The sequence below is a fragment of the Myotis daubentonii genome, chromosome 7, assembly GCF_963259705.1.
Source record: "Myotis daubentonii chromosome 7, mMyoDau2.1, whole genome shotgun sequence".
NCBI classification, from domain to species: Eukaryota; Metazoa; Chordata; class Mammalia; order Chiroptera; family Vespertilionidae; genus Myotis; species Myotis daubentonii.
This window is the reverse complement of record NC_081846.1, coordinates 10,317,795-10,461,973: the sequence shown is the minus strand read 5'-3', so window position 1 is coordinate 10,461,973 and position 144,179 is coordinate 10,317,795. Positions and strand designations below refer to the sequence as shown.

The 144,179-nt window shown below is 44.7% G+C and overlaps 2 protein-coding genes and 1 non-coding gene across 3 annotated transcripts; 1 reads left to right on the top strand and 2 right to left on the bottom strand.

Moving 5' to 3' along the window:
* Window positions 1–10,879: 10,879 nt before the first annotated feature.
* Window positions 10,880–39,237, top strand: SUMO1 (small ubiquitin like modifier 1). Its single transcript, XM_059702815.1, has 5 exons — window positions 10,880–11,038; window positions 27,259–27,333; window positions 30,388–30,465; window positions 35,400–35,471; window positions 38,397–39,237. Exons 1-5 carry the CDS (start codon window positions 11,027–11,029, stop codon window positions 38,463–38,465), a joined length of 306 nt encoding a protein of 101 aa, XP_059558798.1. The 5' UTR covers window positions 10,880–11,026; the 3' UTR covers window positions 38,466–39,237.
* A 2,539-nt stretch (window positions 39,238–41,776) lies between these two features.
* KIAA2012 (KIAA2012 ortholog) lies at window positions 41,777–134,394 on the bottom strand. The gene is given in 20 exon segments (XM_059704849.1): window positions 41,777–42,515; window positions 44,199–44,415; window positions 45,237–45,412; window positions 46,004–46,206; window positions 48,091–48,431; window positions 50,607–50,724; window positions 52,345–52,510; window positions 54,880–54,970; window positions 65,446–65,518; window positions 72,727–72,864; window positions 88,236–88,312; window positions 106,096–106,160; window positions 106,162–106,207; window positions 108,767–108,937; window positions 111,376–111,522; window positions 112,561–112,756; window positions 115,414–115,556; window positions 116,535–116,718; window positions 132,041–132,325; window positions 133,983–134,394. Coding segments are annotated over 20 exon segments (3,060 nt in total). The 5' UTR covers window positions 134,067–134,394; the 3' UTR covers window positions 41,777–42,376.
* On the bottom strand, window positions 49,081–49,187 carry LOC132238908 (U6 spliceosomal RNA). Its single transcript, XR_009453884.1, has one exon. It is a non-coding gene; the product is annotated as a U6 spliceosomal RNA (small nuclear RNA).
* Window positions 134,395–144,179: the final 9,785 nt, after the last annotated feature.

Sequence of the window (144,179 nt, the reverse complement as noted above, 5' to 3'; positions counted from 1 at the left end):
ACACTAGGGAACTTGATTTTCACAAGCAGCTCTGCAACCAGGCCTCAAGAGAAAAATTCTTAACTAAGTAACAGAAAAAGATGAAAGTGGGGGGAAATCAAGGGGTAGGGGAATCTATGGTACAGACGAGAGCATGATTGATTATACCATAGGATCCAGTGTCATCAGGGAAACAGAAGCCAAAATGGCTGGATGGGGGGGGGGGGGAGGAGATGAATTGGAAACACTGCATCTCTTTATATTGTTATATAACTTTATACTTTTTGGGGTCTAGTTTCCTTAATGGCAGTGCATCTGGTAGAGAATGGAATCTGTATCTTTCACTTACTTGGATCCTTATAAGGAATAATGTGCTAGTCGTGAAGTCAGATCTCATTAAGTGATCTGTAAACATTTAATGAGTGAATATCTGCAAGAAGTAAAGTTCTTTTCCTTGTGTCTAGAAGAGCTTGAACCCTTTACACAAAGAGAAGTGAAAATATTCAATGAGAAACTTCTTTCCTGTGGCATTTCCTAGGAGTTTTATTTGCATAGTGCCCATTAATTAAATTAAACAATAACTCAAATAGACAAGAGGAGGTGACATCAAGAAGGAAACTAAAGGCTGGAGGTCACAGTTTGATTCCGGTCAGGGCACATGCCAGGCTTGTGGGCTCTATTCCCAAGTGTAGGGTGTGCAGGAGGCAGCCAATAAATGATTCTCTCTCATCATTGATGTTTCTACCTCTTTTCCCCTCTCTTTTCCTCTCTGAAATCAATAAAAATATTTTTTAAAAAAATAGGATAAAAAATAAACACTGCCTGCTTCCACTAAGGGTAAACATGCATATCACACCCTACAGAAAGGGAACACACAAACCACCATGTGCCCTAAGAAACAAAAACAAGGCACAGCACAACTAGGGTCTAGTTCTACATCCCAAATTAAATGAAACCTTGAGCCTTTCTGTAAATTATTTACTCCCAAAGAAAACAACTCTTCCGCTGACTTTTGCAGTGCTGATATCTGAAGATCAGCTTTGCAGATAAGATAATCATCTGAGTCCTGGCTGGGTAGCTCAGTTGGTTGGAGTGTCGTCCTGGGCAGCAAAAGTTGTGGGTTCAATCCCCGTTCTGGCTGCATATGGTGCGTATGGGGAGCAACCGATTGATGTTTCTGTGTTGCAATGGTGTTTCTCTCTCTCTCTCTCTCAAGTCAATTAAAAAATCCTCAGGTGAGAATTAAAAAATATATATAATTATGTGAGAAAAATGCAATTTTTTAAAAACTAATTGTTAACTTGGTAACGTTTTTTTTTTTTTTAATGAATGTTTTGTTTATTCTGTTTTGTTATGAGCAAGCCTTTGAAAACTGGCCTCCTTAATAACTTTCTTTGCAAGTAAATTTTCTTTCCCAGTGATTTACCTGTTGACACTGAGTAGACTGTGGTGCCAGAGGAGTACTCTTTTCACTTAGACATAATCTTTCTGGCTCTTGCATTGCCTCTCATGTGGCAATAGAGTTTTACTGACTAACTGTCTTTCTCTATTTCTGTTTCTGTTTCTGGTTAATGGCCAAGTGTGGATGTTGTTCTGGTTTTGACTTGTACAACTGCTGCTGGCAATAACATGAAATCTGGCATATTTGTTTGTTTGTTTATGAGATGACTATTTGGTGTATGCTAGATGGCAGTCAGATAGGCACAGGGAATCTTGTCCCGGTTGGCTAGCAGAAGGCAGAGTATGTGACTTCCTTTGTTTGTTTTTTGATTATTTGTTCATTTGTCTGTCTGTTTGTCCTGCCACTCTTTGTTACTTGTCTTGTCAGTGGGGCATTATGAGTTACATAACTAAAACTGTTTTATTTGTCTGTGAACAGAAACTAGCTCTTTGAGATCTGGAACCACTGTAACCAACTGGTGAGTTCTGTGCTCTGTTTCCTTTCAACCCTTGACTGAAGTTGGAAAGCTATGGCTACTGGTTTTCTGTTTGTGTATATGAAAAAAACTTTTTTCCTCCCTGCAAATGAAAGGTAGCTAGCTTTTATAATGGTTCGATTTCTGTATCTGTAGCCACATACGCCCTCTCTGAAAACTATTGACGATTAATTGTCATAAAAATCTGTCATTTGTGCCCTAGACAGTTTGGCTCAGTGGATAGAGTGTCAGCCTGACTGAAGGGTCCCAGGTTCGATTCTGGTCAAGGGCACATGCCCGGGTTGTGGGCTTGATCCCCAGTAAGGGGTGTGCAGGAGGCAGCCGATCAATGATTCTCTCTCATCATTGACGTTTCTATCTCTCTCCCTCTCCCTTCCAATCTAAAATCAATAAAAAAATATTTAAAAATAAATCTGTCATTTGTATGTAATCAGAAAAGGGGAGAAAATATATACAATGAGGGTGGAAAATGATTTGAAAAAATAAATTGAAGTTCTTGTTAATTACGGAAAACTAGAGGCCTGGTGCATGAATTTGTGCACGGGTGGGGTCTGGCTGTCGACCCTGATGGGTGCCAATCAGGGGCGGGTCCAGCCAGGGGCGGGGGCTGCAGATGGACAATTTGCATATTAGCCTTTTACTATATAGGATAATTTGCCCTTGCCCAAGTCTGGCCTTTGCCCTTGGCTTCTGGGAGGTAATCTACATCATATTTGATAGGAGTGTCTTTGTTTAGGGTGGGGATTGCTCATTCAGGAAAGACCAACCATGTGATCAACCAGGCCATAAGTTCAACCATATGGGCAATCAATCAATCAATCAATCAATCGGTATGCCTAGATTATTAAGCCCCAATAAAAATCTCTGAAACTGCCCCCTTGCTGGTTTGGCTCAATGGATACAGCGTCAGCCTCTGCGGACTGAGGGGTCCCAGGTTTGATTCTAGTTAGGGGCACATGCCTGGGTTATGGGCTCAATCCCCAGTGGGGGCAGCCGATCTGTGATTCTCTCTCATCATTGGTGTTTCTATGTTCCTCTTCTCCCTTCCGCTTTCTGAAATCAATAAAAATATTTTTTAAAAATCTCTGAACCTAGTTGGCAATAATCAATGAATATTGTCATACTTCAGGGCTGGGACGGTAACGACATCCTCACTGATGGGAGAGGACAATGGAAGTTTTGTGTTTGGAACTCTGCCAGGTTTTGCCCTGTATATTTCTTCCATTACTGATTTCAATCTGTATCCTTTCCCTGTATAAAATTATGGCCCTTCCAGCTTGGCTCAGTGGTTGAGTGTCAAACTATGAATGAGGAAGTTGTGGTTCGATTCCAAGTCAGGGCACATGCCTGGGTTGTGGGCTCGATCCCCACTGGGGGGCCGTACAGAAGGCAGCTGATGATTCTCTCTCATTATTGATGTTTCTGTCTCTCTCTCCCTCTCCCTTACTCATGAAATCAATAAGAAAAAACATATTTTAAAAAAACCCTTTTTTTGCCCTGGCTGGTTTGGCTCAGTGGATAGAGCATTGGCCTGCGGACTGAAGGGTCCCAGGTTCGGTTCCGGTCAAGGGCATGTACCTTGGTTGTGGGCACATCCCCAGTGGGGGGTGTGCAGGAGGCAGCTGATCGATGTTTCTAACTCTCTAATCCTCTCCCTTCCTCTCTGTAAAAAATCAATAAAACATGTTTAAAAAAACAAAAACAAAAAAAACTCTTTTTAAAAAAATTATTTAGCTTTCTTTTTTTAATTAAAATTATTATTTAAAGTATTACACCTGTCTCCTTTTTCCTCCATTTATCTCTCCCTGGCTGTTCCCACTCCCAGCAAAAATTTTTTCTTTATAACAGTCATTTCATGTCTTTTATTTATTTATTTATTTTTATTTTTTAAAATTGTTTTATTGCTTACAGTATTACAAAGAGTATTAATATGTCTCCTTTTTTTTCCTGCCCTTGACAATCCCCTGGCCTCCCCTACCCCCCAGTGTCTTATGTCCATTGGTTATGCTTATATGCATGCATACAAATCTTTCGGTTGATCTCCATTTTCATGTCTTATCATACCTCATGAAAATAAATTCTTGTGGGCTTCCTTTGGAGCACGCCCAGAGATTTCTTCCCCCTTTCTCAAGCATGTACCTATGTTCTCTTTCTCCTAAACTCAAAGAGTCTCAGCAAGACTTGCAACCAGGGGAGCAGCAGGCAGTGGCATTTCGTCCCAGGTAACCCCCTGAACCTGTCTCCAAGGCCCCCTTTTCTCTGACTTTGCAGTGAGCTAATAGCAGCCTGCCTTGGCTCACTCCTGTCACTGTGACCTTAATTTCTCAGTCAGTCCATTCTGGCCTATGTGACTCACTTTCTCCCCATAACAATTCTGGAGGGCCAAAGCAGAGCATGCCTAGGCTCTCTCCTGTGGCTTCTTCTATACCTAAGCCCTTCCTTTGTTCCGCTATCCCCAACTTTCATAAATGTAACCTCAAAATAAAAGGAAAAAACCCCAAGGAATCCTGAGTTCATTTTCAAACAAGCATGTTTTTTGTTTTTGATCTGTGGTGGGCAAGCTCAACCAAGGGTTCGGTGAGCCTGAGGGTGGGGGGGGGGGCAGCGAAGGATGTAGAAAAGACAAAGAGAATAAGCTGGGGTGTATCTTCCTGTGCCTGGCTGAGGCCACAGAAAGAGATCCAGACAGCCAGCTGAGCCTTTATTTTATAGCCAGAGGTAAACAAGGTAGTGGTCACCATAGTTACAGTGTTCTTGTGAATTTCACTTGTTTTGGCAGCATTTGCTGCACCTCCTGCAGCCCATTAGCTACCCAGATAAAATCTAGGGAGCATCATAAGGTCAAGCCTAATTATGCTAACAGGGCTGTGCCCTCTAAGCTGGGGCTTGTTTGTGGCTTTGCCAACAGGTCAGTCTGAGGCTTAACCCTATAGCCGCTCCCTACATTAATCCTCACCTGAGGATATTTTCCCATTGATTTTTAGGGAAGTGGAAGGGAGGAGGAAAGACAGAGAAACATCAGTGTAAGAGAAACACATCCATTGGTTGCCTCCCCTGGAGCTACAATCGGGAGGAGCCTGCAAACAAGGTACATGCCCTTGACTGGAATTGAACCCGGGATTCTTCAGTCTGCAGGTCAACGCTCTTTCCACTAAGCCAAACCGGCTAGGGCAAGCATTATAAAAAAAATATTTTATATATATATATATATATAATATTTTTTTTCCAGAGAAGAAGGGAGAGGGAGAGAGATAGAAACATCAATGATGAGAGAAAATGATTGATTGGCTGCCTCCTTCACACCGCCTACTGGGGATCGAGCCCCCAATCCAAGTATGTGCCCTTGATCGGAATCGAACCTGGGACCCTTCAGTCTGAAAGCTGATGCTCTAGCCACTGAGTCAAACCAGCTAGGGCAGCATGTTTTCAAAGAAAAGGGATGAAGAATTAGAAGAAACCTATAGAATGTAAGCTCAATGAGAGTAGAGGCTTTATTTGTTTTGTTCATTGCTCAGAGTGGAACACTACTGTAAAAACAAACCTATGTGACATTTACATACAGGTGGGTGGTGGGCAGAATAAACCTAATATCAATGGCCAAAAAGATGGTAAGCCATGAGATGCAGTGGCAAAACATTTTGCAAAACTGTTGCCTGAGATTATTTGAGCAGCAGACCACATGTCTACTGAGCCCTGGGGGAAGGGAGTAGAAAATAGAAACTTAATAGAGGTTATTTTTAGAAGAGAGTGGCAAGATATTATAAGAAAGAGATGAGATCAGGAAAGAAATCCCTTAAGGGTTTGTAAGAAGCAACAGAAAGGAAGAGAGTATAAAATTTGGGGCCTTACAGCCCCAGCCGGTTTTGCTCAATGGATAGAGCATCAGCCCTCAGACTAAGTGTCCGGGTTGGAGTCCTGTCAAGGGCTCTGGTTGGGGCCCGTGCAAGAGGCAACCAGTCGATGTGTTTCTCTCACATTGTTGTTTCTCTCTCTCTGTTTCTCCCCTGCCCTTCCTCTCTCTCTCAAATCAAGAAAAACATATTTTAAAAAAAGAAACTACCACTTGTCCAGTTGGGGTGTACTATCAAAGAAAAAATCACAATGATCTGAAAAAGCTATTAAAATAGTCCTTCCTCCCTCCTCCAATTATATACCTGCATGAGGTTGTATGTTTTCTACATAAACAAATTATAACAAATACAGCAACAATTGAATGAAGTAGATACAACTACTGGGTGTCTTCTATCAAGCCAGGCATTTAAAAAATTCAAGACATTTGCAAAGACAGAAAACACTGTCATTCTTCTCATTAGGTTGTCTATTTTTTGAATTTAGAAAATGTAGTCTTTTTTTATACAAATATGTTATTTATGTATTTCAAGGGCTTATTATTTTTTAACAAATACATATTTAATATTTTTTTCAGTTTTAATTTCTAACATGTTAAATATTGATAGCAATAACACGTAAAAAAAAGCTCTTTGGAATCTTCAGCAATTTTTAAAGGTATAAAGGAGTTCTGGGACCAAAACGTTTAAGAATTGCTGCTGTAGCTGATTCCTACTTACCCTTTGGATTTCAATTTAGATTTTTTTTTTTGGAAGCTTTTCATGGACATCTGGTTGAATGTAAGTGTCCTATGTACTCCATTAATAATACCTTACTTATTATTAGCAGCTCCTCCCAGCTCTATTATATATATATATACTAGAGGCCCGATGCATGAAATTTGTGCAAGAGCAGGCCTTCCTTCCCCTGGCTGCTGGCACTAGCTTCTCTCTGGCACCCAGGACCCTGGCTTCCCTTCCAGAGGGAGGCCCTGCCCATGCGCCATAGCCCACCAGTTGGTGGCCTGGGCCTCCCTCTTTGGGGTGATGATAGAGCCCCCTGATTGATCGCCCGGCTGGCTGGTGGCCTTGGTCTCCCTCTGCAGGGCGATCATGGGACGATGGCCGGGCCCCCGACCAATCGCATAGCACCCACCTTGGCTGGTCTGGCGCCAGTGAGTGTCATAGCATGGTCCCAGAAGGTCGTCTGGACAGTCATTGCGTGGTTCCGCCGTCCTGTCTAATTAGCATATTATGCTTTTATTATTATAGACTAGAGGCCCGGTGCACAAAAATTTGTGCACTCGGGGGGGGGAGGGGGAGGTCCCTCAGCCCGGCCTGTGCCCTCTCGCAGCCTGGGACCCCTTGGGAGATAACGACCTGCTGGCTTAGGCCTGCTCCTGGGTGGCAGAGGGCAGGCCCAATCCCTAGGTGCAGCCCCTGGTTGGGCTCAGAGCAGGGCCGATTGGGGAGTTGGGGCGCCACCCTCTGTCATGCACAGAGCAGGGCGGATCGGGAGGTTGTGATGCCACCCTCAGTCATGCTCAGGGTAGGGCCGATTGGGGGGTTGGGGCACTGCCCCCTGTCACACTCAAGGCAAGGTCGATGAGGAGGTTGTGGCGCCACCCCCTGTCACACACAGAGCAGGGCCAATCAGGGGGTTGGGGAGCTCCCCCCTGTCACACACAGAGCAGGGCGGATCAGGGGGTTGGGACACCGCCTTCTATCACCCACAGAGCAGGGCCGATCAGGGGGTTGGGGCGCCTTCACCTGTCACAAACAGAGCAGGGCCGATAGGGAATTTGTGGCCCCGCACCCTGTCACACACAGAGCTGCAGGGCGATCAGGGGGTTTGGGCGCTGCCCCCTGTCATGCTGATCCCGTTGCCGGTAGACCTTGCGGCTCCGCTGATCCCGGTGCTGGGAGGCATATTACCCTTTTACTATATAGAATAGAGGCCTGGTGCACGGGTGGGCGCTGGCTGGTTTGCCCTGAAGGATGTCCTGGATCAGGGTGGGGGTCCCCACTGGGGTGCCTGGCCAGTCTGGGTGAGGAGCTGAGGGCTGTTTTCAGGCTGGGACTGAAGCTCCCAACTGCTCCTTTTTTTCTTTTCTTTTTTTTTTTATTCTGGGCCAGCTTTAGCTCTGAGGCTCCAGCTCTTAGCAGGTATCTGGTTTGTTTTGGTTCTCGAAACTCTGTATCAACTCCAGCTCTGAGATCCCAGCCAGCTGAAAGCTGGTTTCTGGGGTTTTGTTTAGCGTCTATATTTGTTACAATGTTTGAAACTGCAGGCTCAGGCGGGGAACATTGGAGTCCTCCATCACTGAAGCAAGCAAGCCTCATGTTAGTTTCAAGCTGCCTGGCTGCCGGCCACCATCTTGGCTGACAGTTAATTTGCATATTGCCCTGATTAGCCAATGGGAAGGGTAGCGGTAGTATGCCAATTACCATGTTTCTCTTTTATTAGTGTAGATATATATATATATTTAAATATTTTATTGATTTTTTACAGAGAGAAAGGGAGAGAGATAGAGAGTTAGAAACATCGATGAGAGAGAAACATCTATCAGCTGCCTCCCGAACACCTCCTACTAGGGATGTGCCTGCAACCAAGGTACATGCCCTTGACTGGAATTGAACCTGGGACCTTTCAATCTACAGGCTGACGCTTTATCCACTGAGCCAAACCGGTTAGGGATAGATATATTTTTTAACAAATATTTTTTACTGATTTTAGATAGGAAGGGGGAGGGAGAGATAAAAACATCAATAATGAGAGAGAATCAATGATTGGCTGCCTCCTGCACACCCCCCACTGGGGATTGAGCCCGCAACCTGGGTATGTGCCCTTGACTGGAATCAAACCTGGGAACTTCAGTCCACAGACCAACGCTCTTCTAGCCACTGAGCCAAACCAGCTAAGGCTCCATTATATTTTATATGTAACAGTTTTATTGAGGTATAATTAACATTTCATACAGTTCACCTATTTAAAATGTGTAATTTCTAGTTTTTTAGTATATTCACTGCGTTGTGCAACCATCATCACAATCGATTTTAGAGTATTTTCATCACCTCCAAAAGAAAACCTGTGCCTCTTAGTAGTCACTCTCTATTTCCTCCCTCATCCCCCTGCCCTAGTAGAAGGCTGGAGCAGTAATTTACTAATTTATTTTCTGTCTCTGTAGAGTTTCCTATTCTGGACATGTCATATGAATGGAATGATACTCTATGACTGGCTCCTTTCACTTAGCATGTTCTCTAGTTTTATCAACATTGCTTGAGTACTTCATTCTTTTTATGGCCTAATGATGTTCCATTGTATGGATATACAACTTTCATTTTTCCATTAGTCAGTTGATGGATGTTTGGGCTGTTTCCACTTTTTTGCTATTATGAATAATGTTGCTGTGAATATTTGCATACATGTTTTTGTGTGGACATATGTCATCAGTTCTCTTGGGTATATATCTAGGAGTAGAATTGCTGGATCACACTAACTTTGTGCTTAACAGTTGGAGGAACTGCCAGAATGTTTTCCAAAGCATTTTATATTCCTCCTAAATAGTATACGATGATTTTAATTTCTCCATATGCTTTTCAACACTTCTAAATATCATTTTCTTTTTAATTACAGATATCCTAGTGGTGTGAAGTGGTATCTCATTGTAGTTTTTTTAAAAAATATATTTTATTGATTTTTTACAGAGAGGAAGGGAGAGGGATAGAGAGCTAGTTAACATCGATGAGAGAGAAACATGGATCAGGCACACTCCCCACTGGGGATGTAACGACAACCAAAGTACATGCCCTTGACTGGAATCAAACCGGGGACCCTTCAGTCCGCAGGCCAATGCTCTATCCACTGAGCCAAACCCGGCAGGGCTCATTGTAGTTTTAAGTTGCATTTCCCTGATTGCTAATGATGTAGAGCATACAAATGTCATTTGAATAAATACTATTCAGATTATTTTAGTCAATTTTAATATTGGCTTGTCTTTTTATAATTGAATTGTAATGGTTGTTTATGTGTTCTGAATATTATATATATATATATATATATATATATATATATATATATATATATATAACTTGCAAATGTTTTCTTCCTTTCTTTAGGTTGTCTATTCAATACCAAAGGCAAAAGTTTTTAATTTTGATGAAATTCAGTTTATTTTCACAAATTGAAATAAATTGTGTCACATCTAAAAGCCATCCCTAATCCAACAGTAAAATTGATGCCTTTGTTTTCTCCTAAGAGTTTTATAGTTTCGGCTCTTACATTTAGGCCTTCATTTTTAAGTTAAATTTTCATAAATTCCGAGGTAGTGATCCAAGCTCATTATTTTGCATGCGGATACCCAGTTGTCCAGCAACATATGTTGAAAGATTTCTTTCACCATTGAATTGTCTTGGCATTCTTGTTGAAAATTAACTGATGTGAGTGCTTCTTGATTTATTTCCAAATCTCTATTCTATTTCACTTGTCTATCTCTTTATCCTCTATGCTTATGCCAGGAGGGCCATTGTAATTTATTATGTATTTACTTATTTTTTTTTTTTGGAGGGCCATTGTCTCTTAAAGATCGTATAAGGATCATTCTTTAACTCAAAGCAACCAGTTCAAGGGTCGGACTTAGCTCCTCCTCCCCACCAGTTTAGAACTTCTCAGCAGCATCTTTTTCATCAGTAACCACCCCATGTCCCTCCCCTGAGATCCTTGTTTTGTTTTGCCTCCCCCTCCCCCCGCCCCCCCGCCCCGCGCATCAAGGTCACGTGTTTGCAGGGTGGGGGTGGGGGCTGGTTAAGCAAAAATCTTATAGAGTCTAGTAGGGCCAGGAGCGCCTGTTTCCAATGCGATTGGAGGTTGACCGGCCAGGAGACAATGGGAGTGTGTGGGCTCAGCGTTCGGAACCGGGCTCGGTGCGGAGAGGGGGGGGGCTGTCAGCAAAGGCCCAGCGCGGGGCGGGGACGGGCCCGTTTCCCCTGGGGGTGGGCCCGGCCTCCCGCGGAGCCGACGAGACGGTAGCTCCTTCACTCGCTCGCCTGCCGCCCGCAGCCCGAGCCCGCCCGCCGCGGCGCCCCCCGCCCCGTCCGCGCTCCGCCTCGGCTCCGTCCCCGGCCCCGCTCCCCGCGGAGCGGAAGTGACGCGCGCCTCAGCGGAAGTCCCTCCGGCCGCGGTGTTGTGCTGTGGGGAAGAGGGACGGAATTGTAAACCCGGAGCGAGGTCCTGCCTGCCCGAGGCCGCTGCGCTGCGGAGACCCCGGGTGAAGCGCCGTCACCATGTCTGACCAGGTACCGGGCGGGGAGCCGTGTGATGGCGGCGGCCGCGGCCTCGCTCGGCAGGTCCGCTCGCCGCCGGGCTGGGGCTGGGGCTGGGGGCTGGCAGCGCGGGGGAGGGGAGCGCCGCCGGGGGGAGGGGGGCGGCCGGTGGGGACTCGGCGGGCCGGGGAGGGGCGTGCACTGGGGCCGCGGCGGCGGGGCCTCCGGGAGCCGTCCTGCCCGCTCCGCGCTCGCTCCTCAGCCTGGGTCCCGGCGCCTGTGGCCGCGGCCTCCTCGAGTCGCCCCCCTTGCAGAGCCCCGCTCCCAGCTCCCTGGGAGGGGGAGTCCTTGGGGAGCCCGTCTGCCTCCTTCGCGGGAGGACTGATGGCTGGAGCCGGGCCCCGGGCCCCGGTTATGTAACGGGAGCGAATCTGCCCCGGCGGCTCGGTGGCCCTGGAAAGCGGGCGGGCTCCACTTTCTGGTCCTGGAGCTGTGGATGGTCCCGGAGTGGGGCCGGGGGGCGGGGGGGGCGACGCTGTCGGTGTCGCTGGGGACCTGGGCAGCTGCTTTCCGTTCGGGTCGTCGCGGGGGACGGGCCGCTGCTGCTCTCTCGGAGCCTTTCTCCAGGTCGGGGTGCAGAGCTGTCGCCCCTTTCCTTGTGCCTTTCCGCGTCTCACTCGGGATTGGCTCCGCAGCTCTCCAGTTGCGAGCGAGCCCTCGGGATGACCGAGAAACAAAGTAGAACGGCGCTGCTCGGGCCGCGGAAAGCGTTCCCTCTGGGCATTCGCCGAGGAAGACGAGGCCTTTGAGGGAAGATCGGAAAGCTTCGTGTGTTCAGAGCCGTCGCGGAACGTGTGCAGAAAGCTGCCTGTTAGGGCCAAGCGCTCCGTTTCGATGTTCGTGTCAAGAATTTTCTGGGAATGTGCACTCCCATCAGGGGAGTCCGGTCGTCTGTGCTAAGCCTTTTCTTAATCCTTTTCTAGTTAACCACGCTTACGGCTAGGTTTGTTTTTTGTTGTTGTTGTTTTTTTTTTTTTTTTTTTTTAAGCAGTAAGGTGTTTTTGTCTGGCCTTTTGTTAGCCAAGGCGACGTTGACTTTTTAAAGTAATTTTGGGCCTTTCACTTGTTTAGTAATTATCTAGAAAACTGTTTTTCATTCAACTCCATAATGCACTTGAACTTTTAAAACTTGAGCACACTTACTCCCTTAAGCTTTTAACTCAGTTCAGTTTTGTGCGTCTTGGGCATACCAAGGGAGGCTTTGGTGGGTTTGTACTGTTGTGGGAAACGTACGTTTACATTTTTAAAGCTTAACTATAATCTAGATTAGTTTTGGCTGGGTCTTATTACTAACAGTCTAGATTAATTCCCAAGTTGGTATGGGGATGGCATTATAAGTATCTCCCTAGATAGTTGTTTACTTGGTTGCCAGGGAGGAGAGAACAGGTGTCAATGTTTAGTTTCATCAGCCTTTTATTTTGATGCTCAGAAATGGCTAAGAAACATGTTGAGATTTACTAGTCGGGCGAAAGAACGATGTACAGGAAGAACTATAAAGTAAGTTGTAGAATGTATTGCTCCAGTTTTAATTCTGCTCACTTAAGAAAGACTTGAAGGAGGAAGTAAAGGACTTGGGACATTAACAGCTGGCTTTAGCCCAGAGGGTCTTTAGATTCTTTTCCAGGGTTCCTCAAGGCCAGAGCTTTTCTTTCTTTTTTTAAAAAATATATTTCATTGATTTTTTACAGAGAGGAAGGGAGAGAGATAGAGTTAGAAACATCGATCAGCTGCCTCCTGCACATCTCCTACTGGGGATATGCCCGCAACCCAGGTACATGCCCTTGGCCAGAATCGAACCTGGGACCTTTCAGTCCGCAGGCCTACGCTCTATCCACTGAGCCAAACCGGTTTTGGCAAGGCCAGAGCTTTTCATGGTAATACTAGGACGTTATTTGTCCTTTTCACTCTGATTCTTCCATGAGTGTTGAGTGGAGTTTTCTAAAGACTGACATGACTGATACCACGACAGGTTAAAATGTGGAAGCAGATGTGAAAATCCAGCTCCTTTCTATTAAGCCAGACATTAAAGAGATTTGAAACATGTTGAACAGTGCCACTCTTCTCACTAGTTTCGTTTTGAAAACTATTTTTTAAAATTGATTTGAGAGAGAGAAGAGAAAGGGGAGAGGGGAGAGGGGAGAGGGGAGAGGGGAGAGAGAGAGAGAGAGAGAGAGAGAGAGAGAGAGAGAGAGAGAGAGAGAGAGAAGCATTGATTTGTTGTTCCACTTAAGCATTTATTGGTTGCTTCTTGTATGTGCCCTGACCAGGCATGGAACCCAAAACCTTGGTGTATTGGGACGATGCTCTAACCAACAGCTATGTGGCCAGGGCCTTGAAAACTGTTTTACTAAAAAGTTTTGCTAATATATGATGGGCTTATTGTTATTTTAAAATGAATTAATATTTAAAGCATTTGTTAGTTTCAATGCCTAGTACTGTAAACCGTAATAGGTGTAATTAACCTGACAAAAGTTTTATGGGGTTCTAAATAATTTTTAAGAGCATAAAAATCCTGAGACCAAAAAGTTTGAGAACGTTTTTCTAGTCTGATAGACCAGTATCATTGTTAATAATTGGGACCCAGTACAGTTTCATGTTGGGTGATGTACAGTTTCATGTTTAGAGAGGATGCTAAGGATTTAGGGTGGTAGGAAGCTGAACTGTATCCTTAAGAGGCTTATAAGAGGGAGTAAGAATCCCGTTACTACTGGGCAATATCAGTAGCATGAGACTGAACCATAGTCTCCAAAAGACAATCTTTCTTTAAAGGAAGTTTTATTAGAACGATGTATTTTTTTAGGCACCTCTCAGGAGGTTATTGTCTGGGGCTAAGATACTGAAATTGAGTAATAATTTCAGGTCAAATTAGGTAGACATTAAATTCACACAGGACTCAAATTTCTGGGTTCTCCATTATTTAATGAAATATGAATATTTTTGGAATTGGAGTGAAACACTTGATTATAATTTTTAACAATTCCAGCATTATCCAGTGGATTTTTAAAAAATATATATCCACTGAGCCAAACCGGTTTCGGCTCAGCATGTGTTCTTTAAAAGAAAAAATAATACTGATTTTTACAGAGAGGCAGGGAGAGGGATAGAGAGTTAGAAACATCATGAGTGAGAAACATCGATCAGCTGCCTCCTGCATGCCCCCTATTGGGGATCAAGCCCGCAACCAAGATATATGCCTTTGACCAGAATCAAAGCCGGAACCCTTCTTCAGTCCGCTGGCCAACACTCTGTCCACTCAGCCAAACTGGTTACGGCTCAGCATGTGTTCTTTTCAGCATGGAGACCACGGGATATTCAGACTTACACCATCTCAGGGCCCATAGAGAGAGTGAGTATTCCCAGAGAACCCTGGATGGACACCTCAGGCCTCCTAGGACCTATCCTTTGAAGTCATTTCTGCCTTCTGTTGGTCAGGCAAATCACTAAGGCCAAATTCAAGGGAAAGACATTTATATATTTATTTACTTACGGAATTATTTTTAATTGGGATGTAATTCACATATTAGTTTCAGTTGCACAATATAACGATTCAATAAGTGTATATTGCGAAGTGATCACAATAGTTTAGTTAGCATCCATCACCACACAGTTACAAATTTTTTTGTGTGATAACTTTTAAGATCTGCTTTCTTAGCAACTTTTAAATATATATACAATTTAGTATTATTAATTGTAGTCACCAAGGGAAAGACAGGTTCTGTTTCTCAATGGGAAGAATAACTAAAGAATTTGCAGTCATCTGTAATCCACCACATTAATTGTATTTTTTTAAAAAAATATATTTTATTGATTTTTTACAGAGAGGAAGGGAGAGAGATAGAGAGTTAGAAACATCGATGAGAGAGAAACATCGATCAGCTGCCTCCTGCACATCTCCCACTGGGGATATACCCGCAACCCAGGTACATGCCCTTGACCGGAATCGAACCTGGGACCTTTCAGTCCGCAGGCCGACGCTCTATCCACTGAGCCAAACCGGTTTCGGCTAATTGTATTTTTTAAAAAATATATTATTTATTTCAGAGAGGAAGGGAGAGGGGGAGAGAGATAGAAACACCAATGATGGGAGAGAACCATTGATTGCTGCCTGCAACCCAGACATGTGCTCCAACCAGGAATTGAACTGTGATCTCCTGGTTCATAGGTTGACGGTCGATCTATGAACCACACTGTCCAGGCCCCTGCAGTGTTCTTTATATTTCTCTGTTGATGTTTATTGATTTTATTGTTGGTTTGAGATAGCAGGCAATATGATGAACTGGGTAGGTATTAGAATTCATAATTATGTATAGTATTTTATTTTATTTTTTTAATATATTTTATTGATCTTTTACAGAGAGGAAGGGAGAGAGATAGAGAGTTAGAAACATCAATGAGAGAGAAACATCAATCAGCTGCCTCCTGCACATCTCCTACTGGGGATGTGCCCACAACCCAGGCACATGCCCTTGACCGGAATCGAACCTGGGACTGACCCTTCAGTCCGCAGGCCAACGCTCTATCCACTGAGCCAAACCGGTTTTGGCTATGTATACTATTATGAAATAGAATCAGTATGCTGAACTGTAGCTGTGACTTGAGAGAAATGGTAGTCTGACAGATACATGAAGTGTTGCTAGTGGATATTGCAAGTATATAGGTTATAACAATATTACAAAGAAAATCTGACCTAAAAAAATATTTCATTGTATTTTGAAAGCAAATGATTGTTATGGGTAGAGTACTCATAAAGGTACATTGAATAGTTCCAATTTCAAAGCTATAAAGCAGTCATAAACTTCCCATAGCAGTTAGCTTTTATATAAAGTGTTAACAATTGTTTACTTAAGTACCTTTCTCCATTAGACTGTTCACTTTTGAAGGTCAGGAATTAGCCTTTATTCATCCTTTATTTCTGAAATGTCCAGTACAGTGACTGCATACTTAGTAAAAGTTCTTGAAGTGGTCAGATTCATTCATTTAACAAGTTTATATTGAATGCCAATATGTTCAAGGCACCATTCTAGACCCTAGAATTGGAAGGTTGCCTCAAAAACATGAAGCAGCAGGTATGTTCCTCCTCCACTTTCAATTCCCAGGGTGTTTTGTTATTAAGGGTTGGTTCTCATGGAGTGGTTTTTATTTTCTGACTAGAGGCCTGGTGCACAAAAATTTGTGCACTCGGGGTGGTGGGGGTGTCCCTCAGCCTGGCCTTTGCCCTCTCACAGTCTGGGACCCCTCGGGGGATGACCACTTGCTGGCTTAGGCCTGCTCCCCGGGGGATTGGGCCTAAGATGGCAATCAGACATCCCTCTGGCAGCCCTGCAGCCCTCAGGGGATGTCCACTTGCCAGCGGGGAGCAGGCCTAAACTGCAGTAGGACATCCTTAGCATTGCTGAGGAGGCAGGAGAGGCTCTCACCACCACCGCTGTACTGGCAGCCATCAGCCTAGCTTGTGGCTGAGCAGAGCTCCCCATGTGAGAGCGCCCTGACCACCAGAGGGTAGCTCCTGCATTGAGTGTCTGCCCCCTGGTGGTCAGTGTGTGTCATAGTGACCAGTCTTTCCTAGTCCTTCTGCTGTTAGGGTCAGTTTGCATATTACCGTTTTACTATATAGGATAGAGGCCTGGTGCACGGGTGGGGGCCGGCTGGTGTGCCCTGAAGGGTGTCCAGGATCAGGGTGAGGGGCCCCACTGGAGTGCCTGGCCAGCCTGGATGAGGGGCTGATGGCTGTTTGCAGCTGGTCGCACCTCCTTCAGGGTGGGGGTCCCCACTGGGGTGCCTGGCCAGTCTGGGTGAGGGGCTGAGGGCCATTTTCAGGCTGGCAGGCGACTGAAGCTCCCAACCTCTCCTTTTTTTCTTTCTTTTTTTATTCTGGGATTTATTTACCTTCTTACAGCTGTCACTGGAGCTGAGAGCTGGCTCCAGCTTTGAGGCCTCGGCTGCTGAAAGCAGGTATCTGGGGTTTGTTTAGCTTCTATAATTGCAACATTGTTTCTTAGAGTGCAGCTCAGAGCCCAGCAGCGGCAGGCGGGGAACCTTGGCTTCCTCCATCACTGGAGCAAGCAAGCCTCCTGTTCGCTTCAGCTGCCTGGCTGCCGGCCGCCATCTTGGTTGGCAGTTAATTTGCATATTGCCCTGATTAGCCAAATGGGTAGCGTGTCGGAGGTACTGTTAATTACCCTATTTGTCTATTATTAGATAGGATGTTTTTGCTTCATGATCTTTAATTCTGTTAACAGTAGTTATCTGGTAACTTTATCTCCAAGATCAAATCATTTGCTTTTTCCAGAACATTGGGCTTATTATGGATAATTTTCTCTAAGACTGGTATAGTATCTCATTTTGGAATTTACAGAAATTGTGATTTTTTTTCGGGGGTGTAGATAATTCTCTAATATTCTACTTCTTTAAAAAAGTCATGTGGGCCCTGGTGGGATAGCTCAATTGGTTGGCACGTCATCCCCATATACCACGGTTGTGGGTTTGATCCCTGGTTAGGGCACATACAAGTATCAACCATTGAAAGCATAAATAAGTGGAACATAAATTGATGTTTCTCTCCCTCCCTCCCTCCCTTTCTTCCCTCTCTTTATTAAAACACACACACACACACACACACACACACACACACACACACACACACAAAAAAAACCCAACAAAAAACCAGTGTCCTAACTACATACTGGTACACAGATTAGTCTTGACTGTTTTAATAAATTATAACATTACTAGAGGGCCAATGCATGAAGATTCATTCAAGAATGGGCATTCCTTCCCCTGGCTGCCAGCACGGCCTTTGCTTGCCCGGAGCCGCCTTTCCGCCTTCCCGCCTTCCCATGCTGCCCAGAGGCTCAGAGTGGCTGGGGCGGTGCGGAGCGCCTGCGTCGTTGCCATGGTGACAACCCAAGTGTCCCACTCCACTCCCTCTGCTCAGTGCCTGTGTATGCAAATTAACCCACCATCTTTGTTGGGTTAATTTGCGTACTCCTGATTGGCTACTCAGTGGGTGTTGTGAAGGTACAGCCAATTTGCATCTTTCTCTTTTATTAGTGTAGATGTAAGTGGAATCATACAGTATGCACTTCTGTGTCTGGTTTCTTTTGCTCAGGATTGTTTGGAGATTTGTATGTTGTTAAACTCACTATTACATTGCATTCTATTGTGACTGTACCATGATTTACTTAACATTCTAATTTTGATGCACATTTGAGGTAGTTTTCTAGGACCTGTATATATTTTTTAAAGGTTTTCTTAATCCTCACGGGAGCACATTTTTATTGATTTTCTTGTTGTTGTTGTTAGAGAAAGGGGAAGGGGCAGAGAGAGAGAGAGAGGGAGAGAGAAACATGGATGTGAGAAAAATATCAATCTCTTGCCTCACACCCACACCCCCATTGGGGCCAGGGATCGAACCTGGTACCTAGGTATGTGCCTTGACTGGGAATTGAACCTTTCCATGTACAAGACTACGCTCCTACCAACTGGGCCACTCCGGCCAGGGCTTTAGGACCTATTTTTAACATAAGCCAAATGGTATTTATTTACAGCACCTTCTCTGTCAGTTCAAAAGCAGTTTGAATAACAGAAAGTCTGATGTATTAGGTTAAACAAATATGCAGCTTATTTTCCTCATGGAAAATAAAGTCTAGACTTAAGTAGTTCAGGACTGGTAAGGCAGTTCCACAATACCTTCATACTCCTTTCTTCTTTATCCTTAACAGATGTTCACTCTCATGTTTATCTCCTTGCAGTAGCAAAAAAAGTTATTTTGTATCTTTGTTCCAGGCAAGAGAAAGGGATGGATGGAGAAAGGGAAGGAGTAAAAGGAAAAAATATGTCATCTTATATCTCATTGGCCAGCACTGCATCAGAGAAGCTGAGAAATATGTTTGTTTTGTTTTTTTGTTAATCTTCACCCAGAGATATTTTTCCATAGATTTTTTAGAAAGAGTGGAAGGGAGGGAGGGGGAGAGAGACAGAGAGAGAAACATCGATCTGAGAGCGGCACATCGATCTGAGAGCGGCACATCGATTGGTTGCTTCTCAAAGGCGACCTGACCAGGGCCAGGGATCGAGCCTGCAACTGAGGTAAGTGCTCTTGACCGGAATCAAATCTGCCACCCTTCAGTTCGACTTTGTCCACTGAACCAAACTGGCTAGGGTGAGAAGTATGTTTTTTAGCTGGCCAGATTTAGGCTTCCCTTTGTAAGAAAGAAGGAGAAATGGATATCAGATAGGTGATTAGCAAAGTCTGCCACACCTCTAAATCTGTTTGCTAGTACTTTTGGATACACTGAAACAAACTTGTTCCAGGTTTTGCATAGATCCATAGTCTAGGCTCCAAGAGGTTGTTTTACAAAACCAGTTCAGCGATAATTTTTAGTTCCTGAGAAGTTGGCTGTGCATATCTAGCATTTAACCACAGTTCTAGGATTGCATGTAAATTTCCAGAAGATCCAGTATCTTGACAACTTTACTAAACATTGAGGCTATGGAGCTAAATCTGGTCAGTTTCATTGTAAATCTCTAGTAGTGTCTCATCAAGTGTGAAAATATGGAGCATAAAAATGAAAGTATATATGTATTTTTGTGTTTTTAGAATTGTGATATATCCACTGAAGTATGAGATAAATGACTTTTTCTTTTAACATAACCAGGATACTATTGTCACACCTTGAGAAATGAACAGATCTGTCCTGGCTGGTGTGGCTCAGTTGGTTGAGTGTCATCCCATGCAATAAAAGGTCGCTAGTTCGATTCCTGGTCAGGGCACATACCCAGGTTGTGGGTTAGATCCTAGGTTGTGTGTGTACTGGAGGCAACTGATTGGTTTCTCTCTCTCTCTCTCTCTCTCTCTCTCTCTCTCTCTCTCTCTTCCCTTTCTCTAGATTCAATGAAAACATATTTTTACAAAGGACTTAAAAAAACAAACATATGTTAATGCCATCAAATAAGAGTAAATGTATTCTAGGTTTTTGGGTTTTCCCCCAAACCACCCCTGTTTCAGAAGAATGAACAATCCTTGTACAATTGGAAGGGTCAGTGACAGATTGGGGGTAGTTAAATTTGATGCTCTCTCTCTCCAGTTGATTGAATTGTCAACATTCTAATTGCCAGAATGCTTTTAAGCAGAGTTCTTGTTCTTTTGACTTTGAAATTGCACAATAAAATCCTTCTCATGAATTTTGAACATTTGTAAGTGAAGATTGCTGTGTCTTCCATCCTCTCCAGTCTAGTTTTCTTTTCAGATCCTTAGATGTCTTCTATTTCCAAGCTGTTCCATCTATGTATTTTTTAAAATTAAATATTTTTTTATTGATTTTAGAGAGGAAGGGAGAGAGATAGAAATAGAAACATTAATGATGAGCGAGAATCAATAATTGGCTGCCTTCTGCACCACCCATACTGGGGATTGAGCCCGCAAGCCAGGTACATTCCTGGACTGGGAATCGAACCATGACCTCCTGATTCATAGGTTGATGCTCAACCACTGAGCCACGCCAGTCAGGCTCCATCTATGTCTTGGAAAGAAGAGTTGATAGTGGGTAGTGTCTGATAAATTCCTTCATCATTCCAGTTACCATGATTCATTCTGTGGATGGCACATATCTGAAAATGTGGAGGTTTCCAGTTCTTCTCTTTGATCTTGCATATACATTTATTTACTTTTCCTTCCATTACCAGTTTCTTCTGCTCTGGGGCTGTGTATTTTTTACAGCCAAACCGACCAGAGCTCTCCGGGATTCTCTTTTCTCTGATGACCTAGTGCCCCAGACCCAGTGCTGAATGCTTTCACTGTTTTGTAACTAGTGTGCCATACCATTCTGCACTGGCTGCTTTCTTACAGGGGGGAGAGGGAAAGGCATCATACAAAAGACACTGAGATTACTGGAGACAGACTTGGTGTTTTTGTCCAAGATCGCCTCATTTTCCAGACTAGTCCATCAAAGGAAAAAAAGCACATGAGAAGTTGGAATACAGCATTAGGCAAGCATGGGGCTATTAAGCAAGGGGCACGGGCACATTGTTACAGTGCTTCAGAGTTGGGAAGAGATCACCAAAGTGGAGTGACTGGGGAAATTGGCAGCACACTTTTGGAAATTTCAAATCATAGCATTTACATATTCTTACGAAATTGAAGTGAATTTTCTCTTACCCAATGGTGAATATAAAAAACTGAAAGAATTTTTGTTTGGACTGACTAGTGTGTACAGTAGAAGTATGAAGCATTAGTAAGATTGGTACAGAAAATAGTAATCAGCTTAATTCAACAACATTAAAGAATTGCCTAGCGTTTGCCTGACACTATCCTATATAATAAAAGCCTAATATGCAAATCGACTTAACGGCTGAACAACTGGTTGCTGTGATGTGCACTGACCACCAGGGGGCAGACACTCAATGCAGGAGCTGCCCCCAGCCTGCAAACCCCAGGCCAGTCAAGGCGGGTGCCAGTGGGGGCCCCCCCGATTGCCCAGCCAGTTGCCCCACAGATTGGCCCTGATTGCCAGCCAGGCCTAGGGACCCTACCCATGCAGGAATTTTGTGCACCAGGCCTCTAGTAGAGATTATAAAGATGAAAAAACTTGGATTCTCTCCTTGTAGACTTGTAAGGAAGATAGGACATTCAAAATGGTCACAGAAAACATTAATTTATTTAACAAAACACATTGAATACCTTCAAAGTTCTAGGCACTGTATTTGACTAGAAATATCAAGAAGAGTAAGGCATACCAATAGAATCTGCTGGGAGATACAGACATTTAAATATGTGGTTATAAAGGATAAAAGTAAGTAGTGTGAGAACATTTAGGCAAGTGAGCAGGGGCATAATTTTGAAGAAGTGATGCCTGAGTGGTCTTTAAAGGGGAATAGCATAGGAAAGAGCATTCCAAGCAGAGGGAATTAGTATGTACAGAGATAGTAGAGATAAGGTAGAGTGTGCCATGTTCAAGAAATTGTAGATAGTTCAGTATGGCTAGAGCAAAGGATAGTATTAGCCAGAGAGAGAGGAGAATAAGGCTGTATTGCTAGACAGACCATCACTGGAGGGACCAACGTGTGTCAGCTAAGGAGTTTGAATTTAACCCTGAGATTTCTGGGCAGATTGGATTACATTTTAGAGTGATGGCTTTGGTGGTAGTTTGGAGAATTCATTGGAGGGAGCAAGACCGTATGCCTGTTGCAGTAATGTTAATGGGCAACAATGAGTGCCTGAAGTAAGGCAATGGCTTGGAGAGAATGGGATAGACTTGAGAGCCAGTAAGAATTGTCAGAATGATGAATAAGTGTGAGATTTAAGAGAGAACCTCCAAGTTTCTGTTGTGTGCAATTGAATGTATGGTGGTAATTTATTGCAATTGTGAATCCAGAGGGAGTTGTAGAATTTTCCTTTGATTTTGGTTTTCAGGAGCTGGAGTTAAAAGTAACAGCAGTGATGTAACCATGGGACATCCAAAGTGGAGCTAGTCAAGCACTTTTATAAATGAGTGAAACTCAGAAAATTGTCAGGTTGGAGAGAATGATAACAGTTATTAGTACAGGCACATGTTAGAGATATTGCCAGTTTTGTCCCACACAACTGAAGTAAAATAACTTGTAATCTTTTTGCTGGTGGAAGGTTTTACCTTCATTTTATAAAAAAGAACATCTAGAAAGTGCCATAGGACGAGGTATGCCTGTGTCTTAGAGGTAGTTGGAATCGTGGGCCATCCAGGGAGACCAAAAAAAGCATGGAATTGAAGACATGGAATCCGGAGGAGCGCCAGCATTTGAGGAAATGGCCAAGAGGAGGAGAAAATGGAGTCTTGGAGGCCAAAGGTGGAGAATTCTCAGGAAGGAAGTCATCAAGGAAGACATGTTTGTTATGTTAGGGAGTTAAAGATGCGATTTGAAATTATCCATTGTATTTAGCAATAAGGAGTTGAACTAGTAATGTTGGTGAGAGCAATGTCAAGTGGAATGGTGAGGGATAAGCCAGATTACAGTGGGTTGAGAAAGAAAGTAGAGAAAGCAAGTACTGAATACTCTATTTTTTTAACATTTTTCTTTACTGTTGAAAATGTTACAGATGTCCCTCCTTTACCCCCATTGAGCCCCTCCATCCAGCTCCCATATCCTCTCCAGGCCTTCCCCATATGTCTGTCCATGAGCTCTACATATATGTATATAGGGTCATTGGTTAATCTCTTCCCCCAGCCCCCAATGGATCTTCATTGTCTCTGGATCTTTTTTGTTCATCAGTTTATTTTACTCATTAGATTCTACATATAAGTGAGATAATGTGATACTTGTCTTTCTCTGACTGACTTATTTCACTTAGCACAATACGCTTCAGCCCCTTCATGCTGTCTCAGAAGGTAAGAGAACCTTCTTTTTTTTTTTTTTTTTTTTTTTTACAGAGAGGAAGGGAGAGGGATAGAGAGTTAGAAACATCGATGAGAGAGAAACATTGATCAGCTGCCTCCTGCATATCTCCCACTGGGGATATGCCCACAACCCAGGTACATGCCCTTGACCGGAATCGAACCTGGGACCTTTCAGTCCGCAGGCTGACGCTCTATCCACTGAGACAAACCAGTTTCGGCCAGAGTGTTTTTTAAATACTGGACTTCAGGTGATGAGGGGTGCATTTCCCTGAGATGATTTCAAGAGAGGCTGAGGGAAGATATATATATTCCTGGTAAAGGAAACAGAAACCTCAAAGGGTGGAAGGTGGAGAAATGCTGAGGGGCGTTTTTGGGGAACAGTAAATAAAGAGTCTAATGTAACCGACTCCTTGGGTTTGTAAAGAAAGTGGTAAGAGAAAAAAGTGAGAGTTGAGCTTGGCAGTGGAGGAACTCAATGCGGGGCTGTGGGGTTTAATTCTATACCTTAAAGTACTGGAAGCTACTAATACTTTTTGATCGGGGTAGTTACACAATAAGAGCAGCTGTGCTGTAGAAAGAGTTCTGAAGCCTGTGGACGATGGCGGGGAAAGAACTCTTGTCCTGAGCAGCCTCTGTAGCTACCCTATCTAGGAAATACTGGAGCAAAATGCTCCCTATTGTGCTGACTGACTTCTGCTGGGGCTGGGGCTGGGGCTGGATTCTTCTTTGTGCTCACTTACACAAAGCTTCTTTACTAACACTCCTCCCAGTAGTAAAAGAGAACTTGGGGCTTTGTTGCTCTTCACTGCATGGAATAATCTGTCCTTGCCCTCTGTAGATACTTAAAGGAAAAAGCAGCTGTTTTCTAGTAATACAGATTCATAGAAATGTGGTAGTGAGACTATATTTAAGACAGTCTTCTAGTTTTCAGGTGAAATACTGTCTCACTAAACAAGGTTAATTTTGCCTGCTGCTGTAATATGCAGTAGTCAGCAAATGTTGAAAGTTCTGCAGAATGCAAAGAGGCAAGGAAGGATTCACACTAATGAAGTCAATTCTGTTATCTAAGCATTTCCCTAGACACTAACCTGTATGTTCATGTTAAAAGCTACTTCTAGTTTAATAAGTTCAGTTAAATTTTGAATGTTAAAGAAAATTTACGGAGAAACCAAGATGGCGGCATAGGTAAACACTGGAGATTGCTGCCTCGCACAACCACTTCAAAAATACAACTAAAAGACGGAACGAACATCATCCAGAACCACAGGAAGGCTGGCTGAGTGGAAATTCTATAACTAGAAGGAAAGAGAAAAGCATACTGAGACTCAGAGGATGGTGCAGTGCAGAAGTAAAATACAAAGGTGCGGAGGTGCATGCGGAGAGGGCTGGCAGCTGAGGACATGATTGTCTTTTTCAATCGGGAGGGAGTCTCAGGCTCTTAGCTCCAGTTCCGGGCGAGTCTCTGGGGACCCAGACTCATACGGGAGAAACGGGACTGTCTGGCATTGGTTGGAACTTGAGGGCAGCTTTCTCTCGGAGGCACTTGCAGCGATTGCCAGGACCTCTGAAGGCAGAACTGAGAGCAGCCATACTGCTCGCTCCACCCGCCCTGTTGATCCCCTGGGACCCCACCCCGCCCAGGCTGGGCACAGAGGCTTTTGCATATGAAAGGCCCGGCCCTTTGTAATCTGAAAATTACTTAACAAACTGCAGCTGCCCCAAGGCCCCAAGGCAACATGCATTGTTTTACAGCTGGCTTCTGCTGGGTAGCCTCAGGCAGAGGCTAGATTAGCACCTCCTTAGATCCAAGAGCCAGTGTACCCAGTGGTCAGAGTGGGACCATCCAATTACAACTCCTCAGATCCATAAGGGACACACTCAGGGGGCAGACTCAGTGAGCACCAAAGCCCCACTGAAGCAAGTCTTGCCCCAGAAGGGTGTCTTCAGCACAGAAGTTCTCCCACTGTAGACACAGCTGATTCTCACAGCCAATTGGCCTGGAGGTCAAATCCTCCCAGTGTTACCTACAACAATCAAGGCTTAACTACAAGAAGACTGTGCACAAAGCCCACAGGGGGTGCACCAAGAGTGTCTACCTCAGGTAATTGGGGAGGCTGGGCCACTGGGCCCCATAGGACACTTAGCACAGAGCCACTCTATCGACACAGCGAAGCATAAAAAATGCGGAGACAAAGAAACAGGACACAAATGACAGAAATGGAGGAAAGCAAACTACTGGATATAGAGTTCAAAACCACACTTTTAAGGTTTTTCAAGAATTTTCTAGAAACCGCCGATAAACTTAATGAGACCCTCAAGAAATCTAGTGAGACCCTCGATGTTGTGATAAAGGACCAACTAGAAATTAAGCATACACTGACTGAAATAAAGAATATTATACAGACTCCTAACAGCAGACCAGAGGATCGCAAGAATCAAGTCAAAGATTTGAAATACGAAGAAGCAAAAAACACCCAACCGGAAAAGCAAAATGAAAAGGAATCCAAAAATATGAAGATAGTGTAAGGAGCCTCAGGGACAGCATCAAGTGCACCAACATCTGAGTTATAGGGGTGCCAGAAGAAGAGAGAGAGCAAGATATTAAAAACCTCTTTGAAGAAATAATGACAGAAAACTTCCCCTACCTGGTGAAAGAAATAGACTTACAAGTCCAGGAAGTTCAGAGAACCCCAAACAAAAGGAATCCAAAGAGGACCACACCAAGACACATCATAATTAAAATGCCAAGAGCAAAAGACAAAGAGAGAATCCTAAAAGCAGCAAGAGAAAGAGGGTCAGTTACCTACAAGGGAGTACCCATATGACTGTCAGCTGATTTCTCAACAGAAATTTTGCAAGCCAGAAGGGAGTGGCAAGAAATATTCAAAGTGATGAATAGCAAGAACCTACAACCAAGATTACTTTATCCAGCAAAGCTATCATTCAGAATTGAAGGTCAGATAAAGAGCTTCACAGATAAGAAAAAGCTAAAGGAGTTCATCACCACCAAACCAGTATTATATGAAATGCTGAAAGGTATCCTTTAAGAAGTGGAAGAAGAAGAAAAAGGTAAAGATACAAATTATGAACACCAAATACACATCTTATCAACAAGTGAATCTAAAATCAAGTGAATAAATAATCTGATGAACAGAATGAACTGGTGATTATAATAGAATCAGGGACATAGAAAGGGAATGGACTGACTATTCTTGCGGGGGGTAGGGGGGGAAACGGGTGTGGGGGGTGTGGGAAGAGATTGGATAATAATCGTGCACCTATGGATGAGGACAGTGGGTGGGGAGTGAGGGCGGAGGAGGGTGGGGTAGGAACTGAGTGGAGGGGAGTTATGGGGGGGAAAAAGCGGAACCAGTGTAATAAACTGAACAATAAAGATTTAATTAAAAAAAAGAAAAGAAAACTTACTAGTTTTAAGTTATTACTAGCCTGAGATACAAAGGTGATGGCCTTGTGATTTTACTTGTAAAATACAGTATCATTGGTTATATTCTTATCAAGTGTGGATTAGCAGTTTGAAATTGTTACGAATAATGGAGTATATATTTAAATAAGTGGATAATTTGGTGGCCAAGTGAAAATTTCCAAGCTACTGCAGGATATGATAACAGACCTCTTTCTTGATTTCTAGTAAACTTGTGTTTGGGCCTTAGGATATTTTTGCTTAATTGACTAGCCAAGAAAATACATGTTGTTTGTATTCTCAAGTGCTTATTTTGTACCCTGAGCTAAAGTAATGGGTACTCATAAGTAAGTAATGAAAGTAGCATGTAGGAACTTTTATCTTTAAAAGTACTTTTCTTTCAGGAGGCAAAACCTTCAACTGAGGACTTGGGGGATAAGAAGGAAGGAGAATACATTAAACTCAAAGTCATTGGACAGGTGAGTTTCGTTATTTTTCTTTATTGACTCTCCTTGAATATGTGAATAATTTCTGACACAGGAAAAATTCTGACTTGGAAGACCTTGGTTCTTGTCGTCTTCTTTTTTAAAAACTTTTATATTGATTTCAGAGAGGAAAGGGGGCGGGGGGGGGGAGAGAGGGATCAATGATGAGAGAATCATTGGTCAGCTGCCTCTTGCACGCTCTCCCTCCTGGTGATCGAGCCTGCAACCTGGGCTTATGCCCTGATTAGAATCGAGCCATGACCTTCTGGTTCATAGGTTGACTCTGAACCACTGGGACATGTGGGCCAGGCTTTTTTTTTTTTTTTTTTTATTGCTTAAAGTATTACAAAGGGTATTACATATGTGTCCTTTTAACCCCCCCGGCCTTGACAGTCCCCTAGCCTCCCCTATCCCCCAGTGTCTTATGTCCATTGGTTATGCTTATATGCATGCATACAAGTCCTTTGGTTGATCTCTTACCCCCCTCCTTCCTGCCCCCCAACCCTCCCCGGCCTTCCCGCTGCAGTTTGACAATCTGTTTGAGGCAGCTCTGCCTCTGTATCTATTATTATTTATTTATTTATTTATTTATTTTGGTATCTATTATTTTTTTTTTTTCAGTTTAGTAAGATTTATTTATTTATTTATTTATTTTTATTTTTTTTATTTATTTATTTTTTTATTGCTTAAAGTATTACAAAGGGTATTACATATGTATCCATTTTATCCCCCCGCCCTAGACAGTCCCCTAGCCTCCCCTATCACCCAGTGTCTTATGTCCATTGGTTATGCTTATATGCATGCATACAAGTCCTTTAGTTGATCTCTTACCCCCCTACCTCCTGCCCCCCAACCCTCCCCGGCCTTCCCGCTGCAGCTCGACAATCTGTTTGAGGCAGCTCTGCCTCTGTATCTATTATTGTTCAAAAGTTTATAATGGTCTCTATTGTCCACGAATGAGTGAGATCATGTGGTATTTTTCCTTCATTGACTGGCTTATTTCACTTAGCATAATGCTCTCCAGCTCCATCCATGCTGTTGCAAATGGTAAGAGTTCCTTCCTTTTTACAGCAGCATAGTATTCCATCGTGTAGATGTACCACAGTTTTCTAATCCATTCATCTACTGATGGGCACTTAGGCTGTTTCCAGATCTTAGCTATGGTGAATTGTGCTGCTATGAACATAGGGGTGCATATATCCTTTCTGATTGGTGTTTCTGGTTTCTTGAGATATATTCCTAGAAGTGGGACCACAGGGTCAAATGGGAGTTCCATTTTCAGTTTTTTAAGGAAACTCCATACTGTCTTCCATAGTGGCTGCACCAGTCTGCATTCCCACCAGCAGTGCACGAGTGTTCCTTTTTCTCCACATCCTCTCCAGCACTTGTCGTTTGTTGATTTGTTGATGATAGCCAGTCTGACAGGTGTGAGATGGTACCTCATTGTTGTTTTGATTTGCATCTCTCGGATGATTAGTGACTTTGAGCATGTTTTCATATGTCTCTTGGCTTTCTGAATGTCCTCTTTTGAAAGGTGTCTATTTAGGTCCTTTGCCCATTTTTTGATTGGATTGTTTATCTTCCTTTTGTTAAGTTGTATGAGTTCCCTATAAATTTTGGAGATTAGGCCCTTATCAGATATGACATTGGCAAATATGTTTTCCCACACAGTGGGTTTTCTCGTTTTGTTGATGGTTTCTTTTGCTGTGCAGAAGCTTTTTATTTTGATGTAGTCCCATTTGTTCATTTTCTCTTTAGTTTCAAGTGCCCTAGGAGCTGTATCAGTGAAGAAATTGCTTCGGCATATGTCTGAGATTTTGTTGCCTTTGGATTCTTCTAGAATTTTTATGGTTTCCTGTCGTACATTTAAGTCCTTTATCCATTTTGAGTTTATTTTTGTGTATGGTGTAAGTTGGTGGTCTAGTTTCATTTTCTTGCATATATCTGTCCAATTTTCCCAACACCATTTATTGAAGAGACTATCTTGGCTCCATTGTATGTTCTTGCCTCCTTTGTCAAATATTAATTGAGCATATTGGTTCGGGCCGATTTCTGGGCTCTCTATTCTATTCCATTGATCTATATGCCTGTTCTTGTGCCAGGCTTCTTTTTTTTAAAAAAAAAAAATATATATATATTTTTATTGATTTCAGAGAGGAAGGAAGAAGGAACTGTGACCTCCTGGTTCGTAGATAAACATTCAACCACTGAGCCACATGGGCCAGGTGGTAAAGATGTTTTGTTTATTTTACATTTCTCTGATTATCAGTGAGCTGTAATTTTTGGTCTGTTTATATTCTATTGATTACATGTTCATATTCTCTTTTACTGTGATTTCTTATTCTGAAAAATTTTAAAGATATAATTCACGTACCATAAAATCCATTTTAGAGTGTATAGTTCAGTGACTTCAGTTGTCGGGGGAGGTACTTTTTGTTTTGAGTTGCTTTGAGGAGGGGTTTGTAATAATTCAGCTTTTATTTTACATATATAGGATGGACATGCAATTATGAAGGAATGTATTCTTTGATATACATGCTTTTACTTACACTGCTAACTTAAAAACTCAAGACAGATTGTCTTTATGTTTGTTATATTAAGTTTATTTGGAAATGGGTATAGAGTAATGATTAGTGTTTTATTTATTTATTTATTTATTTATTTATTTATTTATTAAATATATTTTATTGATTTTTTACAGAGAGGAAGGGAGAGAGAGAGTTAGAAACATCGATGAGAGAAAAACATCAATTAGCCGCCTCCTGCACATCTCCTACTGGGGATGTGCCCACAACCCAGGTACATGCCCCTGACCGGAATCGAACCCGGGACCCTTCAGTCCGCAGGCCGACGCTCTATCCACTGAGCCAAACCGGTTTCGGCATGATTAGAGTGTTTTAATAACACCTGTTATGAATAATAAAAAATACTTTGGTGGGAAAATACAGGTGACAAGGTTTGCTTCTATTTGTGTAATTAAATTATTTGTTTCAAGTAAAGCTAATAATTTACACAAAGAAGGGTAATTTTTTTCTTGTATCTCCTTAGGATAGCAGTGAGATTCACTTCAAAGTGAAAATGACAACACATCTCAAGAAACTCAAAGAATCATACTGTCAAAGACAGGTTTGTATGTTATTGTAGTAAATACAATGCTTTATATGTCATTCATTTATCTTTATGGCTTACCAGTGTATGTAATAAAGGCAAGTGCATTTTGGTGATCACTATGAAATTTCCTTGTTTGTAACCATGAATGTTTAGCCATATGTTAAATTTACTATTAATTATCTTTTTGTTTTGTTTTGTTTTTGTTATCCTCACCTGAGGATATATATATATTTTTTAAAAGTAGCAGTTATTCTTCCTTTGTGAGTTTTGTTTTTTAATATATTTTTATTGATTTCAGAGAGGAAGTGACCGGCTGCCTCCTGCAGACCCCCCACTGGGGAATCAAGCCTGCAACCCGAGCATGTGCCCTTGACTGAAATTGAACCCGGGGCCTTCCAGTCTGCAGTCCAATGCTCTATCCACTGAGCCAAACCAGCTAGGGCTTGAGGATATTTTTTCCATTGATTTTTAGAGAGAGTGGGAGGGAGGGAGAGGGACAGAGAGAGAAACATCTATGTGAGAGAGACACATCTATCAGTTGCCTCCCGCACACACCCTGGCTGGGGCTGGGGATTGAGTCTGCAGCTGAAGTATATGCCCTTGACCTAAGACCCTTCCATCCTTGGTCTGCTCTAACCACTGAACACCCGGCTAGGGCAATACTTTATTTTAAGTATTAATTTATACATAGTACTACCAATAACTGCTAATTGCATTCTAAGCTTTCAGTATTAAGGGATTTTCTCTTTTAAATAATCATATAGAAGTCTGTTTAATTTAGGAATACCAGATTCTCACAGATTCTGGCCTTTGTGAGTTAGATCAATAACAAATTCCTTTAACCTTTCTAGATTCAAATTCGTGCTCCATCACTGTTTGACTATGGGACCGAGAACAAGTTATGTGCCTTGTTTTCCCCTTAGAAAAATTGGACTATTACAGTGCCTACCCCATGAAGATGAAATAAGATGACCTACATAAAGCGCTTAACATGATGCCTAAAAATGTTCAGTAAATGTTACCCATTATCATTATTAACAAAATTCATTTAAAAAAATAAGTGTACTTGGAATTAATATATAGATGCTCTTTAAAATGGAGTTGTGTCCCAATAAACTCATCATTTGTTGAAAATATTGTAAGTCAAAAATGCATTTAATACACCTAATCTATTGAAAGTCATAGCTTATTATAGCCTATCTTAAACGTGGCAACACGGTACACTTAACCCTCATGTTCGCCTTGCTGACTGGGAGCTACAGCTTGTTGCTGCTGCCCAGCATCGTGAGAGTATTGGACTGCATATCACTAGCTTGGGAAAAGATCAAAATTCAAATTTTGAAGTACAGTTGACCCTTGAACAACACAGGGATTATTTTGTATGTTATCTGTATTATATACTGTATTCTTTTTTAAAAAAATATTTACGTAATCACCTTTATTTATTTATTTTGTGTGTGTTTGTTTTTGTTAATCCTCACCCGAGGATATTTTCCACTGATTTTTAGAGAGAATGGAAGAGAGAGAGAAAGACAGAGAGAAACATTGATGTGAGAGAAACACATTGATTGGTTGCTTCCTGCAGGAGCCCTGACCAGGGCCCAGGCTGGGGAGGAGCCTGCAACCAAGGTACATGCCCTGAACCTGGGACTCCTCGGTCCGCAGGCTGACGCTCTATCCACTGAGCCAAACTGGCCAGGGTTATACTGTATTCTTTTTTTTTTTTTTTTTTTAATATATTTTTATTGATTTTTTACAGAGAGGAAGGGAGAGAGACAGAGAGTTAGAAACATCGATGAGAGAGAAACATCGATCAGCTGCCTTCTGCACATCCCCCACTGGGGATGTGCCCGCAACCCAGGTACATGCCCTTGACCGGAATCGAACCCGGGACCCCTCAGTCCGCAGGCTGACGCTCTATCCACTGAGCCAAACCGGTTTCGGCTATACTGTATTCTTATAATAAAAGCAAGCTAGAGAAAAAAATCATGAAGAAAATCATGAGGAAATATATTTATAATACTGTACACATTTATTGAAAAAGATTCGTGTGTAATTGGACTCGAGAAGCTCAAACCCATTTGTTTAAGGTTGAACTGTACAGCTTCTACTGCACCCATATCATCACTGTTGGACCATCATAAAGTCAAAAAATCGTAAGTTGGGGACCATCTGTATAGAGGAGACACCAAGATATGTTTTAATAATTGAATTGTGTTACATGATATTATTAGCTCAGGTATTGTAGGTTTTCTGGAGGGTTTCTTTTTACAGTTTAAATCAGTAACTTAAGTAAAAATCACTTTTGCTAGAAGAAAAAGAGATCAATTAGGTGTTAGGATAAGTAAAACAGTTAACATTTCTCTCCTGTTTTTGATGTTAATTGTTAAACCCATTAAAATCTTATTAATTGGGGCTGAACTGGTTCACATTTGTAAAAATGGTGATGAAAGCTAAAATTGAGTGTTCACCAGGGAAAAGGAACTTGCATTAACTGTGCTGTGCTAGGTACTCAGAAATAAGAAACATTGTACTTAATTCTCACAGCAATTCTGAAGAAAATTATATAGTCTTTTTACCCCATCTATAGACCAGGGTGTTGATTATTGAGGAAAAACAGTACAAAGTAAAGAAGTAATTTACAAAGCTCAAGTTTATGGAAGGTGCTAGGTTTGGGGAGATAATTAAAATATAACAACAACTTAGAATCATTTTCAGCGTTTTTTTTTTTAATGCTTTTTTATTGATTTCAGAGAGGAAGAGAGAAAGGAAAGAGAGAGAAACATCAATGATGAAAGAGAATCATTGATTGTCTGCCTCCTGCATGCCTCACATTGGGGATCGAGCCCATAACCTGGGCATGTGCCCTGACCAGTAATCAAACTGTGACCTCCTGATATATAGGTTGATGCTCAACCACTGAGCCATGCTGGCCTAGTTAGCTCCATTTCGCATTTATTGATTGGTTTGTGTATAAACTTTAAAAAAAATTTTTTTTTATTGATTTCAGAGAGGAAGGAAGAGAGAGAGAGAGAGAGAAGAAACATCAATGATGAGAGAGAATCATTGATCAGCTGCCTCCTTCAGGCCCCCTACTGGGGACCGAGCCCGCAACCCAGGCATATGCCCTTGACCAGAATCGAACCCGGGACCCTTCAATCCACAGGCCAACACTCTGTCGACTGAGCCAAACTGACTAGGGCATATAGGAACTTTTTTGACCCCAGCACAATATAATGCTTCTTTTTCAAAAAGATCCTATAATTAAATTAAAATCAAAGCATATTCCGCCTTTGCCAGTTAAACTTATTTATTTAAAATATATTTTATTGGTTTTTTACAGAGAGGAAGGGAGAGGGATAGAGAGTTAGAAACATTGATGAGAGAGAGACATCGATCAGCCGCCTCCTGCACACCCCCACTGGGGATGTGCTCGCAACCCAGGCACATGCCCCTGACAGGAATTGAACCTGGGACCCTTCGGTCCGCAGGCCGACACTCTATCCACTGAGCCAAACCAGTCAGGACTAAACTTATTTTAAAAAATATATCCCTGGAAAGAATTTAAAATGAAATGAAGGGTAAGTGTGTGTGGTCTTATATACTTATGGTATAGTACATATTGAAAGATAGTTTTAATTTTTTGATGTTTTTGGGATGGTGTTTAAGCAGTCAACGAAAATCTTAATATATTAGGTATTGAGCAAGACTTTCATAATACTTGTGGACTAAATAATTCTTGATTTGTATTTAATAGTTATTTCTCTTTAAATTAGCATTTCTCTCCTTACAGCTATTTTGTTGAACAAATCATTAGAAAAATATATTTTAATATTTTTTGTGATATTTACAGTGCTCTGTATGCCATCACAGGTTTATTGTAGCTTATCTGGATAGCTACTGTGCTTTACCAAATTTCTATGATTTAATCTTTTAAAACCAGTTTTGCTTGTGGGCTGGAAGATAGTAAGGGTGCGCATCCAATTTTTGATTTTATCTTTCACTAGGGGCCTGGTGCACGAAATTCGTGCACGGTGTGTGTGTGTGTGTGTGTGTGTGTGTGTGTGTGTGTGTGTGTGTGTCCCCCTCCCCCTCAGCTCAGCCTGCGTCCTCTCGCAATCTGGAACCCCTTGGGTAGGGTCCCTAGGACTGGTCGGTGATCAGGGCCTCTTGGGGCTTTCCTTTCCCCGGAAGCCAGTAGCTGGCCCCGCCCCCGCCACTGCCACTGATTGCCATCTGTGTGGTGTTGCCCCCCCCCCCCCCCCACACACACATACACCAGTCACCTCCCTCTGCAGGCAACAGGTGTGGGGTGTGATCGCTTGGCTGGCCTGGGCCTCCTCCTGCGTGGCAATCGATTGCTGAGCCCCCCTATCAATCGCCCTGCAGAGGGTGGCCTGGGCCTCCCTCTGCGGGGCGATCATGGGGCGATGGCGGGGCCCCCCGACCAATCGCATTGCACCCGCCCTGGCTGGCCTGCCTGGTGCCAGTGCATGTCATAGCATAGCCGTTCTGAAGGTCTGGATGGTTGTTCTGCTCTTCGGTTGTTTGGTCAATTTGCATATACACTTTTATTATAGATACAGATAGATGTTAGCTTGCATATTTCAGAGGAAACTATAAAATAGTTGTCAAGAGCAGAGGCTTAGAATAGATTTAGCCTTAAATTTTGGGTAGCTATTGTACCCTGTCTATACCTTTGATTCCCTAGCTGTATAATGAAGATAAGGTGACAGACATTTATGATTATGTAGGTCAAATACTTGGAACAGGGAGGACCTAGCAAATAGCACTCAATAAATTGTGATTATGATAGGATTAGCTGTCTAGTTTTATGTTCTGTGTGTTCTGTTAAAGTTTTTATGTTTGCTTTTTGTGCATCAAAGTTCTTATTTCCTCTAAGATTTGTATGTATACATATTTATATATAAATATTTTTGCCTTTTTAGGGAGTTCCAATGAATTCACTCAGGTTTCTCTTTGAAGGTCAGAGAATTGCTGATAATCACACTCCAAAAGAAGTGAGTAAAATGTCTTCTTTGAGTTAAGAAAAATTTTAAATTCTGCATTGAATGATTTGGTTCACTGGTATTAAACTGCCCACTTCTTTTTTGTTGTTGTTATTAAACTGCCCACTTCTTGAATATTCTCTGATTTAAGTGGTGTATCATTTGTCAGAGAGAAAAAGAATCTTTTGAATTGAACTTCCCATACGTTGCCTTCCAAAGTGCCAATAAAAAGAAAGGTTGGACGTAAAATGAGGCTGTCAGAAGACACACACTGTCTTTTTGAAGATGGACAGATGGTCCTCAGATTTGGCAGATTTCTGATACACTTTCATGGTGATGGGGACCTTTATGGTTTGATTTTGACTTTTTTAAAAAAAGTTTTTTTTTATTACTGAATTTTAGAGGCAAAGCGGGAGAGGGAGAGAGAGAAACATCAGTGTGAGAGGGAAGCATCGATTGGCTGCCTCTTGCAACCCCCTACCGGGGATCCAGTCTGCATCCAGGCATGTACCCTGACTGGGAATGGAACTGGCAACCATTTGGTGCACTTGCCTGGCCAGGGCTCGATTGTGACTATTGACCCATTTCGAGAACTTGATACAGAAACAGTATATATTAATATATTTGGCTATGTCACCTCGATTTATGTTTTTAAGTGCTTCTGTGTCTTTGTTTTATCATATAACCTGGTTTGTTTTGTTTATATATTCCTTCAGTTTGGATTTGTCTGACATTTCCTCATTATTAGATTCAGTTTTGTATTTTTGGTATGCGTGGCACAGAGTGAAGCTGTGTACTGGAGAGTACATCACACCAGGACCATCACACCATGGTGACCATTGTCTTGTTGGGGGTAATACTAACTTTGGTAACTTAAGGTGGTAACTGCTAGATTTATTCATTGTAAAGTTACCATTTTTTCTTTTTAATTAGCAATTTGTGGGGAAATACTTTAAAACTGAAGATTCTTCTTGGGTTATTGGCCAGCGAGGGTCCCTTCCGGTTGGTGTCTGTGTTCTTTTTAACATGTCTCCATCTTTTTTAAAGTTTTTTTTTTTTTTAAACATATTTTTATTGAATTCAGAGAGGAAGGGAAAGGGAGAGAGAGAAATATCAATGATGAGAGAAAATCATTGATCGGCTGCCTCCTGCACACCTCCTACAGGGGATTGAGTCCGCAACACAGGTATGTGCCCTTGACCGGAATTGAACCCAGGACCTTTCAGTCCACAGGCCGACGCTCTATCTACTGAGCCACACCAGCTAGGGCTTTTTAAAAGTTTTTATTTTGAAATAATTTTCAACTTACAGAAAAGTTGCAAGAGTAGTACAAAAAATTTTTACATTCTTCCGCCTAGATTCACCTGTTTTAATAGCGTTCCACCTTTGCTTATTAATTCTTCCCTCTCCTCCCCTCCCTCCCATGTATAAGTATATATATATATCCCTTGAACCACTTGGGAGTAGGTTGCATGTGCCATGGCCATTTACTACTTAATATTTTATTTATTTATTTGTTTATATTTTACTCCTTAATATTTTAGTGTGTATTTCTTAAGAACAAGTATATTTTATGTAACCACAGTACTGTTAATCGAATTCAGGACACTAATACTATTAGAATACTTTAAGCTACAAACTAATTTTGTCATTTGTCCCAATTATGTCTTTTATAATAAGTTTTCTCCTGTCCAGTTCCATGTCAACATATTTTACTCAAGTGCCTTTTTAGTCATCTTTAATTTAGAACATTTCCTCAGCTATTCTTTGTCTTCCATTACATTTATAATTTTAAGGAATACAAATCAGTTGTTTTCCAGAAAGTCCTGGATTCGGTCTATGCATTTTTGAATATATTTTATTGATTTTTTACAGAGAGGAAGAGAGAGGGAGAGAGAATTAGAAACATCAATGAGAGAGAAACATCGATCAGCTGCCTCCTGCACACGCCCCACCAGGGTTGTTTCCGCAACCAAGGTACATGCCCTTGACCGGAATCGAACCTGGGATTCTTGAGTTCGTAGGCTGATGCTCTATCCACTGAGCCAAACCGGTTAGGGCGGGTTATGCATTTTTGGATGCAATACTACATAATTGATGATGTGTCTTTCCCAGGGTGTAGTATCTGGAGCACATGAAGCCCTTTATGGGTGGTGTTAATTTTGTAAAAAAAAAAAAAAAGTTTTTATTGATTTTAGAGAGAGAGGAAAGGAGAGTGATAGATAGAAACATTGATGAGAGAGAAACTTCAATTGGCTGCTTCCTGCACACCCCCTACTGGGGGTTGAGCTGCAACCTGGGCATGTGCCCTGACTGGGAATTGAACCGTGACCTCCTGGTTCATAGGTCAATACTCAACTACTGAGCCACACTGGCCCAGCAAACTATTATTATTTTTTAATCCTCACCAGAGGAGATGTTTAGAGAGAGAAAGGGAAAGAGAGAGAGAGAGAGAGAGAGAGAGAGAGAGAGAGAACATCAGTGTGAGAGAGAAACATCAATCGATTGCCTTTTGTACATGCCCTGACCTGGGATTGAACTTGCAGTCCTGGTATGTGTCCTGACCGGAAATAGAACCAGCAATTTTTTGGTGTATAGGATGATGCTCAACCAACTGAGCCTCTCTGGCAGGCTTATTTAAACTATTAAATACATGTTCCATTAGATTTTAAACTCCTTTAAGGTCCTGTTCAATAAACACTTAAGTTTTATATGGTGAATAAGCTGGGAAATGAAATTGATTAAGCAAAATAATAAATGACTTTATTGACACATCTCTGTGTCCTTAGATTAAAGGAACCAGGACTCTTAGTCTTAGAACAGTGTAACTTGGATCACCTCTGTATCCTTTTTTCTTTAAAACTGTGGCCACATAATTGCAGCCAATTAAAAAAACAGTGCTTTTATATTCTAAAATATTTTTCTTTTCTCTTACAGCTGGGAATGGAGGAAGAAGATGTGATTGAAGTTTATCAGGAACAAACAGGGGGTCATTCAACGGTTTAGATACTCTTTTTATTTTCTTTTCTTTTCCCTCAATCCTTTTTTATTTTTAAAAATAGTTCTTTTGTAATGTGGTGTTAAAATGGAATTGAAAACTGATGCCCCCATCTCTTTAAAACATCTGGTAATTTGAATTCTAGTGCCCATTATTCATTATTGTTTGTTTTCATTGTGCTGATTTTTGGTGATCAACGTCAGCCTCCTCATAGTGCCCTCTCCCTTTGAAATATGACGTGTGTGCACAGGGAGGCCACCTTTTTCAGGACTGTGCATTTTCAGGCTTGTGATAAATAAGGTCGACCAATGCAAGTGTTCATAATGACTTCTAATTGGCCCTGAAGTTCTAGCGTGTGATTGCTTCACTCCTGGACTATGACTTTCAGTGGGAGGTGGAAGTTTTTCAGAGAACTGAACTGTGGAAAAATGACCTTTTCTCAGCTTGAAGCTACTTTTAAAATCTGAAGGTCTGGACCAAAAGAAAGAGGAATATCATGTTGGAGTCAAGATGACAGATGAGGTGAGAGTAAAGACTAACTCCAAAGATGGCTTCACTGAAGAGAAAGCATTTTAAGAGTAAAGGAAAATCTTGTCAGAAGATCCCAGAAAAGTTTTAATTTTCATTAGCAGTTAATAAAGTTATTCATGCAGAAGTGTGTGCAACAGAACACTGCTCTTTTTGATTTTATTTGTACTTTTTGGCCTGGGATTTGGGTTTTAAATGGACATTGTCTGTACCAGCTTCATTAAAATAAACAAAATGTTTGTAAAAATCTTATTAATGTTCCATTTTATTTTTATTGTATAGAAAGAAAAAAAATGGCCGAAAGAAGATTTTCTTGCATAATACTGGAAATTATTGTTTGTATATGGAACAAATAAATTTTTCTTCAGTACTGCACAGTGATGATTGTGACTTTGAAGCACTGAAAGTTACTGAAGTGCCTTCTGAATTAGGGATTTAATTAAGGCCACAATACCTTCTTAAATGCTCAGTGTTCTGTGTGTGTTTTTAAAACTTGATATTTCTGTATGGTGCATATATATGAATGAGACTTACCCAGTCATGTTGAATAAATGGGCACGTCAAAAATTCTTAATTGATTTATATCGATAATTTCAGTTTTTCCTCTAACCAAATGTTCTCTGCTTAAGGTTTGGTATATTTTGTTTATTTTCCTTTCATTTCTTTATATCTTATATATTTAAACTTAAAATACCAAATTAGTTTCTATTAGAGGGCTTAACCTTTTAGGTTTTATTTATTTTTATTGATTTTTTTAGAGAGAGGGGAGACATCGATTTGCTGCCTCCTGCACGCCCCTTACTGGGGATCAGTCCTGTGCCCTGACCAGGAATTGAGCCATGACCTCTTAGTTCCTGGGTCAATGCTCAACCACTGAGCACACCAGCTGGCTAACCTCCTAACTGTTTAATAAATCACAGAATTTAGTATATCTGTGCAAACACGTAATCCAGTTTCATGTTATCCCAAATAGAATGCCATCTGAACATTTGAGAAGAGCAAATAAAACCTATCTCTAATGCATTTTATAAATTGTTATAAATTCCCTAACCAGGTCACCTGTTGAAAAATAATTGGCTTGCCTTATAAACCTGTATTTAGCCCTACCTGAAAAATGATTTGTATTATACATGTATAGTCTAGGTAAATTAGAGCTTTTAGACCGTCACCTGGCATTTATTACATTACTGTATATTCAACAGTGATTAGAAATTAGACCCATTTGTAGAAAATATTCACTGAGTTGCATATTTGTATCAGGCTCGAGTAACAAAACCTGATAGGCTATTTGAGCTATCCAGAATACATGAATATGTAGTTTGGTATCTTATTTTTGTTTGCATCTGTGAAGGATCTCAGCACTTAGGTAGTAGAGCTTAGCTACTGGGAAATAACTATTTTGATTGCAGTTAATTGGATTCTTCTAAATGCAATGCATTCTGCTCTGGTTAAAATGTGCTTATCTGGTGTAGTAGTGTTGATAAAATAGGCCTTTCACAGCAATAATTTAATAGCATGTCAGATTTGGACGGGAGCTTGAAGAACATTTAGGGTAGCCGCTTTACACAGTGCTTGACTGCAACATCCTAAATTTGTAAAAGAAGGAAGAAAATAAAGTCAGTAATGGTAATTTCCATGACAGGGATGTTTTCCTTGAGTGTTCTTCTGTTCTTGGTTAAATTACTTGAGATACTCCTTTTTCATCTGATAAAGTATTAATGAATGAACGGATGAATGAATGAGTAAATGTGTAAGTAGGGTCAACAAAGTTGAGAAGAAGTGCATGACATTTAAATTCGCTATGACTAATAGCCAATGTTTGGGTCATTTTATTGCTATTTTACATAAAACATAGTTAAAAATAAGTATCAAGTCTAATAAGTTCAACAACACAGCAATACAGAATCAAAATTATGTTTGACTTCTGGATTGTAGAAGTGCAGTTCCTGTAGAAAGCAAGTACCTTACAGGCGTTAGTGGGAAATTCGAGGGAGTCCCCTGCAAATACTAAGTTTTTCAGCTGTGGACATGAAGTATAGCATAGGGCAAAGGGAATTTGTGGGAAAGTTCAGGTTCAGATAATGCTTGCTTTGGTATCCTTTTGTAGATCTTTGCTGAGGCTCTTTCATCCTCTTTAATAATCATTCCATGATCAATCCTAGATAGTGATAATGTGATTTTTAAAAAATGGGACAATTACAATTGTCTGTGGTTTATTCTTCAAATCACAGGTGGGAGCAAACCTTAAAATTTGTTAATTTTCAGGGTTGTGAAACAGTGCTGTCCAATAGAATTTTCTGTGATGATGAAAATGTTCTATATTTGTGCTGTTCAGTATGGTAGCCAGTAAGCCACATGTGGTTTTTGAGCACTTGAGTTGTGGCTAGTGTGACTGGAGAATTGAGTGTTTTAACTTACATTTAAATGGGGGGGGGAAATGGACACATATGTAATACCCTTTGTAATACTTTAAGCAATAAAAAAAAAAAAAATTGCCCTGACCAGTTTGGCTCAGTGGAGGGAGCGTCAGCCTGCGGACTCAAGGGTCCCGGGTTCGATACCGGTGAAGGGCATGTGCCTTGGTTGCAGGTACATCCCCAGTGGGGAGTGTGCAGGAGGCAGCTGATCGGTGTTTCTCTCTCATCGATGTTTCTAGCTCTCTATCCTTCTCCCTTCCTCTCTGTAAAAAAATCAATAAAATATATTTAAAAAAAAATAAAAACTATTTTCAAAAAACAAAAACACAAACAAAGCAAAACAAAAATAAATAGCGACATGGTTTATTGGACAGTGCAGTTCTAGGATCTATACTTCGAGGGTGTGAGATTACTCTCACAAAGCAGCTCATATTGCTTAAATGAACATTTATCAATTGATTACCTTGTTTTAAATAGACATTAGATTTTTAGGATGAAGTGGATGTGGTTTTGCTTTATAAAGACAATATAATAAAATTCTTAATATATGAATGAGCTGCTTTTAGCTAAATCAGAATCTGCATTACAGAATTTCCATTTACTTGCAACTTTTTCACACATTAATGAAAATGAAGTATTTGGACTAGCCCAAGATTATGTTAGTGCCTTACTGAAATTTCCTGAAATGCAAACAAATTATAAAATTTTGGGTCAATTTTAGGCACCAAAGCTTCTGAATTGAATTCATGTGATGCTAGAGAGGGTAAAGGATTTAGATGAGTGAAGAGTTTAACTGGATTGAGTAAACTATTTGTGGCAGGGAGGGTTGTTGGGAATGGGATGAAGTTAGGTGTGGGTTGAGGTGAACAAGACGAGATGGAACTAACTGGGTTCAATATGGAACATCATTACAGAAGAAAGTTTTTCTTTTTCTTTTACCACCTCCCAACTTACTTTTTAGTTTTCTTCTAGCCTTAAGGTCTGGGTATTTGTAGGAACTGGAAGTAAGAGTAGACCCATGGTCTGGAAATTCTGTGTGCCCACTGCAGGCCATTGGCTTCCTTGTGGAGTTCTTGATAGAAATGAAGATGTTTCCTCAAAGCAGACTTTTGCCTAAGGAGACAACCCCACCCAAAATCCCAATACTGATTAAACATCCTGGAAATGGTTCTTAGAAGCTAGTAGAAGAACTTTGGATTTTAGTGATCAATTAGACTTGGGACTACTCATCTTACATTTTAGTGTGCATCTTGCATCATACTCTGTTCATTTAGATACATATGAGGTTTTTAGTATCAGGAGCTTCCTACTGGGAAAGTAAAAGGAAAGGCGTAATTTTCAGTTCTTAAACTTGTATTGCTGGAAGGGACTCCCTTATTTTAGAGGGAAAAACAGGCCAGAGAAATTAAAGTACCTGAGCCAGTATCACAGTGAAGAGGAAATATAGGCAATTGGCATTAAATTCTAACCCTGGAGTGAAGCTCTACTCACACATCCCTTTACTGCTTGGTTTTCTGTTTTCAGCTGTTTGCATGAAGCCTTACAAAACTGCTCAACTGCCCCTCAGGTGACCTGTCAGTTTTCTTTTTGTGAAAAATTGGAACTCCAATAGCTTGCTTTGGTCTCAATACTTACAAATCCAGCCCTACTGCTATGACATGTGGAATATGTAATTTTGAAATTGAATCAAGATTTCACCAAAGATCCATTTTGTACTTCACACAACAGATGAGGCAAGTCCAAGAGAGGAACAACTCAAGGTTAGGTGGGAAACCTTGAAATAGAATACTGGCTGCCTTCTCTCTCTGGTCCCCTAAAGAGCATTAGGTTAGATGCAGCTTAGAGAGTTGATTAAAACCGTATTACCCAAGAGATCCTATTATCAGAAAGACGCACTGAGCATTACTATTGTATGAGAGTAAAGGGGGCAATGCCACTGGCCCCTGATGACTGGTTCTGTGCCTTTTCTCCTGACGAGGCCCTTGTGAGATCTGGTTTGGGTCTCTCGCCAGCCTCCTCTGGAGGTATTCTTTGTGCCTTGTTCACTTCCTTCCAGCCACGCCGACTTTCTTTGATGCTTCTAACATGCCAGTCTCATTCCTTTCTTTGGCTCTTTGCACTTCTGGTTTACCTGCTGAAATATTTTTCTCCTAGATGATTATGTGGCTAAGTCCCTGTCATTCAGATTTCACCTGATAAATCTGAGAGGTCTTGCCCTGGCCAACCAATCTAAACTAAGGCTCCTGCAATCCTATCAGAGGTTTAAATTTTTTTCTGTGTAGCATTTATTGCCAGCTAAATTATAAATAGATTTGCTTAGGGTATGTTGCCAACCCGCCGCCCCCTCCCCTAGCAGGTAAACGGCATGGTAGAAGAGACAGCTCTTCCTAACTCCTGAATTCGCAGTATCCAAAGCAGTGTCTCTGTTCCCAATAAATACTTCTTGAGAAAGGCAGGTGATTCAGACTCGGGGGAGGGGGGAGTGTTTTCGATCTGGTCCTGGCACTGCCCCTAACACCCTCTGGCCCTGATCAAGATCCTTCCTGCGTTTGGGCCTTGTTTTTCTCATCTGTAAACCAGAGGCTGGGATCATCTCTGAACTCCCAGCTTCAATACAAGTTCTGTAAGCCCTGAAGAAATTCTGACATGGTAGCGAAAGACTCTGTCTTCTAGTTCTTTCAAACTGCTCAGGAGGGTGGGAAAACTTCACTTGCCCGAGGGCGGTGCCAGCACCAGCACCCGGCAGCGAAGCCCGTGAACAGCCCCGGACGTAACTGCTGCCCACGCACCCAGTACCTGGCTCGTTCGTGGGTTTGTTTCGTGGCTTTCTCCAGAGCCAGCCTTGCTGCTTCCTCTTCCTGTTGCCTCCTCTCGTCTGCCGCCAGCCGAGCCTTCTCCTCTGCCTCCTGCTGCCGCCGTTGGTACTCTAGCCGCTCTTCAGCCATTTCCACCAGGCGCCTGTGTTCCTCGGCCAGCTTCATTTCCAGTTCCTGCTGCCTTTGCTGCTCTGCCTCTGCCGAATAGAAAAGGGCTGGTCTCAGCAGGGGTCTCCCTTGGGGAACACACTTCTCGGACCCACCTCCAGCCTGTGGTTCCCCGGGATTCCCCAGGAGAAGTGCGGCAGCTTACCCTCCAGCAGCCTGCCAGGTCCTCTGGGGCTTCCCTGAGGGCGAACTGACTGAGAGCACACAATCAAGCACCTACTATGTGCAGTACACTGTGCAAGGAACACAAAGCCTTGGGGGAGAATTTTCCAGAGCCTAGTGGTCTCCTGAGGTGGTATGCAGATGGGTTGAGGAGTGGGGATCGGGTCAGGGTCTGGAGAAACTTGGTGCTTACTCAGCTGGACTGTCCAGTCCAAAAAGTGCCAGATGCAGAAGTTTCTTTCCCTTCTCAAAAGTGAGGCTGTCGAGATTGCCCACATCAGCACCCGAAAGGCTGCCCTGAAGCTATCCAGAGGTTTGAGTGTTTCCATCTGCTGGGGAAGGAAGCTGGGAGCAGGGCTCTCTCTAATTCAGGCAGCCCCCGAGCAGCATGCAAAGGGCAATGGGAAGGGCCGGATCTCTGTTCAGGGGACTCCTGAGTTCAGAGCAGGAGCCAAGAGTCATTTCCACAAATGAGGTTTTTTGTTTTTTTAAAAAATCTATCTCAACTCACTATAGTCACACATTTATTTCAGTTATCTTGGAAAGAAAATAGCTCATACATTTACAGTGCTTCACACACTCAGCCAGGATAGGCGCAGCTCCTGGGAGGTGCAATGAACGCCCGAAGTGGGAGAAAGATGTTTCTGCCCAGAGGGACAGGGGGGCAGAGCGCTCCAGAACCCCTCACCAGCTCGCGCGGCTTCCTCCTGCTGCTGCTTCTCCCTCTGCAGCGCTTGCAGCCCCCTCTGGAACTCCACCTGCTGCCGCCGGGCCCTCTCCTGGGCCGCCTGCAGCTGGAACCGCTGCTCTCTCTCCTCCTCCTCCTGCCGCTGCCGCGCCTCCTCCTGTTTCTGGGTCCTCAAGCTGAGAAAACACAAGATGATCAGGGAAATGGCAGGAAGAACGGGCATCCTCGTAGGCGCTGCAGGCCACGCGGAACATGCCCCTCAGACTGGAGACTCGGTTCTCCCCAGGGGAAGCGAAGGCCAGAACACCTGGAGCGGGCCTGGAACGAGAAGCCCGGCTGTTTCAGCACAGCTCTGTGCTCTGGGGTGAGGGCCTTAAGTTCCCAGAACTTCCTTTCCCACTTTCATAACACGGATTTTAAAACGCCCATCTCACAGGGTTGCTATGAAGATTGAACGGAGTGAGTCAAGGCCCATGAACAGGTCTAGTGAAAAGCAGACCATGTGGGCAGAGCTCAACAAATGTTTTCTTGCCTGAATCGCAGAGCCCTGCCTGGAAGGCCCCGTGGACCTGCCGTAACCCCTAACGACCAACGCGCTGCGTATTTTCTCTGGTCCAGGTTATTCCTAGTCTAGCTGAGGACAGAGCAAAATGAGACACGCTGCTTTACTTCGGGGCATGAGCTGCAGAACCAACTTCAACCCTTAACATGGCCTTTTCCTTCTGCTTCCTAACGTGGCCATGGCCTCGGGCTGCGGCGGGACCCACCGGATCTCCTCTGCGCGGCGCTGCTGCTCCAGCTCCAGCTCCTCCTCCATCTTCTCTGCTCTCTCCAGCTGCTCCTGCCGGAGCCTCCTCTGCTCCTCCTGCTCCCTTCTCTTCCTCTCCACCTCCAGCCGTCTCATCTCGGCCCTTTCTGCTCGCTGCCTGTCCCAGAGAGCTTTCTCCTGCTCCCTCTTGGCCAGGAGAGCCTAAGGAACCAGAGAGTTCTTAATGCGAAGGACTACGGGGAGCTTGTTTCAGCAGCCAGCCCTCTCCGCCCCAGATGAGGTCGTCTCCGTTCTGAAATGGAATCATTTAGTTGTGTCCACAGTCTGACCTCAGCCGCATACACTGCTGCCACCAGCGTGGGCTCTGGGACCGGACTGACCTGGGTGCAAGTCTCTCTCTTGCTTGCTTCAAGATTTGGAGACCACAGCTTCATTTCTTTGATACCATCTTTCTCTTGGGGACATGATTGGGATTAACTGGATAGTGAAAGTGTCAACATAATGTTTGGCACAGAATGTATGTCTAGCCTTCTCACCCCCAGCTGCACAATAGAATCACCCGAGGAGGTTTGAAAAATTACCTGAGACCAAGGCCCCACCCAATTCAATGAAATGATCATATTTAGGGTTTTAAAGAGCGTCTCTGATGAAGCCAGGGCTGAGTACCCCAGGTTCTAGATAAAGGCTATTCACCAGGGGCAGTCTTAGGTATAGATGGGTCAGACTCACATTTCATTCCAGACAAACCCACTTTTTTCCATGAAAGGTTCTTTTTTCTCCCTGCTGCCCCTTTGTCAGAAATATGCCCACGAGGGGAAGCTCGAAAGGCAACTCTTCCATGTGTATCCAACTTGGGGTGAAACTTCCTCACTTTTTAGCCTTTGCAGAGGCAGCATGGAGCTACGGGTTGACAAAAAAAAATCTAAGAAATTCTGATAATCCAGCAGGCCCAGAAAAGTTCTGCACACAGTTTGAAATTTCCATCTGCCGTGTAGAGCAGAATTCTGTAACCTAGGCAGCTGGGAGGACTAAGACCTATAAAGCAAACACCTTTCTGAAATCCTTTTTGGAAGACCATGGGCCATAAAATAAATACATAATAATTTAAAATAGTGACAAGAGTTCTGATTTTCGAGTCAAAGGACCTGGGTTTAAGCCTTGGCTCTACCACTCAATGGTTGTATAATCCTGGCAACAGACTTTTAGCTCCTTCAAGCCTCAGTTTCTAGGTCTGTAAAGTGGAACTAATCATATCTAAAAGTGTGGCTATAAAGATCAAATGAGATTCAGCAGAATTGTACCATTATGCATGTAACATAGGCAAGTTTAACCACAGGGGTTCAACTGGGTGTTTTTGTAGAGTTTAAAGAAACTTTTTTGGGGGTATAATATTTTTAAATGCAGTTCTGCACTTTCACCTCAGTGGAAGAAATAGCTGAGGAAAAATTGGCTGTTTTGGTCTTATTGAGAGATATACCCGGAAGGTATTACTTTTGGTTAACTGCAGGGATTTTCAAGGGTAATTTTCCTTATACTCACTTAGTTTTTCTCTTAAATACTTGACATTGGAATCAAGGCCCCTGGAACGAAGTGGCTCTGACATGCAAAAGCACCCTGTAAAGGCAGGTGTGTGGGAGCCGCCTGTGGGCCAGCTGTGGGCCCTGAAAAGCATACTAGAAAGGAGGTATCTCCATAGCCTTTGGAGGCAAGCAAGGCATGAGCTTCAGGCCAAGTCAAGAATATGTGCTGGACTCTGATGTCCTGAACCCACCTTTCCTTGTAACTGTGAGGCCTGTACCCCTTACAGATGGCTCCTGTGCCAACTTCCTGCTCTTTAAGGTGGGGGTACATGCCCTGGAAGTTGGGGAGCCTCAGAATGCATCATTGCAGAGGGCCTTTGCCACCCTATGACTTTGGCCAGGTCTGGCTTCTTCAGAAAGTCAGTAGGCACCAAAGCCTAATAAGTAAACCATTCTGCAGTCGAGCCGTTTCTGTAACGGCAGTAGAATGTGGGCAGTTTCCCCACCTCTCCGTTGCACCAGTGAGGACAGAAGTCCCTCTGGCCAGAGCGACATTGGGTCCTACCTTCGGAGGGTCCCCGTGGCTTCTGTCTTCTTCCGGTTCCGTGTTTCCTGTGACAGTCACAGTCGGAGTGGGCGGTGATCTTCCGTCTATTGAAACCTGGCTCTCCTGAGCATCAGCTCTGGGGGAAAGCCACGGCTCCTCTGCATCAAAGCCCGAAGGAAGGAAACCTCTGTCTGGGGTGCCTTCTTCTGTTCCCTGGGCGTCGGAGACATCAGGCCCCCTCAGCTCTGCTGCTGTTTCCCGGCTCCTTTCCTTCTGTGTCCTTTTCCTTTGGACGCCTGATTGTTTTCCTTTGGGAACTAGCTCTGGTTTCTTTTTAGCCTTTGGGTCCTTTGACTTTCCTGGGTGAGAAGAGTCAGGGACAGAGGTGTGGCTAAGTAAACGTGATCTCTATGCATCCTTTTCAGTAACTTCACACACACTCACACACACTGAGTGGCCAGATTATTATGACCACCTGACGTTTGTAGGCAAATTAGCTATAATTTCGCGCTGAAGTTGCTAGAGGGCCAGATCATTACAAACGTCTGAATAGCACAACATACCTAAGTATCGTTGCTGATCAAGTTCATCCTATCATGTTGATGGCGTATCCCAATGGAGATGGCTTCTTCCAACAAGACAATGCGCCATGCCACGGTGCTCGTATTGTGCAGGAGTGGTTTCAAGAACACAAGGGAGACTTTACCTTGCTTAGGTGGCCCCCACAATCACCAGATCTCAATCCAATTGAGCATTTGTGGGACGAAGTTAAAAGAGCCATCAGGCAGCTGGTTCCACAACCATCAAATCTCACAGAACTGGACAGTGCTATTCATCAGGCATGGTGTCAGATTCCTCGCATCACCTTTCAACATCTCGTGGAGTCAATGCCAAGAAGAATCGCCGCAGTATTGAAGGCAAAAAGTGGCCCAACGAAGTATTGATGGGGTGGTCATAATAATCTGGCCAGTCGTAATAATCTGGCCACTCAGTGTATATATACTAATATTTAATATGGAACGCTTCACAAATTTGCATGTCATCCTTGTGCAGGGGCCATGCTAATCTTCTCTGTATCGTCCCAATTTTAGTATATGTGCTGTCGAAGCGAGCACAAAAGAGCATATATATATATATATATATATTTTTTTTTTCTTCAGAGAGGAGGGGAAAGGGAGAGAGATAGAAACATCAATGATAAGAGAGAATCGTTGATTGGCTGCCTCCTGCATGCTCCACTGGGGATGGAGCCCACAACCTGAGCATGTGCTCTGACTGAGAATCAAACCATGACCTCCTGGTTCATGGGTCGATGCTCAACCACTGAGCCACACCAACCAAGCCTCCAGTAACTTTTTCATGCCAGTGTGCAATGGAATCTCATAGGATGCAGATTCCTGATTCCCACTCCTAGAGTCTGATTTGGTAGGAATCTGCATTCTAACAACCACGCCAAGTGTTTTAAGAAGGGTAGTACACAGGCTACCCTTTGAGACACTGCCTTACTCTACTTGGTTCAACTGTAATACAGCAATCTCGCTACTAAAAATGTTCTGTTTCACCCTGACCAATGGTGGGGGCAAGACCTCCAGAGGAGAGGCCTGTGGACACAGCTGGGTGGTCACGCCTCCAGAAGCTGGCTTGAGGTGGCAGCTTTGTAACCTGGCAAAGTTTAAGCCTTCCTGGCTCCAAGGACTCTTCCTCAGTTCACCTCTGGGGCTCACAAGTATTTCCTTCTTCCAATCCTGCCACTGCCATCCAAGCCATGGGCTACAACAACATGGACTCACCAAGACTTTAAAAAAGCAAATCTTGAAAATAAATCTGGCCCAGGAGACTATTTAATGCCATCCTTTCTTATATCCTTTGATTTGTTTGGAGGGCATTCTGAATCAGGTGGCCAGAGAAGAACAGGAGAAGTTGTTAATAATAAAAAAAAAAGTCTTTGGAAGCACAGGAATGTGAATTCCTTGTAAGAAAAATGGTTGCTGTGGTAATCACTCTGAGCTGGTTGCATCCGTTCCCTTCTCAGATGCTCTCCCTGCCCACTTCTCAGATGATGATTTAGTTATTAGGTCATGAGGCCGTGGTCATGGCATGTGTTTGGAATCAAATGGCAGGGTCAGGCCCTGGGTTGACCATGATACTGTTGGATCTGTTTGATCTTACGCCAGTCACCCAAACTCTCTGAGCTTCAACTACTACATGATATAATAGTAGTTGTTCTATATGTGAATAATGTAGAATAGTATATAATATTTTTATCAAGATGTGGGGGTGGTACGATATCATGTATGCAGAGCTCCTGATACAGTGCGTACTCAGAAAAGAGGTGCTCATATTATTATCATTCTCTCTCTCAGTGATCACAGGTCTCCAGGCAAGACCAGTTTCCTCTGCCCCTGTCTACTGAGACATTGACATGACAACACCGTCGTAGCCGTGGTGGTCTAGGAGACTCAGAACAGAATTTGTTCCATAGGATCCACACTGATTATCAATGACAACTCCCAGCCCCCAGCATAGTCGCTTACCAACAACAGTCTTCGTTTCTATGTGGACCTTTCCTTCTCTCTCCCCACTGGGCACCTTAGACTTGTCTGTCTTAGTTCTTTTCTTTCTCTTGACATTGTCAATCGACTCCATCTCCTCCTGAAGGTGAACATGTAAGGAAAGGGACTATGATTCAGGGACCATGATACATGCAGGAAAGGGGGGCGGGAAATCAAAGGGAGATTATGTTGAACAAGATGGAATGGCTTTGAATGGAATGCGTGTGGGTTCCAGATGAAGCAGAAGAGCAGGTCTTGGAGAGTGTGGAGCCTAAGGTTCGGCCTTTGATTTTCAACTACGAGGTATAATTTCACAGGAGAAAAGAGGAGTAGAGTGTATTTTATGATCTGCCCCCTTTTTTTGATGCTAAATCATGGTCTACAGAGCAGGATCAAAGTGAAGCAGTTTTCACCTTTGATAGATGGCTGTTGCCACGATTACTGGCTAAGTGGTTTAAATCAAAGCCAGCTTTATTCACTGCTGCATCATTTGCTCACTTTCAGGAAGCCTTAAACTTTCCCTGTAGGCTGGAACAACATGGAGGTTCCTTCTAAGAGAAGATGGCAGAGCAGGGTCATAGCTACCCACTCAGTACCTATGGTATGGTGACATAATAAGAAATATACATTTGGCCTTCCGTCCTCAGTCCGTGGCACAAAGCTCCTAAATCCTGTAATTTCTGGAGCATAAAGGGAGTATGTTTTGTTATTCATACCAGGCTCCTTTCAACAACACCTGAGATTATGCTAATGATGAGACTTTTGGAAAGTCCCTAAGGGGCGGGGGGGGGGGGGGCGGGGGGGTGGAACTGGTTGCCAAGGGAAGCAACCAGGTGATTAGAGGGTTGGACCTTTTAGCCCCACACCCCCAACCGCAGAGGAGAGAGAAGGGCTGGAGTTTGAGTTAATCGCCCTTTGCCAATGATGTAATCCACCACGTCTGTGTAATGAAGCCTCCATGAAAATCCAAACCAAAGGAGTTCAGAGAGCTGCTGGGTTGTGGACACATCCACATGCTGGGCGGGTGGCAGACCCCAAACTCCATGGGAAAGAAGCTCCTGCAGTTGGGACCATTCTGGACTTTGCCCTATGCATTTCTTCATCTGGCTATTCACTTGTGTTCTTTATCATAAACTTTGTAATAAATCAGTAATAGCAAAAGTAAAGGTTTCCCTGAGTTTTGTGAGCCATTCTAGCACATTATCAAACCTTTGGGACGGGAGGGTGAGAATCCCCTATCTAAAGCTTGTTGGTCAGAAGCATAGGCAACCACCTGAGACTTGTGATTGACATCTGAAGTGGGGCAGTCTGTGGGACTGAGCCCTGAGTGTGTTGGGCCTGGACGAACTCCAGGTAGTTACTGTCAGGATTGAAGTGTAGGACACCCAGTTGGTGTCCTCGAGAGCTAGAGAATTGGTTGTTGTAAGGAGAACCCCCGCGCATTTGGTGTCAGGGGTGGTGTAAGCGTAGGAAAACGGAAGTTTCCTTTTAGTACCTTTGTAGGCATTAGAAACAGGCACCCTGTCCTTCAGGGGGATGCAGCCCAGTGCTGGGGGGCAGGACATGGTGAGCAGGCCAAAGACTGGATTTCAGCTCCAATTCTCTGGCTTTGTCAGGTGCCTTTATATAGTAAGCAATCTACACAGCGATGGTGGGAGCCCTGCTGGGAGCATGAGCCAGGTGGGGCTTTTTGACCAAGCTCCTAGGTCTTTACACTCACACGACTGATGCCGGCTGGTGTTTGCTGCTTGGACAATCTTGGTTTCGTCTTCCCTTCTTTTTTCTTTGGAAGAAGAGGTGTGTCGACAGGACCCAACGTCCCTGGGGACTCAGGCCCAGGTTCTGTGAGTCTTCTGTGCAGATGGAATATGTCATCATCTTTGCCCCTTTGAAAAAAGCAAACCAACAGGACCAAACTAAAGAGAAAATTCTGGCGGACAAGGAAGAGAGAATGTGAACATTGACTGAGCACCTGTGCTCTGTCATTTCACACACCTGGCCAGTTCACACACCTGGCCATTTCACACACTTGGTGGGCATTTCACACACTCAACCATTTCACACACCTGGCCATTTCACACACTTGGTGGGCATTTCACACACTCAACCATTTCACACACCTGGCCATTTCACACACTTGACCTTTCACACACCTGGCCATTTCACACACTTGGTGGGCATTTCATACACTCAACCATTTCACACACCTGGCCATTTCACACACTTGGTGGGCATTTCACACACTCAACCATTTCACACACCTGGCCATTTCACACACTTGACCTTTCACACACCTGGCCATTTCACACACTCGACCATTTCACACACCTGGACATTTCACACACCTGGCCATTTCACACACTTGGTGGGCATTTCATACACTGGGCCATTTCACACACTTGGTGGGCATTTCATACACTCAACCATTTCACACACTTGGTGGGCATTTCATACACTTGACCATTACACACACCTGGCCATTTCACACACCTGGCCATTTCACACACTTGGTGGGCATTTCATACACTTGACCATTTCACACACTTGGCCATTTCACACACTTGACCTTTCACACACCTGGCCATTTCACACACTTGGTGGGCATTTCATACACTCAACCATTTCACACACTTGGTGGGCATTTCATACACTTGACCATTACACACACCTGGCCATTTCACACACTCAACCATTTCACACACCTGGCCATTTCACACATTTGGCCATTTCACACACTTGACCTTTCACACACCTGGCCATTTCATACACCTGGCCATTTCACACACCTGGCCAACTTGACCTTTCACACACCTGGCCATTTCACACACTTGGTGGGCATTTCATACACTTGACCATTACACACACCTGGCCATTTCACACACTCGACCATTTCACACACTTGGCCATTTCACACACCTGGCCAACTTGACCTTTCACACACCTGGCCATTTCACACACTTGGTGGGCATTTCATACACTCAACCATTTCACACACTTGGTGGGCCTTTCATACACTTGACCATTTCACACACTCGACCATTTCACACACCTGGCCATTTCACACACTTGGTGGGCATTTCACACACTTAGCTTGAATAAGGAAGATGAGAAAGTTTGGTCTTCCCTTTTGGGATTGTCTCAGGCTCAATTCTAAAACTTAGGTAGCAGGGAAAATAGTTTGTCTCTTTGGGATTGCATGTTTACACCCTCAATTGAATGACATCGGATTATCTAACTGAAATTTCTTCTACCAAAGGCATAGGTGAAAAATAAGCTGACCTTTAAGAAAGATCGCATAAGAAGATGCAACTACCCATCCATTCCTTCATGCCCTCGGAATTCTAATCTTGGTCAAATTCAGCCACTAAAAGGTCAAGTGCTGTGTTAGTCTGAGCCCCAATAGAATTGTTGTCACCGACAGTGTGTCTTGTGGACAACTGACTTATTTTTTCTGGGTGAAAAGGTCATTAGAAACAGCCACGTGGATTTCAGGAACGGCGCAGCTACAGCCACTGTGTGCCAGGCCTGGTTCTGGGCACTTTCTTTTTTAGTACATCAGTATTGTATTTATTGTGCTGTGCTAGCACAGGGCCTTACTATAGAAACTTCAGAAATATTTGTCCAATGAGGTAAATGGAATTTTCCTGTAAATATATGAGTCTTTAAATCATTCAGTGCCACTCTATAAAAACCCACAGAGGTATCCTTTAGAATTTAGGTCTGGGGAAACATTTATTTTCCCTGAGGAACAGGTATGCTGTAAATGAGAACCACAAACCTGACCGTATTGCTTTTTTCCCTTCCACATTCAGGAATCTCTGTATCAAGCCTGAAAGTCTGCTCTTTAATCACACTGTCTATAATGACTTTTGTGGAGTGTTGGTGTTCTTTTTTCCTTTCCTCCTGATTAAAATTTTTTTTTGTTTTCTTTCTCTCTCTCTCTCTTTCTCTCTCTCTCGATGGTATTTTTCTGAATTAAGAAAAATAAACAAGCCCGTCCAGTGAGGGTCAGTGGTTAAGTGTCAACCTATGAACCAGGAGGTCACGGTTCGATTCCAGGTCAGGGCACATGCCTGGGTTGCAGGCTCCATCCCCAGTGTGGGGCATGCAGGAGGCAGCCAATCAATGATTTTCTCTCATCATTGCTGTTTCTATCTCTCTCTCCCTCTCCCTTCCTCTCTGAAATCAATAAAATATATATTAAAAACAAAATAAAAGCAGAGAAGTCCACGTCATCCCAACTTTGAACACTTACGCCTTTTGGACAGTGTCTGCCTCAGGCCTCTGGATGCTTTCAGCCCAGGAAGCACTGAGAGGGTCCAGGGTCACACTCCTGGGCTCTGGGTCTGTGAAAACAGAGAGCATCCTTCCTCAGCAAAGGACAACAGTCAGTGATCCCAAACATGGGAAAATGTCTACCTGGTAAGCAGTCAAAAGCATGCAAATTAGAACAGTGAGAGAAGTTGTACCTAGGAAATTAGCAAATACTGCAGAAATCAGTGCTGGCACATGACATTAAAATTAGTAAGACCCTTTGGGAAAGTATGTATCAAGAACCAGAGAAATGTCTGGTCTTTGATTAGGAATCTCACTCCTGGGTATTTATCATAAGGAAATAATTCAAAGGAAGAAATAGCCTTTTGTACCAACTTATTTATTACAACTTTATTATTAATAGTAAAAAATTAAAAACAGCTCAACAATGGGGGATTAGGGAAGTAATTTATGATGCATTAATTTGACATTTAAAATTATGGTTGTAAGATAAGTGAGCAGTATGGAAGATATTATACAATGACAATATAAATTATAGTATGTTAGAATTATGTAAAATATGTATGTAGATGAATAAGGTCTGGAGGAGAAAATAGAAAAAAATAGACTGGAAGGTTTGTGTGTACTTATATTTTTCTTAAAACCCTGTGTGGCGATAACATTAAAAAGAAAATTGATTAAAAAACACACAAATGTTGTTGTAGGAGGAAGGCTCATGCAGTTCACACAGTTGGTACTCTTCGCTGGGGACGCCAAAGACCATACTGTGTAGCTCTTTTAAAATGAGAAGAATCTCTAGATTAAGACTTCATATTGGACTATCGGCTAGCTTTTATTTTAGTTACTATAAACAATTTTTAAATGATGGAAGATACAGGTTATTGCAAAAATTTGGAAAACACAAAAAAGCATAAAGAAGAACCCCCCTCCCCCCCCCATACACACATAATTATTAGAATGACTAAAATGAAAAAGACTGACTACACAAGAGTTGACAAGGACACGGAGGAACTGGAATTCTCATACACTGCTGGCTGGAATGTAAAATGGTATAACCACTTAGGAAAATAGTTTGACAGTTTCTTAAGAAATTAAATATTAGCCCTAGCTGGTTTGGTTCAGTGGATAGAGTGTCGGCCTGTGGACTGAAGGGTCCCAGGTTCGATTCTGGCCAAGGGCACATGCCCGGGTTGTGGGCTCGATCCCCAGTAGGGGGTGTGCAGGAGGCAGCCAATCAATGATTCTCTCTTATCATTGATGTTTCTATCTCTCTCTCCCTCTTAATTCCTCTCTGAAATCAATAAAGAAATGTATTTTTTAAAAAAGAAATTAAATATTATATATATCATGTCATCTACCCATTATACTTCCAGGTATTTTATCCAACAGAAATGAAAGCCTATGTTGATACAAAGACTTGTACACAAATGTGCATAGTAATAATTCATTTGTAATAATTGAAAACTTGAAACAGCCCATATGTCCATCAACAGGGGAATGATGAACAAACTGGTGTGTATATACAATGCAATACTCCTCCGCAGTAAGAAGGAATGAAGTAGTGATACACTCAACAACATGGATGGATCTCAAAAGAACTATGTAGTGGAAGAAACCAGACAAAAAAGAGTACATATGGTATAATTCCATTTGCATAAAATTCTAGAAAAGTAAATGAATCTATAGTGACAGAAAGCAGATCAGTGATTGTCTGGGGATGAGGGAGGCTGGAAGGGGTGGGCATGAGGAAATGGGAGTGATAAATGTTTTATCTCGATTGTGGTGGGTGGTTTCATGGGTGTATACATATATCAAAACTTACATAGTAAGTCTCAAAAGTTCCCCTCACGAGAAAAAAAATTGTTAACTATATGAGCTGATGTATGCTAACTAAACTTATTGTGATAATCACTTTGCAATCTATACATATATCAAATCATTATGTTATTCACCTTAAACTAATACAGTGTTGTAAGTCTATATCCTTATAAAACTGGGAAAAACTCAAAATCATAGCTATGTTTAATGTTTCAATGACAGACAATTTTGTAATTATATAAAATTAAAATCTAAGGAAAAGCAAAGTTGACTGCATTAAAATCTTAAAAAAAAATCTTTATTGTTGTGTTACATATGTCTCCCTTTCCCCCCCATTGTGCATTAAGATCTTTGCAGGAGCCCTAACCAGTTTGGCTCAGTGGATAGAGCGTCGGTCTGCGGACCGAAAGGTCACAGGTTCTATTCCGGCCAAGGGCATGTACCTTGGTTGCAGGCACATCCTCAGTAGGAGGTGTGCAGGAGGCAGCTGATCAATGTTTCTCGCTCATCGATGTTTCTAACTATCCTTTTCCCTTCCTCTCTGTAAAAAATCAATAAAATATATTTTAAAAAAAAGATCTTTGCAGGAAAAAAATAAATCGTAATATTGAACACAACAAAACCTATCTAATTGTACAATTTAAATAGGTCCCATTTATGTATGTTAATCGTCCCTGGATAAAGCCGCTAAAAGCCTAACAAAATATATATTAATACAATAAAGTGCTTAAATACAAAACAGTGCTGGCACCTGGTAAATAACAACAACAAGTACCTCACCCATAATCACTCTGCCCTGATACAACTGCTGCAGCGAATTCGGCATGTTCACTTTCACGTACATATACGAATCATACACTAACATTTTAATAGAATTGAGAAATAATGTACACATAATTTTAATGTACTTCTATGTTATTATACTTTCCTGTATTGTAAGTATTCTTAAAAATGATTTTAATAGCAGCACAGCATTTCATCATATGGATGTACTATAAATGACTAAAACCAAACATGTCACTTTTGAAATACTTACTACCTGCCAGCATTGTGTTAGGTGCTGGGAATATAGTGGTGAGTAGGACGGACACACACCCTGGCCTCAGGGAGCTGGTGGGGAAGATGGATGTTAACAGCAAACAAAACAAAACTAAAACTAAAAATCTTTTTGAAGGTCGGACTCTAATATTCAATCTCCGTATTTTTCTCGTTCTCTTTGAGCAATAGATGCTTGCATGAATTAGTTTATTTCTTTTCAATTTTATTTAAAGGTATTATAACTTAATGAAAGATTTGAAAAGAAAAAGTCACCCTGCCAGCATCAGTCTCTTAGTAATACAGTTAATCTATCTTTCCGTGTTCAGTTATTGTCCCAGTGCCCCCCGCCCCAGAGCCTCTTTCCAGCTTGGGCTTCCTTCTGCCATTCCCACACATTAAGGGTGGCGTATACACCAACCTGCAGGCTTTGGGGTGGGGACAAAACTGAATGCACAAGGTCGTCGAGGACACTGAGAAGTTGACTGAAGTGGTATCTTGGAATTTGTCTTGAATAGCATGTAATATTAACAGAGCCTGAGAGCTGACTATAGTATTTTCGTGATAAGGGGAATTCTGTGAGGGTGTCTTTCGCGAGCATGGCTGGCTCAGAAAAAGCTGTGTCATTGGACAGCCACGGCTCCCCGCAGCTATTCTGAACAGGGCACGACGGGACCAGCAGAGGGCGCGTTTGTATTGACCAAGAGCTGAGGTTCTGCACCGGTGTCATCTCACCATTTTGATTAGAATCGAAACCCTGTCCGTTTTGGGATGGGAACCGCAGCAAGGTGATTTTTTTTCCTCTCTAATAAAATAACCTGATATTTAGGAAGTACTGAAATAACCAAGGCAGTATTTTGAATTACATTTACAACTTTTCACTGTATTAAAAAAATCTGTAAAATATTTTAAGAATGCAGAGTATAAAAAAAAATACTGTATCATGATTACCCATGTTCTCAGCACCTAACTTTGTGAAATCTTAACATTTTGCCATATTTGATCCACATTTTCCCCAAAGAAATAAATAAATAGTCCAAGACTTCATTCGAGCATATACAATGTCACTTCCCTCACTCTCTCCCCCAGAGTTAACCATTCTCTTAAACTTGGTACTTACCAGTTGACAGGGTTCAAAACATGCTATTCCAAAATATGTCACCTTGGCGTATTGAGTATTTTAAGCTGAAGGACCCTGAGAAACAGCGGGTACAGAAAGGACTCGCATCTCCCCGTTCTCCCTGAAGCAGGTCAGGTGAGGGGCCCCCTCTTTAGGAACGGAGCATCCTGGTCCCTGGAGACAGCCCTTTCTTTCCCCACTGTTTTAAATGCCACTTTTGCCATATCATTCTTTCTTCTCTATACTCTTCTGTCTGTCTCTAAGCAATGTCATTTAGCTTTAAAGTAAATTTTAATATTTTGTTGAGCAAACTCTTCCACTTTTCAAAATCGTATTGGCATTTTTGACCCCTCTTTATGACTTTCGGGATCGACTTACCATGCTCCACCAAAAACCTTATTGGGGCATTTTAAAAATTGGAATTGAGCCCCGCCAATTTGTGTGGCTCAGTGGTTGAGCATCGACCTATGAACCAGGAGGTCACGGTTTGGTTCCCGGTCAGGGCACATGCCCAGGTTGCAGGCTCAGTTCCCAGTGTGGGATGTGCAGGAGGCAGCTGATCAATGATTTTCTCTCATCATCAATGTTTCTATCTCTTTCTCCCCCTCCCTTCCTCTCTGAAATCAATAAAAAAAATTAAAAAAAAAATTGGCATTGCATTGAATTTATGGATTTAGGGAGAATAGTCATCTTTATGATAGTAAATCTTCCTATCTACTAGTATGAACATTATATATAGCATTATATAGAAAATTGTATGTATTCAGGTCTATTTTTATTTAATTTAATACAATTTTATCGTTTCTTCATGAAACTGACATGCCCTTTTTTAGATTTATTGCTAAGATATATATATATACACACATACACACATATATACATATATATAGAGCATTTATTTAAAAATTACATTTTTCCTGCCTTCCTACATAAACTGAACCACTGGATAACTAAACAGTATAAGAGGGAAGTTTCTTTTTGTAAGAGTTTCCCAAATAATAAGTGAAGAAAGAATGATAGAATTTCACCATCACTATTTTGCAACCTCTCATGGATGAAAGGATAAGTAATGGTTGGCATCATGAAGAGACAAGCAAATATTGTCTCCCGATGGAAGAACACACGCCCTCCATGAAGTGGACTTGCCAAAAGGAAAAACCAAACCTGTCTGTGATCAAGTCTCTAGAGCTAAGTACTAACTTAAAGGAAATACAGAAGACAGAGGAACCTGTGAAAGTACACCATGAGGATGCAACCAGCAACATCTAAATTGAGAGAAACTCTACAGAACAAGTGACTCAATTTCCTAAAAATAAACTAAAAGGGAGGCAGGAATGGAGGGGAACCTATCAATTAAATAAGACCTAAAGGCCATATAACCCATTGCAATGAATTCTAAAACAATTGTAACAATTGTGAAACAATTAGAACATTGGAAAAAACTGATTGAATATTCAAGTACATTAAAGAATAATTCTAATTCTTAGATGCAATAGTGATATTGCTATGGTTATGTCAAAAGAGTTTTATCTTATCTTTTAGAGATACATACTCCAGTATATGGTAAAAGGATATGAGCCTGGAATTTGTTTAGAAATAACATGGAAAGGAGGAATGAGTTGGGGATGTAGGTGAACAATATTGGCCAGGAGATGGGGACTTGGGATTCATTGTACTGTTCTATTCACCTTTGTGTATGTTTGGGGTTTTCCCATAACAATTCAGAATTGCTTTATAAATCATGCTTTATGTTTTAAAACAACCTTTTCCCACCAATGATTTTTATTTATTGATCTACATTTAGTAATCTTGCTGAATTTTGGGGTCTTTTAATGGTTTGTCTTTTAATAGCTTATCTCTTTAGAGGCCCTCGGAATTTCCATGCAAGTAATACTATTGGGAATAATGACAGTGTTATTTCCTTCTTTTCTATCTTTTCTATCTTTCCCTTTCCCTACCGTGCTGGTCCAGTGTTGAAATAGAAACAATGAGCGAGGGCATCCTTATCCTAGTCCTGTTTCTAAAGAGAATACTTCTAAAGTTCAACCATTGAAGTGTGATGTTTACTGCAAGTTTTTGGTAAATAATTTTTTTTTACCTCTTGATGTGAATTACATAAACATGTTTTCAAATGTCAGATCATCTTTTCTGAATTCCTGGGATAAATGAATTCAGTCATTATATCTATATATCTATATGTTTATCTATTTTTATCTATCTATCTATCTAGATAGATCTAAAGATTTCATTGGCTAATATTTTATAGGAGTTTTACATCTTTGATCATAAGTGAAATTGGTCTACAAATTTCCTTTCTTATATTGTTCTTGTTTGGTTTTGAATAATTTGGTGTCAAAATAGAAGTGAGCTTTACTTCCTGGAAGGTGAAGAGAATTTTCAGGGTCAAGAGCAATAGCTGTGTCCTGGGGTTCTCATCCTGGGCTGATGGAGACATTCTATTTTTTTTTAAAGTATATTTTTATTGATTTCAGAGAGGAAGGGAGAGATAGAAACATCAATGATGAGAGAGGATCATTGATGCCCCCTACTGGGTATTGAGCCCGTAACCTGGGCATGTGTCCTTGACCAGAATTGAACCTGGGGCCCTTCAGTCTGCAGGCAGACACTCTATCCACTGAGCCAAATCAGCCAGGGCCAGAAACATTCTTAAGGAGGCACCACTTCCTGCTGTGGAGGAGAACTTTCTAGAAGGAAAAATAAAGCAGCAACAGAGTGTGTAGGTCATGTGGGTTGCTGAGGACTAGCTGGCTCTTTGAACCCAGTACTGGGGCTCCAGATAGCAGAGCTTGGCCATGTCCAGTGATTGCACAGGCCTTGCACGGAGCAGTCCAGGGAGCCAGGAGCCCCGACCAACATCATGAGGTGACACTGCAGTGGTCTTACCTTCCAGGCTGCAGATTCTAGGGGCAGGGGCACTGCCTCTGAGCACACACACTGGTCTCTGTTTTCTCCACCGCTTTAAGAGAAACCTTTGCACCACTGGCTACCCCTCACTTCTTTGCACAGGTTGGGCAGTCAGTACACTTGTGTTTTTCTGGAGCTGTTTACTCCTGGGGGCAGGACTGCCCCTGAGCAAAGGCCATGAAAACGAAGCTAAATTGAACTAAACACCCACAAACACTGAGTAGAGACTTGGATTGCCTTGGTTTTAATAATTAGCGGCAATTTGCATAATTGTCTTGACTTCTAGACCTCAACTTCATTTATCTGTAATATAAAACGATTTCTAGAGATTTTAAATAATCTCCCAGATTCATGCTGGCTTAAAAAAACTGCTGCCATAACTTTGTGACATTTCTGACTTTGTACCTATTTCCTAATCAGAAACACACGGATGTCGTTACAGCTCTTTTAAAAAGCCAACGGCTTGAAGTGATAGGAACCCGAGTTCATCCCTCAGCTCCTCCGTTTACTGGCTGTTACCTTGGGCAGGTTGCCTAACCTCTCTGAGCCTCATTTTCCTTATCTGTGAAACAGGATCATGCACTTTATCTCATAAGGTTACAGAGAGGCTAAAATCAGATAAACTAGTACATAACCTTTCACAGAATGCAGAGGCTGGTAAGGCTGCTTTCTCAGATTGGGTCTGCTACCCACACCTGGATTTAAGCAAAAAAGGACTTACAGAGAGGACTCAATCAGTCCCCCCAGAGCGATCCCCACCCACTGAGGCTGATTTGGAAAGTAAAGAAATCATCACGGTCCTGGCTGGTTTGGCTCAGTGGATAGAGCGTCGGCCTGTGGACTGAAGGGTCCCAGGTTCGATTCAGGTCAAGGGCACATGCCTGGTTTCAGGCCCGATCCCCAGTAGGGGGTGTGTAGGAGGCAGCTGATCAGTGATTCTCTCTCATCATTGATGTTTCTGTCTCTCCCCTCTCCCTTCCTCTCTGAAATCAATAAAAATATATTTAAAAAAAATCATCATGTTACCAACTTAGAGAAAGTCCCTCCTGACAAAGTGCAATTCATGGCTACTAAAATTAAAATCTTAAAGAAATAGATTAATAGCTAATCTTTAGTGAGTCCTTATTCTGCATCAGGCATTCTTATAAGCCCCTGACACATTAACTCGGCGGTTCTCAACCTGTGGGTCGAGACCCCTTTGGCGGTCGAACGACCCTTTCAGAGGGGTCGCCTAAATACATCCTGCATATCAGATAGTTACATTATGATGCATAACAGTAGCAACATTATGAAGTGGCAACGAAAATAATTTTATGGTTGGGTCACAACATGAGGAACTATATTTAAAGGGCCAGAAGGTTGAGAACCACTGCATTAACTCCATTATGTCACAACCACCCCATGAGATAAGTACTGTTAGTGTCCCCATTTTACAGATGATGGGGGAAAAAAAGCCCGGAGAAGTTCAGTAACTTACTCAAGGCCACACAGTAAGTGGTGGAGCTAGGATTTGAACCCAGGGAATCAGGCTCCATAATCAATGCTGCTGATCACTGTAATGCTGCCTAAATAGTACTCTCCAACCCTTCCACACCCACTATTTTTAAAAGATTGGAAAATCTTTTTTTTAAAAAAATACATTTTATTGATTTTTTACAGAGAGGAAGGGGAAGGGATAGAGAGTTAGAAACATCGATGAGAGAGAAACATCGATCAGCTGCTTCCTGCACACCCCCTATTGGGGATGTGCCTGCAACCAAGGTACATGCCCTTGACCAGAATCGAACCTGGGACACTTGAGTCTGCAGGCCGATGCTCTATCCAGAGCCAAACCCGATAGGGCTGGAAATTCTTTTTAAACATTAGCATTTATCGTTCCTGACAGGCAAATGCCTTCTTTAATGTTCTGCAGTGACATTTCGCTGCATTAAGGACTGTGTGAATGACCTTTATGGAGCTCAGCTGCAGCCTGCCCCGCTGCCATGAGGCAGGTAATGTGTTTGACTGACTTGGTTGTTGCTTAGATTTGGCCATGTTCTGTGCTGTTTACCCTCTATTGCCCTTGGCGGGGACCTGGGATCCTCGTCAGTGTTCACATTCCGCACATGGATCTATGCTACGGAAGATGTGAGGCCTGGAGCGAGTTTCCCTAGCTGTTGTCACTCAGTTGTGAAAATGGAGGCGGCAGGATACTTGTGTTAGCAGAAACCTTGCTTAAAAGCTCGACCAAACCCAGGGGTTGGGCGACCATAATATGGTATTGTCTCATATCCAGAGCAGTGAAGCCTTTTTAAATGAGTATGAAAATTCCTTTTGTCTAGAATGCCAAGTGAAAGTTATAGCAAAAGATGTACACAGAAAAAGATCAGGTTCGGGGTGAAATCCCAAACCATGACTGCTCATTCATCTCCAGTAAGCTCCTCTGGTCTCTCCCACCCACGGGGGTCCAGGTGCCCCAGGGAGCGTCACTAAAGGACTACGGTACGCGAATTACTTCATTTAGTCTTCAGGCAGCCTTGCGGTTTCAGCCTCAGCTGCGGGCACTGAGGCAGGGAGGTGGGGGTGGGGGTGGAGGGGGAGGTGGGGAGGTGGGGAGGTGGGGAGGTGGGGAGGGGGGGGAGGTGGGGGGGTGGGGGGGGAGGTGGGGAGGTGGGGAGGTGGGGAGGTGGGGAGGTGGGGAGGTGGAGGTGGTCCTATTCCAGAGCCCGTGCTCTCCACTCAGCTGCCAGAGCGCTGCTGTAGCCTAAACAGAGCATCTGACGGGAACTGGGGAAAAGGCGCCCCAGTACGAGGGCCACGTGGGCAAAGGAGCCCTTCTGAGTGGGCGCACCCAGGCCTGGGCGCATGCCTAGTGGGCAGCGCAGGATTTCAGCTCGCACCTGCTCCCTCCGCTGGACGCCTTTGTACAGCAAACCACAAGCAGAACCCAGGCGGGCCCACCCTGCGTCACTCCTTGAGAACTCGAGTCTCTCACACGTGCTTTCACTCCTGCAAGAAGCGAGGAGGAGAGAGAACAGCTCTGCTGCCCGAGCCTACCCTACGCAGCGTCACCCAGCAGCACGTGGAGAGGTACGTCACCCAGCAGGGACGCCCAGGGGAGAGCTAGTGTCTCGCTCAGGGACTGCGACTATGAACTCTGCCAAAAAGCCCAGTTCTGGGCCCAGTAGACTCGTCATCATTATGAAATGGAGCATTGTTTTTGGAGGAGGCCACCCTCAAGCAGCCCGGGGTCTCTAAAGGTGCGGTTCCCCATCTGATGACGGGATATTATCCCTCCAGGCAGGGAACCGCAGCTCCCTCACCTGCATGTCCAAGCCCCTGTGAAAGCAGGAAACACAGAGGGAGGCGCCTGCGGGGCCTTTTTGTAATGATCTCCCCCCGCCCCCCACTCTTCCATCCATCTGCAGCCACGGGCAGGAAGGAAATCGTTCAATAAGTAAAAGCATGTTATTATCAATCAGTTGGCTTGTGATGCACTAAGAACCCATGAGAGTCAGACTGAGCACTTTGGTCTGCATTCTGACTCCAACCCATGACCTGGGAGGAAATGGAAGGGTGCTCACTCCCCATTAGCGTCTTTGAGCGGGCGAACTTCATCCGGCAGTTACTGTGGTAAGGTTCTAAAGCCCAGCCCAGCTGTGTCTCTACCTTGGGTGTCTTGATGGTCTTCTCTGAGGGGTCCCCCTGCTTCTTCAGGATAGTCCAGTTCATCTTCACTTTCCTATTCGGTTAACACACAACAAAAGCACGTAAGACCCAAAGAAGTGCCAATACTCCAGCAGTCCATGCGTTTTGGTAAAAAAGAACCCCATGTTCTTAGTTGTCTCATCTCTTTTTATGTCATCTTATTTTAACTTAAGTGGACAGGAAGTCTGCTACCAGTGTGAACGGCCCTGAAAAGCTGGGTGGCTTAGCCACAGCGCCGAGCAATTTAGGTTCTTCGTTATCCTCTTGTGGGAGGCTCATCCTCTCCACCTGTGCAGGGCTCAGTGCCTGGTGTTCACAGGTGTAAACGGGGGTGGGGTTGGGGGGGAGGTGGGGTGAAGGGTGTCAGGGAGAAGAATGTCATATAGACCAGGGGTGGGCAAACTTTTTGACTCGAGGGCCACAATGGGTTCTTAAACTGGACCGGAGGGCTGGAACAAAAGCATGGATGGAGTGTTTGTGTGAACTAATATAAATTCAAAGTAAACATCATTACATAAAAGGATACGGTCTTTTTTTTCTTTTAGTTTTATTCATTTCAAACGGGCCGGCCCGCGGGCCGTAGTTTGCCCACAGCTGTCATAGACTAAGGCCAGCTGGTGGAAGGAAGCAGGGAGCCTCCAAGGACTTAGGGGAGGGCCAGTGTGATGAGAGCAGAGACTGAGAGAAGTGGGAAGGGTGGGAGGAGTCAGACCTCCTGGGCCTTGATGGTAGCTAAGGACTTTGGTTTTTATCTTGGGAACAAATGGGAGGCCCTGAGGGTTTAAAGTCAGGCAGGGAGCAAAAGGGTGAGACTGGCCTTTCGTGGAGTGTCCAGGATTATCACGGATTGGGTTTCTTATCACATTTAATTCCCTCTTCCTTCTTTCTCTGAGTCTCGCAAGTTGCTTGCAATCCTACTGTCCAGATCTCCGTGACTGTGGCTCTCAATCCTGGCTGCATATTAGAACTCTTCACGGAGCTTTAAAACGGACGATTCCCAGGACCTAACCTCAGACATTAAAATCAGACTTCCTGGAGCTCCGGCATTTTTAAGGCTTCTTGGCTGATTCTAATACGCAGCCAGGGTTGAGAATCACGAATCTCCTCTGAAGTGTCGGAAGGGCGGCTCTTTAGTGGCCGGAGAGAGGAGAGATAGATGTGGCAGGTAGAGCCGGTGCCCTGGGAAGCCCCGTGTGCCCTTGGCCTCCGCCCCCTGGATCTCTGATTAGTCCACAGTTTCACTTCAGCTGCAGGGAAGGAATCTGGTGCTGGAAGTCTCTCCTGGAAGCCCCTTTAGGGACAATCGGTTTTTCAGTTTATTATCAAATACTCACGCTGCTTTGGGAAGAGACAATTCATTTTCTGCTAATTTGTTTGGCATTCTCTCCTCACGGGAGGGCTTTTTACCTGTCGTGTTTCTCACTTGGTAACTTAGAGTTTGTAGCTGATGAATTAGTCAAACATAAAAAAGCCGGAGCAGTTAAGTCATTTTCTTTCTTTTGCGTGTTTGCTTGTGGAGACAAAGCAGAGTTGGCCTAATGCAGTAAAAAGTTCACCCCTGGATACATGGAAAGGTTTAAAAAAAATTGTTGCAGGAAAAACCTGCCTCAGTCATACTAAAGTGCTAAGGTCGAAGAGTAGAAAGAAGCTAAATTTAAAAAAAATCCCTGTTTATAAATCCTTTTAATCTAACAGGAACCTTGAATCTTAACAATATGCAGCTACAAGCCTTCTGTGGCAAGATATATTCTCATTTCACAGATGGGAAGATGGAGGAAGAGAGTCAGGGATTTGGGAATAATATTTTGGTGAGTCCCTGTTAGAAAAAGAAATAGTCTTGCCCTGGCCGGTGTGGCTCAGTTGGTTGAGTGTTGTCCCATGCACCAAAAGGTCGCCGGTTTGATTCTTGGTCAGGAAACTCAAATCCCAGCTCTGTTATTCTGGCCAAGTCATTTGCTCTTCATCTGCTCATTCAGCTCAGGAACATTAACTGAGTGTCTGCTGTGTGCCAGGCACTGTGCTAGGCACTGGGGGGTAGCAAGCTGAAAGACCTATTTGTAAGAAACTCACTGACTTTCAGAAAAATGACAAGAAATCTCAACCGTTGCACTGCAGTGTGGTCAGTGTTGTGACAGATCCTGACAGATTTCTGCAGGACCTCAAGAGGCGGAGCTAAACTGGGCCGGGGAAGGTTTGCCACCAGTGGAGCTGGCGCTCAGTCCTGCAGAGAAGGGCAGGCAGGGCAGTTCCCGCAGAGGAGGCCGCGTGCTGGTTTGGGGGTGGTTTGATGTGTCTGTAGTGCATGGACAGTGGGACTCAGACACAGGCCAGATCTTACGTGGTGCAGTTTGGAGTTTAAAAAAAAAACGCCTGCATTTGTTATATTTTTCTATTTATAAAAGAAATACATCTTTGATGCTGGGATTTAATGGGAAGGCTAATGGGGACACGGTGAGGAATCTCAAGCAAACCAGGGATATGACTAAGCTGAATTTAAAAAGAGCACTGGCAGCAGTGTGGTGCTGTAGGGCTGAGGAGGGGGCAGGCTGGGTGGGGATAGAAACTAACACTTTGTAAGCACAAACTGCAGCACGGAAACCAGAGAGACAGTTGGGGTGCCGGTCTGGGAGTCCGACTGCCTAGGCTGAAGGCCTGACTCCCCCCTTGCACTTCTTGCCTCACAGATCATGCAAGTTATTTAACCTCTGAGCCTGAGTTTCTTCAAATGACAGGGGTGGGACAGGTGACCTTAAGTTCCCATCTGTCCTTGGAGAACCTTACACCTGCCATCTACCCTCACACATAGCACCCCATCTGAGCATGGCACGTCTAGGCCCATAGCAGGCTTTCGTAAGGAACTGTGGGAAGGATGGAGGAGCATGGGGTGCAGAAGTCAGACATGGGGCTCCGGTTGACTGTGAGCCAGCTGTGCGACCTATTGTTGAACCCAGGCTTTCCATCTGTGAAATGGGAGTGGTGATCAATATTGTACAGATTTCTTAAAAGGCTTAAGTAGGAAAATACATTAGGAAATTCTGTGTAATACCATGTAACAATGCGTCTGAAAGACTAATTTCAATACCTTCTTAATGATGGAAGAAAATCAGGATCTCATTTGAAAATTTCAACTTTAAGATAGTACAACTTTTTATGTGTGTTAAAAAGAACCCATACTTTTTCTTTAAAAAAGAAAACTGGTTTATGAAAAATTATAAGGTATCTTGTAAATAAGATTAAAATATATTGCCCAGCTGGTGTGGCTCAGTGATTGAGCATCACCCTATGAACCAGGAGGTCATGGTTCGATTCCCGGTCAGGGTGTGCAGGAGGCAGCTGATCGATGGTGCTCTCTCATCATTGATGTTTCTGTCTTTCTCCTTCTCCCTTCCTCTCTGAAATTAATAAAAGTATATTAAAAAAGATTAAAATATATTGAATCCCTCCTCCTTTCCCAGGTTCTGAAGCCAGAACAAAGGGACACAATTAAATTCTTCATAGGAACAGACTAGGTAGACCTCAGGATCAGGTATTGTAGGTTTTGTGGCTTTGAATCCTAGTTTCCTTTGCTGTCAGCCTTGTGAGTCATCATCTCACTCACCAATCCTCACTTTCCTCATCTACACAGTGGAGTTCTGCACACGTACCAAGAGGGAGGTGGGGAAAATGAAATAAGATTCAGTATGTGTGGGGCCTGGCTCTTAGCAGGGATCAATCAATGTTCCTTTCTCTGTAAATTGAATCCTTTATAGATGTGAACACTCTTTGAAAATTACTATTTCATATAATTCTTGCCTCACTGTTGAGAGGCAGGTATGGATATCCCAGTATTATTATCTTTATTTTCCTAAAGAGAAAGTGGAGTCCCAGAAACCTTACAAGGTCACTCAGGGTTGCTCCTGGTCTGATCCTTTAATATAGATAAGAGTCTACTGGGCCTCTTTCTTTAGGAAATGTAATAGGCCCCATGCCCTGAAAATTTTCCCTTGCAATATTATCGTTCACGTGTCCTGGAATCATTGCATTTCAAAACTAGCTTGTTATCCCTCTACAGCTGTCCCATCAGTGGCCAAGGAAGCACGTTTAAAGGACTTAAGGCACTGAAACTTCTTTCCTAAGGGGCCGCTCCGTCTCTGAGCAATGTTGGAAGCCAAACATTATTTCCCTGTTACTTCCACTCACTGGACCATGCCGGCCCTCCCCCACATGATCACAGTGGCAGGGGCAGTCACCCTCTGCCTGGTGGGATGTGCCCACACCTGCCTGCATAAGTGAAACCTGCGGCTGGCCCCAGACAGGGGGTGTGGGTGTTGGGCAATGCTGCTCCAAGCCTTGTACTGATTTCAACCAGGTTCCTCCTCTACCTCAAGTTTGAGGGTACCAAGCGATACCTGTCTGTGTGATGACTGTAAGGTGGAGCTTTTCTTGATTCTTCACATCTTCTGGGTATAACATACCTATCCTTTGATGTCAATGTTGAGTATAAGCATATTCAATTCTATATCTAGTATTAATTGGTGTTATTGCTATTCTCCCCCCCCCCCACTCCCTAACCCTGATAATTTATTAAAGTTCTTGAGGGGGGGGGAATCTCTGTTATAATTTATTCATCAATTACCATTTCTTTTTCAAAAATAGATTTAAAAAAGTGCTTCAATTTTTATGTGAACCCAGATTACTCTGGATCAGTCATGTGTTTCCAAATCTAAGCCTGATAAGATTTTCTTATAAAATGGGCTAATAGTGTTGCCTTCAGTGTTTAAGGAGGTTCTTAAATTTGAGGCGGATTCACATTAACAACTAAGAAAGGAACGAATCTCTCCCATCGTTCTCTCCCTGGGCCTGCCTCTGCGACAACACTGTACTGGGTAGCATTGGTTTCTCTTCATCTCCCCCTTAGTGGTGGTCTTGTGGGCAAGGATGGTCTGGGGGTCAGAAAGCTTGGTGTGCGCTCCATGAGTCCCCTACAGAAGCAGGCTGAGTTACAACTTCTGTATCGTGGAGAGGGTGGACTGGAAAGTGGGCCTTCAGAGTGACAGTGCCTTTCTCTCTATAATATGGTGTATAATATGTGTAGTGTAGATACATATATGGCGTGTGATATATAATGTAGTGTGTAATAATAATATGACGCCGAAATTGCTGAGCGAAAAAGTGCAACACAAAAACCTTGTGGACACTAAATGCACAAAAAATTATTGTAAAATTCCTCACTCTGAATTCTGCGGTTTCTAGATGCTCCATAAACATCTCCTTATCTCACTTTCGTAGCAATAAGCACCTTTTAACATACTGTACCCATTGCCTGGAGCGGGATAAGGATCTCAGTCTGTTTTGTTTGCTGATGACGTATCCCAAATACCCAGCAAGCGCAGACACATACTAGGTAGAAGATGCTCACTATGGGTTGAATGAATGAACAGTGACAATGATGGTATTACCTCATCCCAGAAAGTACCAACCACAATTCTTCAAGCCCTAAGGGGAGAACTAAACTGTTGCAAAGAGAGAAAAAAAAAGGCTGGTTTCATTAATATAAGTGTTTTGGGCTGAACTAGGTTCCTACAAAATTCACATGTTAAAGTCCACCCTCAGCACCTCAGCCACTGCATGTGGAGACAGGGTTGTTAAAGTGGTAAAATGAGATCATCAGAGTGGGCCCTAATTCACCGTGAGATAAGGACACCGACAACCCCAAAGGGAAAATCGTGTGAAGATACATGGAGAAGAAGGCTATCTACAAGCCAGTGAGAGGCCTCAGAAGAAATCAAACCCGCTAACACCTTGATCTTGGACTTGTAGCCTCCAGAATTGTGAGAAAATAGATTTCCGTTGTTTAAGCCACTCGGTCTATGGCGCTTGGTTATAGTCGCCCTACCAAACTAATATAATAAATGCGAAATCAAGGCAATTATTTTGAGTGCTTGTAGCAAATATCTTTTGTTGCCTGGAATCATTCTCTCTTCTTCAGATTTTAAAGATCCTGTTTTCCTTTTTGAGATACTTCTCCCCTCCCCACCCCTCGTCCCTGTGGTTCCAGGCTGGGCCAATCAATGTATTCCACTCCCCTGGCCATGTTGATTCATTTGAGCATGGACATGTGACCCAAGTCGGGTCAATGAGATTCATTTCTAGAGTGATCTAGAAAAGAGAAGCCGGTGGTCATCTTGCCACCACAGGGAAGAGCCTATCTAAGAGGAAACAGGAACGCAGAGCCCAGCCATGCAGGGAAGAGATTTGGGGCAAATACAGGACTCTGACTCAAAGCCCCACCTTGCAGAGCTGAGAAGGGAGTGGACCAGAGAAGATGTAACACGAGAACTCTGGCTTAGCGGAGGTTAGGAAGGTGACCCTCATGGTCTGCAAAGTCTCAGCCAGTCTCCAGCACTGGCTAAAAGCCACAGAGCGTGTATGGGGTTTCTGTCTCTCCTAGTCACTTCTTATCCAAGGGCTGGGATTTAGTCCCCTCTAGAGAGGGTAGCATGAAGGATCTGAGTCCCTTCCATCCCAAGCCTTGCTTTGTTTCTGACGACTTTCCTTTACTTCATGGTCATTTATTTCTAGTTCATTCAGCTCTGAGGTGGGCAAGAATGGGTAGGAAGAAGACCCTAAGCCATAGGGCTATGGGATGAAAAGGGGGATCAATTTATGGGGCATTTATGGCTACCTCCCACGTGCAGGTGCGGTGTGAAATTGGGCAGAAAGGAGTACTGCAAAGATGGACAAATGACATCTCTACAATAGGCACTCGGTACCCTAAACTAGGTGAGAAGCTGAGCTCGGGAGAATAGGAACCAAGATGAGACATCTGGAATAGGATTTGCAGTTGACTTCTAAATAGTTAACTCAAGAACTAGTCTTCTCCACAGTAGGAATATCAGCTCTACCAAGTTACAGTGGTAAAATGGTAACAATTATTTGAACTGCTATTAAGATAAAGTGAATTATATCTGCCTGTTTTATTATGGGGTGGTTCAAGTTCAAGGTTATCCTTTCTCCTCTCTGTTCCCTGTCCCTCACCATCCCAACCAGATACCCAACTGATTTGTCCCTGGCGGCTGGCTGCGATTACTGTCCTAATTTGTTCTTTCTTCATCTGCTACAAACTGCCTATTTTCTGTCCCTTCTGATAAAGCAGGAACTCCGAGGGACTTCTGAAGCTGTTTTGTACCATGCAGAAGTGTATTAACCGGAACGCCTGCGTGTGTGTCTATAAACCCCCTCGTCCTCTCAGTGTGAGATCACCTTCAGGAACGGTGTCATGTCGATGAGCAGCTTGCGCGTGCAAAATTCTTTTCTGTTTGAACATATCAGCCCTTTATTTATACAACTTTGAGGCTCTCCTGCCTTCTGAGCTGCTGCCTCGAAGGTCCGCAGGGCTGCCTGTGAAGAGAAGCAGAAAGCCCACCTTTCATAGGAATGATATACAGTGCGACCAGAGTGAGTCTAAATCCCCAAATATTTATAGAAAGTGACTTTTCATCGCTGGAACACTAATAGTAACACCTATTTTTACCAGGGAAGACACAGGGGACCCTGTGTACACAGAATAACCCGAGACTGGTTATTAATTCATACCTGGAGCTGGTGTGATGGGGAAGTGGAGAAAGGCACATTACTGTGTTCCAGGGTTGTAATCACTTTACTTAATCCGCACAACTACCCTGTGAGGCAGATACTCTTATTCCCATTTCACAGACGAGGAACCGGAGGCCCCAGGAGGTGAAGTAACGTGCCCAAAGCCACACAGTTGAAATCCCCATCTTCCCAAGACTCCTTTCTTAATGAGATGGTTTTGATACTTCTGTAGCTTCCATGGATGGTTATTAAATCTGCCTTGCACCAAACAGAGTTATAGCAAGGTTCCAGTTTATTTCCAAATGTGAAACATGTTTGCCGCGTGAGGAAGAGTCACTTGAGCAAATCGAGCAGAGAGGGAAGGAAGAATGAGCGACGAGAGGAGTCTGGGAGGTCCCAGGGGCTCCGGAGTCATGGGGCCTTGCCTTCTCCTGTCACCACAACATGTAGATGGTGCCCGGTTCCAATGCACAACACAGCTGGATCTGAAGTTGCTTTCCAGCCCAAGCCTTTCCAGCAGCATGGGGGATTGTTCTGAGATGCGAGCCAGTGTTCCCCCTCGGCTTAAGACCTTCAACAGCCTTTGCCCTCAGGATGAAGGCCAACCGGCTAAAAAGGTTTACAAGACCCTTTCTGCCTGGCCCTGGACAATCTCTCCTGCCTCATTTAGTCACTCAACAGATATTTATTGAGCGACTTTTCTATGCCGGGCAGAGCAGATACGGCAGCGCAAGAAGCAGACAGAGGCGCCACCCTATGAAACTGCACATGCATTCCACCGAGGGGGAGGTAGTAAGCAAGTAGACCGTAAGTTACGTCTGAAGGTGATTCGTGATATAGAGAAAAATACAGCAAAGAGGGGAGCGGGGAGTATCTGCGAATGGCATGGAGGCTGCAGTTTTAAGCAGGGTTGCCAGGGAAGGTCCTCCAAGAAAGCAGTGTTTGAGCTCTGCAGCAGGCGAAGGAATGGTCTGCGGGGCTCTCTGAGGGAAGTGCTTACCTCACTGCGGAAACAGCAGGGTCAAAGGGCTGCTCTCAATGCTGACCTTTCAGGTCCTGGACAAGCCCATCAAGCAGGCCCTGCCTTCTCCTGGGAACATACTCCTCCCTTCCAGTCCCTTCTCATCCTTCAGGTCTGGCTCCTCTGTGCTGCTCATGACATCCCACGGCACCGGGCACTCCTGCCAGTGTCCACAATGACGCCCCGACCAGGGCTGGGAACTGAGGCTGCAACCGAGGCACGTGCCCTTGACTGGAATCGAACCCGAGACCCTTCATTTCGCAGGCGGACGCTCTAACCACTGAGCAAACAGCCAGGGCCACTTGATACATATTTGCTGAACAAAAGAATAACTATTGCATTGGGGACAAACTACATGTTATGGCCCAACTCGGTTCAAATGCGAAGGGCCAATGAAGACACCTTTACAGGCAGTACGTGCCGACCTCCAGAGGCCTGTCCCCTGTGTGGCTCTGGCTCCTCATCCCCGAGGGCTGACTGGCTGGGGTTGCATCCATTAGTGTGCCATGAGATCACCCTGGGCGTGGACTTGATCATTTCCATATTTTCTAGGAGACTCACTCTCAGAAGTCTGTTTCTCTGGACTGTCAGAAACATCCCCTCCCATAGCATTTATATTACTTTTAAGTATTAATGATGAATTAATGGTTAGTGGGTCCCCACAAACAGCCATCATTCCAATGAACATCCACACCCTTTTCCTTTGTTTTGAAATATGGCTAGAGTTAAAGACAAACACATAGCCAATTTTTTTTTTTTTTTTGTTATCTCAGCCATAGCTGATTAGCTTCTCCGGGTGAGATAGCCCTTCCCTGTTTCTAGATCAAATGAACGCATTTTGTCCAAGCTAGAATCAGCAAAGCATTTCAAGCTTTCTAGCTTCCAAAATCATTCATGAATCACTGGGTGACAATACTGATTTAAGGGAAATTTCTCCATTATCTCCAAGAGACAATTTTGTGTTGGGCTGGAGGACAAACAGCATAGCCAAGACCAGTCCCAACGGCTGGAATTACTGTAACTCCTCATGTGGGGTTCAGATTGAAGAGTGGGGAGTTGGGAGGCTTTGAGAAAGTCCCTTCAAAGCACTTGGCCTATAAATCTTTTGATACAACAATTCTCTTGACTATATGGCTCATCTCTCTAACATCTAGGGGCCATCAATTCTAGCTTAATGGAATGTTTTCAATGAAGGCTCTGTCGTCACTGGAATGTGAAGTACTGTTTGCTTAGTATGTTCAAGAGTTCTAACAAATAAATGATAGTGAAAGGGGGCTTGGGAGATGGGAGGAAGGCAAAGATGAAATATATAAAGAGGATTCTGAGAGGTAGTGAGAAGAGGAGAAAAAGAAAATTGAAACCAGGAGAGAAAGCTATGCTTTGGGGCTGTTTATTTTTTTAAAATATATTTTTATTGATTTCAGAGAGGAAGGGAGAGGAGACAGAGAGATAGAAACATCAATGATGAGAGGAAATCATTGATCTGCTGCCTCCTGCACACCCCACACTGGAGATCGAGCCCACAACATGGTCACATGCCCTGACCGGGAATTGAACTGTGACCTCCTGGTTCATAGGTCGACGCTCAACCACTGAGGGGTGGTTTTTCATTGATTCATTAAATTGATATTTACTGAGTGATAGTGTATGTGTCAGACAAACAAACACATAAATAAGCAGGATTTTAGGGAGTGATAAATCTAAGAAGACAATGAAATGATGACAGGATGGAGGTTGATGGGGAAGGGGTGGGACTTGCCTTTGGGTGATCAGGGAAGACCTCTCTGAGGAGGTGACATTTGAGCAGAGAGCTGGGTGACAATTAGGAGCTATTCCTGGAAGGATCTATCTTTAGCAGTCAGTGTAGCTGATTATTCAGAGGTAAGACCAAGCAGGGATTCTTTGAAAAGGAAAGTAGAATTCCCGATGTCTGCCTGTTCTGCCCCAGCCTCCTGGGCCCCATCCCTGACCATGTGAGGCACCCCTCTGTTTTCTGAGCCATCAGAATGGACACTTGCAGCTCTTGAGCTATTTTGAGAGCAAAGACTGCAGAATAAGTAGTGAACAGAAGTCAAGGTCTCTGAAGGTGTAGAAGGGAGAAGAAAACAGAAAGTTAGCCAGAAGGGTGAAGGTGGGGGAAGTAGAAGAAGCCAGAGATGCCTGGAGCTTTTTTGTTTCGTTTATGTGCATGCTGTAGTGGGGATGATCACAACACGGATGGACGGGTGAAATGTTGAGCAGAAAGTCAAAACCCCTTCCTTCACCTGTACATGCTTTAATATTTCTATGTCCTGCTAAAAACACCTGGAAGCCTTTCCCTTCAGTAAATGAAACAATAAAGATTAATGAGCTAATGGGGTAAAGCTGATTTGAATTGCACAGAAGGTGTTGCGTAAGTTCTTGGCATTTAAAACGTTATCTGACATTTAAAGGGAGATGACTGCTAATGAATTCAAGATCTAACACTCCAAGAGACTGAGCCATGGAAAATCCAGGATTATTATCTAGCTGTAAACATGATGTGATTCAGTTGAAAGCCAGAACAAAAAAGAGCCATCAGCTGTATACCAATATCCATATGCACACGCGTATATAATGCAGCCAAACTTACAGAGGTCGTCCTCAAATTAAATAAATATCATTTCCTTTCTTACTCTTGGATTATAAGATATGAGCTACAGACTCAAGGAGAAATGCTTCTCCCCAACAATTTTCCTCCTACTTCAACGTGTGTATTTTGAAGGGTCACTACGATGGGCTGGCTCTACACAGTCATTGGGATGTGTTACCATAAGGAGGAAAGGAGATGCTAAACCAGCCGTGGGTAAACTACGGCCCGCGGGCCGGACTCGGCCCGCTTGAAATGAATAAAACTATTGAAAAAAAAGACCGTACCCTTTTATGTAATGATGTTTACTTTGAATTTATATTAGTTCACACAAACACTCCATCCATGCTTTTGTTCCGGCCCTCCGGTCCAGTTTAAGAACCCACTGTGGCCCTCGAGTCAAAAAGTTTGCCCACCCCTGTGCTAAACCCAACCAGCTAGATCTCCACCCATGGGTCCCACAGAGCCACCAAAGATACGGATCTGTCCTACAGGCGTCTCTCAGGCCTTCCTCTTCTCTCACTCCTTTCTAATTGGGGTTCCCCATCTCTGAAGCTGCGGCTTAATGGCTCCAAGAAGAGCTATTGTCTCTCATTAACGAGGCTGCAACGCTCTCGCTGTCTAACTGCCTCCCACGCAGCGCACAACTTCATTCTCCTGGGAGCGAGCTGCCAAGAGTCTCTGGGAACCTGTGTGCAAGCTGAGCTGGAGGAAGAAAACAGAAGGCAGGCGGGCCTTTGGAGCCAAGATCTGAAATGTGCCGGAGCACACACCTCACCATTATCTTCACGCATGGAGGGCAGGGGCGGGAGGCCTTTGCCGAAAGCCTTATGGGGTCTATCAAGTTGTCAGCTGAAACCTCTGTGCACACAGGGCGTGTGTCCCCCTCCTGTGAGCAAACAAAAGGAGCAGAGCCAGTCTCTCCGTAGGACCCCTGGGCCCCCTACTTGGCTGAGAGTCTGTCCCTCCACTCCCCTGGGTGGATGGGGAGGAGAGGCTCTGGATCCCAGTGGGGATGGATAGATCTGAGAGATTTAGTTATTGGGGCTTGGTGGGGAAGGGGCCCTGGGATTCCGAGCTTCCCCTTGGCCACGTCCCCTGATGGGTGGTGGGGACCAAATCCTGGAAAGGGCCGCGCCTGCCTGGAGCTGGGCAAGCTTCCCTGTGCTTGGCCTTCTCAGGCTGTTATTTCTTGCCCATGGCAGCCTGCGGGCCTGTAAGTGGGCAGTAGGGATGGGGTCACAGGTGGGGCTGAGGGGGGCAAGGAACTCTTTTGGGCTCCTATGTCGGGGCTGCCTGGAGGGATCCGAGTGGACAAGTGGCTTCTTATATTCTATCCAGTTGGAGGGGACCTCGCTTGTGCAAGGCCGGCCACCCTGGCCACGCCCAGGTCCTACTCTGAGACCTCATCTCTAGGTTTCCTTGGCCTCTCTGCATGGCTTCTTTGTGAGGAGCAAAAGGGACTCCAAACCACAGCGTGACTCCACTCAGCACAAGTCTGCTCAGTGGTTCCTGTGCCAGCCACCTGGGTTCAGCATGCTCCTCTTAGCCACCTGCCATCCTGGCCTACTTTTCATCTTCTAAGGGCAATTTGGTGGTGCTGGTGAAATGGGCTGAGTGACAGCTTTAGGACAACTTCAGGAGATGCAGTTTGTTTGGAAGCCAGAGAGGAGCTTTCTTGTTCCTCCCTGTCACGAATTTTGGTCTCCATCCACTTTTGTACGCCTCGAGCCAAGGGAAGGAGATTTACATCCTGAGTGTTTAGCACGTTAGCAGAATAGCTAGCAAACTTTAGGCTAGGAAGAGAAGGGCCGCAACCTCCCATCTCAGCTTTTGTGAGGGACTCACTGGGTAACTTTTGCCAAGTTGTTCAGCTTTCCGTGCCTCAGTTTCCCTACCTCACTGTTCTCCTTAGGGAGTTTTTGAATCATGAAACCCAGGACACTTTAATTCCCGGGCGTCCACTATCTGGAAAGAAGTCTTATCTGCGAATTCTAATTGATATTGTTCTCAGTTTAATTAAATGCTTTGTTGACACAACAGAATCATTGTTTATCTGGCTTAGCAGGAGCTGGAGGAGAAAAATTTTAAGCCAAAATAGTGATCTCTCCTGCCCCAGGGGAGGTAGAAAGGAGCTTTTGCTGTGAGGGGGCGTCTGGCTGCATTCAGGCTGGGACTTGGCCTGGTTTGGAGATGACGCACCCTCTTTTAGCCTGGGAGGTGGGAGGTGGGAAGGGGGAGGTGGTGGGTACAGGGTGGGAAACCGGAGCAAGTCCCTGGCTCCTTCTAAGCCCCGACTTCACTTTAACCCCAATTTGTGGGCCTTCCTGGTTATGTCGGCTCTGGCGTGACTTTTCCAATCTGACAATAGAGAGATAGGGACTCTCAACTTGCAAATCGATTCCACTCTGAAAGGTCATTTAGAATCAGTTGATTTTCACTAGAAAAAGAAATGTTACCCGTGGTATTTGATTCCCACATTGGCCCATAAAAGCTTATCTAACCCATAATTTACTGGACAAGGAGTTGAACTAGCCCCGGTAATGCTGGGACTGAGGAGGCTGGGGGGAAAGGAAGAAAGATGTCCTTTCCCTCTCTTTCCTGCCCCCTCCCCTCGACTGGCCTCCCCGCTGTCCTCTGGCCTCTAACTTTTTCTCAGCAGCCCATGCTGTGGGGGCTGGGGCCCTGCTGGACACAGTGCTTCCAGCTCCCAAATTCCCTGCGCCCACTCCGCCCCCTGGCCCTTAGGTGCAGAGCAGAAAGCGATTAAAAGAAGGTTTACAGTGAGAGATGAGAAACCCAGAGGAGTCTCGAAGAGGCAGAACTGTAAGCAGTGGAGCAAAATTCCAGACAGCATGGAGGATCCTGGAGGGGTTGGGGGTAGGGCTTGGGGGAAACAGTCGGTGGATTGGCTCAGAGTCCTGCCTTTCAAGCTTCTCTCTTTCCTTCTCTGAACCCTTCGACGGTACACAAGCTGCAAGCTCTGTTTTAGAATGGCTTTCAAGGCAGAGGGCGGGGATAGAGTAATAGTTACTATTGTAATTTATTGGGTTTGCTTAGTGACAAGCATTGTGCTAATCCCTTTCCATATCTTGTTTCATCTAATCCTTGTCATGACCCCATGAGGAAATATTATCCTTTGCAGATGAGGAAATTGAGCCTCAGAGCGTTCAATAACCCGCCTGCCACCCCAGGGACAGTACAGAAGAAGCTGGGATCTCAGTGCAGCTTGATGGGGTTCCCAAACCAGTAGGCCTCTTGGTTAGCACAGGCCACATGCTGAATTGGGCCCTGTCTGTCATGACATCTGTCTTCTCATCTGCAAAAATGAGGACAATAACTGTATCTACTTCATAGGGATGCTGTAAAGGTTAAGGGAGAGAATCCTAAACCCTTCACATAGTTAACCTCAAACACATTGGCTGTTAGGACCACTTAAAAATATCCTCTCCAGACAATGGGGAGGGAACTGTTGAAGCTTATGACAGGTACATGGAGATTCATTACACTATTCTCTCTACTTTTGCATATGCTTCAAATTTTCCATAATAAAAATACAAAAGAAAAATAATTAACTAGGCACATATTATGTGTCTGGTTGGAACCTACAGCCAGCAAATCAATAAACTAAGACTTACTGGAATAAATAATAGTCTAAGTAAACATTCAACAAATGAAAGCCTTGATTTTGTAATTAGAAACAAATCCCGCTCTCTGTAAATTATCCTTAAATTGTCAATGAGGTTTTTGGGCTGACAAAGTAATCCTGTGGTTGAACCAAAAGATGAAGTTTGCTTAGATCTTCAAAAAACCTTTGCAAAGTTTTACAACCAAAGCTATTTAGGAAACCAGGGAGAGAGGAAGGGGGATGGAGCATGGAACTTGGGGAAATGCTGTACCAGGTGTTCAGAAATGAGGAACACAGGGGAACAAAGACCACTAGGGGGTGCACCAAGGAAGCATAACAAAATGCGGAGACAAAGAAACAGGACAAAATTGTCAATGGAAGATATAGAGCTCAGAACCACACTTTTAAGGTCTCTCAAGAACTGTTTAGAAGCCGCCGATAAACTTTATGAGATCTACAAGAAAACTAATGAGACCCTCGATGTTATATTGGGGAACCAACTAGAAATTAAGCATACACGGACTGAAATAACGAATATTATACAGACTCCCGACAGCAGACCAGAGGAGCGCAAGAATCAAGTCAATGATTTGAAATGCGAGGAAGCAAAAAACACCCAACCGGAAAAGCAAAATGAAAAAAGAATCCAAAAATGGGAGGATAGTGTAAGGAGCCTCTGGGACAGCTTCAAGCGCACCAATATCAGAATTATAGGGGTGCCAGAAGATGAGAGAGAGCAAGATATTGAAAACCTATTTGAAGAAATAATGACAGAAAACTTCCCCCACCTGGTGAAAGAAATGGACTTACAGGTCCAAGAAGCGCGGAGAACCCCAAACAAAAGGAATCCAAAGAGGACCACACCAAGACACATCATCATTAAAATGCCAAGAGCAAAAGATAAAGAGAGAATCTTAAAAACAGCAAGAGAAAGAAACTCAGTTACCTACAAGGGAATATCCATACGACTGTCAGCTGATTTCTCAACAGAAACTTTGCAGGCCAGAAGGGAGTGGCAAGAAATATTCAAAGTGATGAATACCAAGAACCTACAACCAAGATTACTTTATCCAGTAAAGCTATCATTCAGAATTGAAGGTCAGATAAAGAGCTTCACAGATAAGGAAAAGCTAAAGGAGTTCATCACCACCAAACCAGGATTATATGAAATGCTGAAAGGTAACCTTTAAGAAGAGGAAGAGGAAGAAAAAGGTAAAGATACAAATTATGAACAACAAATATGCATCTATCAACAAGTGAATCTAAGAATCAAGTGAATAAATAATCTGATGAACAGAATGAACTGGTGATTATAATAGAATCAGGGACATAGAAAGGGAATGGACTGACTATTCTTGGGGGGAAAGGGGTGTGGGAGATGCGGGAAGAGACTGGACAAAAATTGTGCACCTATGGATGAGGACAGTGGGTGGGGAGTGAGGGCGGAGGGTGGGGCGGGAACTGGGAGGAGGGGAGTTATGGGGGGGGGAAAAAAGAGGAACAAATGTAATAATCTGAACAATAAAGATTTAATTTAAAAAAAAAAAGAAGAGAAAAAAATGAGGAACACAGGGTAGGAAATACAGCATACTTCTGTAGATGGGAAAATGCAGACAGTTAATTCTCCTACAGATCAGTGCTAGGCCTAATCTTACCCATCAGCCTCAAAAACATCTCTAAGAAGGAGGCCTAATGACATCTTCAATCTGCACACAACCCAAAGCTTTTCCAGAGGGTGAAATACCAAATTGTGGCAACCAACAGAAGGAAGTATCTGGAGATTGTGGGATTGTTAGAGAAATGTCACCTGAACTTCCACATCATTATCACTGGAAATAAAACAAGCACAATCTTCAAATCCAATTTAGAAGATTAGGGGCTTTTTCTACCCGGAACATGGACCTTATGGTCAACAGAAGATTTATCTATCCTACCCCACAGCTACCATGTGCCAGGAACTGTGCTAAACGCTAAACACATGGGATACAAAGGTGAGTAGGCAATTTAGAAAGAAAGTCTGTCTTTATAGAGAGTCTAGCTTGTCCTTTTAGATATCAGTCAAAAAGTTCAACAGAAGGTAGGGTATCAGAAGGACACTGAAAAGGCTATCTTTGTACAAAAACTTAGTGTGTCTACAGGTGTGTGTGTGTGTGTGTGTGTGTGTGTGTGTGTGTGTGTGTGTGTTTTCTTTGTCCTGAAAGAGGAAGGCTGAAAGGCGATATGAACACCATCTGTGAAACCACCGAGGAAACAGATGGGGTAAACATAGGTTTATTCAACCTAAATCCCAGTGCACTAGAATTACAGGCTACTCTTTGAAAGCCAAAAGAGGTAAATTTAGACCACAGAAGATCAAATATGAATTTCTACTGTTGTAAACTCATGAAACCGGAGGTCAAGAGAGATAATCTGGGCCGAAATAGAAGTGGCTTTGTGAAATGGGGAAAAGGGACGCGAGTCCAGTGTGACAGGATTTTAGGACACTACCAAAGTTCTAATCCCTACAAAGCAACAAAACCAAACCCAAGATAAAGCCTGTGAGAAAGGATGTTTGCTCTCTCTCATGGAGAGAAAGCAGACTCTGAAATCTGGTGAGGTTTCTTTCTTACTTTAAACAAAGAGATGCAACGATTCTGGGGTAAGCTAATTAGGGCTTGAGCTTGTTCTTTGATACTCTTTACTGACAACCTCTCTGACCTGACAGCTCTATAAACCAGTGGGCTCAGGGCCCCTCCCGCCCCAGGATTACACAGAGAGATCTGGATGGAAAAGAGAGTTTTATACTTTGAGATGCAAACTTTTCAGAAAAAGAGGCAAGTTCATTGTTCCCAAGGCCTAGTATCAGAGGCATAGAATGCTGAAAGGGATTGAGATCCTTAACAGGAGAATTCTGATAGCCCTATCCAACAATCTAATAAAACCTAATGAATGTTAAATAATTTTAACTAACAGAAGTTAAAAAATAATGGCGCTATGGTGTTGACCCTTGTTTAGTTTTCTGTACACTTGTTTTCTGTGACCCCCTCAGTTATTTTAAGCCAGACTTAAAACCAGGCGTCCTCATGATCTATTTTTCCTTCTTACAGGGGGAATTTTGAAAAAAAGAAAAACAGGCAGACTGAAAACAAAAAAGCTCAACTTAACACATCCCTAATTTCAAATTAGCATGACTAGACTTTTTTGAATGCATTATATGCAAGTCTTTTCCTTACAGATTCATTTAAAAAATGTATTTTTTTTTATTGATTTCAGAGAGGAAGGGAGAGGGAGAGAGAGAGACAGAAACATCAATGATGACAGAGAATCATTGATTGGCTGCCTCCTGCACACCCACTACCGAGCAAGGATCAAGCCTGCAACCCGGGCACGTACGTGCCCTGACCGGGAATCAAACAGCAACCTCCTGGTTCATGGCTTTATGCTCAACCACTGAGCCACGCTGGCCGGGCTGTACATACATTTTTACAAACACATTGCAGCAGTCACGGTTCACATGACTTTGACTTCCGTTTTTAAAGTCACATTGGTAGTTCTCAACTGGCTGTGATTTGCCCTCCGGGGACACGTGGCGAGGTCTGGAGACCTCTGTGGATGGTCACAACTGGGAGAGTGTTACTGGCCTTTCGTGAGTAGAGGCTCGGGATGCTGCTCAATACCCTACAATGTACAGGAAAACCCACGCCACAAAGACTCTGGCCCCACATGCCAGTGGTGTTGAGGTTAAAAAACCCTGCGTCATACCATTAGTATTAAATCACAATTTCTAGCTGGAACAAGCATCGTTTTTTAATGCCTGAGTTAAACCCCTCACTGAGAGGGCTATGTCACAGTTAACTCTCCCATGTTGGACTATTCTAGGCTGTTGCCCATATTTCTCTATTATAGATAAGGCTGCACTGGACATCTTCACTCACTTTTTTTCCTGCTGAATTATTCCCTTAGGATAAATTCCCAGAAGTCAGAAACAGCGAATCAATGGCTATAAATATTTTTTCCTGTTTTCACAAGTCATATTGCCATTTTGCTTTACACATGGATTGAAACAGATTATACCCCACCAGGAGTGTGCGGGTTTTACCCAAACCTTGGCAGTACTGGGTGTTGCCTTTTAAAAAATCGAGAGGAGACGCGCATCTCAAATAGAGCACTGATCTCCAGTTTGCCTCAATTTGCATTTAAATTGCCACGCAGGAGGAATATTTTCCCATACTTGCTTTCTATCACTATTATTGTTTGCCTTTTGCTTATTTTTCCAGGTTCTCAATGTTTTCCTTTTAAAGTTGAACGTGATCTTTACTGAGTATAGATAATAATGCTGTTTTAGGGAATGCAATTATTTTTAAACTTAAAAGTTTTACTTTCATCCTCCTGCCCGGCACCCCCCCCCCCCCCCCCGCATAGATATGTTAATGTTTCCTCCTAGAATTGCCATTTACAATTTTAATACTCTCGTTAGGTGCTGGTCACCTCACCCGAGCTGCAGCCTCTGCACAGGGAGGCCCTGGGGAAGAGGACCGCGTCGCCGCGATTGATGTCAGCCACCAGGTAGGAACCGCACTGGTCTCTGACCGTATCCCAGGCATGAAATTTCTCTTAATCAAATGAAAGGCCTCAGGAGGTGCCACGAGGCAGGAAGGGGAATACATGTGAAGGAGGCGATCACATTCCGTGAGGAGCTGCAAGGACCCGCATTAAAAAAGGGCACCATACCTTTAGGACCTCAGCACGGGCAGCGCGCCATCTGCAGCTGTTATTAATATGCAAAAAATGCCTTATAAATACTTGATCCTGTTCGCAGTGGGGAGGCCGTTCGTTTGAAAGAGGAAGTGGGAGCTTGGAGTGGAAACACGTCTGCTTGTCTCCTTTTCCTTTTTTCATTGCTCTTTTCATCTCCACATTTCCCCTTGTAGTTTTCTGCCCCCCCCCCCACTGCACCCCCTCCTCCAACTCCTAGGAAGTGGTTGATGTCAGTTGCTCCTCTCATTTCTATTTATGGATGCTCCTCCGAGGCCCTGGTCCGTCGCCCGGTGTGGAGGGGTGTCTCTGGAGCTGGGCCCACGATTTGCCATCCTGTGCATTGGAGGCAGGAGCCCCAGATCTTCCTGCCCCCTTCCCAGCGCAGACCCCGCTTAGGAAACGCACAGCAGAGGCGTTTAGATCCAGGCAGGACCGCCCGGCCAGCGTGGCTCAGTGGCTGAGCATCGACCAGTGAACCAGGAGGTCACGGTTCGGTTCTCGATCAGGGCACATGCCTGGTTGCGGGCCCATCCACAGTGTGGGGCGTCCAGGAGGCAGCCAATCAATGATTATCTCTAATCCTTGATGTTTCTACCTCTTTCTCCCTCTCCCTTCCTCTCTGAAATCAATAAAAAAATAAAATAAAATAAAATAAATATATAATAAATCCAGCCAGTAGGGGGCATCCATAGGCAGCCTCCGGAACCGGGTGCATCCATGAACCCAGTCACGTCTGCCAAGCACCCCCTGGCTTGCTCTCTTACCCACCCCTCAGAAGTTATCTCCCAATTCTGGGTCTGTGACTTCTCCCTAAGGCGCGGGGCTGCCAAAGCATCCCACCTTTGGGGTTTTTGCTCCCCTTGCAGCCAGCGCCGTGATAAAAATGTAAAAGCATTTTATGTGACTGAACTCCAAATATGGGAAGACCCCAGTGAGGGAGGGAGAGGGTGAGTCAGTGGGGAATTCGCGGACAGGAAGGAAGAGCAGAAACTGCTGATGCTGATAAAGATCAATTTTGTGTGATACCCTAGCCTGCTTCAGAGTGGAAGGCGACAGGGAGAGGAATCCATCAAGGTACGTAACTGAAATCTGCTGGGCAGAAATTTGTTTCTAAATCCTTTCCAGATGCTTTATAGTAACTCGAAATTAGTCATTTACATGGAGTAGGCTGAGGAAGTAGTTAAAATCGAAGTCAGTGATTAATCTAATAAAGGGCCATTAGCCTCAAGAAGTAAGGGGGGTCGGCAAGGAGGGTACCACCCCCACTCCACCTCCATTTTCTCTGTGTTTAAGGGCTGGTGGGGCTCCCTAGACTTTCTCCTTAAGTGGTTTTCCTTTTGGGGGATGCTGCTAGAGGAAAGAAGGCAATTGGCTCTGGGGGGAATGACCCCCCCTCTTTTCACGAAGGGGGCACGTGAAGTTCTCAGAGCAGCTGGTTTTGCCACAGCCTCACGGGCGACCCCGGGGTTAGAGTGTCAGACCCTCGGCCCGGTGTTCCTCTGACTGCAAGGTTAACAGTTCAGTCTAGGACTTAATTTGACACGACCGAGCCCCTTTTTCATGGCAGGCGATGTCAATTCTCCTGAAACACAGCCACGGGGCTGGGTGAATGTGGAGCGTGTTTGGGGCGTGTGAGGTATTTGCAGGGCCTTTGGAGTTGTGGAATTACCAAAACAGAGCATATGGCCTTAGCCAGTTTGGCTCAGTGGATAGAGCAATTGGCCTGAGGACTGAAGGGTCTCAGGTTTGATTCTGGTCAAGGGCACGTGCCTGGGTTGTGGGCTCGATCTCCAGTAGGGGGCGTGCAGGAGGCAGCTGATCAGTGATTCTCTCTCATCACTGATGTTTCTATCTCTCTCTCTCTCCCTCCTGCTCTGAAATCAATAAAAATAGATTTTAAGGAAATATATAGCATATTATCTTTTCCATAGTTACAGACTCTCTTAGAAAAGCTTCTCGATCCCGTATAAAGTGTGTCTTCAAAGTGGGAATGTAAAAAAAAAAAAAAAAAGCAAACGTTGGTTGTGTGGATCCTCAGTGGTGGGAAGGGGTGGCTCAGCGGAGGCCTGATCCAGGCCTGGGTATCTAACAGGGAAAGTTCGGGTCTTCCCACAGAGCCAGCTCGTCGCACAGATGAAAACAAAAACGACTTTTATCCGATTTAAAAAAATCTATGAAAATGTATATTTGAGATTGTTTTTTAATGGGTGTGAGAGAAGAGTGGCAGTCGGGCTGTGGCAGGAAGTGGGAGATAAGAGAGAAGAGCGATCAAGCGCCCTTGCCCCTCGGCTGTCACACCAGGGACCAGGGACCGACCTGAGAGGAGGGAGCCGGGCTGCTCCTGCTTCAGGGTCTGGGAACCCTGAGCAGCGGCAGGAATTCCCCTGAGTTGTCTCTCCAGAGAGTTGGAAGATAGTTCCAGCCTCAAAGCTTCAAATGAAGGAACAAAATTGCAAATATTTGTGAACATATGCCTTTGAATCACTGATATTCCTAACCCACCTGGATGCAGCCTTTTTCTCCTTTCTTTAAGGCATCCTTGTGTTTTTTTTTCTTGATAGTTCTACCCCCCCCCCCCCCACACACACACATTAGGAATGAGAATTGGAGTGGAAAAAACAGGCCCATTGCCACAAAGTCTTAGTGCTTCCAGCCTCAATGGATGGTACCTTTCTTTGTTCTATGTTCCCTTTTTGATGTTGCAGAAATGAGGGAAAAGCCCATTCAGCTTATTCATGAACACGAAGAGCCAGACAAAACATTCCCAGTCTGTGAGTGAAGGAACCTCTGGGATTTTATAGTTCATTTGTCTCATTTTATTGATGAGGCAGATGAGGCCCAGAGAGGGGAAGAATCTCATTTAGGGTCACACAGCAAGCCAGGACAAGAACCCAAACGTTCTGACTCCCCATCTCCTGCTCATTTAAAATCAATACTGTAACCCTAGCCGGCTGCTCAGTGGTTAGCGCGTCGGCCTATGGACTGAAGGGTCCTGGGTTCAGTTCCAGTCAAGGGCACATGCCCAGGTTGTGGGCTCGATCTCCAGTCGGGAGCATGCAGGAGGCAGCCAATCAATGATTCTCTCATCATTGATGTTTCTTTCTCTCTTTCCCTCTCCCTGCCTCTCTGAAAACAACAAAAATGTATCATAAATAAATAAGTAAATAAAATCAATACTGTACCTGCTTCTCTGGCTTTTGGGTCAAAGGTGAGGTTTTATTAAGATCCATGGGAAGATCGGCTCCAGATTCAGTGTTTGCTGTGGTAGAAATTAGAAAAGAATCCAAGTTGTCAGATGTAGGTCTCATGAATTTTTATACATACCATATACATGCACACCTAGTCCATATGTGTAAGATTATAAACACACATACCTACACAGATGGCATTCATATTTACTCAACAAATAATAACCATAACCTCTATGGGCCGTCTAAACACCAGTTACATATAGCGTTAAGATATATTCAAATTTCAATTTTCTTGTCTTGGTTGATCTTTAAAAGAAAAAAAAAATTAAATTCTTTGTGCTACTAAGACTCAGATAAAGCCGAAATTAAAAAGGAAATATTGATGGGAAAAATCTGCTGATGCTGCCGAATATGAATTTTGTATGATAGCACTTCACAGAAGCAGGAAAATGCTTCTGCAACCTTCCAGATTGAGAGATCAGAGATGTCCCCTTTCCCTTTCCCCTCACAGTGTGGAGGGGCAACAGGAGAGGAGGGGGCGTGATGCCACAGTGGGGCCCTCCAAGGAGCAGGTGCCCCACAGACACAGACATGGAGTTGGCGTGTAATCCACACGCCTCTCCTCCGCGGTTGTGCTATCTCTGCTCCCTACAGGTGTGGAAACTGAGGCTCGGAAGGTAAAGTCACCGCCTCAAGCTTGTATAACTAGTGAGGTGTTTGAAAAAAATATATTTTTATTGATTTCAGAGAGGAAGGGAGAGGGAGAGAGAGAGAGAAACATCAATCATGAGAGAGAATCATTGATCGGCTGCCTCCTACGCGCCCCCTATTGGGGATCGAGCCCGCAACCCAGGCATGCGTCCCGATGGAGTATTGAACCAGGACCTCCTGGTTCATAGGGCAACCACTGACTGGGCACCAGTGAGGCTTCGAGCCCAAGACTGCCTGATTGAAACCCCAAGCTGCAGAGGGATAGGGTTTATTTTGTTTTTCTTTCTTCCTCTTAGAAAGCAAATTCAATGTTTATAAAGGAATGTTTATTTGAGGAACAAATTTAGCCAGGCGCATGGCTCCTCTGTCAAAGGAGTTTAGCCTCTTGTGTGGGACGAGTGTCCAACAGAAAGTTCTTTCCATGCTTGCTGCTCGGAAGTAGCTCTTTTAAGAGCCTGTGGCCACATGTGACTCTGCTTCTTTGTCTCCTTGACCTGAAGCCTCCAGTCATGCCTTGTGGGCTGACCTTTCCTTTTCTGTTGTTTCTCAGCTGTCCTCTTCTGTCTCGTTTGAAAATGGCTTCAGTACAGATTTAAAACGTTTAAAAATTGAAAACAGCTGGGGAAACTGAGGCCCAGAGAGTGGTTTCCTGGGATTGGCTCAGGGCCATACCTTGAAATAGCCCAAGACCGGATCTCCTGATTTAGCATCTTGTACTTTCCCTTCCACATCACACTGCCTCCTGTTAGCCTCACTTGAGCTTGCCACATCCCAGCTGCTTGGCCCCCGGACAAATCCAGCCCAGCAGAATCGTGTTGCGATGAGGTTCATTTCACTGTGGCTTGAAAGGAACCACGGGTCTCTCAGAAATGAAACTTATAAATTCTAACGCATAAGGAAAGTTCTTGCAACACCAGGAGAATGAATCAGTCAGCCAGAGTTCAAGAAATGTAAACACATTTTTAGATAGGAGGCTGAAAAATCGCTTAAGACTTCTCCATCTCGTGGGTCAAGACCCTGATAATTTACTGAGGTCTAAGCTGTCGAGGAGGAGACGCAACTCACACTGCATTCCTGGGAGATAGAGCAATGGGGGTGGTAACACTTTCTCTCTGAACAGTGTGGGGAGATCTACCCCTGTTATCAAGCCGAAGAAACGAACTCATTGACCAACGCAGACAACTGGCTGTGAACACAGACCCGGCTCCTTTTCATCATTCCGGAGGCCATGTGCACAGTCACAGATACGGGTGGCACAGCTTCCAGGCCGGCCTGAAACTGGGAGCTCGCGGTCTTTCTGTGATGAACATTTCTGCCACTAAAGAGATAAACAGAAAACACTCTCCTTCCCTGGCTGCCCACCATCAGGCCAGAGCGGATTTTCAAACGTGCGCATTAATCTAACCACAGGCTTTTAGCAAGGAGATAGCCTTCCCGCCAGATAACCGGCAGCTCCGAGATGACCCTTACTCGATGGGGTCCCATCCCAAGCCTCCGCTGCCTTCTTCGAGTCATGGGATCCTTCACCAAACACTCAAGACTTGAATAGCAGGAGAGAGCATCTGATTCTAGTCTGGAATAAGATGCCTTAAAATTTCCTTCTACGTAAACCTATGTTGACCATGTGTAATTGCCAAGTTGTGGTTCACCGTTTTAGTTAAAAAGGAAAGGTAGTCATATTTACTCTGGCGGGTCCCATCTGGCATCAGAGTGGGAACTGAACTCCAAAGAGTCACCTTATCAGGCAACGTGGGCCACCTGCCTCCTCCATAGATGCTGTCAGACCCGTAGGCTCCAAAGGGGCCCCACATTCTGTGGCCACAAGGGCAGTAGCTTTTGGAGGTGCTGGCAGGAGCCTCTTTAAATCTGTTCAGGGCCTTTTCCCACACGCACCCTTCTGAGGCATGAGTGGCCTTTGATCATCAGCCTGCTGTCATGGAACTTCGCCCGCACCTGCGGTGGTTCATCACTGAGGAGGGATCTCTTCATTGCCACACAGACCTCAGGGAGAAACTTGGCCTTCTCAGAGCTTTGCACGTGGACTTACGGCAGGAACCAAGAGGAGGAGGCCTAAAAGTCAGCGTTTGTACCTCCATGGTTTTTATTTTGGTCCAAAATGGAAGATGCAACGGCAAATTCCAGATTATTAAAAAGAAATTCTTCCCAGTATAAACTAAACCATAAAAGGAAGGATAATTCTGGTCCCTTTATATAGGCCAGCTGACCTTTCCTTAGGACTGCTATCTAAAAATACTTATTTCGTAGGATAGGACTCAAGATGTCTATGGCCTATAGGGTGTTTATTGTGTTATAATAAATCTCAAGTCTGCTTGTTTGATGTAGGAGACTGAGACCCAAGATGGCCTTTTGGTATTGTCATTATCAAATTCTTGGGGTAAGATTTAAGACCTTGCTAATGCCACACATTTTCTCTTTAAATTTTCCTGGATGATGAGGAGGGTGAGATGGGCATATCAAATAGTTGCTCAAGACCTGAGAAAGTCTCCAGGCCAAAGACATACCCCAGGGAGCTCTATTAAAGGAGCCAGCTAGACGGATCTAGAAGATATGAGTCATTCCGAATTTAAATATGGAAATGCAATAAATGCAAGAGCAATATTTTTCTTCCAATTTGGAATAACAGTTCTTTTACTTACTTATGTCTTCGTAGACCAAGGCTAGCTCAGTCTCAAGGGTCTGGCTTTAGCTTTGGGAAAACCAACTTCTCTCAAAAGTTCATAAATTATTTTTTATGGAGAGGTCCAGTGATACATGGCAGTTTACCAAGCCCCAAATGGAACGCAAGCTAGATGATGGAATTTAAATTTGACTCGTGTAGCAATAACAAAAAAAATCAGCTACATGAGAAACCCTCTAATCAAGATATATCATAAGATTAATAAGGATACTTCTGGTGGAAGAATGTATGGAAGAAGGGAATTAAAAAAGAGGTTGAAGGTAGAACTACATACAAAGTGGCTAATCCATTTAATTCATGTGGTGGCCTTAATGGTGCAGAAAATATTATTCTTGCTCACGTGCTCTCAAACAAGTATAGACATCTGGTCTCCCAGCCTCTAGTCTTTCCCCTTTCAATCCATTCTTTACATAGCTGGGAGAATCATTTCTCTGAAATAAAAACCTGGTTATGTCAATTTCTGTGTAAACAGGATCTCAAAGCCGTTGGGATAAATTCCTTAGTTGCTGGCTATGGCCCTTTATAATTTAGCTCTTGCTTACCCCTCCAGCTGAGTTTCTCACCACTTCCTCCCCTACATGTGCCCTGGGGTCCAGGCATTACAAGCTGCTCTCACTTCTCCCATGGTGTCATTAGCCTTCATATGGCCTCTTTCCCTGGAGCCTCCTTTCTTCTCCTCCACTTGGCCGCTCCCTACAGATATCCTTAGAAACTCAGCCTAAGTGTCCTCTGCTTCCAAAATACTTCTCAACCTCTCAGTGGAGGTAGCCTGTGCTCGTTCAAAGCTCTAAGCACACTCCACTACTTTAAGGCATAGACTTTGTCTCTCAACTGTATTCTTGTGCCTGGCACTGTATTTAGCATTAGTAGGTGGTCAATTAGTATTTACCGAATGAATGAATACATAATCTTTATGTACTCTGTAAAATAGACTCGCTAATTCTTTCTATTGGACATGTTCTGATACTGGTGTCTTCATTAATTTTCAAATGACAAATCGTAGAGAACGAAGACAATAGCAAGTGAAAATGCTTGGGCCACAGGGAGATGTATGAAAGCAGCAAGAGAGAAACCAGGGGGGAAAAAATCCTGAAGAAAAGCCTCATGCTTCGCTATGTTTTTGTTGTTGTTCTTTGATGAGAAGATAAACATCTGAAGGGTGATAAAATAGAAAACAGTATTTACAGATTATTAATGAAAAGTATAATTTTTTGATCACTTGACAGAACAGAAATTAATATACCAAACCTTTTTATGGGTTGAGAAATGTAAATGATACACATACACACAGATCAGCCTTAAAACGTGTTGTGCCAAGTCCTACTTCACTGCTTGCGGAAGGCCCTGATGGCACATGCATCTCGTACAGTGCGTGAACCGCAGATCTGGACTGCTTTGGGAGGGACATGTTCGGAGAACTTCAGGAATCCTTGGACTTGTGAATACCCTTTGTATATCACATTCCCAATAAAACTAAAGTGGAAATGAAAAAAGAAGGGGAACTCTTTAGACTCTTGATGAGTCTATAAATAAATGAATCTATAAACAAAGGATTAATTTATAAAACCATTTTGGGGGGTCAGAGACTCATCAAATTGTTAAACCCACTTCACTTTTCTCTTACTTCCATCACCAGCCCCAGCAATTGGCCTTCTTTTAAGGGCCACTAAGAAAAAACAATGGCCCTAGCCAGTTTTGCTCAGTGGATGGAGCGGCGGCCTGTGGACTGAAGGATCACGGGTTCGATTCTGGTCAAGGGCACATACCTCCGTTGCAGGCTCAGTCCCAGTAGGGGCGTGCAGGAAGTAGCTGATCAATGATTCTCTCTCATCATTGATGTTTCTATCTCTCCCTCTCTCTGAAATCAATAAAAATATATAAAAAAAGAAAAAATGATAAAAAATATATAAATCAGTGTTGTTCTTTTAAAAAAAATAATGTAACATGAGCTATTGCAGATGTTACAATGAATATAGACCACAACACAGAGATGTGGGTGCTGGGCAGTTGGGTGGGTACACTCCCTAGTTTAGTGATGGTGTTTTGTCTCCCACCTTTATGATGCCTAGGATTTGACTTCTTGCTTCTGCAAAATGACAAATTGCATGTGTCCCTGACTTCTGAAGTCTTTTACAATTATTTGAAACCGATCTTCAAGTCCACAGATAATCAATGTCCACCATTTATATAATTTTTTAGAATCGTATCTTTTTTATCTGAAACTGTTTATTAAAACAAAATGACCAATAAGGAAACAAAAGTTGTGAAAACTCTATAGGTGATTCCAGTCACTGGAGGTCAACTTGAGAATGAAATCACCTATAGAGTTTTCACAACTTTTTGTTAACTTGCTCTTTGAACTCAATTCCAGGGGATATTGAGTATTTTCAGAGTAGAGTTATATCCATTTTCCTAAAAAATAAATGGGGGATGTTAAACACAAAGAGATATAAGAGTTTTTCTTTAAGGTCGTTGAGCAAATCAAGGGGACAAATACGTTTCCTACATTCTAAGCCCTGAAAGAGGTACTCTGTGCTTATAAGGGCAGCCTACTGGAATGCATTTTCCTGCAACTACTATGTTCTACTTGGTGGTGAGTCTCCCAGCTCATTCTTAAAAAACAAAAAACCAGTTTAACCCGTATTATAGCTGAACTTTTTTATTATTCAAATGCACATAAAACACCTATAGTCTGTGTGTGCCAGCAGCATTCTGCCAGGTCCCCGTGGTACTGGTGGGTCCCTGTCCTTAAAAAGCTTGCAGTCTAATGGAGAGGAAAGCCTAGAAAGTAGACCATTCTGTAAGAGAGATGCTGTGATGGGCCACGTACAGGGTGCAGTGAGAGCGGGTGGAAGAGGCCTGCCACCCAGTCGGTGGAGAGGATTGGGTGGGAGGCACAGAAAAACTGCCTGGAGGGAGGTCGACTTGAGAATGAAATTGGGAACTGAATGATGAGTAAGAGTTAACCAGGGAAAGGGGTAAAAGTTGGGGGATAGCGGAAGGTAGAATGGTGGTTGTCGGGGGCTGGGGGCTGGGGGAGAATGGGGAGTTATTTCATGGGTATACAGTTTCAGTTTTGCAAGATGAAAAGAGTTCTAGAGATTGGTTGCACAACAGTGTGAATGTACTTAGCACTACTTTACCCTTAAAAAATGGTTACGTTGGCAAATTTTATGTTATGTCTATGTTACCACAATTTAAAAATATGTCGGGTGTTAGGAGGAGAAGAGAGATTGTGCTTCAGGCAGAGGGAACAGTATTTTCAAACAATTGGAAATGAGAACAAGATTTGAATTAGCCTAATGAAGGTCTTTTAGGGACTAGGAATAGAGAAGAGAAGGAGTAAGTTTTCTTTCTTTTCCCTGGACGTAGAGCTTGTTATGGGGCAATTCTGAAATAGTTTGTCTTTGGCACTCTACCATTTCCTTTTCTGTACTTTTCTCCTTCTTCTGCCTCCTTCCCTGTACAGCTAATATTCTCTATTAATCCAAGCTCTCTGGGGCACTGTACCAGTCAGACATGTTTCAACCCTTAAAACCCTACTTACCCTAAAAATACCCACCTCTGTTTCCACCCCTATCAGAAATTGCAGTCCCTCAGCACAGCAGTTCTCATCTAGGTTGCAAGTAAATAAAATTTTACTAAAGTGTGAATGAGTATTAGCTTTTCAGTATCAATACTTTAAGAGAATACTTCTGAATCCAAAATAAGTCTATTACTAGTGAGATTTAAATTGTAGAACAGTAGAAGTGAAGTTATAAAATTTTGGTCATATTAGGAAGAATATTTTTGGTCTGGAGAGCTACCCTGTAAACAGGCCTATCTTGCTGGAAAATCTGTTTCAAGAGTTTGGTTCTCCTGAACAATTTATTTTTTTCAGCGTCTCTCCTTCTTCCATATCTTTAAAAGTTGCAAATCATTTTCAGTGTCATCCACACAAGGGGGTCTGATGCTGGTAAGGGGAATTGGCAGGAGTAAAGAACAACAGAAGCCATTTGTTTGTACGGGTCATTTTTAAGTCAGGAGCTTCCTAACGTCTCACATGTTGTCAGGTGGAAATGTGCCTGTGTAGACTGACATCACCACTAACCCTGAGCAGTGGTAAAAAAACACACACCAGTTTCTTAAGATTCAAATCTCAGCTTCACCACTTAGCTGTGTGACTTTGGGCAAGTCATGTAACCTCTCTGAGCTGCATGGTCCTAGATAAAAAATAAAGATAATAGAATTTATCTTACATCATTGGTGTGAGGATGAAGAGAAATAATGAGTGTAAAGCACTCAGCACAATGATTGGCCTATCAAAGAGAGACAACAATGGTAGCTATCATCACGATCCCCTCCTTCTCCTCCTCCTCCTCCCACTCCTTTACTGAAGGCTTCTATTTAAGAGCTGCTTTGACCCATTTCCAACCAATGGGCGAGAGTGAGCAGAACTGACACGGAAACTCTTCCCATGACGGTCAGCCTCTCCACCCAAGGAGAACGGCAGGAAGGGTAATATGGAATACCAGGCATCCGAGCATTTCTCTGCTGACAGATTTTGAGATTGGCAAGCATATGACTGTGCCTTCCCCGCGCCCCCCCCCCCCCCCTTCTAGTTTTGCAGCCTCTGGCAGAAACAGTTCCCTTCACTCAGCCTGGCTCCGGCCCTCCATCTATGGCCTGGCTTCCTGTTCCTTTAGCAGGTCCCTCACTCAGGATTCATTGCTGCCCGTCCCAAAAATAAGCAGTAAGGAAGACCACACACATTTTGCTATTAATCAAAAACTATTTTTAGGAGAGAAAGTCTCTACATAATCATCCTTTCCTGCTGGTCTGCAGCAGAAGCAGCGATGGCTGTGGGTGGAGGTTAAGCTACAAAGTGGACCTCTACTCTCAGTGTTTGCTTAGTTCTCTATGGGGGAAACACAATATGAGAGGAAGCTTGGAAGAGGCAGGACTGGCCTCCGTCCTCCGTTTTTTTTTTTTTTTTTTTTTTTTTTTAAATTGACTTCAGAGAGGAAGGGAGAGGGAGAGAGAGATAGAAACATCAATGATGATTGAGAATCATTGATCAGCTGCCTCTTGCACACCCCCCACTGGGGATTGAGCCCACGACCCAGGCATGTGCACTTGACTAGAATAGAACCCGGGACCCTTCAATCCACAGGCCAACGCTCTATCCACTGAGCAAAATCAGCCAGGGCTCAGTCCTCCATTAAAAGTCCAAGCCTGAGAGTCTTTCTCTCAGTTTCCCAGTTTGTGGTTGTGCAAGCTGAGCTGAGCACAATTCTAGGAGCCAATATCATCTTGTTATAATTGTGCAGCATATGACCTGCAGAACCCTCAGGACATCCCTGAAAATTCTCCTTCCTGGGCCAGCTAAGCACAAGCACTGGTTCAACCCGACTTCTCTTCTCCCCCACTATTTACACTCAGACCAGCATACCCAGGGCTGCCCCTGAGTAACTCATGAAGTGAACCCTCTTTCCCACTTATTGCTATATTGGGGGAGAAGCTGTGTATTTCTGGAGGTCTAGGTATGAAATAATATGTACGTGAGTCAAATGACATAGATGAGAAGCACAGGTGACTTTTTGAGGAAAATCTAAACTTATAGGAGATGTTGAATACTCGACCCCTCATTTTCATGGCTGAAATTTGAACTGACAGATTCATAGGCTGAAAAACAAGAAGAGTTTTACCTAAAGAGTGAAAAAGTCTTGAAAAAAGCTATTTTCCTTACCCCAAGACAGGGGAAAACACAAAATGGATGCCCTGATGCTTAAGCCTCGTAATGAATGGGATGGCTTTGAAAATTCCTAGATGCTATCATGGAGAGAAGGTTGACTTAGGGCTTAAAAGCATTGAAGAAAGTAATATTTTAATTTAAGATGTTGAAGGGAGAAACCCTGCCAGGACCATGATGCCAAATTTCTGAGAGGGGAACTCTTGACAGAGCAAGAGCATGAAACAGTTACTGCTTGACACAGGCTGTGCGGAGGTGCCCAGATGTGCACAGCAGATGTGTCACAGAGCCCTGTGCGCACAGCAATGGTGGGATGACAGACGCAGGCGCATGTGAGGCGCCCAGCCTCCAGCTGTAGTGTGAATACAAGGGTTGGGCCGGGGAGACGTGAGGGATTCTAGCCCATCTGATTGCAGCCAAAGAGACAGACAGGCTGTTGCACAGGCCTGATGAATTTTTGTGTGTGATCTCTTAGAGTCACCATGGGTGAGAATTATTCTCCTAGCTGTCCTTGTCAGTCACATGAAAATTAATTAAAACAATGCCGTTTCAATGGCCCCGGAGGATTGGGATGTCAGACCAGAGAAAGACAGTTAAGTTGGGGGGGAGGGGGGGATAGATAGCAAAGGGGTCAGATGAGTGGATGGGAAATGAAAGAATGATTTTTAGTAGGAAATTGTGTGTGTGTGTGTGTGTGTGTGTGTGTGTGTGAAAGAGAGAGAAGGAGAGAGAGAGGGAGAGAGAGAGAGAGAGAGAGAGAGAGAGAGAGAGAGGTGTGAGATATTAAGGAGATAGCAATAGGGAGGAAAAGGTCCAGGAAGTCATAGATTTCTGCAAAAGATTTCTAGATCATCCATCTAATACCTACTGAAACTAATTTCCAAACACATGTACGTATGTATTTATGCTTCGTTGTCTCATTACTGATAATAACCATACTAGAGAGGCTGCCGGAAATGAATGTCTGGGTTATTGGTTTGCTACAGTGAGGTGGGGCTTGGAAAAGCTGCTCTTTGTTGCTTTCCCATCTTGGTGTGCACACAGCCACACACACAGCCACACACACACACACACACACACACACACACACACACACACACACTTAGGCTCAGTGTGGCGGCTTGGGATTCTGAGAACCAACACTGGAGAGAGGGAAAAGCCATAATTAGTGTTAATTGTTGACCCTCCAGTTCCAGAATAGATGCTCTGGAGAATGGGAAATGAGAACAAACATTAATTATTGAGGAAGGGACCTTGGAGACAGACACTCTGGATTAAAAGGAGAGAGATAAATTGCATAATGAATGTTAATTTTCCCTCCAAGAATTGAGTGCTCGGTGGTTGGGAGGGAGAAAGAGGCTAAAACAATCATGAAAGAGAAACCTCGGTGTGTGTCGGGGTGAGAGGGGACAGGCGGGTTATACAAACACTTTCCATCACTGCTTCCGCCTTGCCCTTCGCCTCACTCACTGCTCCCAAGAAATCTGCTCTCAGGGTTTTCCTGAGGACTCATTACTCACCACAGTGTTCTGCGAGGAAGCTCAGCCTCTTCCCTGGAAGCACACCAGCCAGAAAACAGCCACAGAGCATTGCTGACAGGCTTAGAGGCGCATGACACTGGGATTTGCTTTTTATGTGCTGCTGGGAGTTTGACTTAAAATGAGGGAGGCGGCCGGAGCTGAGTGCCACTCAGGAGAGGGTTGTGCCCGTGGGAATGACTCAGGCTCCAGGGACTTAATTGTTGCTTTATCTTAATTAAAATACACAACACACACACACACACACACACACACACACACACACACACACACACCCTCTCCGCAAACTAATCCTCTTAACTGAAAGTGAAAACAGAAAAAAAGGTGATTTGAGCAGAAAATCAGAGATGAGAATTGCAGCCGATTTTGTCAAGATGCTCTACAAACAGGCTTGTCACGGCTGCTCCGAAGCAGGGTGCTGGTGGAGGTCCCACATCCCGTGGGTGGCCTGGGGACCTTCCTGCTGTGTCTGTCCACGGTCCTCATCCGCTACTGTCTGGATGATTCTGCAGTAGCTCAGGCTCGCCACCTTTTCTCTTGCGTGTCCTTCATGCTGGAACACACGTTGGCTTGTAGGACATCCCTCCTCAAAGGAATCCTGGGATTCCTTGTTGCCTAAGAAGCAGCATTTCAGCTCTGTCCTCGCATAGGAAGCCTTGCTTGGGCTGGCCCTGGCCTGTCTTTCAGCTCCGACCCCACCATGAAGCCCCTCCACAGTCCATTCCGCACGTCGTCCTCCCACATCATCCCATACGGATACCCTACTTTCCTATCTCTTAGCCTTTGTTCATGCTGTTCCCTCCGCTGGTTATGTCTCTCCTTCTTCTCTTTATCCACTTCGACTGTTTCTCAAAAAATCAGTGCAAATGGAGAGTCTCTGGAAAAACCCGTCCTCATCCCCCGCTCCTTCCTCGAACACCCGCGACTGGTGTTATTTAGGCGTCTATTACAGACTCATCTGATTCCACCTCGTGGTAGTTAGTTGCTTGAGAATCTGTCCTCAGACGGACTGTGGGGTCCTTGAGGGCAGCTGAGTTCCCAAGCAGTGAAATTGCTTGCCCATGATCACAGAAATCATGGTGGTAGAGTCAAGACTTTGAAATTTCAGTCTGGAGTTCTTTCTTCTTCCTCATGCGGCCTCATCCGAAGGGCTTGTCCTTTAAATGTCAGGCATCTTCACAAAGCCAGTCGCTGCCAAGAGAAAAGCTACCCGAGGAACATCGTACTTCGTCAACCGTCCCACCAGCACCGAAGGATCCTTTTACCCGTGGGTCCCCACAACCAACATTATCGCACATGACAAAGGGGGAGAACAAAGGGAAAGTCCACCAATGAGCATCTGTTTGCCCCCAAATTATCAGTGTTTTGAGACCAGCGGGGATATTCTCGGATCCTTTATCTTTTTTGTTTACCAAATTGCAGACCATCAGGAAATGACACCACGTATATTATCTATGGCCGAAAACACATTACCTAAATCTAATGATTTAAAACAACAAACTTTTATTGTATCTCACGCAGTTCCTGTGGGGACCTGGGAGTGGACGAGGTGTGTGATTCTGGGATAAAGTCTCCCGGGAGCCTCAGCCCCACTGTCAGCGCAGGATGCAGTCGTCGGGAGGTCTCTGGTGCCGGAGCATCCCCGCTACAGTGGCTCACGCACAAGCCTGGAGAGCTTGTTCTGGCTGTTGCCATGTGGACCTCTCCCTTTCACTGCCTCATGACAGACAAGGTGGTTGACTTTCCCCAGAATGAGTACTCCACAAGGGAAACAAGGAGGAAGTGCCTTTTATTTTTTATATGTTTTAAAATCTTTATTATTGAAAGTATTACACATGTCCCCTTTTTTCCCTCGTTGACCCCTTCTAGCCCATCCCTGTCCCCCACCCCAGGCCTTTACCACCCTATTGTCGATGTCCATGGGTTATGCATGTATGCATACAAGTTCTTTGGCTGATCTCTTCCCTCCCACCCACCCACCCCCGCCTTCCCTGTGAGATTTGATAGTCTGTTGCAGGCTTCTATGTCTCTGGATCTATTTTGTTTATTTTGTTCATAAGATTCCACATATGAGTGAGATCATGTGATACTTGTCTTTCTCTGACTGGCTTATTTCACTTAGCATAATACTCTCCAGTCCCTCCATGCTGTCTCAAACGGTAAGAGAGTCTTCTTTTTTACTGCTGCATAGCATTCCATGGTACAAATGTACCACAGCTTTTTTATCCACTCATCTACTGATGGGCACTTGGGCTGTTTTAAGATCTTAGCTATTGCAAATTGTGCTGCTATGAACATATGGGTGTACTGGTGTTTCAGGTTTCATAGGGTATATTCCTAGAAATGGGATCATTGGGTCAAATGGCAGTTCCATTTTGAGGAAACTTCATACTGTCTTCCATAATGGCTGCACCAGTCTGCATTCCCAGCAGCAGTGTGCTAGGGCTCCCTTTTCTCCACATCCTCGCCAGCACTTATCATTTGTTGATTAATGGTAGCCATTCTGATGGGTTTGAGGTGATACCTCATTGTCCTTTTAATATACATCTCTCGGATGATCAGTGAGTTTGAGATTTTTTTCATATGTCTCTTAGTCATCTTTATGTCCACTTTGGAGAAGTGTCTATTTTTAAATTAATTGTTGGTCTTCCTCTTGTTAAGTTATATGAGTTTATATATATATATATATATAATTTTTATTGATTTCAGAGAGGAAGGGAGAAGGAGAGAGAGATAGAAACATCAATGATGAGAGAGAATCATCGATTGGATGCCTCCTGCATGCCCCCTACTGGGAATCAAGCCTGCAGCCTGGGCATGTGCCCTTGACCGGAATTGAACCTGGGACCCTTCAGTCAGCAAGCTGACGCTCCATCCACTGAGCCAAACCAGCTAGGGTTCCTTATATATTTTGGATATTAACACTTTATCAGATGTATCATTGCCAAATATGTTCTCCCACAGGGTGGGGCAAGGGGTTTTCCAACAGGGTGGGGCAATTGCTTCCCCCCAGGCAGAAGCTGCCTCAGTGGTAAAGATCTGCAGGAAAATGATGTCCTCCACTGACTGCGTGAGGGAATGACTCAGCACAGGAAACCGGGGTGTCTGCCTTCTGAGCTCTAACCCCAGAGCCCCCAACCCTGGCTTCTGCTCACACAGCTCCAGTCCACTTTGCCCTCCTTCTGCCTGGGCCCAAGCTGAGTGGCTGCATGTGAAATTTTATGTGTTGGCCCTTTAAGAGGGTGCCCGCTGTCTCTCCCTGGCAGATAGCACCCCCTGCTTTCCACAGCCAGATGTTACGTGGGCACCTGCCTCAGTTCTGGAGCTCTCTGCTGGGGAGCCCAGCTTGGGGCTTAGACCCCAGAGTTCTCAGTGGCAACCCCCACAGCTGAGATGGCTCTCGGGAACTTCAGCTTCGGCCTGTGGGGCCCGGCCAGCCTTTCACGCCTCCGCCCCTCCTACCAGTCTCCCTGCGGTCTCCGCTTCTCGTCCTCAGGTATCAGGGTTCTCGCCAGCTAGACCTCAGCTGATTATTCAGGACGGTTTTTCTGTATTTCAGTTATAATTCCAGTTTGGTCCTGCGAGCGTGTCAACGTAGCTTCCACCTACCCGCCGTCATTTTGGAATCGGAAGTGCCTTCTATGACGCAGTCTGCGCAGTCACACACCATTGCAGCTGCTATGTCCTATGTTTACCCGCAGTGGCCACTATGTCCAGCCCACTCTCAAGATGAGGAGAATTAAGCTCTCTCGCTTTGTTAAAAATGTATTTTTATTGATTTCAGAGAGGAAGGGAGAGGGAGAGAGAGAGAAACGTCAATGATGAGAGAGAAGCATTGATTGGCTGCCTCCTGCACACCCCACACCAGGCACGTGTCCTGACCAGGAATTGAACTGTGACCTCTTGGTTTATAGATCGACCCTCAACCACTGAGCCACATCAGCTGGGCTAGGCTCTCCCTTTTAAAGGAACAAGTGTCAGAGGATTTGTAGACATACGGGGATGGGCAAAAGTAGGTTAAGAATAATAACAAATAGCACAGTAATTAATAAATACATAATAATACAGAGAATAGACTGTTTAGCATACTCACAACTATATAGCTACTTTTGCCCACCCCCTGTATTTTAAAACCACCACACCAACAAGAGTTGCAAGAGACAAGGATGCTAATTAAGTTATTGAAAACAGGACATGTTTTGGAGGTGAAAATCCACTTAGGACAAGAACAAGTGTTAATTGGAAATTCTGAAAGAGATCAGGAATTTAAATTTACATGGGACCTGAAGCCCTAAATCATTAACATAGCCATCCTTGAACTTCCTGCAGTAAAAAACTTCTGAACAAAAGAACTTTTGAAAGAAAACTTCTATTGCTGCTGCTGCAATTAGGAGAATAGATTCAAATATATTTGAATCAAGAATAAGCAATTTAGAGGTCATATCTAATGTTTTAACTTGTATCCTTCCAAGTTAACTTAACTTTTCTTTTTTTAAGCCTCTGAATTTTCTGAGTGTTGCAATGCCCCAACGTGACCAAGTGGGTCAAATTCCATTGCCAGTCTTCACATCTTTTTTTTTTCTTTTTCTGAAGGTTTATATTCATCTCTATTCTGTCTGAAAGCAAGATATCATGACCTAATTGCCTAAGAATTTATTTCCAAATAGATGTTGACAAAGTCTGAAAGTCTCAGAAAGACAAGACAGATCATATTCATTCCTTTTGCTGAAGTTTTTTTTTTAATTAAAAAACAACAACCATGAAACAACAAACTATGATCCCCAAAGAACTTTCCTTTGTGGCACCTGGGGTATTCAGTCAATCAACAAGCATGTCTTGAACATACGATAAAAATAAGAGGTTCTCTAGGACTCATACATTTGGGAGCTAAACAGAAAACAGATGAGGATAAATACAATAATCACAAAAGTGGGATTGAGAGAGAGGAATGATCTGAGGCTATATCCAGGCAGTTCTATGTGATGAGATGGATTTATGAAGGAAAATGTCCCAGAAAAGATAAGCCTTCCCCTGGAACTTAAATTATATTCTATTTGGGGGGAATTGGCCAAAGGCTGGGAGATCAGAGAAGAAAGACTAAATGTCTGGGGCTCGGTCGCCTGAGTATAGTTGGAGATGTGATTGGATGGGTAGGTAGGGGATAGTGATTAAGATGGATTTGAACAAACTGAGCTGCAAAGAGTTTGGTGTGGTTGGAGCAAATCCTTTGCAAGAAATAAATTTTTTCCCCCAGTAAACTGCTTCTCAAAACAAGATAAAACAACAACTTTTTCCTATTAATAGACTCTTAGAAAGCTACATCTGTTCTATGGACCTTGTAGGGAGATGTGGGTTTAAGGTCCTACCTCACCTTCCAGGGCACCATCCAAGCACCATTAAGACTAAAAGTTCCCCCACCCCCAAATAAAAAATAAAAGCCCGGCCTGGGTGGCTCAATGGTTGAGTGCCAACCTATGAACTAAGAGATCATGGTTCAATTCCCATCAGGGCACATGCCTGGGTTACAGGCTCGATCCCCAGGGTGGGGTGTGCAGGAGGCAGCCGATCAATGATTGTCTTTCATCATTAATGTTTCTATTTTTCTCTCTCCCTCTCCCTTCCTCTCTCTGAAATCAATAAAAACATATTTAAAAAATAAACATTAAAAAAGACTAAAGACCCACCAACTGTATATGGAGGAAAGGCCAGAGAGAGGCCGGTGACTGACTCACTAGCTGACTGATTGATTGATTCATTCAATAAGCTCACAGTGAACGCCTTTGGGCTGGAAAGGCAAGTTGGATTAATGTTCATGGGGTGGGACAAGATGGCAGGAAAGGCTCCATTTATTCAGCATAAGTGTCATCTCTCTCTCTCTCTCTTTCTCTGAGTAGAAAAGTTATTGAAAGACTTTCCACCAGCACATATTGTGATCCTGCTATGTATGCGTCAGGCACTGTGCTAGGTAGGGGCCCGGGATACTGAAATGACTGAAATATCCTATCAACAATGTGACAACAACCTTAAATAGTTCCTCTCCCGCTTCTGACTTCTGCTTTGCCAAAAGGGGAGCGATTTCTTCTGGAACGGAGAGTGCAAATGTGCAGCAGGTGAGCCGACTCCTATGTGCTTTCCAGCTGTTGCACCAGCTGTGTCACAATGACAGCAGCCTCCACCTGTCTGACTCCCGCCACCCCACGTCAGAACCAAGTTATTTTTGGACTCCTGTCATGGTGGAGGAAGTTCTTGAGCACTGAATTTGGAACCAAATACAGTCCAGTTTCTGGAAACCATGTCCGAGGTGGCCAGTTCAGCAACAACGGACACAACATGAAAAAGGCAGCCATCGTCAGGGAACGTCCCAGCTGCTGTCTGTGGAGGAGGCAGGTCTCTCACTCCAGAGGGGATGAGGAACTTGGACACAGCGAGGGACCGGCCCAAAGTCATCTGACGACATAGGGGACAAGCCAGGGCTGCTCAAATCTCTTGGCTCTGAACCCACGCTCTCCTTACGAAGCCAGCCATGACCTAACCCTCCAAACCAGTGCAGACTGCACTTTCCCTCAGCAAGAGGCCTGCTGGCTGTGCGGCTCCTGCACACACACCCTCCTGGTTCCTGGTGGTCGACACTCATCACCCTCTGACTTCATTTTCCTCCCCCCTGTGCCGAATGGCTGCTGCCCAGAGCCAACATCTCTTTCCCAAAAAGGGAACGTGCCAGAAGGGATTCTGGAAACGGCCTTGATATCTGTCAGGAGCCAGATGATTCACAGCAACGAACCAACACACATCACAGGGATGCCTGATCGGATTACCAATTAGCCACCTCCACCTCTGGAAGGTGCTTGGAAAGAGGAGAAAAGGTGGTGTTTAGTTTGGGCAAATACCAAAAGGGCTTTATCTTTCTCATCAAGGCATCGGCACGGCCCATTAGCCCTCCTCCGAGCCATTCCACAGGACTTCTCTCTCCAGATGCTCAGCAAGAGGAAACTTGTTGTGCAAACATTGGGTTATTATGTCTGAGCTACAGAAGCGCCTCTGTGTCAGCGAGAGGGAGAAACTGGCTGACTCGCGTCTGTGTTTAATGATGTCTCTGCTGCCGGGAAGTTTTGGAAGCTGCAGGGAAAGCGTTTCCCTGTGAAAAGGAGGCTGACCTGGGATTTACCATCTTACCTTCGCCTGACAGGAGCGTCTCGCTTTGGGTCGGCCCTGGGAGAGACAGGCAGACGTCTCCTCCATGGACCCAGCAACAAGGGTCCCAGCAACAAGGGGTCTCTGGGCTCCTTTTGAAAATAAGCCCACACATGAGCAGTGTTCGCCCCAGGGCAGGGAGGGCGGCTGAGCCTGGCCTGTGCTGCCTGGATCTGGTGGGAAAAGGCGGCTGTGCTCAGAGCCCGCCGGAGTCCAAGGTCAGCCCTGTGCCTGGGATTGGAGAGCAGGACCCTTGTTTGGTGCCTGTCCTCTGGAGGTGAAGGAGGGATGAGCAGCGCGGGGCTGCCACTGGCTTATACCATGATTTTGTGAGTCTGGAAAAGGCAGCCCCTTGGGGCTCAAGCAGCCCATAGGGGCCAGGCGAGATGGCGAGGGGCACCTTGCGTGTGTAGCTCAGCCCTGGGCACAGGTTGGTGATTCCAGCCTCTGCTCCCTCTCCTCCATGCCTTCAGACCAATGCTGGGGCTGCTCAGTGACTCCAGGGGCTCAGGCCAAGGGGAGGAGGAAGCTGGATTCCCTCAGTTGCTTAGAAAGATGGAAGGTGCTTGTATACCCTCACCTTCCCCATCTCCAAGGCAAAGGGTCAGGGTAGAGTTGGCCACCAGTGAAGTAGACGTTTACAAGTACACAAGCACACACACATATACACAGAGGCATGGCGTGCATGAACGAAGACAAACACTCACATATTTATACAGAGATGTGCACACATGCTCACACACATGTATACAGGCATGCCCACAAGGCAAGCATGCACCCCCACATGCAGGTATGCATGCATGTACACATGTGTGCCACACATGAACAAGGACATACACATCAATGCATATACCTTGTTTGCAGACATGCATGCATACCTGCATAACTACACACATGCATACACAGGTATGCATGAATGCACAGAAACACACAGTGCACCCACATAAGCATGTTAGCATGTGCCTTCATACATGTGCCCTCATCCACACCTTCACTTATATACACCCAACCTACACACTTGAGCTTTCAGGCTGCACTCTTGTCATAGTCATGGCTCTGGCATTCATTCTAGAGATTCGCCCTTTATAAGGATGGCTGGGTAAGAGAGAGTGTGTGCTGTGTGTGTCTGTGTGTGTGTGTGTGTGTGTATGAATGTGTGTGTGTGGTGTGATTTGTCCTGGACTATACAGCCGCCCAGGGGTGCCCTTGCTGCTGTCATGTGGTAGCCAGTGTTTGGCTCATTTGTATCAAAACTAAGAAAGCACCACTGCCCTGCAAGTGCAAAGGGAGGGGATTGCAACAGAAGGGCGCTGTCTCTGAAATGGTTTGTAAGTGACAACCATGTCTTGGGGGAAAAGAGCGAGAGCGTTGCAGGGAGGAATGGAACTTAATTCTGCCCATTTCAGCCTTAAGCAGGGAAGCTGTAAACACAATGGAGTTATGTGTTTAATTGTGGACCTATGTGTTTAATTTATGCTTATAAGATGTCAAGTATACATGCTCGGAGGGGTGTGGAGACAGAGAGAGGAGGGGGGCGAGGACAAGGGCGAGGGTGAGGCAGAGGGAGAGGGAAAAGGAGAGGGAGAGAGAGACAGAAAAGGAGAGAGAGAGAGAGAGAGAGAGAGAGAGAGAGAGAGAGAGAGAGAGAGAGAGAGAGAGAGAAAGAAAGAGAGCGCGCTAAATAGAGGCATCTGTCTCTGGGCGAGCATGAGCTGACAATGGTGAGAATGAAAGACGTGGTAGCTGTTGTTGCCTTGGTGGCTCTCAGTCCCAACGCCCCTCAGAGTGTCTCCCGCATCCCTGAGTGTGATTCCGCCATTAACAGATGCTTTTTTCACATTGTCTGCCGCCCAAGCACACACCACCTCCTTCATCTGGTGCTCAACCGGGGAAAGCAGCCCAAGGCTGCGAAGAGGGAGGGAGAGCTGGCTGGGCTGCAATTTCTAGAAAATGGCTTGTCTGTCTCCAGCCTGGCACCTCCCACTGGGATTTTCAGGGGCAATTTGGACTCGAAGCAATTTTAGCTTTATGAGCTGCTTTTAGATCAAAGCCCTGTGGAAGCGGTTACTGCACTGTCTTTGCATTGTTGCTCTTGTAGAAGCATCTTAGTCTCTGAGACAGTCAGCTCTTACGAGTGAGAACTAAGTCACAGAGGGTGTGGCCTGGCCCTGCCTCACCCTTCAGTAGAAATTGGAGTCCTCCTCTCTGTGCACAGGCCTCGGCTCTGCCCTGGGCGGAGGCTGCCTTCTCCCGGGGTCTACCCCCCACCCCTGTAGCATCACCAGGCTCCCTGGCCCCCCAGGGGGTCATGGCTTGGGGCTGAGTCCGTCTGGTAGACCCAGTAGCGTGTCTCCCTGAGGAGTGCAGGGAGCTGTGCCATTGCACGCTGCCGCCAGGCGTGAGGAGAGTGTAGGGCAGCTTGGCAGTACGTGCTGGTGCAGCAAACCCCTAAACATGTACTGACTCTAGGAAAATGCGTGGTGAACATGAATCCCACTGACATTTTGGAAACACGGCCGATTCCCCCTTTCCATGCGGTGGCGTTCAGACGGCTTACATCACAGTTGCCCGGTGGCCCTGCAAGATGGTTAAAATGAGCCCGAAGCCACAGACAAGCCAAGCTGGGGGCTTCCAGGCCCCCCGGGGCGATTACCTTGTGCTTCTGCTGGGAGTGCGCCCCTGGAACGGCTCACATTCGGGGGGCCTGCGGGGCTGCTGTGGCCTGGCGTCCTCTGGCCGTCCGGGCCCCTCTGGCCCTCTGGACTTTTTCTTCCCTCGATCAGGGACAGTGGTGGGGTCACCTTCTCTGCTGCGGCGTCTCCATCTTCAAAAGCAAAAGGAGAAAAAGCACGAGTGAGAGAACTTTTGAGTCAGCAGGAAGGAGAGGCAGCCCCTTTTCTAACCTGGTCGATGGCCCCTAGTGTGCAGGTTGGTTTATTCCCCTTGTTCTCGAGTTTGTCCCTCTTCCAGCCCTGCTAAGGGGCAGAGGCCGGGTAACTCCCCTGGCCAAGATGAAGCTCCTCTTGGCTCGAAGAGTGCTGTGGTGCTTCTTATTCTTGCTCTACTGATGGCCTCCCGATACCCAGGAAAGACCAGAGAGCCTGCAGGGTCCTCCCAGCCCCGAGTCTGCCCGTTCTTACTGGAGGAAGCCCCGTTTTAGAACTCATGGGGTCATTGGCTATGAGGTCCAACCACAGAGCAATTTCCCTAAGCCAAACCAACGCTCACATGGCTCCTCAAGGTCGTAGGGTACAAAGGAGCACCTCCCGAGGGTAGGTAGAGGGCAATGGGGTTGATGACAATGGCCCACCTCTGTCCTTTCTCTAACTCTCTCTTAAAACTAGAAGGGACTGCTCAAAGTCTTTAAAAAATATTTTTACTGATTTTAGAGAGGGGAAGGGAGAGGGAGAGAGAAACATCGATCGGCTGCCTTCTGCATGTCCCCTAGCCTGCAACCTGGGCTTGTGCCCTGACCAGGAATCAAACCGGCAACCTCCCAGTGCATGGGACAATGCTCAATCAACTGAGCCACACTGGTCAGGGCCCAGGTAATCTAAGTTATGGAGACCTTGTCTTAATCTCATTCCGTGAGCGTGGTCTTTATTTCATGTTCAACAAGCTGCTGCTGTGTGTGTAAAAGCTGGCTTCCCACACAGTCTCCAAGTATCAAAAGCTACTTGTTCAATACAAAGGGGAAAAGGGCATCTTTACGATGGAGAAATCTAGCCTCCTTCGACCAAATGATAAAATTTAACATCACCTGTAATGGACAAGCTATAACAAATGAAGTAAGTGCAAAGGGATATTTTGTGTCCCTTGGTGTGATACCCTGAGGAGGACACACCACCTGCTATTCTTGCCAAAAACGTTTGACCAGAATCTAATCACAAGGAGGTAGGCACATCTAAATTGAGGGCCATTCTGTAGAGCAACCAGCCTATTCTTTTCAAAAATGTCCATGTCAATGGGCTTGGAAGACAACCCCAAGCTCTGCGTGAAAATGCAACAAGGTATTAGGGACGTCTTATAGGCTGGCTTCCCCCTGGCAGGGTGGCGGAGGAGGGACAAGCTCCAGACACTCGGTCCTGCTGGACATGGCAGCTCAAAACAAGTGGAGGGCAGTATGAGGTGAGCCATGCCCAAGACACATGTCACCGGCGTTGCCATGGCTTGGGCTGTGCACCTGAAGGCGTGGCCCGCCGCTGGAAAGCTCCTTTCTCACCTGTTTGCAGACAGCAACCCTTGCCCATACTTGATTTTTTTTTTAAAAGAAAACTTTATAGTCTTTAGGATGATTGACTCTCACTTAACAGATAGAATAAATAAGCCCCCGCCCCAATAATTAAAGGAAACTCTCAAAACCAAAATGTCTCAAGAAGGTCCTGGCTTGGGTCCGTCGTTCTGTTTATTCTAAAAAGCAGTGAGTGTAGTGTAAGGAGTAAGAGGAACGGAGGTCCTGGCACCAGGAGGCCAGGCTCCAATCCCAGCTGGGCCACTGAGAGTTGTGTGGCCCCAAACAAATGGCTTATCTCTCAGGCCTCCCGTGTTCTAATCTGTGAAAGGAGGGTAGGGTTGCTGTAAGGAGGAAATGAGATACGATGTGTTAAACATGAAGGACAGCGCCTGGCACAGAGGAATTCAGAACGCCCTAAATATTAATGCCCACCCTCTACCCCTGATGGCCATTAGTCAGAGACCACCTGGCGCTTGTGATGCTGCCATCAGGCACTTGCTCTTTGGAAAGGAGGCTCAGTTTCTGAGAATGGGGAGCGTTCTAAATGTGGCCCGTTACTTCCCACCTATCCAACACACGCAAGTACACACCCATGTGTGTAATTCCAAATGCTCATAGGATGTAGTGAAAGATCGGAGTGAAGGTTTTTATTATTGATATTACGGACTTTTTAATGAGTAACTACATATTCCTAAACAGATTAGAAATGAAATTGTATTGGTTAAAAGCATAGGATAAACCATAGAGCATACAGCAAAGTTTTAATCAGTTTGGTGCTGTTTTATATCTGTGACCAGAGATTATTAAGTATTAGTAGGGGGATGATCTAATGAGCAACTGATGAGCTAGGCACCAGGCTGGTTTTACCGCTGCGTGTTGGTTAAGGCAGCTGCTGGCCGAACAAAAGCCGTCGTCCAGTGGCCACCTCCCCTCCAGCCTCCTTCTCCATGGCTGAGGACCCTTGCGGGCCTCGCCCGGCTTCCCTCTGGCTGAGATTCCTGGGGATGCTGGAGAGTGGGAGTAGCTACCTTGAGGCGAGAGTGTGGCCCTGCCCATGTCCGCTGGGAGATGTGCTGTGAACTCCGCCAGCCTTTCTGAGGACGCGTGCTTCAGGGGAGGCCTCCGGGGAGGACTGGGCTCTTCTGTTTCTGGTCCTGACTCAGCATGCGCAGCACCTGGGAGACAAGGAGGAAGCCAAGTTGTGGTGAACGCCTGTGGTTTTTGCCAGCTGCCTCTTTTTGGAGGGACCCATCTCTTCCCTGCTTGCACCATGTGGTTGGGGGGAGCTGTGTCCATTCGCTGCACCCATGGATGGGCACGGGGCTGAAGCCTGGCTAAGGAGAGCAGCTCATAGCCTTAGCCATAGTGACTGGGTCCAGGGTGGGCACGTAACTCAATCAGAGGCCGTTCTAGTACTTTTGCAAGAGCGTGTAGAGGCATAGTCTTTATTTTTTAAATTTTTTTAAACAGCACTGTGCAGTTTTAGTAACCATTCAAGTATAGTAGCATCTGGTAACATCAGGACAGAATTGAGATTTAAAAGTGTTTTCAAGAGCCAATACAGTACTAGCCATTGACCCAGCACACCAAGTGTACCGAAGTAGAAAAGATACAAGAAAAATAGCTACATTAGAAAGGCCTCAACACTTTAGAACAGGGATCCTCAAACTTTTTAAACAGGGTGCCAGTTCACTGTCCCTCAGACCGTTGGAGGGCCGGACTATAGTTTAAAAAAAACTATGAACAAATTCCTATGCACACTGCACGTATCTTATTTTGAAGTAAAAAAACAAAACGGGAACAAATACAATACTTGTATTTGCATGTGGCCCGCGGGCCGTAGTTTGAGGACCCCTGCTTTAGAAAAAGAGTAAAACACTTTCAGTTTCTCCTCTTTATCCCCTAAAACAACATCACACAGTCTGGATCTACCTATTGTCCTACATCAGCTTCCTTTTGACTGGGGTTAACAGGTAGGAGGCCACCTTTACCTCCACATGGGGACAGCCTGCTTGAGAGGGAAGGCTAACAGAGATGAGAGAGTCAGACAGATAGCGCCCAGATGACAATTTCTGAGGCCTGGATCCACCTGAGCCTGGAGTTTGCTCATCCTGGCACAGCCCCCAACTCCGTGAGCAAATGCATTTCTTTTTTGCTTAAGACAGTTTGAGTTAGGTTTCTGAAACTTGTTCCTGGCCGGCCTGAGCTCCCTCAGGAGCACCCACCCACAGGGGACCTACCTCTTCTGTGCACTTTCCCCTTTGAGGGGTGCCGGCTGTGGAAATGAATCTCCACTGGGAAGACGAGGAGCTCTGCTGGGGGCTCTCTGGCTTTAAATCGACTCCTCAGGGGGCCCAGGACTCCCGGTGGTTCTTGGGAGATAGGAGGTAATTTCAAGGTCTTTGAAGCCTGGAGAAAATTAAAAAGCAAAACAAAGACCAACATGGCAGGCGTTCAAACCCAGCTGCCTTCAGGGGACAAATGGCATTGATCTCACTGGATCTCTAGCACCAAGAGCTGCTGGTGGGCCCCCAGGGCTGAGAAGTAAAGCTAACCAACCTGGGACCCGGGAGTCTGACTAGAGTGGGAACTCGGCTCTGCCCTCGTTAATCCAGCCTCTGACTCTTCTCAAAAGTGTCAACGTGATCAATTCAAAAGCCTTTGAGAGGAAAGATAGTCTTTCCTTCTCTTGCAACTGGGGGAACTAAGCCAGATTGAAATGGTATAGCTGAGATTTCTAAGTATGGAGGGGGAGAAATCTCAAGGATGGGAGAAAATCAAGGAGCAGAACATTAGTTATGCAACCATTTAGGTAAGAAAGAGCGGAAAAGAGGAATACACATTTGTGGTTGCTTACCTTACACAACCACTCTAAGCCTCAATTTCTTCCTCTGTAAAATGGGAGTAATCATACTATCGACCTCAAAAAATTGCCATGAGGATTAAATGAGCTAGTGATGTGTAGTTATAATAGTGTTTGGAATTGGGTTCATTTCTGTATTTCTTTGAGAGTAGACGTGTCTCTCATTAGGGTCTAATACTCCATCTCGCCACTAGCAGAAAATCTATGTATCTCTATTCTTCTGTAATATGAGCTTAGCTAAAAAGAATCACTGTCTGTCAGAATCAGCCACAACTTTAGCCCAGTTTTTATGGCCAAAAAAACACAAACCCCCAAATGGTGTGTGTGTGTGTGTGTGTGTGTGTGTGTGTGTGTGTGTGTGTACAGAGTCAGAAACTCCAGGAGTGGTACTTAGAGTCTCCTGTTTCCAATTATTCAGAAGTTGCCGAAAATTTCTCCTTTTAGTTGCAGCTTTTAACAGGAGAACTTGGCTCTATGAAATGTATATGTGTGCTGGGTTTCAGGGAGTTCAGTTTCACAGGAGGAAAAATAAAAACGTTCCTCACTTTTTTAATGCCCAAAAAGAGAAAAACGATCAGAAACACACGTAGGCATCCTACATGTTTAGAGTTGAATAAGGAAGGAAATTCAACCCAATATATGCAGAGTTAATATTTATAATTTGGAGACAGTAAGAAAATGATTGACCAAATGCACGCTCGCACATAGGATCCTTATGTTCCTGGAGACCTTCACTGCCCTGGTGCCAGCTGCCCACCAACTGCCCCTTTCTGAATACTGACCTTGTGCGTTCTGTGTGACAAGGTTTGCATTGAGAAATCTACGTGGAAACTCAAATGATTTGTGTGAGGTAGGGCTGACAAGCCAAGCCTTAATTTCTTTATTCTAATTAAAAATTTACAGTTTCAATGTAGTGGAAAATATTGCTCCCCTCTGTAAACCATGCGCGTGGGTTGAGGGAAGGGACTCCTGGCTGGTTCAGTTCTGGGATGACCTGGTGTGAGATTGGGGACGTGCCTCAGGCCTGCTGCTTCCTCCTGGGAAGACGGAAGCCCTGCTCGGGTGGCTGGAAAGGTTAAGGTCAGGACACAGGAACTCAGAGAAAATCCTGCACAGACTGAAAACAGCCTCCCTCATCGGCACCAGAACCACCTGGAGTGCCCGTGGCTCCTCGGGGGCCACTTCAGATGACACGAGTCTCCACAATTAACTGCCCTTCCCAGTCGGACACAAGATACTTTCACCAAAACACATCACGTCCTTCCTCCTTGCATTAGGCAGATGAGGTTGGCGATATTAACCATCATGCAGACAAGGTCACTGAAACTCAGAGGGGGGGGAAGGGTGACCCTCTAAGTTCACACAGCTGCTTTGGGGCAGAGCATTCTGGGTCCCCTGTGGTTCCCACTCAGCATAGGTGCCTCCAAACTACCCCAAAGCCAGATAGAATTGCAAGGCAGGACCAGGCCAGAGACAGCGAAGGACATCGCTAAGGAAGAAGGTGTCCTTGACTCCTGAAGGGACTGATAAATCTGTAAATTCACTCTACATTTTCAAAGGTGTCCGACCCTCCATTATGCAAAACCATTGCTGGATTCGAGATCTCTAGCATTTTCTGTTTCAAGTGGATCTATTGCTTACAAATTCAAATTCTGTCCTTTTTAAAAAAATATTTTTATTGATTTCAGAGAGAGAGGGAGAGGGAGAGAGAGATTGAACATCAATGATGAGAGAGAATCATTGGTCAGCTGCCTCCTGCATGCCCCACACTGGGATCAAGCCTGCAACCCGGGTATGTGCCCTGATCGGGAATCGAACCATGACCTCTTGGTTCATAGGTTGATGCTCAACCACTGAGCCATGCTGGCTGGGCTCAAATTCTGTCCTTACTCATTTCCAGATAACCCCCAGCCCCTTAGTAGAACAAAGGATTCTGTTGCCACTAGAGAGTTCAGTAACATCAAATGCTTTAAGGTACAATTAGGGGCAGCTAAAATTCCTTGGACTTCACTATTTTCAACATTTATCACTACAGCTTTTTTCCAGCTCCACATGGTGAGGTCAGAGTGGGTAGGGCCAGTTCTCTGTTTGAGACATCCCTTTGAGTCACCTTGTTCCTAAATGGAGATGAATCTTTCAAGTGCATGCTTGCACGGGTACACACACACACACACACACACACACACACACACACACACAAAACCTTTTTCTTCTTCAGCTCCCCAGGTGTGTGTTTTTCTGAGTCAGTGGCAGAGGCCACAGGAGGGAAAACACATCTTTCAGCAGGAGGCTCCTGTGACAAGTGGCTGCGGCCGCCCGTGTAGAGTTTCATGTTCACTTGTCTGTCTGTAGAAACAGGATGGGAATGAGAATTTATTAATTGCAGGTATGGGGAGGGACAAGTTGGCTTTCAACTGTTATCATTTTGGGGTTAATGGGAAGAGGCAAAGAGAATGCTGGAGCACTGAGACGGCCATGGCTTTGGATGAGGTGGGTTCAGGGAGCCCTCATCTCATAATCTGGTTGGGGTCTTGCTGGCTGAGTGAGGTGATAGAGAGAGAGAGAGAGAATGGTAATAATAATAGTTGATATATATTGAGTGCTAAATATGGAACAAGAATTGCGCAAAGTATTTTACATACATTAACTCAATCCCCACAGTAGACTTACGGAAGTATTATCATTATCCCCATTCTACAGATGAGGAAACTGAGCCTCAGCCAGATTAAATAACAGGCCCAAGATCATAGCTAGAAAAGGCGAGGGGGGGGGGGTGGGGTGGAACTTGAACCCAGGCAGTCTGATTGCAGAATGTTTGCCATTGAGTTCTAGACAAAGAGCCTGTCAGTCTCATTCCCACCTCCAATTGAACTTTGGCTGTTATTATTATTATTATTAAATATGTTTTTATTGATTTTAGAGAGAGAGGAAGGGAGAAGGAGAGAGATAGAAACATCAATGAGAGAATCATCAGCATTGATTGGCTGCCTCCTGCATGTCCCCACTGGGGATCGAGCCTGCAACCCAGGCATGTACCCTGAGCGGGAATTGAACTGGTGACCTCCTGGTGCATAGGTCGACCTCAACCGTTGAGCCACATCGACCAGGCTTGACTGTTATTTCTTTTTTTAAAAATTTTTTATTATTGAAAGTATTACATATATCCTCTTTCCCCCCACTGACCCCTTTTGCCCTGCCCCTTGACTGTTATTTTCTAAGGTGAGTGGCATGAGGAAGTGACACTCAGCTGGCCTCAGTGTTCTCAAGTGAACTCTGCATGATTAGGTTCACTCAGATTTACAAGCAAGACAGTTGGCTTCTTACCGCTGAGATCTGCCTCCCAATTGGGGAAGGAGTTGCCATAGAATGTAATGTGGGGTTTGTCACTCATGAGCCAAGGGTGATCAATGTGGGCATGCTCAAAGGCCCTCCTGGAGGTTTGCTGTGTTTTTTCATTGTGGTTTTCTTTTGAAACCTGCATACGATGGTGGTTCTCTATCGACGTGTCCTAGGGAGAGACAGACACACATTTCTGTCAACAGGCTTTGTAAAGGAGCAGAGCAGGCTCCTGTAACAGTCAGAACTTGTGGCTAGACTTGTGGTTCCAAGGAAGAAATCTCCCCTGAAGCTGGGGAAGAAAAACATGGTTATAAAAGCAAGATCTCTAATGCTGTTTGTTACAAAAAGACATTTTATTATGGATGAGAGAAAGAATGACATTTAACCATGCTTGACATTTGACCTATAGCGTTCTTCCCCTTCTCCTTCTCCTCCTTCTTCTTTTCTATGCAAAATAATGTCTGTCTTTCTGCATCACTGAGTAGTGGTGCTCATCAGAATTTCCTAATAACATAAAGACAAAGGCAAGTCTATATATTTGATCAGATGTCAAAGGAATGGGAGGTGGACTATTAGGTGACTCTAAGTTGTAGTTTCTGCTGGCTTTTTGCTGTATGCTGTTCACCAATATGAGGCAGGTGGACTTTTGTGAGAGGATAGTATTTGGTGGCTAGAACCTCGTTAGAGCATTTCTTCTTGAATGAAATACACAACAGATAAGGGAGTAGGGGAGGTAATACAGAGAAGCTACTCTTTGCAGCTCAGAAGGAAGCCCATGTATGCATTCAAGAAGCCCATGTTACCCTCTAGCTGTGGGTAGCAGCTAATGTGGTCATCCAGAGTAAACACTGGACCACGGCAGCGTTTTCCTGTTACAGCTCCAAAAACTTCGGATAGGGATTCACCAGATCCAAAGGCTCCAGATAAAATGAATGGAAATACTTATAGAGGCAAGAGCTCCCACCCAACATCTTCTAAATTTCTTCCGCTGGTTGATATACTGTAAGAGACTGTTGGTAACTAAGTTCCCATCATTGTTGCGTATCCTTGCCCACATGTCCCATAGTTAGTTCACTGTCAGAGGGTTGGTGTAAGGCCCAAAGACTGGGGTGAGACCTTGAGAAAATACAAAGAAGTTCATCAATCGTGTGAGAATGGGTGACAGCATGTTGGAAAGCCATGTAAAAGCACCACTACCTTCGGATTTCCATCTATACCCACAGGGTCTTGATAGAAGATGCACAGTCCCTTGTAGGTAAAAAATTTGCCTGACAACTTCCATGAGTGAGACCAGGGGAAAGCTTGGAGTGGACAGGATGTGTGGATAGGCCACAGCAGGGGAATGGCCAAGAGCCCCACCTTTACCTACCTGGGCTACAAGACTCCGTGTTTGGGGGAACAAGTGGGGCATGCCAACAGTGCAAAAATAAATAAATAAAAATAAAAACGAAATAGTAGTATCATTGACTTTATTCACCATGAAATTCCTCTTTCCTCTCCACTTCCATTATGTGGCATTCTCCCCCTTGCCTGTTCTCATTGGCATCTGACACATTTATTCAAGTCAAACACATTTATTTAAGATAGTTGCATGTGTTGTCTATGTTGCTCTGAACCAGTCATTTTGTACACACACACACACACACACACACACACACACACACACACACACGGGCCTTAGACTTCAGAAAGCATTTTTAAATTTTAACCCATTTAATTCTCAGTAACCTTGTGAGATATGTATGATGACAGCTCCATTTCCCAGAATAGGTCATTCAGGCTCAAAATTAATTAAATTTCCTGGACAGGCTCACCACAACTAGGAAGATATAGAACTTGAACCAAGACTTTTCCAATTCTGTGGCCAAGAGCTTTTTTTTTTTTTTTTTCTTCTTCTAGAGACTACAGCTAGATGAGGTGAACAGTCTAGGGAAGATCTGTGATTAAGTAAGTTTGGAAACCCATGAGTTAAAGTTAAACTGGCTACTTTACCTACAGAATTTCTCAGAAATGGTCTGTAGTTAAGTGTGCACTGTGCCTTTTCACAAGGAGAAGATGGTATGCAGCATTTCCCAAATGTATTTGGCCATGAAACCCTTTTTATTTTTCATGGAGTATCTGGCAATGGCAGGGCTCTACAGGTGACACTTTGGGAAACAGCGGTCAATAGGTTCAAAGGACTCTTCTCTGGAGGACCCCACGAAATGCCGAAGGGAGGGTGCATTCCTCTGAAGTCAAGAAGAGCAATGACAGAGGGGAGTCCATTAGAAATGGTACCTCTGCCTGGGTTTCATCTTCCTACCTGGGCTGCTTCCTGAGTGGCGGCAAGTGAGTCCCCTGATGGCTGTGGTCCCTGGGTCCACCGGCCCCAGCTTCCCATTCATCGAGCCCTACCGACCGACGAAGGTGAACTGTAGGTCCGTTTGTAACACTGGGGATTGACACAGTCTTGTTTGCTGCCTGTCTTCTTGCTTTTCTGAGCAAAAGTGTTGATCAAGGCCCTTGTTGCTCCTGCCTCATTTCTGCTAGTGCCAGCCAGGTTTGAGGAACAGAACTGCCCTTCCTCAAGGGTTGAGTCTTCCTTTCTTGGACTCAGTTTCCTCCTCTGTATAATGGGGATACTGATGTCTTGCCCTCACTTCTTTGCAGGGTTGTGTGGAGCTCAAATCAGATCATGAATGTGACCAAGCCCTCTGTGAACTGCGAGGGACTAGTGAATGACGGGGGTGTGATTATGGTAGAGGGACCTGCAGCCCTGCTCTGTTGTCGTTGAGACACTGGGTCTGAAGCCCTTGATTTCCTGGCTGACTGCTGGTTGTTTACTTGTGGAAAAACCTCTGCCAAGAGCACTGTGGTGGGTTGGCTGTTTAGCTCTCCGAACTTAGCCTGTCTGCACAACCCTCAGGAAGAATCTGAGTCAACAGATGACTCCGGCATGGTTAACGAATCTTTCATCGATGGTTTAAAGGGTCCTGCAGCTATTTTCACCACTTACTCAAAGTAGATTTATTGCTGGAACAGTCTGGCAAACCTTTGTATGGAGCTCCTTTCGTAACACCTCCACTCTCCGCATGCAGCTGGGTGGAACAATGTGGGGTTGTCTTTCAACCAGGGGCTCTGGAAGCCTTCAGAATCTCTGTGTGTGTTGGAGCGCTGGACCTCTGGAGGCTCCCAGCCAGCTTCACCTTCCCTCTATCCTCTCCAGCCTTCGTCATGCCCATCCTTGCTGCTGTTGGGTCCAGAGCCCATGCCCACTTGTGGGGCTACTCCCTCCCTACGGCTCTCCTGCCTCTGCCCATGGGCTCCTAAGGCTACTTTGGGGCTGAGCTGATGCTGAGAGTGTTGGTGGGACAGATACAGACTCAGGCTCAGGTTCAGAGGGGTCTGCTCAGGTTTTTGTGGCCCAGTGAAGACTGAGGAGCCCTGGGGACCCCTCAATCTGAGGAGGCCCCCAAGAAGCCCTCACCTCCTTACAGTGTGGCACTAAAGACCTTCTTGTGTGTTCTACAACGATCCTTTGGGGTTAAGCCCAGAGGACTTATTTTTTCAAGTCCATCCTTCCTGGTCAGGTTAACCTAGAACCACATTTCTGAGGGTAGAGGAAGTAAAACTTGGGCCAAATAGCGACATCCCTATGCCAGACTCTAAGTTGGGAGAGGGGACATTGTGGGTCAATGGATATAAAGAGGCATTCTTCCCTTTGGCTGTCTCCCCGGTGATTTTGATTATATGACTCAATCTATGCGAGGGAAACCAAGATTCTTCTCAGTAAACATCAGCGCTGGCTCATTTGTTTATGCTTAGTAGAAACAGGTTTGTAAGGAAAGTATCAGAAGGTTCAGGTTTGAGAGGAGATCACAAAACTTGGTCTCTCTATATTTCAAATATGGATTCAGATTACCCGAATAATGTGAGTTGTGGTAGCAATTTAGAGCTCTTAGAAACCTTTTTTTTTTTTATTTTACCTTCTCTCCTGTGATTTTTTCACAATAACCCAGAGAGGGTGGAATGCATATACCGTTGCTCGCATTTTGCAGATGAGCAAACTAAGGATGCAGGGAGCATAAACGACTTAGTCAACATCACATTGTTGGGGGATCTGAGATTTGTAGCCAGGACTTTTGTTCCTGTTCCAAATAGAGTATCTGGCAAAGAGAGGGAGGCCAAGGGGGAAATGACGTTAAAACCAATAAAACTGTCAGTCAGGGTTCAAGTTACAGACCGAACTGTTCTTATTTCTTAACAAATTGACTTTTGGTCCTGTGATCATGGGCAATTGGGCAATTGGGCATTGCAGTTAATTAGTAACTATGTTTTAAAGATACAAGCTGGGGAGGTCTATAACATTTCTTGAGCACTTACTATGTGCCAGATACTGCATTATCCCCTTTAACTCCCACAACTAATCCTGTGAGGTAAAGGAGGGAATGGTCATCTCCATTTTATACATGAGGAAAACTGAGGCCCAGAGAGGTCAGATGGCTTGGAATCTGGCTCTAATAGCCAACATATTTAATCACTTACTCTATATTGTCTCATTGTTTTCTGCCTGATTGTGTCTTTCTTAATGGACAATCTTCAAACTCAAGACTAGTGTTGTTACCTTTAAGACCACTAATTGAGTGACTATTATTTCTACCAATAACTACTCGTCAGGATACACCAAGCACCCTGTGCTGCTCCAAGACAGTCACCTTAATGTACCAAAGAACGTGAGGCCACACCTTGCAGGTGTACTTCCAAATACCATCTCCTGCTGTCTTCCCTCCATTTTGGATTCTACAAGGTACATGTTGATTATATGGTCTTAAATATTTGGATTTTAACACCTTAAAATGGGGTTTCCCAAAATAAGGTCTAGGGGTTCTGGTTTCATTGTCCTCATCTGTAAAATGAGGGTGTTAGTTAGCCTAGACCGGCATTGTCTGTACTTTCTGCAACAATAGAATATTCTGTATGTGCTGTCCCACATAGTAACCATCGGTTGCATGTGGCTAGTGAGCACTTGAAATGTAGGTAGTGCAACTGTGAAACTGAGTTTTAAAATTTTAGTTTAACTAATTTACATCTAAATAGCCACCGGTAGCTAATGGCTACTGTCTTGGACAGTGCAGGTCTAGACTCTAGATTTTAGATGATTTCTTAAGTCTGTTCCATCTAACATTCCTTAATCTGGTCGTTTTGTGGCAATATCCTAAGAAAAAGTATAGGCTTAGGAGGCAGAATTCTCTATTGCAATGACTATTCTTTCTCTTACTAGGTGTATATCTTGAGCAAGTCACTTAACCTCTTTGAGTTTCTATTTGCTCATCTCTGTAATGAACATAATAAGACTTACCTCATGACTGGACTGAAAATTACTGTGAGCTGTCCCTAATCTGTTCAGTACTATAGGGATTTTACTTGTCAATATTATTCTTGAGAACTTGAAGTATTAAAAGAGCCAGAAGTTGCCTTTGCTAAGGGAGATGGGAAAGATAACTGGATAGCACTAATGGACAAAGAATAGGGCCTTGGCTAGTACTAGAGTTTGTGAGAAAAGACAAGGCAAGAAGAAAAGCCTACCACAAAGTTAATGTTTCTGAAATTAAAAAGAAAATGTCCACAAACAATGGTAATGCCTAACCAATCCCTGTCCTTGGAAAAGGATCTGCTCTGGATAAGTTGAGAATCTAGTTTAGCAAATGAGTGGAGGAGAAAATGGCAGGTTCTCAGAGCTTCGTGCCATTAACTATCCCCGCTATACATCTCCCTTGAGTTTTGATTCCAGCACCAGGGAATTTGTTCATAACCTGATCCCCATGTAATTCATCTACAGGAAATATGCTGGTCAGGCAATTGTACTTCTCTTTGTAAACTAATACTCTAGCCTATACGTCAGTCTCTATGCACTTTGTTAATATGAATCGACATCTCTGAGACCAGTTGATTCAGGGGCACAACCGGGGGCACTGAAGAGATTGAGTTTCTGGGCCATCCATGTCTTGGGAATGGTGAACTCACCCAGGTAATGCTCCTGTGTAGGACCTTCTTCCCTTCCCCAGATGGCAGCCCACTTTGCCACTGCGTTAAGCCCTCTTTCTTCAAAAACTCTACTATCTTCAGTTAATATTCTTAGACTTTGATGGCCTCGGATGTAAAAACACTGAACAATGGACTGCAATATTTCCATTTTGGGGGTGGATCACCATTGTACACCTAAGAGATCAAGTGGCTTCCCTAACTGATGCCATATACCTGATCCAGAAGTCGCCTTTACTAAGGGAGATGGGAAAAGATAACTGGGTAGCACTAATGCATTAAGAATAGAGCCTTGGCTAGTGCCAGAGTTTGTGAGAAAAGACTGTGACAATCAGGCATGAGGAATGTTCAGTTTTCCTCTAGTCCCGTCTATTTGTTGGTGCAGAAGAAATGGCAAACCGCCAAGTGGGCACTGGCAAACCCTGCAGCTCATTCCCCTTATCCCAACAGATTTGCCAAATAAAACATGAGATGTCCAGTTAACATTGAATTTCCGATGAGCATTGAATACTTTTTAGTAGAAATATGTACCAAATATTGCAAGTTTAGTCCTCCCTCTCCCCCCCCCCCCCCCCGCAATAAATCTGACAACTCTCTCTAAACCCCAACCATTTCCTGTTTTCGCTTTTAAGCCTTTATTTACAGAGTGCTTTTGGGATCTCAGTTCAGCAGAAGGGTGTCGGTCTCACTCCTGAGTGGATTGTGCTGGAGAGCCGCCATCTTTCAGAGGAAGAGGCCTAACAGTTCCCCTTTCTGGAAGATGGAGGATCACCTTGGAAGGGGAACTAAGGAATGTTGTGAAGAATGTGGAGCCAGGGGAGGATCTGGCTTCTGGTCCCAGCTCTGCTTTTGGCTAAATAATCTTGGACAAATTACTTTGCTCCTGGGGCCTCTTTTTCTTCACCTTGTAAAAGAGAGGGATTGGATGGAAGGATCTGAAGTCTCTGAGTGGGGAAGGCTGGGAAGAAAGTTCTACTGGGGACGTGGAGTATGGGGCTGCTGAGAGGAGCCAGAGTGAAGGCAGGACTTCCCTTCTTCCCCACACTCTTGTCGCTCTGCAAATGTGGGGAAGAAGAAAGGGCGACCGGTATGAGAGAGCCTTGCACGCTACTGAGCTTCGCACCTTTGCTTCAACACAAAATGGGCCTGACAGGCTGGTGTTTTAAGCCTTGATGGAAAGTTCTCTCTCACACCAGAGTGTGAGGCGGGGCAGCTCAGGGTGCACCTCCTCCCATTTACCCACTGACCTGCACATGGTGCCAGGGGGCCATGTCTGCAAGAGACCTTGAGGATGTGGCTCTCTGGTTGGCTTCGAAAGTAGAGGTACAGTGGCCAGGGTCTGACCTACTCCCTCTGTGGGGACACCAGTCAGGAAACGGCATGGCTGCTGAGCCCCAAACCTCCTACTGACACAGGCTGGTTAGCACAATCCTCATCAGTAATCCAGGGACTCCTGAAGGGGCGGCGACACCAGAAACAGATGCCTCCGCCAACAGACATAAACCGAGAGCCCACGGAGGAAAGCTCTAAAAGGCCCCTCCGGGCTTGCAGTTGGAAGGAGAAGGAAACATGAGAAATGCCAGACCCCATCTTGAGCTTGAGCATCAGAAAAGGACAAAGAGCCTCAAAAGAAAACACATGACTTAGGTCAGCCTGTGGAAGTCGTTTTAGTGGCCCTGCGCGGCAACGGGAAAGCCAGCTTGACAAATCGGCGTTGTCATTTAATGTTTGTAACGTGAATAACGGGAGAGACAAACTACGTCCGTGTTCACGGGGAGCCTGGCATTTTAAAAATACCTGGCTCTGCTGACTTTCCTTTCAGCCAGGGAGAACTTGCTGCCAGATCCAGTCCCCCAGTGCCAGACATCATGGGGAACAAATGCGAATAGTAACATCTTACACTTGGCCAGGGATTTTTATGACACAAGAACTTTTACCTCATTATAATCCTTTAAGGTGGATGAGTTAATATTATAACCACTTAAATGATGCAGGAACTCTCTAAGGGTGATCAGTTAAGCACAGGAATAGCAAACTTGTGATAGCTATGTTGACATCTCCCCCCACCCCCTGGTCCATGGCAGACATCACCGATTAATTATGGCATTCTTGACTGATGAACTGATTGTGATCTCAGAATCCTCCTCTTTAAACATTTTTCAAAAGTGGAGGCATAATTTATATACAGTAACATGCACAGAGTTTAAATGCTCCGTTTAATAAAATCTGACAACCGTATACACCTTTGTCACCACCACACAAAACAAAATATAGAACATTTTCATCATCCCAGAAAGTTCTCTCATGCCATGTTCTGGTCAGTGTCGCCCCACCCACCAGATCGTCATGACTCAGGTCAAGAAGCCACTGGCTTGAGTTTCCTTGCCATATCCTGCCAGAATTCGCCAAGGAAGGTTTATGGTTTAAAAAAAAAAAGAAAGAAAAATATGATGAAAATATAAAACCTGCTTGATGGGGGAGAGGAGGTTTGGGACTTTGTCCTGCTGAGCACAGCTGTGGTTTGCTCCCATTTTGAAGTGTTTAGGGCATGGAAATGCCACAGAAGGTCAGCCTCCATCTGTAGCTGTGGATACAGGACCACCAGAGAGACTCTTCAGATCAAGAGAAGGCTGGGAAGCCAAGTCCATAAGATGAGGGGATACCTCTGCTGAGGAGAGAGAAACAGGTATCCAGGACATTCATTCATTCATTCATTCGTTCATTCATTCATTCCTCAAAGATCTACAATGCACCAAACACTGTGCCAAGCACTGGAGAAAAAAAAAGGATGAATAAGACAGATTGATGATTCATAAATAAATTAAGTAACACATGAAAGAAAGCATGGCGCATTCAATTGGCTTTATACTCTAGGAATTTTTAAATTAAATGAATTCTTGGAATCCAAACACAGAGCATCAACTGGCCCTTGATGTCTGGACAGTTTATGTGGCAGGTACTTCAAGTGCAATAAGAGCCTGAAAAAATTCAGCCCCACATAAATTTTGAGGCGTTTTCCAGAGGATAAGAAAGAAAGGATTGTAGGGAGAGCAGTGCAGGCAAAATGACTTAAGTTCTTTCACTCACTCCATTTTTTCCTCTGGTCATGCGATGACTATTGAGCACCTCCTGTGTGGCCGGCGCTGTGCTAAGCCCTGGAATCAGGGCACCGTTAGACCCCAGGCCATTTTTGGGTGAACTGGAGCTTCCTTTCCTCCCTCTAAGTCTGTGCTTCCAATGACTTTTCTGTGAATGCAGCAAGACCAAGTCTCCTCTACGATGCTCTGGCCCCTGTGCGGAGGGCACGGCGCACTGTTCCATCTGGGGAAGAGTGTCTTGTTTTCCTCATTAGTGGGTATTTCTTAAGCACCAGCTTGGTTCTGGAGCTTTCCTGGGTAGTGTGCTCAATGGTGCTGGGAGCTTCCCCAAAGAGTTAGAGAGTCCTTTGTCCTGGACTCGGGGGTGTCATTTTTGCTTAGACTTTGAAAGCGAATGGTGGCCTCTGTATTAGTTTCCTGTTGCTGCTAAAACAAACCACCACACAATGCAATGCACAGTTGTTATCGTGTAGTTCTCGAGGTCAGTTCGAAACGGGTCTCACTGAGCTAAAATCAGGGCTGTGTCATTTCTGGAAGAATCTGCCCCTTCGCTTTTTCCAGTTTCCAGAGGCTGCCTACATTCTTTGGCTGCGACCCCTTCCTCCACCTCCAGTCAGCAATGTTGGGCAGAGTCCTCCTTATGCTGCCCTCTCCCTGGCTCTCCCTTTTGAGTCCTTCTTCTGTTTATAAGGAGCCTGTGATTGCACTGGGCCTTCCCAGACAATCCAGGAAGTCTCCCTGTTTTAAGCATCTGATTAGCAACCTTATTTCCCTTTGCCATTTAACCTAATCTAGCCATAGGTTCCAGGGATTAGGACATAGACACCTTTGAGGGGCATTATTCTGCTCACCACAGCTTCTTTACATTTTTTTCTATTTTTCTGGTTTCTCTTAGTTTTTCAAATTACGCCTGTGAGGTTGGTTGATAAATTTCAAGTCTCATTGGGTACCTAAAGCACTGAGAGAAGCCCAAGGCCTGCTTAGGGCTACCAAGAAGACCAGTCAGGGTTCAATCTATTCACTCATTTCCAGCGTGTAGCATAATATGTCAAGTAGAAAAAGCAAGATAGAAGAGAGAATGTACACTACAATTTCAATCTCATAAAAGTTTATTTTATAGATGAGTAATTGTGGTGGAAAGATTGGAAGGGAATACATTAAAATTCTAAGAACAGTGGTATCAGGATGTTGGACATAGATTACAGATAGTTTTTTTCTTCTTTTTTGTATAACATAAAACATTTCAGTAATATAGTTAGATTATATTTGTAAATAAAAAATATGTTAAAAATTATTCTATTACACCCACCATCTTCTCATACATATTTTTCTATTCCTTCCCCAACATCAGCTTGGACCACAAACCACCATCCAAAAGTTACTCTAAACATAAAAGGAGACAGAAGGGAGCCGGGAAGGGAGATTCTGGGACGACGCAGAAATAAACAACAGCAGGAGGCTGGCTGTGACGGCGTCGGACCGCTCAGGCCTGCCTTGGCTTTGCCAACCCACCCCAGCTTCTGGTTTCTTCTAAACTGAATAATTAGTGGGCATGGCGTGGCCTCTTATCCCTGCTCTACGGGGAGTGCTTCCTTTGATGAGGGACTTGCTCCTGCTGGTCACCTTCCTGGTGCCCACCAGGCGTCCGTAGGCAGAGGGGTAGAGAGGACCCCCTGCACCTGCCCCCATCCCTGAACTGGTTGTCATGTCACCCACTCTGGTGCTGGCAGGCAAGGGTTTTCAGAGGATGGAAGCACCTGGTGCAGGCTGTGCTCCCACCCAGCAGCTATGGGGTGGCAGGTGCCAGAGTCCCCAGGAAGCCAAGAAAAGCCCAGACAGCCAGCTGCCATCTTACCCCAGAGGGTGGCCAGCCTTTGTGTCCACGAGTTGACAGAGGGGTGAAGAGAGAACCCCAGAAACCCCAGGGCTGGCAGGCAAAGCCCTCCACACTTTGACCCCACCCACTTCTGGTACAATTCCAGCTAAGACTACACCTCTCTAATCACCCTGCTTTCCCTGCCTGTTTCCCCTCTAAGCTTTCACTCACCCATGCCTACAAGGTCCCTTCCTACCTATTTTTACCACAAGATTCAGCTCAAATTCTACCTCCTCCAAGACACCACACTATCAATCACAATCTCTACCTTCTTTATACTTCTCCAGCATATTAATAAATTATAGTCTAGCCCGGCAGGCGTGGCCCAGTGATCGTGTGTTGACCTATGAACCAGGAGGTCATAGTTCGATTCCCGTCAGGGCACATGCCCTGGTTGGGGGCTCAATCCCCAGTGTGGGGTGTGCAGGAGGCAGCCGATCAATGATTCTCTCTCATCATTGATGTTTCTATCTCTCTCTCCCTCTCCTTTCCTCTCTGAAATCAATAAAAATATATATATTTTTTTTTTAAAAAGAAGAGTGGTTTTAACTTTGGGAATGTTTGAACCATGTCCTTCTGTTAAAAAAGAAAACAAAACAACAAAAAACCCAGCAACATATCTGTGTGTATTTAGAAGTGTGAGAACTCTGACATCTAATCGCCTGACTTAGCATTTATCTTCGCTCATTAGGAAGTTAGGTCATCAGGAGAGTTGAAGAGTAGGTGTATGTTCAGCTATAAAACCCAGACGTATTGCCACATGCATCTCATTAGATTCATATATAGAACTGGAGGTGATGTAAGATGCTTTAAAAATTTAATTGCACCTCCTGTGATAGCCTCGATTCTCACAGGTCTGAATGAAGCCTACATTTTGCACGTTTCCTGATTCACGGTTCAGCAGTATAGATTCTTCTGTAAGCAGCACTACTTTATCCACTTGCCATCTCCCCACTCTCCCCTCCCCATTTTGGCTCTTTTACTCTGAGCATGGTGTTTTTAACTCTTGAGCTATGCTACTTGGACAAAGAAATACTGACCCTGCAGAACAGATGGTGTGGTCACTGGTGGGCTCAGTTTACAGTGGTTCTAGTCCATTTCCCTTCCTGATCCCACCTGGCTCTGCAGCGTCAACCTTGCTCTCTCTTTCACTGTCTACCTCATTCAAGGTCACAGATTTTTATTTTCTTTTAAAAATTCCCTGACTTACCTACTCTCGAGTTCTGGTGTGATTACCTACCTAGTTGCATAATCTCGAGTGAATTACTCAAACTTTCTGTGCTTCAATTTCCTCATCTCTAAAATGGGATAATAATAGTATGTACCCCTGGTATTCATAGAAAGCATACATGAATCATACATGGAAAGCATTTAGAACAGTGGCAGGAACATAGTAAATACTCAAATATGTTAATGAACATTGGTATTTTTATTTGTGAATGTTATTTTGTAACCTGCTTTTAAAAAATATGCTGTGAATATTTTCTCATGCTATTCATGGCTAATACATGACTTTATTGCCATTCTCTGACTATATCATAATTTATTTAATCAATGTTCTATTGTCAGACATTTATTATTTTCAATATTTTGTGTAATAATTAGTAACCCTGTAGTAAACATTCTTGTGCATAAATTTCTGGGCACATCTCTGATTATTTCCTAAGGCAAATTACTAAAAGTAGAATGATGAGTCAACGAGTATCATCCCTTTTTTAGGCTTTTGCCTAAATGCCTTGCAGATATGTCATGTGAATTTGTGCTCCCAAAGCATTAGACGGCTCATTTCCCCACAGCCTTTCCAGCACCGGACATTATGGTTTCAAAACTTTCTTGCCAGTCTGTAGTTTTATAGTCAGATGGTGTGCACTGTAGTTTCCAAAGCTCTCCTCTTCTGAGATTTTCATTTTTAAAAAATCTCAAGCCCCCTTTGAGTTACTTCTTCTGTAATTTTAATCTATGAAGTCTCTATCAGAAACTCCTGCCCTATTACTATTCCTAACCTTTCCTTTCTGATTTCTTCACACCATTTCTCTTCTACCTGTTGGGAGTTAAACTATAGTGTTGTGTTTGGGTCAGGTATGTGTTATAAATCTAGTAGATAAATATTATAGGAAGACAGGAACTTTCTTTTTTTCATTGAGGCCAATCTAACCAAAAATGAAGCAGTTCCCTAGAAGACTCATCTCCTTGATAGTAATAAGATACTTGTTGCCCCAAATATTTAAGCCACATAGACAAGTGTCTGACAGCTGTGGAAGGGATTCTTCTCTGGCAGTAAGTTGACCTACATATTAGTGTCCAACTAGGAAAACAGAAACCCTCCAAATCTTTAAACATAGAAGAAATGTAATTCTGGGAATTGGTTACCCAGGTGGTTAAAAGCCAAAACAATGATGAGGTAACACTGAGATTCATAACATTAGGAAGCTAGCACCACCCTTAAACTGAGGACAGAGGGAGAGCAGGTGGGGTCACCTGGCGGAACCTGGAGCCACAGTGGGCCTGTCTGTTGGGAGCTGGACCACAGAGGTGATGCAGGTGCTTCTCAGCACCACAGGTAGAATGGGAGGGGAGAAATACCCTGGCTTTTCTCTTCTCCTTCTCCGATCTCCTTCCAGTGTATTCCATTGGCAAATTCAGTGAAAAGCCAGTGGACCCAGCTGTCTGTAGAATTATATGTAGTCGTGGTCAACCAGACTGTGCTGAGAGCAGAGTACTGGGAGCGTGAAGAGTGGGTGTGAGCGCAGAGAGGCCGAGGCCTGCCACGGCGATTGCTGGAGGCCCTTCCAAGGCCAAAGGTAATAGGGCCAAGTGCAAAGCATGCTTGCCCCGGAGAGGTAGGCAGTCCTGAGTTTGAATAGTGGCTTTGTCATCTACTAGCTCTGAAACCTTGGCCAACTTATTTAAGTTGGAGTTAAGTTAAGGGAGGTCTGAGAGCCTCATTTGCAAATGCTCTCCCTCTGTCCTTAGTCTTATGAGGCCTTTTTAAAGATTAAATAAAATAATTGCTAAAAAATAATAGTCAGCATTCAACAACAATGAACTTCCTGTCAATCAAGAATTTATGATTGTAGTAACTATACATGGTGTGAGATAGGTATTATTGGAGTGATCACTTCGGAAGTTATATAAATGCCTGAAACTAATATAATTAATATTGTACATCAACTGCATTTAAAAATAAAAAAGATATTTTTAGAAAAGAAAAAAAGAATTTTAAGACAAAGGACAATTGGGCATTTGGTCAAGGTCATTAAGGTTCTCTATATATTGAAAGAAGGAAACGGGGCAGAGGACTCGTTCCTTCCGGAAGTTCTGCCGAGGGTCAGGTAGGTGATAAATTGCCCAATAGTGACACTGAGAGATGATCTAAGACCATTGAAAGTATCACCCATGATCAATTCTTTCATTCCACAAACACTTCTGGGTCCTCACTATTTTCTGGAAGTGACTGAGACATGGTCCTCACATTCAAGGAGATGGCAACAGATGGGCGAAGAGATAAATCGAAGTGCATGACGGATGTGTACTGAGGAGGGAGCACTGGGATAGCTTTGCCTAAGGTAGTGGGAGAAGGCTTCAGCAAGGAGCTGACCTTCGAGTTGTGTTTTGAAGGATGAGCAGTTGTCCAGCTGTAAAAGCAAGGTCAGAGGGGAAAGTCACGAAAGAGTGTGACTTGTTCGGGGAATGGTGAGTGAGTCACATGGGTGGAGCCTTGAGGGGTCCATAGACAGGTGGAGGTAAAAACAAGTGGCAGAAGTGGCTAAAATGGAGGAAAAAGTCAGCGTGTGAAGGGCCTGGTGTAAGAAGCTAATTAATGACTTAATTCTGTGGGGAACAAAAAACTGCAGAGTAATGCATTATCTGTAACTTAGAATTTCTTAGTGTGACACATGTTCCCAGCCTCTTCTCATGCATGCAGCTACATAGAGCAGGGGCCATGTGTCCATCTCGTAAGACATGAGAAAGTATGAATCAGAAAAATGAGCACAGGGGCTTTTCTTCACTATTAAATTCAGAGTGGAAAAAAGTCCTTAACTTATCCTGCAGACGCTGAAGGGCTCAGGGTAAAATATTCCAAATGTTCTCTCTCCCATTTCTACAAAGCCGAGCACATCCGAGGGGTGCTGCTGCTGCTTGCGGTTCTGAGGCAGGATCTCAAGGCTCTGGGGGGAGCGTTGGCTGGCCTGGACCTGTCTGAACGCTGAAAAGGAGTTGCGTTACTCTAACGGAAAGGAAAACACAAAAGGATGAAAATATAATCCTTTATGCTTTTCAGAGCCCTCTCACTTACATCACCTCATTCAGGCCTCGTGACAGTTGTGTGTGGCAGAGAGTGCCGAGATCCGGTCCGGTTTAGAGGTGAAGAAATGGAGGCTGAGGGTTGCCTGCCTTCCCTGGGATCTGAGAAGGACTTAGACCTAAAGGTACAGATGGATTTCTAGCCACGCAGGCCCAGTGCCTTCCCTGACCCCCAACAGTGCTCTGCCTACCTGTCTCCTTTCGTGAGCCAGGATGGCTTCTCCGAGGTCCCGCAGCGTGAGCAGCTTCGGACCCGGCCTTTTCCTGTGGCCTTTGGGGCGCCAGGGGCCTTTTCTCCTCTCTCCGGGTGTCCATGATGATAGGGCTAAACCTTCTGAGTAGAGGATCAGGACTCCCTTTCTGGTGCTGAAAGTTTTAGGGAGTAAGAGGCTCCATGTGTGCTGGGTGGGGTCGCCCTTATGCTGCGGTTTGCAGACCAGGACATAATCTTCTGGAGACTTCCAGTTCAAGTAATCCTGCAATGGAAAGCAAACACCTTGATTGATTCACTGTGGACAGCACATTAAAAAATTTTCTGCCGAAACCGGTTTGGTTCAGTGGATAGAGTGTCGGCCTGCGGACTGAAAGGTCCCAGGTTCGATTCCGGTCAAGGGCATGTACCTGGGTTGCGGGCACATCTCCAGTAGGAGATGTGCAGGAGGCAGCTGATTGATGTTTCTCTCTCATCGATGTTTCTAACTCTCTATCTCTCTCCCTTCCTCTCTGTAAAAAATCAATAAAATATATTTTAAAAAATTTTTTTTCTTTTAAATTATATTTTTATTGCTTCTAGAGAGGATGGGAGAGGGAGAGGGAGTTAGAAACAGCAATAATGACAGAGAATCATTGATCGGCTGCCTTCCGCACGCCCCCTGCTCGGGATGGAGCCCGCAACCCGGGCACGTGCCCCGACCGAGAATCGAACCATGACCTCCTGGCTCGTAGGTGGACGTTCAACCACTGAGCCACACGGGTTGGGCTGGACAGCACTTTTATAGCACATACTGCTCGTGCAAGGTGTTGGACATTTTTTTTAAGTGATTGGTTTTCTCCGAGCTGCTCACATGGTGCACAAAACACAGTCACTCTTCCGAGCAACTGATTTCACATCTCAGAATTAGTAGGACCCAGGGCACAGTCCTGTTTTACTCCATATGACTTTCAGGGGAACTACTCGTGCCCGGAGGCTTAAGTAGGGTAGAGTTAGGTTACAGGCCAGTTAGTTTCTTGGTATGCAAGCAAGTCGTCAGAATTATCAAGGGCAGCAGATAACTTTGAAATTAGACCTGAACTAGCTGGCAGTTTAAAGAGGAGAATGCCATTCCAACCCATCACTCCCGCTGGACACAGGGAGAATTTCTATGCATTCCAGATGCGTTGTAACTTTATCTAATTTGGCTATTTCGGAGCCTATAAAGTAGTTACATATCTTGTAAGAAAGTAAATGCCATTGTCCACAGAGGTTTTTGAAACTCTATATATGTCTTTTAATACAGCAAAGGTCAGATATTGTGACAAACTACCATGACAATAGAAATCTCTGTATGAGCCAAAATTTTTCAAAATACCCCCAGTGGAATTTTTATTCTTGGCAGAATTCAACGAAGTAAAATTGCACTACAGCAAGGGAATTTTGCCACCACTTTAAAATGAAAAAAAATTATTTTTGGCCTGTATTAAATATGAGTCCTGTGGGTTGAATTCCAGAAAGTTCAAGGAAGCCATTGAAATGACAAGAACACACACAGCCTTCCGACCACAGAGCACAACTCTAAAAACCAGAGAGACATCAGCTTGCCTAGAACCCAGGTGGAGATTCTGGTCTTGAACCAAACCATCCGAATTCTAGACAATCTGGAAACTCCATCAGCCTGAAGCAAACGAGGCTGTAGGTCGGTGTGCAGGGGGAAGCAAGGGGGTCCCCGGGGCAACCGCGGGGTGTCAGGTGAACACCTTATTTTCTTGAGTTTCACCAAGCAGGGAAGATCTGCCACTGACCCCCACCACCTCACCCATCAAACAAACCCAAACACGCATGGCTCAGCTCCAGATGGAAAAAGAGAGCATTCCTCCCGCACTGCCCCCACCCCCACCCCCACTCCCAATATGCCCTGATTCCGCTGTAAAACTCACCTCTGGTTCAAAATAGACTTCTACCTTCTGTTTGTTCTGGACCCACTTGCCATGTCCCCGGCTCAGGGGAGAGAGCGGGAACATGTTTTCCCTCTGACCACCCTTCTCAAGGGCAGTTCATCTTGGGTTTGAAGGCTGAAAACTGGTCACACCTCAAGATTTCCTGAGCGCAGCAGGGAGCCCGAGAAGACCACAAACACTGGGCCTTTTATGAAATGCATTTCCCCCTCATACAGCAGCTTCTTAGTAACAACCGGCCACACAGTTTAGACAGTGTGTGTCTTTGTTGGGAGAAAAAATAAATCGCAAACCCAAACTCCTCAAGCCTCGGATTGTCTACTTTCTGGGCAACCCCTCTCTCCCCTTTGCCTGTGGCCTGGTTGTCCCTGGTCCGGTTGCTCTGTTACCAGCGCATCTACAGACCGGGCCACAACACCATCCTTCTCACTGCAGTGGCGTTGTTTCCTGGTTGCTATGGCAGCGCAGGGAAACGCAGTCCCTTAAACCAGCCCAGGCAAGGCGGAGACTGTGTTCACACACTGGGAGAGGGAGGGTCCAACGGGCATTGAAGGGGCCAGGCTCAGATTTCAAGTCCTGACTGGGGGAGGGAGGCGGGCATGCTGAGGTATTTTTTCTGTTATCACAGCACCCATCTTGTTTTTAGAGTGTCTTCTTCCTTCTCCTGATGCGAGAGCCTCTCACTGTCAACCCGCCGTGAGTAAATTCAGAGGAGTCACCACTGTCACCTAAAGCGACCGGTGAAGTTTCCCTTGGCTGAGCTCCAGCACCGCTTCCCCTGGACATGAGGCCCTTTACGGTCCTTGCTGCTTTGCACGAGTGAGTGTGAGATCCTGGGACGCTCCAGAGAGCTTTGCATACCTGCTTACCACCTAGGTGAATGCCATCTCCAAAGAGGGGCTACTTGGGAGGTACAATCGGGGGGCATTGGGTTGCCACAATGGCTGAAAGCCAATACTGGCATTGAGCAAGCAGGGGCCTGGGATGCTGGAGGCTCTGTGGTGTCTGAGACTGTCTCACGTAATGAAGAATCGTCGGACTCTGAATGCCAGTAGCATCGGTTGTGAGAAGCACTGCTATGGCCTAGGCTGCCTGGCTCTCCTGGATGCTGACACTGTGAGGACAGGAGGCGGGGGTGGGGGTGGGAGTGTCAGGGGACAAAAAGATGCCTTTGCCGTGATCTGTGGCCCCGCTTTGGCCTGTCATCTGTCAGCTGAACCCCCACGGCAGCCTGTGGGAGTGTCCCCCACTGACCTGCACGAAGAGGTCTAAGAGGCCGCGGGCCCAGTTACCTTTTAGATCTCCCTCTGGGGCTTGGCCTTTCCCAGGAAGCAGGCTCAAGCCTCCTGAGGAGGAAATGGAGGGCATGCTGTATAATCAGGTTGGGTTCATCATCAGGAATCAAGACAGTGAACATAGAGGCTCAAAACTTTATTGTGGAATTTAGTCAAAACCACAATAAATACAATTTCAACATCCATTAGGATGGCTATTATGGAAAAAAACAACACCCCCCTCGCCCCCCTGCCCCCCCCACACACAAAAAGAAAATACCCAAAAAAACAACTACAGAAAAGAACAAGTGCTGGTGAGGACAGGGGGAAATTGGGACCCTTGTGCACTGTTGGTGGGAATGTAAAATGGTGTAACCGCTGTGAAAAGCAGATAGTATGACAGTTCCTCAAAAAGTTAAACAGCCCTGGCTGGTGTGGCTCAGTTGGTTGAGCATCATCCTGTGCACTCAAAGGTCACCGGTTCCATTCCCAGTCAGGTTTGGGGTTTGGTCTCTGGATGGGAGGCAACTGATGAACACTTCTCACATCAGTCTCTCTCTCTCTCTCTCTCTCTCTCTCTCTCTCTCTCTCTCTCTCTCCCTGAAAAATCAATAAAAGCACATTAAAAAAAATTAAACATAGAGGTATGATATGATCCAGCAATTTCACTTCACAATTCCACTTCTGGGTATATAACCCAAAAGCAGTGAAATCAGGGATTCAAACAGATATTCGAACACCCAAGTTTAGAGCAGCATTCTTCACAATAGCCCAAACATGAAAACAATTCAGGTGTCCAACGACAGATGAATGCATGAACAAAATCAATGTATACATACAATGGGATATTATTATTATTTTATATTTTTTATTAATTTCAGAGAGGGAGGGAGAAGGAGATAGAAACACCAATGATGAGAGAGAATTATTGATCAAATGCCTCCTGCATGCTCCACACTGAGGATCGAGCCTACTACCTGGGCATATGCCTTTGACCAGAATTGAACCTGGGACCCTTCAGTGTGCAGGCCAATGCTCTATCCACTGAGCCAAACCGGCTAGGGCTAATGGGATATTATTTAGTCTGGAAAAGAATTTCTCCCAGTCTCTCCAGGGGAAATTCATTCTCTGAGACCACCTGATTTGGAAATGTGAATTCACCCATAAAAAGGTCACCCTTTCTGAGACTAAGCTGAGTGAACCTCTCACCTGGGACAATACTCAGGTGCTCATCTCTCCCCCCCACCCCCCCACCACCCCCAAACACTGTGGCAAGGCTACCAGTCCTCTAGGGTAATGTATGAGCAGCCAGACCATAGCCCATCGCGGGCCTCTCCTAAACTGTCGTGTTTACATCCACACTGGTTAATATGGACAATGAACAGATGTACAGATCAATTAATAGACAGTTAAAAGCATTTACTCAGTTCCCACAGCAGTTTATGGAAAGTGCATTTAGAAAGCAATCGAGATTATTGCTATTCTAAAGTGCTTGGGGATCCCAGATGAAAGGCCCCTGTAACTGGAAAGTATTTATAACTCAAGAAGAAACCCTCCACACCCACCTCCTGGCGTGCCTGACTGTCAGCCCGTGCAGCATGTCTGTTTAAATTGCGCTGTAAATCCTATAGGGTGGAGACTGTGTTGTGATCCCTTGTAAAGCATCATGAATAACCATGGAGCTCTAAATAAATAGGAGCCACATGGAACAAAGGAAAGAGAAGTTCCTTCAGCCATGTCCGCACTGCATAGTCAACGGCCATGTCCCCACTGCATAGTCAACGGCCATGTCCCCACTGCATAGTCAATGGCCATGTCCCCACTGCATAGTCAATGGCCATGTCCCCACTGCATAGTCAATGGCCATGTCCCCACTGCATAGTCAATGGCCATGTCCCCACTGCATAGTCAACGGCCACGTCCCCACTGCATAGTCAACGGCCATGTCCCCACTGCATAGTCAATCGCCATGTCCACACTGCATAGTCAATGGCCATGTCCCCACTGCATAGTCAACGGCCATGTCCCCACTGCATAGTCAATGGCCATGTCCCCACTGCATAGTCAACGGCCATGTCTGCACTGCATAGTCAATGGCCATGTCCCCACTGCATAGTCAATGGCCATGTCCCCACTGCATAGTCAATGGCCATGTCCCCACTGCATAGTCAACGGCCACGTCCCCACTGCATAGTCAATGGCCATGTCCCCACTGCATAGTCAACGGCCACGTCCCCACTGCATAGTCAACGGCCATGTCCCCACTGCATAGTCAATCGCCATGTCCGCACTGCATAGTCAATGGCCATGTCCCCACTGCATAGTCAACGGCCATGTCCCCACTGCATAGTCAACAGCCGTGTCCCCACTGCATAGTCAACGGCCATGTCCGCACTGCATAGTCAATGGCCATGTCCCCACTGCATAGTCAATGGCCATGTCTGCACTGCATAGTCAATGGCCATGTCCGCACTGCATAGTCAACGGCCATGTCCCCACTGCATAGTCAATGGCCATGTCTGCACTGCATAGTCAATGGCCATGTCCCCACTGCATCCAGGAATTCGTCCCTTGCTCCAAAGTGCTTGGGGTCAATGGATGCTCCTCTGGGGAAGTGGCTGATGGGATAGTGTCAGGGTTCTCAGTCCCTTTTATTATTTATTTATTTATTTAATCCTCACCCGAGGATATTTTTTCTTTTTAAAAAAATGTCTTTTTTTCTTTTTTTTTAAAATTTTTATTTCTTAAAGTATTACAAAGAGTATTACATATGTCTCCTTTTTTCCCCCCTTGACATTCCCCCGGCACCTCCCCCCCCCACCCCCCCCGTGTCTTGTGTCCATTGGTTAATCTTATATGCATGCATATAAGTCCTTCGGTTGATCTCTTAATCCCCCCCGCCCAAACCCTCCCCAGGCTTCCCACTGTAGTTTGACAGTCTGTTCAATGTTGCTCTGCCTCTGCATCTACCCCTGTTCATCAGTCTATACTGGTCCCCATTATCTGTCCCAACCTCACTGGAGCAGTCCCAACCTCACTGAAAAAATTTCTTTATTGATTAAGTTATTATATATGTGTCCTTATCCCAACATTACCCCTCCATTCCCCCCACTCATGCCCTCACCACCCTGTTGTCTGTGTCCGTTGGTTAGGCCTATATGCATGCATATAAGTCCTTTGGTTGATCTCTCCCCCCTACCCCCACCCTCCCCTACCTTCCCTCTGAGGTTTGATATATCTGATTGATGTTTCTCTGTCTCTGGATCTGTTTTTGTTTATCAGTTTATGTTGTTCATTATATTCCACAAATGAGTGAGATCATGTGATATTTATCTTTCTCTGACTGGCTTATTTCACTTAGCATAATGCTCTCCAGTTCCATCCATGACGTTGCAAATGGTAAGAACTCCTTTTTTTACCGCAGCATAGTATTCCATCGTGTAGATGTACCAGTTTTTTAATACACTCATCTGCTGATGGGCACTTAGGCTGTTTCCAAATCTTAGCTATGGTGAATTGTGCTGGTATGAACACAGGGGTGCATATATCATTTCTAATTGGTGTTCCTTCTGTTGATTTTTAGGAGAGTAGAAGAGAGAAGGAAAGGCAGAAACATCAAGGTGAGAGAAACACATCGATCGGTTGCCACCTGCACGAGCCCCGACCAGGGCCCCGGGCCAGGAAGGAGCCTGCAACCAAGGTACGTGCCCTTGACCAGAATTGAACCCAGGACCCTTTGGTCCCCAGGCCGATGCTCTATCCACTGAGCAAAACTGGCTAGGGCTCTCAGCCACTTGTAAAGGGCAATGTGAACGTGTCTTCTAGGAATTGCGTCCACCTGCAGGGAAGTCTACAAGAAGAGTCGTTGGTACCGCCCTTGTTACCCAAGGGGAACGGTCAGTGCACAGAGAGGCATAATGGTTTGCACAAGCCCCCGAGCGAACCAGAGGTGAAACGGGACCTTGTCCAAATTTGGTCCGAATCCCAGCCTGCTGTTCATCCAACTTTTGCAACAGAGTAGCAGCATCCATTCATATGACGCTACGTCTTGGTTAATACCCAGCCGTGAACAAGTTGTGTGACTGAAGCCACCACAGCGCCCTCTTCAGCCACGAAGCTGGTGCCTGGACACTGGGCCTGGGTCTGGCTACTGGACGGCTCCAAACAATCTCCTCACCCTTGCTTCTCCTCACCTCACCTTGCAAATCTAGCTGCAAGGCGGTCTAGGAAAGCACATTTTCAGCTTCCTAACCTCCTGCACAGGCGGGAAGGTGGAATGAAGGTCGATAGAGCCATCCACGGTTATCTACCATAAGCACCAAAGACAGACAAGTTGTTTGAGAAAGTCAAAACAAAGAATTTTTAAAAATATGGGCATGTATGTGACAGTCAGCATCCCCTCCCATGATTAAGGCGCTTTCTATTTGCTTGTGTTTTACACTCCCAGCTGGACTGTAAGTCTCTGGAAGGTAAGGACTAGATCCTGTAAGTCTTAGCACCTTGCATCGCATTACAGCTGCATACAGACTTGTTGCTTTCTTTTTAACATGCCCAGAGAAATGTGTACAGATCTTGGAGCCAGTATGCAAGATACATGAAAGAAGAGAATTATGTCAAAGCCTGTTTTAGCAGCTGGTAGTTTGCTGATAGTACAAAGCTTAGAGCCACAGGTTAAAGACTCTGATTAATGAAAACTCGATTTTCAAAGACCGGAAGGGCACCAAGAGAATTAGCGTGGAAGACGCAGCCTTCTGAACTCGCTGGATGCTTCCAGACTCTCGGAGGACGAGTTACTTGGCTTGTTCAGAGACGAGGGCTCATTTCTCATGAGGCCAGATCAGGTTAGAAAGAAAAGGCGAACGGCAATAAAGAATACTCTGGAATCATAGCAAGGGAGAAAGTGGCCTGACGGCTCTCTGCTTCCTTCCTCTCCCCAAGAATAAATTATGACCAAATGGCCTGCCTCAGTCAGGAGGGAGGGGACTGGAGATCTATTTACTTTAGATCTTTCTGAAGCGTTTGCTTTGGGAGTCTAAACTATTTATTATGCTTTTGCTCCGGGCTTCATTTTATTAGTAGAAGTGCTCATAGTAATTGCAAGCTTTTAAATTCATGGTGGGGAGACAGTAAGAGTGGAGAAGAAGTAAAAATCACACATTCTGGTTTCTTCTGTAAAATGAATTGCTAGCGTTCACCTTGTGAACCCAGGAGCCCCTAACTCACAGGTTACCTCCCTGCCTGTTGTCCAACCCCACTGTGCAGGAAGGGGGCCCAGAGAGGAAGCCTGGCTTTGGGATTGATGGGGGAGAAATGACGGAGAGAGGGGTGTAAGGCAAGAGGGAGGACCGTATCCCTTGGGAAGCAGGTCGGGAGGCACATCCCAGCACCTTTCCCTGTTCCCCCTTTTCTCAGAGAGCCAGCCCATGCCCATACTCCTCCAGGCAACAGCCCTAAAGTGAAACAGAGGCTGCTGACCTCTGGCTGGCCCAGGAGGCCCTGCGGTACACATTGAAGGAGGGATGGAAATCGTTTCTTCTTATCTCACAGAGCAACCCACCTTGGGGGCAGCAAAGTCCCTTTCCCAGAGGCCAAAAGGCCAGCTAAAACTCTACCACAACGTCACCCAGAACCACAGGAACGCTGGCTGAGTGGAAGTCCTACAACTAGGAGGAAAGAGAAACGCATACGGACACTCAGAGGAGGCGCAGTGCTGAAGTCAAATTCTGAGGTGCGGAGTGCGCGGAGCGGGCTGGCGGCGGAGGGCGCGGTTGTTGTTTTCAATCGGGAGGGAGTCGCAGACTCTGAGCACCAGATACAGGCGAGTCTTTAGGGACCCAGACTCAAACAGGAGAAGCGGGACTGTCTGGCTTCGGTCAGAGCGAGTGTAGCTTTCTCTCCCAGCTTTGCAGCGGGTGCTGGGACTCAGAGAGGCAGAGCCCCTGGGGACAGGACTGAGAGCCGCCATAACTGCTCTCTCCGGCCCACCCTGTTGATCCTGTGCGACCCGCCCCGCCCAAGCCCTGCACAGAGGCATTTGCCGGATAGCCTCAGGCAAAGGCTAGATTAGCACCTCCCTAGAGGACAGAAGTTCTCTCACTGCTGACACTCATAGCTGATTCTCATAGCCACTTGGCCTGGAGGTCAAACCCTCCCTGGAATTAGCTACAACAATCAAGATTTATCTATAAGACTGCGAACAAAGACCACTAGGGGGTGCACCAAGGAAGCATAACAAAATGCGGAGACAAAGAAACAGGACAAAATTGTCAATGGAAGAAATAGAGTTCAGAACCACACTTTTAAGGTCTCTCAAGAACTGTTTAGAAGCTGCCGATAAACTTAATGAGCTCTACACGAAAACTAATAAGACCCTCGATCTTATATTGGGGAACCAACTAGAAATTAAGCACACACGGACTGAAATAACGAATATTATACAGACACCCGACAGCAGACCAGAGGAGCGCAAGAATCAAGTCAATGATTTGAAATGCGAGGAAGCAAAGAACATCCAACCGGAAAAGCAAAATGAAAAAAGAATCCAAAAATGCGAGGATAGTGTAAGGAGCCTCTGGGACAGCTTCAAGCGTACCAACATCAGAATTATAGGGGTGCCAGAAGATGAGAGAGAGCAAGATATTGAAAACCTATTTGAAGAAATAATGACAGAAAACTTCCCCCACCTGGTGAAAGAAATGGACTTACAGGTCCAAGAAGCGCGGAGAACCCCAAACAAAAGGAATCCAAACAGGACCACACCAAGACACATCATAATTAAAATGCCAAGAGCAAAAGATAAAGAGAGAATCTTAAAAGCAGCAAGAGAAAGAAACGCAGTTACCTACAAGGGAATACCCATACGACTGTCAGCTGATTTCTCAACAGAAACTTTGCAGGCCAGAAGGGAGTGGCAAGAAATATTCAAAGTGATGAATACCAAGAACCTACAACCAAGATTACTTTATCCAGCAAAGCTATCATTCAGAACGGAAGGTCAGATAAAGAGCTTCACAGATAAGGAAAAGCTAAAGGAGTTCATCACCACCAAACCAGGATTATATGAAATGCTGAAAGGTATCCTTTAAGAAGAGGAAGAAGAAGAAAAAGGTAAAGATACAAATTATGAACAACAAATATGCATCTATCAACAAGTGAATCTAAGAATCAAGTGAATAAATAATCTGATGATCAGAATGAACTGTTGATTATAATAGAATCAGGGACATAGAAAGGGAATGGACTGACTATTCCTGGGGGGGAAAGGGGTGTGGGAGATGTGGGAAGAGACTGGACAAAAATCGTGCACCTATGGATGAGGACAGTGGGTGGGGAGTGAGGGCGGAGGGTGGGGCGGGAACTGGGAGGAGGGGAGTTATGGGGGGGGGGGGAAAAGGAACAAATGTAATAATCTGAACAATAAAGATTTAATTAAAAAAAAAAAAAAAAAAAAAAATAAAACTCTACCACAAGATGAGAGGCATCCATAGTGTTACCACAAGCGTGGTCAGGTATGAGCAGTGCCCTCTGGAGAACCTCATGCTCCCGGCCAGCCCTCTCACTCTACAACAAGTGGTCCGGGGGAGTTACATCCCAACAAACGCTACATCCCAAAGGGAGATGCTGATAGCAGGGCAGCTTTGCAGATTTCACGATAATCCTTCTCCTGAGTCACTGTCTAGACATAGTTAGGCGCCCAAAGGGTTAACGGGCCTTGCAGGCCTCGGCTGCCAAGTACACTTAATGCTCAGCCCAGCACTCCCAGCTTGTATTCTGACGCTGCTGGAGTGGCCTGTTCGTGGCATCTGGTTCCCTGGCAACAGCTTTCATGGGCTCAATCAAAGCCCTTTCTTCTTCAGAAAGCTCCTACGGAGACACCCACCACCACCGCTAATCACCATCTTAACGCGGGGTTTAGGATGCAGCTGGTAGGCGAAGTAGCATCTGTGGCTGTGAGAAGGTGCAGCCACGGACTGGGCTGGACACACCTGCCTTGCCGCCACCCTCGCCCTGGAGTTCCACGGGACCACTTGGAAATGACCTGCTTTTCCTCGGGGCAGAGACAAAGGCTGGGCCAGGACGTTTCCCGGAGCCGGAGCTCTTTGTTCGGCAGAAATCCATGAGCCTCTGTGATTCACGACGAGCTATTTCCTAGGCCGGTCTGTGCGAGAAGTGCGGGCTCTGTGCTCTGACAAGGGGCGTCGCTGAGCGGAGGGGGTTCCGACAAGGAAATCCATATGGTGGGAGGCTTGTCCCGGGTCAGCCGCAAGCTGGGGAGAGACGGCCGCCTCCACCAGGACCTGGGAGGCCGGCAGCTGCTGCACCTGCCCCAAGGGGTCCCGGCAGCTCCAGACCTGCTCAGAAGAGCAGCGAACAGTAGTTCCTCAAGCAGCTTTTGGGGAAATGAGATTCTCGAACAAAAATGGGCATTTGTAGGAGAATTCTTTAGTTTTACTGAGGATCCTTTTGCGTTTTCTTGTTTTGTCTAGGGAATCAATAACGTGAAAGCGACAGAATAGAGGCGAGGAAGGAGGCAAGCGGCTCTCACTTCTGGTTCACTCTCTCAATCTATTTCCTCCATTTTATCTTTTTTCAAGTCAAATTTCGTCTCATGCATTTCTACTCACCGAAATCTAAACAGGTAGCGAGCGTCATGCAGGAACTAAAAGTATTCAGAATTCACAGTAATATTTAGAAAAGATGTTGACTTGTGTCCTGGCCATCCACCCTAATATTTGTGCTGCCCTAACCTTCTGGTTCCTCAAAAACAAAAACAAAAACAACACAACACAACACAACACACACACACACACACACACACACACACACAACCATCCTGGTCAGAGTGTTGAAATGTAGCAGGACAGTTGTCAATTCAGCGAGGGTTTGTGGCTGCTCTGCTGGGGCA

What these genes read in the sequence shown, in the direction of transcription:
- SUMO1 (XM_059702815.1), top strand. An exon ending in AACTCAAAGTCATTGGACAG is followed by an intron (nt 27,334 to 30,387) that starts GTGAGTTTCGTT and finishes GTATCTCCTTAG; the next exon opens with GATAGCAGTGAGATTCACTT. An exon ending in ATAATCACACTCCAAAAGAA is followed by an intron (nt 35,472 to 38,396) that starts GTGAGTAAAATG and finishes TTTCTCTTACAG; the next exon opens with CTGGGAATGGAGGAAGAAGA.